The following is a 144179-nucleotide window of genomic DNA, read 5'->3' as shown; positions in this document are numbered from 1 at the left end:
CTTAAGCTCCATGCTGCAAATTGAGGTGAAACAAGAGAAGTTTGGTTCCAAATGGAGATAGAAACAGTTTCACAGCCTTGCTGATATCTCTCCCAGCCACACCTATAAGCTAGCAACAAAAGGCTCATTAGCACATCAAAACTAATTAACCACCCACCCTGATAAGGGCCAGAATGCTAGGAATCAGAAATAATCTCCTTTCGCAGGCCATGGCATCTTGAAAATAGTTGTTTTGATTGTCTGACATTATCTCTTCTTGTAGTAACAGTTATGTCCTTCTTGGGTTTGCAGATGATCCGGGCAGTTGTGCCGAGTGTGATTGCCATTGTGAAGACTCCAGTTCTGGAACAGTTCGCAGGTCTCTTTCTGCTTCCTACTCCCCTTCCCCGGATAGCTCCTGCGATGGCATTTCCAAATTTCACTGTGACCTAATTGCCAAAAATGGTAATGATGTTTACCGGTACCCCAGCCCTCTCCATGCGGTGGCTGTCCAAAGCCCCGTTTTTATCCAGTCGATGACAAGTCACCTAAAGGACGATTGTAACTTCTCCAAGCCTGGGGAAGCATTGAATGATGAACAGAAACCCGAGCAGGTTGTAGGCTCCCAGACATCATCTTGGCATGCCTCTCAGATGCTTCCAAACAAAAAACTGGATAGTTACATCTTCGGGCTACTTCAGAGGAGGGCACAGCCCTTGAGGACCAACAAACCCAGAACAAGCATCAATACTGACCCCTCCAAAAGCATTTTAAGGCAGGCTAGTCTTTGTTCACGGGCTCCTGCTTCTGTTCAGGCCCAGCAATGGACCTCTGACCTTAAACCAAACTGGCAGACATGTTTACAGGATGCATCAGCAACTAGCACTGAACCAAGCACAGCTTCACCCCAAAGACAGTGGTCTGCTGAGTCTAAGGGTGGAACTCCTCAAAATGGAGCATACTTGTCTTCAAGTCAGCCACAGAACAGTTATTCAACCACAAATGAAAACACTAATTGTCTGTTGAAGAAGAAAGTTTCTGGGACCAGTAAAGGTCAGCTGTTAAGTGCTACACCGAAAGACTGCCCGGATTTGGGCAGCCCAAAGGCTGTTTCCTCTCCTAAACTCAACAAGCATTGTTTTTACAATGTGGAGGACAATAAAACAGGCCAAGCAATGAAAGCAAGTCCTCTAAAGAGGAGTCCTAAGACTCAAACTTCGCTCAGTTGTGGTAAAGACAGCGAGCAGTTGGCTCAAGAGTTGGTAAGCCTCGGTTCTTCTTCACAAAGTCAAGATGAGGGAGGTCCTCTGGTCAGTGCCCAGTATATTCCTGCTCAGAAACAGAACGTAAATCTTCAAAAGGGTGGCACCAAGAACATCAAGATTGGGAAAGTGAAAAATTCTGCTAGTTCAAAAAGTAGACCTCAAGTGTTCGAGCATGTTTCAGAGACTGTCCGTGACAAGCATCGAACAGGATCTAGGAGGACTCGTCAAGTAGATGAAGTCCACCACTTGCACAAATCCTCCAAGAAGGCCTCGGCAAAAACCAAGAGAATTCCTGCCTCCATCCCTGAAGGACGAATCCTGGAGAGGCACACCAGTTCCTCAGGGGCTCGATCCTCTGCCCAGAGACACCATGGTCATCACCGACATCACGAGGCAGTGTTGGCTAAACCTAAATACAAGCGCAATGATTTCCACCGGCGCCCGAGGGGTCTCCATGAGATCCCCTATGAGGAGGCTTATAGAAGGGCTCACCGCAGGCAAAAACGTGAAATGCTGAGCCACATGTACCTGCCGTCTAATGCACACTACACCAGCCCCTACGCCTATGTTGGCAGTGACTCTGAGTATTCAGCAGAGTGCGCCTCCCTTTTCCATTCCACCATTTTGGACACAAGCGAGGACGAGCGCAGCAACTACACTACCAACTGTTTTGGGGACAGTGAGTCGAGTGCTAGCGAGGCTGACTATGTAGCCGAAAGCAGCACTAGCAGTGACTCTGAGGGCAGCGCTGGAGTCAATTGGCGCCAGATCAGCCAGGCAGGCTCAGGATCCCATGGAATGACGTCAGCACAGGCGAAGGCTTTTGTCAAAATCAAGGCTTCCCATAACTTGAAGAAGAAGATCTTGCGTTTCCGATCAGGCTCCTTAAAACTCATGACTACAGTGTGAGAGATTTTAGGCACACTAAGATCCGTTAGGATGCGACCAATGAAATTGGCTTGTCTCCATTGTTACACAATCAAGTGCCTAGACAGAAATCAGCTGCACGGCCTAAAACTGCCTGTCGGTCAGCTGGGAAGTCAAATCTGTCCAGCACAACGCCTTCCCCTGCACTTTTCACCCCTTGACGTTATTGTCTTTAGGCTTTTTTTTACTTTTTATTTTGTATTTATTATTAATTCAGCTTTGGCTGTTACGCATCTACATAGCAAGTACTATGTAAATGCAAGGTTTAAACATGGTTTACTTTTCTAAAGATATTTATAACTTAATATATTTGGCTAGCCATACTTGGAAATGGAATAGGAAGTATGATTAAACTGAAGCAGTGTACTACAGACACAGTCTGTCTGAGAAATATTCGATGCTACCAAGGCTAGTTCACCTACTGATCATTAAGGGCTTTTGTTAAATGCACATTAAATATGCATGAGCAACAGCTTCACCATTTACCTTATTAGCTGTAAATGACCCTTTTGTAACATAACTGTTAATGTATGTTGATTTCTTGTGTCTTTTTATTCTTTATTAAATCCCATTGTTAAAATCACTCTGTCTCTTTGTTTTTTTTTATGCCAGTGGTAGAATTGAATGCAAGTAACCATGTCCAAGTACCAGCATGAAAATAAAATTGCTGCCCTGTTTAGTTACATGCATTGAAATTTGAATCTTTCTATGTTAAGGGCATGTCGACCCAACCCCAACCCCCCGCCAGAGCCCATAATAGTTAAATGTGCCACCTACTTTTAGTCTCTGCAAGTGTTTAGCAAACAAACACGTCAAACCCTTCCTCCTCCATGCCATCTGGGTAGTATCGTTCAAGGACGGCAAACTCAGCAATGCAGCTGGTCATCCAAACATAAGGATCAGATGTTGCATTTATTTCTTATTTAATACATAATAGACAGCTGTAATGGCACAAAGAGAAAATATATATATTAAACAGAGCAAAGATATAAACCTATATATACAGTTGGTCAAAATGAATAGCCCTCCTGTAAAATGTTTATTCATTTACAAATATTTCCTTATTGATGTTTAACAAAGACATATTTTTAAACGTAACAGTTTTCAGTGTTGGGTAGTGGCGTCGCTACAAGTAGTGACGCTACTAGCTTAACTACATTTCTCAGCGTGGCGGTAGCGTCGCTATTTTCTAAATCAAACAGCTTTTCAGTAGCGAAGCTTTTTTATTAGTCAAGTAGCGCAGAAGCATCCACAAAGCTACATTTACAAATCGTGGATCAATAAGTGACGGCACCGAGATTCACAGAGCTGTGAGGCCAGTGTCAAGCTGAAGAAAGTAAATCCATATAGCTGCGTCCCAAATCGCATACTTATGCACTATTTTACGCCATTTTGTAGTATAAATAGTGTAAGTAGTGTGTTCACACTGAAAACTCTAAAAATAATAAGTGCACTTTAATTACCCAGATGATGCACTTATTCAGCCGCTAAAATGAAGTGTGGAATGATGGACACTTCACGCACTCAACGACCGCAGGTTTGCTTACGTAGCGGAAGAGGGCGGAGCTATCGGACGCACATGTTGAATAACTTTATTTATTTTGGATTGTGAAAGCAAAATTGTCCTACGAAAGTGATCATAGTGCCTCCCGATGGTGAATGCGGCGATACTCACGGCAGGTATTATTTGATAATTCGGTCGTTTATTTCACTGATTTAGCAACCGTCAAACTTCATCAGGGAAACGGTTTGAATTTCCGCTTAGTGAAAAAAAACATGTGTGCCATTTGGGACAACACTACATACATATAATATCCTGTTGAGTGTATAAGTGCATAAGTACATAGTGCATGAGTGCATAAGTATAGTGTGCCATTTGGGACGCAGCTCAAGATAGGAAGAAGGATGATTTCTTCTTCTTCCTGTTTTACGGTGTTCGACAACAAACTTTTTGGTGCGTTACTGCCACCTCTGGTGAAACTTGCTTGATGGAAAGATGACTGAGGGAGAGGAGTTATTTCTGAAGCAGGATTCCTTGTGACCATACCTCGAGAAGTACATGTTAAGATGCAATACCTTAATTTATCATGCTATGCTCAAAAAATGTATATATATATATATATATATATATATATATATATATAAATTCCCTTTACTATAAATTAATATACTATTTTAAATGTGTAGCACCTTTTTTATTGGATTTTTTGTTTTAGCTGATATACACTATAATGTGTTTCTGTTTAGTAAGGCATGTTATTTACAGCAAATAACTGAACAAAACAGTTTTATTGATTACAAAGATATGATTGACTTGGATTTAAGTTGCTTCGATTTAAAAATGAAAATTGTAAAAATAGCTTAAATGTAGCTAAGCTACTTTTGCCATGTAGCTTTTAGCTTAGCTTGCTACATTTCCTAGGGGGTATAGCTTTATTGTAGTCAGCTACATTTTAAGTAGAGTCGCTATTAGCTTAGCTCACTACATTTGTCAAGTAGCTTGCCCAACACATAGTTTTAGTAACAAATGTCTAATTTCTTTTTTTTTTTGGCATGATGACAGTACATAATATTTTATAAGGACACTTGTATTGCGGTTGAAGTGCTATATAAATTCTTAATTAGGTTAACTAGGCAAGTTAGGTTAATTAGGCAAGTCACTTGACGATTCACTTGGCGGTTCTGTGTAGACAATAATTATTGGGGGCTAATAATATTGACCTCAAAATAGTTTTAAATAATTGTTTTTATTCCAGCCAAACTAAAAACAAATAATACATTATCTAGAAGAAAACAATATGATATGAAGTAAAAACAATCCTAAACATTATATGGGAAGTATTTTAATAAAAACATAAAAATTTTTACAGAAAGACTAATAATTTGCCTTCAACTATAGTGGAAGAGGAAAGAGCAAACCTGTTGAACTTAAGACTGAGTCCATGACCTTTCGTTTTTTGGCTTGTGTACCTCACAATCACGTTGAGGAGATTTCCCTTCTGTCTCCAGAATCTAGCAAAGATGGCCTCCTGGAATTGCTCTGGCTTTTTAAAGCACAGTGCGTCTGTTTAGATTACCGCAGCTGTGTGAACACCAGACTGTGTTCTCCTCTTTCTGGCATTTAGGAGCACATGGCGTTTCCTGCCTGGTTACAAGATGTTTCTTTATCCGTGCTGAGACCACTAAATCTAATATGCAGAGTCAGTTAAATGATTGTTTCTTTACTGTGGACAATCACTAATAGATCTTAAACATCTTAGGCAAAAGAAGGAGATTATAGGGCATGCCTTACAATGCTGTCAGATTTATAACATTGGTGCTGTGGTTACTAAATACATTCAAACGGAGGAGATTTCCATTTAGTTTAAATGAAATCATGATTTGTCAGAATAAAAACAAAAAACAAGAAAGGCTTTTGTTTGTTTTTGTTTTTTAGAAAGCAGCAGAAAGTTTGAAAATAGACTTTTGAATCCCAATTGTACTTGTATTGAACTGTGAATTTAATTTCTGAGAAAGTACAACCCATGATTTTTTTTTAATTTAGTAATTTTTTTTAACAGTGGACAATTAGGAAAACTATCATGTTGCCTCAAAAAAGATACTAATACTAATTAGTAATTAGTAGTAATTTCGGCTAATACTAATACTAATACTAATACTAATGCTAATACTAATGACCCAAGCATACTTTCTAATGAATGCATGAGGCTGTCCAAATTAATAAGACACTTCCAGATGACTCATCGCCAATAACGCAAGGTGTACCCAATACATGATGTTTTGTTTTTATATTTTACATTAGGCTATTATTTGTGCATAAACATATCTAGATATAGTAATAAACAAACTGTTTAAAAACAGTTTGGGGGGGGGGGGGGTGGGGGGGGGGCTTACAATGGAGGGGGGGGCCTTTTGTGTCAGGCAAAAAAAAAAGGTTGGGAACCACTGACCTATATTATATAACTGCAGGTTAACTATGTTTATATGTATTAACTTTTAAAAGCCATTACTAGTTAATTAGTTAAAGTTATTAATAACTAATATAGCTACAGTAACTAAACTTCTTAACTTTTCCGAAATTGATTGCAATACAATAATGTGCACCTTTTGTAAAGCTGCTTTGAAACAATCATTATTGTGAAAAGAGCTATACAAATAAACTTGAATTGAATTGTACATTAATATAAAGTGTAACCGTTTGTAATTTTGTTTGTTTTTTCCAGAGGGCAGTTTTGGTGGTTTCTGGTGCTCAAGGTCAGTTTGGAGCAGGCGGGTTCAGGCCTGAGACATTGGGCTATGAGAAGCATGCAGTCAGTGTTGATTTAGCCTTGCTTCTGAGTTACTCTCCAGGGCCCAATGACTCTCTCAGGCCTGTCAGGGATCACGCACAGATCAATCTTCCTTTGAAAGCAGCTCATCCAGCCAGGTCAGCGAGAGGCCAAGTTGGTAAACTTAATACATGGACAACTGGTGGATGGCCCACGCAAAACAATCTCCCCAGCAGAAACCAGGGCGCTCTCTTCTCGCGCTCATTGTCAAGAGAACATTTCTCAGACGTATCTTGATTTCAGCCAGTGAAGGCGATCAGATAGCTGTGGGGGTTTTTGCGCTGAGGTATAGATCAGATGCGCCATGGGCTATTCGCTTCATGCGTCCAGTAAATAGATCGTTACCTCTCCTAAATCCCTGGCTTTAGCTTTATTGGTTGTGTTTGGTATTGATCAGAGAGAGATTTAAAGATTTCCATCAGCATCAGTGGGCTAGCAGAACCAGGCGTTAATATACTGTAAGTATACTCAAATGTTTTGGAATCATATGCACAGGATATTTCTATGCAATTGTTTAATTTCCTATGAAGTGCTATTTTCACTTCTTTATTTCTATAAAGTGTTTTACAATGTAAATTGTGTAAAATAAAATGTAATTGCAATTTTTTACATTATATTAATTTTTTTTAATTGAATAAATTTATTTGTTGAACTTCTATTCTATTTATTTATTTAGGATTTGAACTTTTTTTATTGATTTTCTTATTTGCTAATAATGCAGATGAATATCAAAACAGAGCATTAACATAATATCAGAATGATACAAAAATAAATAAATACAATCAATAGCGTTGGGGGGTGTGGGGGTGGGGTTGCCAATATCAACTACTTGAGCATATGTACTGGGAAACACCCATACACACTCATTCACACACACTCTCAAACACTGCGGCCAATTTAGTTTATTCAATTCAGCTATTCCAACACGCCAGCAAGGGGAGAACATGCAAACTCCACACAGAAATGCCAACTGACCCAGTTGGGACTCGAACCACTTCTTACTGTCAGCCACAATGGCACAATTTTACATTATATATTACATTATTTAATTAAATTTGTATTCCATTTTATTTATTTATTTATTTATTTATTTATTTATTTATTTATCTATTTATTTATTTATGATTTGAACTTATTTCAATCTTATTTGCAAATAATGCAGATGAATATCATATACGGATCATTAACATGAAAGCAGAACGATACAAAATAAATAAACACAATTAATCAATATTTAAATAAATAACGTCATGTAAATTAAGTAAAGAAACACATTCAGGGGGGGGGGGTTGCTTATATCATTCATTTATTCATTTTCCTTCGGCTTAGTCTCTTTTTCAGAGGTCGCCACAGCAGAATGAACCGCCAACTATTCCAGCATATGATAAATAAATAGAACTTAAACATGTTTTACTCTGTGGATGCCCTTCCAGCTGCAATCCAAGACTTGGAAAAATCCATACACACACTCATAGACTCCACACAAAGATGCCAACTGGCTCAGCCGGGACTCAAACCAGTGACTTTCTTGCTGTGAGGCGACAGTGCTGTCCCTTTTAAATTAGATATAAATTTTATTTAATTTCTATCGAATTACAATTCTATTTTATTTATTTATTTATGATTTAAACTTTTCATTGATTTTCTTATTTGCAAATAATGCAGATGAATATCAAGTACAGAGTATTAACATAAAAGTGGAACCATACCAAATAAATAAACACAATAAATAAATAAATAAATAATGTCATATAAATTGAATAAATAAACCAAACCAAAACACACTTTAAAAATAGGGTGGGGGGGCCAATATCCTAGCCTTAATTATTATTTTGTCTCGAAACATATTTGCTAGCATTGTGGGTCACATAAATTTTCCCCATTTTTCAAAATAAATTTCAATTCTTCCATATAAACTGGGGGAAAGTTTTTCAAAAGCTGGCACTCATCCTAACTCTGAGATCCAGTCAAAGATCGGAGGTCTACTGGAAGATTTCCAGTTTTTGAGAAAGCACTATAGTTTCTCACCCATCTGCCTAGCATGATACAGCTCTGTAGGCACTATGATTCAGCTTTAATCATGTGACAGGGGTCACCAAGTATGTATAAGCTTGGGCAAAAGTCATACTGGGTCTGCAATATCCTTACAAGGTATTCATGCACCTCTCTCCAAAAATATCGGACTTCTGGGCATTGCCATATACATTATTCATTTATTAAAAAACGTAAAAAAATAGAATTCATTGGGCAACTTGCAAACATTTTTTGGTTAATTGTGATTAAAGTGATTTTCAAACTAAAAAATATTGGGTAACCCTGTGTTGGGTCAAATATAGACAAACTGGTTCATTATTTTAATTACATTAAAATACAAATTGTAGTGATTTAAATACAAATTATACCTTTTAACTGTTTGACCCAACATTGGGTTACAACAACCCAGCAAACCACACAGCTTGAATGTGAAAATTACTGTATGGCAACAGTTGCTAAGGTAGGCTTGATCAATAATATAATTATTAAAAATTAAATTATTAACTGATAGCCTAAAGCAGGCTTTCAGTTAAATCAGTTCGTTTGAATCACAAATGTTGATTTTTATAAGGTGCACTGTTAAACACGTCATTAAGTGATGACAGAAAATTTTTATACAGTATGTTACTTTAACTTATTTTATTACGTCTATCATGTTTCAACTCATTTTTTAAAGTTATGAATAGCTTAACTTCAATATTTTAGTCAGTTCGACTGATGCAAGTTCAGATGAATCATTCATTCATTCATTTACCTTTGGCTTAGTCCCTGATTATCAAGGGTCACCAAAACAGAACGAACCTTCAACTATTTCGGCATAAGTTTTACGCAGCGGATGCCCTTCCAGCCACAACCCAGAGTTGGAAAACATCCATACGCTCTCACATCCACACACACACACACACACACACACACACTCATACACTACAGCCAATTTAGTCAAGTGGTGCTCACTGCAGAGCCATTTGGGCAGAGCTGAGCTCCAGCAAGGGGGAGCATGAGCTCTCGCTCCTCCTCCTTTAAGCTGTTTTAATAGTATTATAGTATTAATAGTATTAATAGTACTATAGTGCATGTCTTTGGACTGTGGGGGAAATCGGAGCACCCGGAGGAAACCCACGCATACACAGGGAGAACATGCAAACTCCAAACAGAAATGCCAGCCAGGCAAGGGCTTAACCTGCTCAGAGCACTTTTTTTTCTCTTGGAGAAAAAAATGCCCCTCAAATGAATGAAAGTGCCCTTTTACTTCTCGATCTCCAAGCCCCAGACAACTACCCCTAGGTAATTACGTAATCACATCAGAATAATGACATTTGGTTCAAATACTGATTAACAGTGTTGTAAAGTAACTAACTACAACTACTCAAATGACTGTAATTGAGTAGTTTTTCTCAAGAATTGTAATGTACTAAGCAGTTTTAAAAATGTGTACTTTTACTTTCCCTTGAGTAAATGTTTAGTGCAGTATCTGTACTTTTACTCCACTACTTTCCTTCAACCTGCAGTCTCTACATAATTTTCTCTTGTCTATGGGGATTGGCTAAAGTAGAAAAAAGTCTTGGGATTCCTGTCCAATCAAATCGCACATAGAAAAGTAAATCCCATCAAACTGAACAGCCTCAAGACAGGTGCACTTTGCAGCAAACCACTTTTAAACATAAAAAAAAAATGTTCAAAATCGCTGATGAGAAAATAAAGGATGTCGACTCTATGAAGACTGAAATTGCCAAACAGCCTTAAACAATCACTAAATGGAACAAATGAGGAATGGAAGGATGAACTAATGAAGAAAGGACCAAATGATTGAAGGAAGGATTTAAGAAAGGACTGAAACTAAGGAAGGAAGGAACGAACAAATGAATGAACAACTGTCCAAATGAAGGAAGGAACAAAAGAATGAACTGAATGAGTGAAAGAATGAAGGGAGGGATGAAGGTACAAATGAATGAAGAAACTAATAAAGAAAGGAATGAATGAAAGACAGAACGAACGATGAAATAGGAAGATCACTAAATGCACTACAGAATGTTACATTTACACATCATTATTCAATTCAATTGAATTCAATTCACTTTTATTTGTATAGCGCTTTTACAATGCAAAAACATAAAAGATCATAGTAAATTGAAACAGTGTAGTTCAGTATTTAGTGTTTAAGTTCAGTTCAGCTCAGTTCAGTGTGGTTTATTAGTCACTATTGAGGGCCTAAACACTGAGCAGCAAATCCATCGATGCGTAGCTCTACCGATCCCAAACCATACAAGCTAGTGACTTTACTAATTGGCGAGAGTGAAGAAAAAAAACCTTGAGATAAATCAGACTCAGTTGGGCACCACCATTTTAATTTCTCCGCTGGCCAAACGTCTTGTGCAGGGCTGTAGTCTCAGCGGCGGTGGCCGGAAGCTTGGCCTCAGCGAAGACTCGTCTGTCCCTGGAATCAGTCTCATGCTGTCCACTCCTCCATGACCACTACAGCAGCTGCTCAGGATACGGCCTGGTCCAGGATATGGACACCTTGGGATCATCTCGTCGCTGGTCTTGGATCAAATCAATGGCGCTGCGTAGTCTGAGGGCCTCGGGATGAGTATCCCCAGGTGGAAAAGGAGAATAAAGAGAATAATTAGCGAAGCTGCTGTTCATAGTGTATATGAACAACATGCAGATACCACTACTCTTTACTCATACTTTGAGTAATATTTAAAACAGATACTTTTACTGTACTTGCACTACATTTTTGGGCAAGTAATGCTACTTTTACTTGAGTATGATTTTTCAGTACTCTTTCCACCAATGCTGATTAACTAAATCATAAGTTGAATTAACATGCTATCTACAAAAAAACTTGCTTAAATGAAGTCATTATTTCATGCCATTACTTTCACTGTCAGCTCCAGTGTAATATTTTCCAGGGTGCTTATCAGCCAGGACAGTAATATGAAACGTGTTTGCTATAGATTTCCATTTTACTGCGCTGAAGTATTGCTGTTGCTCTGTTTCAGATTTACTGCGGCACATGAAAGGCCTCGCCTTGCTTTCTCTTCCAAAGACATGGCCTCATCTGAACTTCTGACTCTGGAGTTAATGAAGACTAAACAAATAGGTACTTTCTAGTTTCCATAATGATGGCGTTTGAACAGGCACTAATACCTAAACACTGTCACATTAAGCTGAATAATGCATTAGCAACAATGAAGGGTCCTCCCTTCCCACCCATTGACCTTTTCTTTGCCCCTTTTCAAGAATACACTGAGATCCTTGGCCCTGTTAGGTCATTTTTGTATTGTTAGTGTTTGGGAATGACAACCACATTTGCTTCAGGTCTGAAAATGTCTGCTTCGTGCAGCAAGATGAAGGGATGGTTTACAGAAAAAAAAGAGAAATCTTCGTTTTTCAGACAGCTCAAGGATTATTAAACTGTCTTTTTTGTGCTCACTGCAGCCTGAGATATTTACTTTACTCACTGTTGCTATGGTTACAGGTGATAATCAAGGACTTGACTTCTGTTGCACATTCATACCTACAGTAGTCAAGCCTAAATTGTGGAAAGAGAAAAATAAATGTTTTCAGCCACCCTGATCCAGTGCTTAATGATAACATTTTCAATAATGCTCCAATCTCTTGACAATGCTCTTAACTTATCAGCAGTACTGTGACACATGCTAAAGTAAAATTAGAATTACATTTACAGTAACCTGAAAAAAATTCAACTGGTTCATTAGTCACCCTTTAAATCTTATTTAACCAATAGAAATTTTTTATTTATTGTTTTTTACCTCAGTGAAGAGTGGAGTGGTGTTGTTGGACTACTCATGGGCATTGCTAGGCCTATTTTAGGGGGGGTGTATCCCCCTATATTTCTACTTAGCCCCCCTAAAACGTTTGCAACTAGCTCATCAAATGTACTCTAAATATCGCCTCAGTCCCCTTTAAATTTGATATGAAAATGGCTGCAGATTTCGGCTCCTCCCTATCTTTCGTTTTTCATTTGATCAGCAAACCACAGCCATGGACAGTGAGAGAACGAGATGTGTGTTTATCGAAAAACTGTTATAATATCTGCTTATTTGCTGTTGTTTGATATAGATAACCTTGTATCACCTGTATCCCAATCTCATTTAGGAGCAGTCGGGTTTTCTCTGCGTTCACCTCATCAGCTCAGCTGTTTCCTCCAGTAAAAAATGTAACTCTTAACGAACATTTCGCTAATTTATTTTAAAATGAACTACCAATATTAAACTTTACAGTTTGTGTGGTATTAACTATGCCATAAAGTCTTGCACAGAAAGGATTAAACCAGCCTGATCTCAAGAGGAAACGTAAGTATTTTACGTTTTGCCAGTTTAGTGGTGGGTTCAGTCTCGTGAAAATGTACGATTTTAAAAAGGAGGTGTGGCACCAAACCCCACCCCTAACCCTAACCGTCATTCGGTGATGAGCAAATCGTACTAAATTGTACGAATTAGATTGTATGAATTCATATGAATTAGCCACTAAATCAAAAAGTTACGAATTGCTGTGAGATTGCGTTGGATTAAACACAGTGACGGAAGCGCTTAGAGAATGTACTCGTTTGAACTGTCACTGAGTCACTGACCGAGATGGAAACATCAAGTGTTGTCTAGTATTAAAAAAAATACTTCTTATTTATTGTTATCATTCAGATCGTGAAATATGTTAATTAGCCTGTAAGTTAATATTTAAAAAAAAATGGAAAAGTATCTGTCAAGAATGTACATATGACAAGTCCCTTTAAATCAAGTCTTTTCACTCTGCGGCCATCTTTGAAATGCTTCTCGGGCTGAATGCTCAATCATTCTGATTGAATGGAGAAACATCAAATTGTCACCAAAAATTTGACGATAATGTCAAGTTGTAACATCATTAGACTTTGATATTTTGTATTTTTTAGGCTGTGTTGATTGGAAAGTAACCAAAAAGCAACATCTGTCCGGCGCTGGACACTGACATCAGCTGGATGTTGAATTCTGACGTCAACCCGATTTGCATTTCTAAACAAACTGCAAGGTCTTACGATGTTGGGGTACAGCGTCAATCTCACGTCATGTTGACGTCCTGTGCTAGGAAAGAACTTCATGTATTACCTTTCAAATAACCAGTTTAGCTAGCAAATTTTTGACCACTTAAAAAGTGAGTAAATCTTACACTTTTGAAGCAGTTGGTTGACTTTTCTTAAATTGAGTAAACAGGTTGCTTTAAAACGATTGATTAAATCAACTATGTGTATAATTATTTAAAAAATTGTCAATTTAACTGTTTATAACAACTTATAATGGGTTTACTCTTATTTTTCAAGTCAACTTGTCACTTTAGCTAATAGGTTTACTCACTTTATTTGCAGTGAGAGTTTTTTCTATAAAGCGCTTTGTGCTTTGTCATTAAGTAATGCGTGTAGTCGTGATATTGGAGACTCTCCCCTGCACAAAATGAGATCTCAAGTGGTCCCAGGAGACACATTTGAGATGCGCATTAACAGCAGGTGTAAACAGAGCCAGAGTTACACACCCCGACTCAGAAACCCACTCTGAACATAGGACGCTTTTAGGCTGTGAAGACAGGAAAGCTGTTTACCTTTCAAGCTTTTATGCTTCGTCCAGATCTCCGTTTAACAACCCAGACGGGACATGTTCCGTGATCACCCTATAAAGTCTTTCATCCGCATCCAGATCTGATTCTACAAAGAAGAGAAGAAGGGTTAGGACAAAGGCGGAGATGTTGTGGTCTGTCTGGGTCTGGTCTTCGTTTGATTTACGCATCCAATATCTCCATATCTGTCATCCATTTCCTCCCATTTAACTTTATGACTCTTGGTGGCCGTTTGAAGATCAATGGTGGAGGACAGACCGCTGCGGGGAAAGGGAAGTCAGAAGTCTTACAAACAAAGTGTCTTTCTATTTCTCGCTCACACACACACACACCATCTCTTGTTCATCTCAAAGCCAGTGTCGGGTCGTTGAACGTGCTGAACACACCACTTAAGCCATGTTGAGCAAACAAACAGCTGTAATTACTAAGAAAGACCCAAGGAGCCATTGATGGAAATCGTGGAGTTCAAGATACCTCATGATGCCCAATATGGGGCCTCTTTGCACTAATGTGAACGCTAACTGAGTGCTATTCAAATTGTTTTGACCCACAGATCTATAGGCCACATTCACACAGCAGCTCAACATAGAAGTCAGTACTGCATTCCAGTCATTATTCATTTTGTATTCAGTATGAATTCAGCACTATTAAATTACACTGAAACAAATGATTCATTGGCTTTACTACAAGGTAAGGGGTTGCAAGCTATGTATATGGGTTGAATTTAAACAAGTTAATTAGGTAGCAAAGAATTCTGGCCCAGATTTAGCATAAAGCTGCCACAGCAGGCATTCATCCGGCTCTGGCATACAGCATATGGGCCAGACATGGCCAAAGCTTGACAGAGGTGGCACAGCCTTTAAGGCGAGATCTCAAATGTAGTATTTGACCCAGATGTTAAAAATTGGGTAACACTTTACAATAACAGAACATGAATAATGATGTATTAATATGTAAACTAAACATTAGTTTATTATGAATTAATGATGAGTTAAGGTATGCACTAATCATGAATTAACTTTAACCAGGCCCGGATTGGCTAATCGGGAGGACCGGGAGAATTCCCGGTGGGCCGGTCCATTTTTTGGCCGCGAGGGCCGGTGTCCCTAGCTCCAGAATCTGTTGCTCTCAGCAGTCACACTTTTTAAATAATGTAATTTACTTGACCACAGTCTTCTTATTCAATATTTTACCGCAGCTTTTCTCTTTTTATCTATTTTCTCGCAGCCTCGTGTCCAAGATGCAGCCTGCAGGATAACGATCATACAACTGATGTGGTGTGATCATACAACTCATGTGGTCGAGTGGTTAGCACTTTAGGTTTCGATGCCACTGACCCGGGTTTGATCCTTGTCTGAGTATTTATTTATTTCATTTTTATTGTTAAGACATATAATACTGTTAGGGTTGTTGAACATTTGAAGTTCTAAGCCAGCTGTTTTCTAAAAAAAAAAAAAAAAAAGACGTGATAGTGTAAATAGAAACTGAATTGGAAATTATCTTATTTCAATATTGTCAGTCGTGAACTGAGGTGGGCCGGTCTGAGGCTTGAAACTCCAGGGCTGAAAAGGAGTCCCACTCCGGCCCTGACTTTAACTGCAGCATGATTGACATTAGTTCATGTGTGAATGACGGCTACCTTAATTACTTGCTAGTACATGATTGTTTGTTAATTAAAGTATTAATTACCACTTTAGTTTGTTTAATTTAACCAGGATGAACTCATGATATGTTAATGTATCATTATGTTGTGACTTTACTTGGAGGGGCACATCATCATTAACTCATTCTTAACTACTCATGAACTCTTTATGCACGTCCCAACTAGTGAGTTTGCACTGAATAACAATAGAAAAGTGTTCTGTCAACATCAACATCAACAGAAGTTCATGAGTAGTTAAGGATGAGTTGATAGTGATGTACCCCTCCAAGTAAAGTCATGACATAACTATACATTAACAGCTCATGGGTTCATGTTGGCTACATTTAGCTTAAACTTAAATGTTAATTAATACATTAATTAACAACATGTACTAACAAGTAATAAGGGAAGTCCTTATTTACACATGAACTCATGTGAATCTTGTTGTAGTTAAAGTTAATTCATGCAATAGTGCACATCTTAACTCATCATTAATTCATAGAAAATGTATGTTTAGTTTACATATTAATACATCATTATGTTGGCTTGAGAAAGCCAACATACTGTTATACTACTCTGTCCTTGAAAACAAACATATCTCCTCCTAGGCCGTTCATGCCACAAGGCATAAATGTGGTCAAAATGTGCCTTCTACATTCAAGATTGTTGCTATATCTCCTCATGCCTATCAGACTTATTGTTTTTTTTTTAATAAAAAATGTTAAATATTAAATTTTTATAATCGAGCATATAAAAAAATTATACAAGCCCCAAATTTGGCCAAAAGCTGTGTTTAGATGCGTTAGATTTTGTTGCTATATCTTTAAGGTTTATCAGACTTTTAGTTTTCCAATAAATAATTTTTAAGCATTATTTTTCTCAAAATGACTTAAACTCCATATTTTTTACTGATATGGCAAGCCATTTTGCATGTATCACTTTCACACTTATTAAGCATTGTATTTTCAAAAAAATACGGCAAGCCATTTTTACATAATGTTCATTCCCTTAGTCCCTTTATTAATCAGGGGTCGCCACAACGGAATGAACCGCCAACTTATCCAGCATTTGTTTTACACAGCAAATGCCCTTCCAGCCGCAACCCAACACCAGGAATAATGTTCAAGTCCAGTTTTTGACACTCATAAAGACTGTCATAGAAACATCGGGGTTGATTAAGATCACTCATATTGCCAAGAAGCTTTGATGTGTCATCACTAACCTGTCAAATGTCCCCATAGCAATAAAACAGTATAACCTAGCAACCATTTAAAAATAGCAATATCTCTACATCAGAACATCGTAGGGACCTGGGCATTGGCTTGTTTGACTCATGCTAGCAAATGGGACTTCCTGTGTACCGTAACAATGATAATGGAAGCCAAGTGCTAATAACGATTAGCTACATGCTATGAATGATTATCTAAATGCAATAACATATGCTAGAAATGCCTACTAAGTCTTAGCATTTAGCTTTCTCAAGCCAACATCAAAGTTTATCAATAAACTTTAGGTTCTAGTTATTCATGTACTGTTATTGTAAAGTGTTACCAAAAATTGATATGTGGGTCACGTCAGTTTGACTCGCCGGTTTTTGTTTTTCACAAAAATCGAGACTCATTAGACCAGGCATCGTTTTTCTAATCTTTTATTGTCCAAGTTTTGGTGTTTCCTGCCTCAGTTTCCTGTTCTCAGCTGACAGGAGTGGCACCCGGTGTGGTCTTCTGCTTCTGTAGCCCATCTGCCTCAAGGTTGGATGTGTTGTGCATTCAGGTATGCTCTTCTGCAATCCTGCATGCCTTGATTTTACTTTGTAAATTTGTATCTGTTTTTATTTTCTGTATATTGTTCATGTGTACATGGTTATGTGTTTTTATTCCAGTGTCAGCAGCAAATGCTCACTTTACTGAATACAACTGGAATGGACAAGAAATCGTAAATTATTACATACTAGAGCCATATATATCCTGCAAAATTGAGTAAAGCTCTTCGTATCCACACTATCATGCACAATGTGTTCAAATCTGTTCCTGACTAGCTCTGAATATAATTTTAATGATCTAATCCCTCAAATCTGCAATGACATTAATAATCTACGTCCAACGCTCCTCAGAGATCAATAAAAACCCCATGATGCTCCAGCTCTCTGCAATCTGGGGAACCAGTAGGAATCAGTGTTTACCAGCAGCGGCCCGATCCGACAGGCCATAAGTCACTCGCAAACAGATAAATGCATCTCTATTTAAATGAGCTCCTCGGCTGACCTCTTAGAAAGCGCTTCAGGGTTTCAATAGAAGAGATCTGAGTGTAATGGATGACGGGGAAGAGAGAGAGAGAGAGAGAGAGAGAGAGAGAGAAGCAGGTGATTATTGTGAAACACATTGTCTCCCTAATAGAGCTTTTTTCCCCTCTTGGTTTCTCCCCGGTGTGTCATCAGAGCCGCGGCCAGCCGTCGAGGGAGGGTCGTCTACACCCTGAGGCCAGAAACAGGGGCTTGTGGAGGTCACTAGGCCTGTGGGGAGGGGACTGGGGTCTCTACAGGACACTACAGTTCATTTGCATGTAATCAGAGATGTTGAAAACAGGCTTAAGGGACACTTTTGACCACAGTTGTATTTGATGATGGCTTTAAGAGGGGGGGAGGTTTGCTTTTGAATGAGTTTCAAATATGATTAGGATATTTGGTCACACTTCAGTTTGGAGGCAATTCACACCATACTATTATACTATATTACTATACTATTAGCTATGAACATCCAACATAAAATCACATTTTTGGCTTTCCGATGAGTGTCAAACTAGTTTTTCGGTCACACTTTAGGTGCTGTTTACATTAGAGTGTTTTGGTTTTAATGGGGACCTATTATGACCCTTTTTACACAATGTAAAATAAGTCTCTGATGTCCCTAGAGCGTTTATGTGAAGTTTTAGCACATAATACAACACAAATTGTTTTTTAACTCTTTAAAACTGACCCTTATAAACTTTTATCCAAATTGGGCTGTTTTGGTGGCTGTCGCTTTAAATTAAAATGTGAATGTGCTTCCAATCCTCTTTTTCCAAAAGGGGGTGGAGCTACAAATGCGGCAGATTAAAAACCCTTACACAGAAATGAAGTTTCACAAACTAATTTCGAGAGGAGCACGTGATATGATTGACTGCAGCTGGCCACTCATCTACACTCATTGGCTAGCCAATCGGATTGATCCAAACTCACTATTAATAACCTAGCTAAGATCTACTCCCTTATCTTCGTTTCCCGAAGAAACCCCCCATCCACCCCTTCTCCTCCTTTCCTCTTTTGCCGAGGGGAGCTCTCGAGAACACCTGACCTCGTACTCCCCTCACATGCTTTATGGACCTGGCGGGAGCCCTGGGCTCAATTATATCCGAGCTCAGGGTTCTCTCCCGGGACAGCATGCCAAACCTGCTAACTTGCTAACAAGTTGTCAAACAGTATCTAAGTGTGAACTCTTGAACTAATGATATCTGTGAAAAGCTGAATATGCCAAATTAAGTAGCTCAGAAGAAGGCAGACTATTGAGACTACAGTGTTCATTTTTGCATTCTAAAACCAACACAGGCTCATTGTGGATATGTGTCCCTGTCTAAATTTCTGGAGAGCATGAATTACGTGGCTATGTCTGACTGCATTTTGTCTTTAAAATGAACGCTATGGGGCAGTATGATGCCGCAGATGACTTCTGTTCCTTTTCGCGCTACTGCTGACCTCTTACCTCATATGGATGGCTTTTTCAGTGCTACCAGTTTGCCCAGTAGCTCACCATGTAAGTCAGCAGACTTGGGATGTGGAGTTGACCGCAATGATAGGGTTTGATTCAGGGAAGAACTGTTCCAGAAACCAGGTAAAACAAAAGCAATGAATAAATAAACAACAGGCTAAAAAGCATGGTGAAAACACACAGCCAGTTTTTTTTTCTAGATTGCTTTCGAAAACACTATTGGTTGGTCAGTCAGTTGACAGGAAGCTGGCCTAGTCAGCTGGTGTAAATTTCACCCTCTGGTGAATTTACGCGAGAAGAGGACGCATGAAAGAAATCTGAGATCATCAAAAAGTGTACACAGCGACCTCAAAAGAAAAAAAAACTGCTAGCAGACTTACCTCCGGTTATGTATTTCACTGTCCCCAGAAATGTAGACCTGGGTAAGTATCTGCAATTAGTCTGGGTTGTCTAAAACTCTACCCTTATAATGCCTCTGTGTCAGTGACATTATATTTGGCATAAGATTATGGCTTTAAAACTCTAATGGCGGATGGCTGCTTCTTACTTAGGGCTGTCTATGCTAATTAGGGAGAGATTGCCACCGATGGGCGGGGCTTTCCGCCTTTTGATGACATGTACAAAGTGTGAATGTCAATTAAAGTGCTTCTGTAGACGTTTTATCAAGTGAGGTTATAAAAAAAATAGAATTATTAGGTTTTTATTATTAAAAGCTAGTTATATTCAAACACTGTTGGACCAAACTGAGGTTAAACCCTTATAAAAGTGATTTTTTTGGATAACAGGTACCTTTTAAAATGAAATCTTTTTATAATGAAAACGCTCCTAGTCCAGACTTTGCTTTTTTTTTTTAATAGAAAAATGACCATTCATACTCACTTGCTATGCACAAATCTCTGCAGTATCCGTACTTGCAGTACCAGTTGTGTTATGGTCAATTGAGAGTGGCTTGACAAATCCTGCAAATGATATGATATTGTAACCACACCTCCGTTTTCAAATGTTTAAACAAAACACCAGTGTTTACAAACTAAAACGAGGTCTTTAATGTTTTCAAAAAGGTACGCTTTTGTAGGATGAAGATGCTGGAGGTGTGTGGACGTCAGGTGTAACTTTAGAGCTTATATGTTTTAAAACGAAAACACATTAGTGTAAACAGCACCTTAGATTGGGGAAAAATACATACTATTAACTAAATATAAACTTCTAATTTGCTGCTCATTTTATGTCCATTGTTTGTTTGTTTTTTTGACATTTATATCTAATGTAACTTCAATGTAACTGCTAAATGCTTCATTATGATTGGTTGATTTATATTATTGCAACAAAACAATTACTGTACAACAATAATTACTGTTTTTACATTACTGTGAAGGGTAGGTTTAGGGTTGGGGTGGCTAACATATAATTACATGGATAATTTTATAAATAATTTAAATAATTAGGGGTATCATAGTGGCACAGTGGGTGGCATGATCGCCTTGCAGCAAATAAAGTGGCTGGCTGGAGACTCGGCTGGGTCAATTGGCTTCTTTTTGTGAAGTTTGCATGTTCTCCCTGCGTTCATGTGGGTTTCCTCCGGGGGCTCCGTTTTCCCCCACAGTCCAGTCATGCGGTAAGGTGAATTGAATAAGCTAAATTGTCCGTAGTGTATGATTGTAAGCGTGTATGGGTGTTTCCCAGTGTTGGGTTGCAGCTGGATAAGTTGGTGGTTCATTCCGCTGTGGCGACCGCCGATTAATAAAGGGACAAAGCCGAAGACGAATGCATGAATAAACTTCAGGCCTCAGCTGTATCCCTTCTAGCAACAACCCATTTCTGACATTTGAGCTAAAAAAAAAAAGATGGCATCTTTTTTTGTGTGCAAATGTACATATTTGACCAACATATTCCACTTTTGGTGGCAATTCTATAGAGAAGTTAGTATTTTAGTAAGCAAACGTTATAGTTTTCACCAAAGCTCTCTTATATTTTTTTGTTGGACATGATTAAATTGTTATGCTGTCTCAGAAAACTGCCTGCAATCAGTTTTTCATGCCTTCATGCACAAAAACTGCCTCTAAATCACTGCATGACTGGGCAACAAGTCAGCAGCCTCCTTTCAGACACAGCCCTTGATTTTACTACACTGCTATATTAATATGCTATAATTTTACTCAATGATTTAGGTTACAGTCCACACCTGTCAAGAAATCATATCGTAACACAAGAAGGAGTGGCGATTTCAACACAATTAGGTTATATTTGGTCACACTTTAGTTCTATTCGCATTATTAACCAGACTATTAGTGACTTTTGTCTGGAATAAACATCTAATTTGCTGTTTTTTGTTTATTGAATATGGCATAATGTTTTCATTAGCATCTTTCCTTGTGTTTTAGGGTTTATTATCAACCTATAGTTCATTTGCATGTAATCAGAGATGTTGAAAACAGGCTTAAGGCATTTTTATCCATGTTATATTTGATGTTAGCTTTAGGGGGGAGCAGGAGGAGGGGGCTTTGCTTTTCATTGAGTTTTAAACACAATTAGGGTGTTTTTGCATAATGAGTGTTGCAGAGTGATGTAGTTGCTATGAGGCGAGTGTAAACACCAGAGCCGCTGCTTATTATGTCAAACAAAAAAAAAACCCTGCTATTTGGGAGATCAGGGGGAGGCCATTGCTTTCATAAGAAAATAAAATACAGGCACAAAACCACAGAGCGATTTAAAAACAGGTTGCATAATAATTCCCCTCTTTTTCTTCTCTAGATTGCATAATTGTCAGAAGGGTACCTGGTTTGACTTGCCCTGAAGTATGACATTTATGGTACGAGCAGCCCAGTGCTTTTTTTAAAAGCATTGATGATTTTGTTGATAAGCCCAAAGAGAGTCATTAGGTTGTCAGACTGATCCACGAAAAGCACTCAGAGCTACACTAAAAGCCCTTTGCCATGCCTAATGAAAAGGTAATTATGAACATGTGAACATTCTGACCTTTTGTTTTGTGCTTGCTTTGACTACATTGATATAGAGCATTTACAACCATTCTAAAGTCATTTTGTTTGTGATATTTGATTTTTAATTTTTATATATTTAATATTATAATTTTAAGCATTTAAAATATATATTACTGACTATATATTTATATTATATACAATAATTCATTTTATATTAATCAGTTTATATTTATTATTATTTTTGTATATACAGTTCAAGTCAGAATTATGTTTATTTTTTCCCCAATTTCAACACATTTCTAAACATAATAGTTTTAATAACTAATTTCTAATTACTGATTTATTTTATCTTTGCCATGATGACAGTAAATAATATTTTACTAGATATTTTTCAAGACACTTCTATACAGCTTAAAGTGACATTTAAAGGCTTAACTAGGTTCATTAGGTTAACTGGGCAGGTTGGAGTAATTAGGCAAGTTATTGTATAACAATGGTTTGTTCTGTAGACTAGAATAAAATATAGCTTAAAGGACCTAATAATATTGACCTGATTTTTTTTTTTTTAATGTAAAACTGCTTTTATTTTAGCCAAAATAAAACAAATAAGACTTTCTCCAGAAGACAAAATATTATCAGGCATACTGTGAAAATTTTCTTGTTCTGTTCAACATCATTTGGTAAATATTTTTAAAAAAAGAAAGAAAAAAAAATCAATAGGGAGCTAATAATTGTGACTTTACATCCAATATATACATTTAAAATTTATATTTTCTATAGGATGCTTCACAATATTAAAACTGTATATACGTTAGATTTAGTCAGTACTGAAGTAAAATCTGGAGATCATATAGCAAAATAACTCATGATAACAGTTCAGAAATTAGTATAGTGCATGTTTATGTTAGGGAAAAATATTTTAATAATAATAAAAAAAGAGTACAAATCAAGATGAAACAAAATATGAAACATTTTGTAGTTTGTTTGTTATTTTGCAATATTTAGCATGAATTTAAATGCATTTGTTTTTCTATTTCTAAAGATGACTAAAATATTATATTAATAAATATATCTGTTTAATAAATCGATTTTAATAAAATGCATCAAAATATATTACCTATTTTCACTGTGGAAATGTATAAAAATATGGAAATATATTACTCGGATACATCAGTCAAGTTCGGTGACAGTCATGGTTTGGGGTTACATTCAGTATGGGGGCGTGCGAGAGATCTGCAGAGTGGATAGCAACATTAACAGCCTGAGGTATCAAGACATTTGTGCTGCCCATTACATTACAAACCACAGGAGAGGGCAGATTCTTCAGAAGGATAGCGCTCCTTTTCATACTTCAGCCTCCACATCAGAGTTCCTGAAAGCAAGGAAGGTCAAGGTGCTCCAGGACTGGCCAGCCCAGTCACCAGACATGAACATTATTGAGCATGTCTGGGGTAAGATGAAGGAAGTGGCATTAAAGATGAATCCAAAGAATCTTGATGAACTTGAGGAGTACGGCAAGAAAACTTTCTTTGCCATTCCAGATGACTTTATTAATACGTTATTTGAGTCATTGCAGAGATGTATGGATGCAGTCCTCCAAGCTCATGGGAGTCAGACACAATATTAACTGTTTTTCCACTGCACTATGACTTTATATTCTACACTGTACATTATTTATGTTAAGTGACAAGACTTTGTCTAAGCAAAGTCAGACCTTACTGTCCTAATTAAATCATTAATAATCAAGGCATAATCATATTTTATTTTTGTAAAATAAGCGTAATCTAGAAGCCTTTGCCTTTCATATAAGCCACTTCTGATACCCAATGATCAACTAGTTATTAAGTTATTATTTGTTGTTCCTAAAACTTGGATAGGCGACAAGATGTTTGTCAGGTAGTGTTTATTATTAAATATTACCATATAAATGATCAGTAATGTATTTAGCTGATCATAATGCATATTTCATATTTTAATTTTGTTAAAATGTAATTTAATTTGCTTTGGTTCACTTCTTATATAATACATTTGAATTGCGGATTTTTTTTTTTTCCGGGGACAAATGGGATCTAATTTTAGTCCAATCCTAATGTTTACCTGGAATCCTTCTTTATTACTTTAACAAAGAAGTTTTGCATCAGTTTATAGTCTTTTCATGCAAAGCAGCTCAGAACATATTTGTTTAAAGTGCTAATTTTAGTAATGCTGTAAGCGTTGATGATGCAGTTTGTGGAGCATGAAATGTGTCTGTGTTGTCTGGACGGTCAAACAGGGATAAACAAACAGACGGCTATTGTTCTGAGAAGAGCATCTGATAGCTTTGTGTCACCTGTGCGTATAGACAGCATCAGTCTGGAACAGATTGAACCGACAGCTCGCTGAAATAAACTGCAATGACTGACACAGAGAAAGTGTGACAAATATAAAGTTTTAGAATATATAACGATGAAGATGTCGGCGCGGTGGCTCAGTGGTTAGCACTGTCACCTCACAGCAAGAAGATCGCTAGTTTGAGTCCTGGCTGGGCCATTAGGCATTTCTCAATGGAGTTTGAATGTTCACCCCGTGTTCACGTTGATTTCCTTCGGGTGCTCCGGTTTCTCCCATAGTCCTAACACATGCACTATAGGCGAATTGGATGAACTAATTGGCTGTAGTGTATGAGTGTGTTTGTGAATGCGAAACTGTATGGGTGTTTCCCAGTACTGTGTTGTGCCTGGAAGGCCTTTCGGTGCGTTAAACATATACTGAAAGTGTTGGCAGTTCATTTCGCTGTGGTGACCTCTAATAAATCAGGGACTAAGCCAAAGGAAACTGAATGAATGAGTGAATGAATGAATGAATGAATGAATGAATGAATGAATGAATGAATGAATGAATGAATGAATGAATGAATGAATGAACGAACGATAAAGGTTTACCCAACACTATACATCAGAGATGCCTAAAATAGGGCCCGCAGGCCAAATCAAAGGTTACCATGGGCCAACTTTGGCCTGCGGGCCCTAGTTTAGGCATCTCTGATGTATAGTGTTGGGTAAACCTTTATCGTTCGTTCATTCATTCATTCGTTCATTCATTCATTCATTCATTCATTCATTCGATCATTCATTTTCCTTTGGCTCCTTTGGCTATGCCAATCCCATCTGAGAAGAGAGGGAGAATAATGGGGACAGTTTAGAGACTGTAAATTCTAATTAAATGCAACTTTTTGTTTGCTTGGTTTATTGCTTAGATCTAAAAAGCTAATGGAAATTAAATGTTTCAATTAAATGAAATAGATTTTTTAAATGTACATACTACCCAATGGTTAGAGCACAATGCAGAGACATCAGTGAGCAAATGGAGGCAAAAGCTGATTTTGCTTGCCTGAGTATTCAGCATTGAATTCCACTGTGCTCTAAAAATGTGATTGTATTTTTATTGTCAGAAGATACAATAAATTAGTTTATACGGCGTTAGTTAATACAAAGTAATCTTTTCAATTTATTTTTTAAATATTATCAAAATAAGTTAGCTACAGCAACTTTAATGTGATATAGTTTGGTGTATTTACCTTTATGGCACTTAATGATATTTGGTTTTCATACAAAAATTGTCTTAACATTTACAAACTTCTAAATTGAATTGAGTTTTAACTTTACACTCAGAAAATACAAAAGAAAAAACAATGACTAAAATAATAATAATTAAATAAAATTACATAATGAAAAAAAATAAGTATGATTCATTCATTCATTTTCTTTTCACCTTAGTCTCCTTATTAATCAGGGGTCGCCACAGCAGAATGAACCACCAACTTATCCAGCATACTGTATGTTTCACACAGCGGATGCCCTTCCAGCTGCAACCCATCACTGGGAAACATCCATACACACCCATTTACACACATACACTACCGACCATTTTTTAGCTTACCCAATTCACCTAGCGCACGTTTTTGGATTTGTGGGGGAAACCGGAGCACCTGGAGTAAACCAACACAACCACGAAGATAACATGCAAACTCCACACAGAAATGCCAACTGAGCCAGCCAAGGCTCAAACCAGCGACCTTCTTGACCACTGCGCCACCGTGTCACCAACTCAGTATGAATTCTTACAAATTAGACACTTTTCTGACAGTACGTAAAATAGTTATGCTTTATTGTGAGATTTGAAGGCTAAGAAAGACTAGACAAAACAAAAGCTATAAGAAAACATTTGTACTCAACTCAAACTCTATTTGTACATCATTCACTCTTGTTTTTACCACCATAAATTTCCCCTTGATGCAGGCGCTGATGTCCGCCATAATTAGTCAACACAGACAACGGGACATCCAGCGGCCAGAAAACTGCCTGACCAAGTCTAAACCACTGTAGAGTCTGAGTGTTTTAACCTCTTTTTTTAAACCAAGAACAACATTTTGATGGTGAGTTGCATCACAGATTGTTTCCCAGATTCCAGTAAAAGTTGCAACACAAGTCTTTGTCTACATAAACATGAACACTGGTCAGTTGTCCTCAGACAAGCCATTCATTTTGGTAATGAGACTGTAGTTACAGTGGGGAAAATAAGTATTGAACTTGTCACCATTTTTTCCTCAGAAAACGTATTTCTAAAGGTGCTGTTGACTGCTGAAATGTTCGCCGCATGTTGGTAACAACCAAAGAAATTTATTTATACGAAGAAAACTAATCTAATTAGTTTACAAATTAAGTTCTGTGTAATTAAATGAAATGACACAGAAAAAAAAGCATTGAACACATGAAGAAAGGAAGTTGTAGAAAGGCATGGAAAGCCCAGACAGCAGCCTAAATCCCTCAGTAATTCTTCAGCAACCCTCTGCCCCTTCGTCATTGTAAATTAATATTAGCTACTTCAGTCCAACATCTACATTAGCAGGAGAATGAAGATGAAACCAGGGTGGACATTTCAGCAAGACAAAGATCCAAAACACTCCCAATCCAGCTAGCAAAATTTATGTGGCTCAAATCCGGCCCACACCAGACACTTTTATCTGGCCCACATAACGCATGGAATGATGGCACTTGTGCGGTCCGCTCCTGTTTGCCAGATCTGGGCCACAATTAAGCCATAGCAATATCAAATATCAAGAATTCAACCAAATGAACTAGAACTGACCCTATTTTGGGCCACAGTTGGCTTTTATTCTGGCCCAGATCTGGTGCACACCAGACACTTACATCTGGACCACATACTGAATGGAATGATGGCTCTAGGGCGGTCTGCTCCTGTTTGTCAGATCTGGGCCACAAATAAGCCAAAGCAATACCATGTACTAGCCAGAATTCAACCAAATGAAGCAGAACTGACCCTGTTTTAGGCCACAGTTGGCTTTTATTCCAGATCTGGCCCACACCAGACACTTACATCTGGAACACATACTGAATGAAATGATGGCTCTAGGGCGTTCTGCTCCAGTTTGTCAGAGCTAGGCCAAATAAGCCAAATAAATAAGCCACATTTGCCATATCTCCTCTGGGCTGCTTTAGGCTCACGGCCACATTAGGCAGAGTTTACTGTGCCAAATATTTCCCAAAAGTGGCCCACATTTGTTTTAGGATAACTGGGCCCCATTTGCCATATCTTCTCTGGGTCACTATAGGCTAACAGCTGCATTAGACAGAGTTTAATGTGCTCAATATTTGCCAAACAAGCCCACATATGTTTTAAAATAACTGGGCCACATTTGCCATATTTTCTCTAGGCCACATTAGGCTCACAGCCACAATAGCCAGAGCTTACTGTGCCAAATATTTGCCATAAGTGGCCCACATATGTCTTAAGATAACTGGGCCACATTTGCACCTACACATGTGAGCCGCTTTAGGTTTAGACCCAGATTACCCTTAAATGTCTATGCCACTATTTTGCCAACTGTGGCCCACATTTGTCTTCAATCATTTGGGCCAAATTGATCATTTTCCAAAAGTGCCAAATCTTTGTCTTATATGGCCCATATATGAATTTGAATCTTTGCCCCCCCCCCCTTTTTCCATTGTACAGGTGGGCCACTTCAGGCGCACATTTATTTTGTCTGGGCTGAAGGAATACCACCAATGCTGCATAACTGCCTAAAGTGGCCCGCATTCGTATGCTGGGAAGGAAACTCAAATGCTTTTAGAGAAAGAAAATCAAGCTGTAGAATGGCCCAGCCATTCACCTGACTTCAATCCAATAGAAAACACAAAACAAAGATCAGATTATATTTTTTATGTTTGTAATATTTGTGTTTTTACCAAAATCTGGTTTAAGTCCACGTCAAGCGCTCCTTTAGAAATATTATTCCCAGGAAAAAACATGACGTGTTCAATACTTATTCCCCCTCACTTTATAATGACCAATTCTCTCCCTCCCCCCCTCTCTCTTTTCTCCTCCAGAGCACTGAACAGAGGTAGTTGTGTCTACAGCCCTAATGAGAATTAATGACGGTTGTTATTTCTTCCATATCAGCTACTGTGGTCTGGCGTGTCGTTTTGCTTTTAGAAAATAATGACAGAAATTTGCTGTAGATGCTGGTTTTACACACATAATGCTTACACACAGGAAAGAAAATAGCAAAAGATGTTATTATGTAGTTTCTCCTGGACCGCAAAGAGATTTGTTTTACATAGTCTCAATGGAAAGTTTATATTAAACTTGACTTTTTACATTTATATGCAGCTATTGAAAAAAAAAAAATTCGCTTTAAAATGTTGTTTATCTGTGTTCGCTGCATTTATTTGGTATGAGTTTGAGTATGATGAGACCCTATATAAGATGCTGGGTGTCAGGTTCTGTGCTGTTGTGTTCCATGTGCTTATGTTTTGGTCATGTGATTCCTTTGTTCTGTTTCCCCTCTTTCGTTTGATTATTAGTCCCACCTGTGTTACACCCTTGTATGCGTTCAGTTCCGTAAGTCATTGTGTATTTATACCCCTTAGTTTGGTCTGGTCTTGATCGTCATTCTGGTGTTTATTGGTGTTGCTGTGCGTTTCTACGTGAATCCAATGTTCCTGTGTAAGTGTTTGTAAATAAATACGTGTTTTGATAACTCCTGCGATCCTGTGCCTTTGTGAGAGAGCGAGTGATGACACTGGGTTGTCATTGGGTTAAATATGGACTAACCCAACAACAAACCAGAATTGTTTAGATCATAGAGGGATAGTTCACCCAATAGTGATGACTTGCATGTCATTTTTGGGTGAATTATTCTTTTAAAATTGTTCATTACATAAAGGTCTGATTGTGATGGCACTGTGGCTCAGTGGGTAGCACTGTTGCCTTGCAGCAAGAAGGTCGCTGGTTTGAGTTCCGGCTGGGTCAGTTGGCATTTGTGTGGAGTTTGTATGTTATTCCTGTGTTGGCGTGAGTTTCCTCCAGGAGCTCCGGTTTCCCCCTCAGTCCAAAGACATGTGCTATAGGTGAATGAATGTCTGATAATATTTCTTAAAAAACATATATTATGAAAGTCAATACGCAGTAATGTGGTATTCTACCTAATGTTAATGACTCTTCTGTTGTTAAAACATTGATATATTTTTGTCTAGAGTTACTGAAGTTTGTCCTGCGCGCTTGCGGTTCTTTTTTAGTTACTTCTTTGGTTTGGTGCGTTAATCTGATCGTTACTATTATTCAAAAGAAGGTAATGATTCGCACTCAATTGCTTCATACTGTTTTTATTCTTACTTTTTCTTACATTTTACAGGTGATAACAGACAAACAGACGTTTCGGCACACATTGAGGAAGGCTTTGTGCCGAAACGTCTGTTTGTCTGTTATCTCCCGTAAAATGTAAGAAAAAGTAAGAATAAAAACAGTATGAAGCAATTGAGTGCGAATCGTTACCCTCTTTTGAATATATTTTTGTCTAAACATGAATTTAACCATGTTGTTTAACAATGTTCTAAATGACAACATTTTGGTCTTAAATTGGGAAGGAATGTCACAGTTTACAGAATAAAACAAAAATTATGATTTACTCAAACACAACCGTGAATCATAAATTCAGAAGAAAAATGTGAAGATTAGAAATTTTTAATTAGCGTTTATATATATATATCAAAAAATCAAAAAATAATAATGAAGTAAAATTGCATAACAATAAAACAAAACATCTCAGTATTTTTCATCAATATGCATTTCAATCAGGGTGCAAATTATACATTGACCATTAGGGGCAGTCAACTTTTTTGGTAATGTTATTTTGTGTAACACATGCTTCAGTGAATCGAATTAAATAACATCTATTTTATTAATGCAACATTAATGAAATAGCAAACTATTTCTTATCTGAAGGGCTGACAAACCCCTCCACCTCCACTTCCTTACATGTTGTTTTACATCCTTCTAGGACAGGGATTCCCAAACTTGTTCCTGGAGGTCCGGTGTCCTGCAGATTTTAGCTCCAACCCTAATCAAACACACCTGAACAAGCTAATCAACGTCTTACTAGGTAGAATTGAAACACCCAGGCAGGTGTGTTGAGGCAAGTTGGAGCTAAACCCTGCAGCGCACCGGACGTCCAGGAACGAGATTGGTGACCCCTGTTCTAGGGGGAGTATTAATTTTAATTAATAATTAATTATTTAATAATTAATAAATTAATGTTAGTATTAAGTATTAGTTAGCGGCGTCAGTGCCCCTCCCCCTAAAAACCTGTAATTCACCTGTAATTTTGTACTCCACCACATTTTAGGAACAACTTGAAAAGACAAAACAGAATTAAATTAAATTATGATTTATGAACAGACAACTCCAAATCCCAAGTCTAGAGAATCTGAGAATTTTCGAGAATTTTATTTCAATAAATCAATTAGTGTAGAAGTGGATGGATAGACATACAGACAGACAGACAGACAGACAGACAGACAGACAGACAGACAGACAGACAGACAGACAGACAGACAGACAGACAGACAGTAAAGAATTGGATGGATGGATGGATGGATGGATGGATGGATGGATGGATGGATGGATGGATGGATGGATGGATGGATGGATAGACAAACTGACAAAGATGATAGATAGATAGATAGATAGATAGATAGATAGATAGATAGATAGATAGATAGATAGATAGATAGATAGATAGATAGATAGATAGATAGATAGATAGATAGATAGATAGATAGATAGATAGATAGATGATGGATGGATGGATGGATGGATGGATGGATGGATGGATGGATAGACAGACTGATAGATAGATAGATAGATAGATAGATAGATAGATAGATAGATAGATAGATAGATAGATAGATAGATAGATAGATAGATAGATAGATAGATAGATAGATAGATAGATAGATAGATAGATAGATAGATAGATAGATAGATAGATGGATGGATGGATGGATGGATGGATGGATGGATGGATGGATGGATGGATGGATGGATGGATGGATGGATGGATGGATGGATGGATGGATAGACAGACTGATAGATAGATAGATAGATAGATAGATAGATAGATAGATAGATAGATAGATAGATAGATAGATAGATAGATAGATAGATAGATAGATAGATAGATGGATGGATGGATGGATGGATGGATGGATGGATGGATGGATGGATGGATGGATAGACAGACTGATAGATAGATAGATAGATAGATAGATAGATAGATAGATAGATAGATAGATAGATAGATAGATAGATAGATAGATAGATAGATAGATAGATAGATAGATAGATAGAGTAAGCATTGCAAGCGTTGAGTAATATTCTTCACTGGCTAACAAGTTTTCCTGTCGTTTATATATTTCTTTTGATTTAATTAGTCAACTTTGTTTTGGACTCACGAGTCTGTTTGAGCAATGATTCATGAGCCGGTTATAATTCATATATTAATAGCCTCTGATGTGCCTTCAGCTCATTATGACTTTTGACTCCATCGTCATCCTCAGCTGTTTTCTATTAAACCAACAAATGCACTGCAGACACTTCAGAGCAAGAATGCATCCCATTACAGACATCCAGAATATTCAGAGAAAAGGGACAGATGTGCGCTTTCAAATCTCTGAAGTGCACACTTGAGACAAAACTGTCACGCTGCCGGACAATTTAGTGCTTCGCCAGTGGAGCCGATAGACGTCTTCCCATTTGTCTATCTGAGATAAATGCCAAAGACAGGCCTCGGGGCTATATTTACAAACCCATATATTTCCAGTCAAATGCATACAGTAAAATAAATACAAAAAGAGCACAGATTCTCGCTCTCTCCTTCCCTAAAGCAAGCCTCTGAGCATGACCAATCTAAAAAAGTGTCCTCATTGAGTCTGGGTGGTATTTAAATGTGTTACAGTGAACAACTGTGTGTTTGTATGGCACGGCATCAGATGGCGCTGATTGGGACCCTCCCATGAATTGGCACTCCAGCTCTGGCACCAGAACAGAACGCAGCCGCATATGGAACATTCCATTTGTCAGGATTATTTGCAGCTCTTGGAAATAAGTGCTGTTTCAAAGAGGCCTGATGGAAGAAGTCATTAGCTGTGCCATCTGTATCAATGTGGGAAAATTGCTCTTCTTAGACACGCAAAAGTGCCACTAATGCCACTAATAAACTAATGCTAAACTGGGGATGCATTCTCAGCCTCTGGCAAGGTTATCTGAATGTTTTGAATAAATTATTTTGTAACATTAATAGGACATAAGTTCTGCCCTTTCCCATTTTAGAAACATTACATGAGCTTCATCTGTTAAGATTACATGTGAAGCAGACAAGGAACACACATGAACCGTGGTTTTGGAACATTTTCATGTGGGGAAAAAATATTCCATGACTGAAATTAGCTGTGATGCTTTATTTTAATGTGTCCTTCACTGTAAAAGAAATCAACATAAGCTCATTCTGAAAACGTAGCCCTATATACATTTCTGGAGATCGCGAATTATGTAGCCAGAGCTACGTACTGTATGGCTGCATTTCGTCTTTAAAAAGAACGCTATGGGGTGGCCATTTCTTTTTCGTTCTTACCAGCTGACCGCTTACCTCCACATGAACAGATTTTCTGCTGTTACCAGTTTTACCAGTGGCTCGCCGTGTACGTCGGTGGATTTGAGATGCAGATGTGAGATGACCGTGAAAACGGTGTTTGAGTCTGGTGATGAAAGGTTCCAGAAAGCAGGTAAGAGAAAATCCAAAAATAAAATAAACAAGTAAATAACAGGGTGAGATTGTGGTAAATTCAGAAAATGTGGTAAAAAATAAGGCTGCCTTAAGGGCATTTGTTGTTTTATATTGCTTTTGAAAACACTGCAGTTGGGTTTAGGGAAGGTGGTGGACGGGTCAATCTGTGCTTTTGAATACACTTTTGGTTAAGTTTAGGGAAGGGGGAGGGTGGGTCAGTCAATCTGTTATGCTGCGTTCACAGCAGACGCAAAAGAAGCGTCAAGCGATTTACATGTTAACTTAATGCAAAGACGGGAATAGACATCCTGCGGTGCAAATGACGTGATTCATGCAAATGATGCCATTCACGCGAATGAAGCAGAGCGAGCATTTTGTGCAAATCACTTGAGTTGGAAAAAACCTGAACTTAATCGGACATTCGTGCCGCGATAACCAATCACAAGCTTTTTTTTTTTGTAGGGACAAGATTATGACGTAGTGCCTGTTGTCGAAATCCACCTGCCGACACCGACAACAAATCATCAAACTGGGCTCGACTTAGTCGGAAGCATCGCTGAAAGCTTCCATCATCCAGGTTAACTTTCTGGAGGAGTTATTAACTCACAGAGCTGGGTGCACCTCTGAAAGGATCTAGTTGACTAAGATACGGCTCCATACGAATCAACACTGTTTTTTAGCCTTATAAAGCATATAAACACAGCTATTCTCTAAATAAAATCCATGTTAGCTATTTAGCAATGAAGCTAGAGTCACAGAATCAGTGTCTGTTGTGAAGTGAATTTAATGCGGGAATGAAGCGGATTTGACGCATGAATGATTCGAGTAAACTCAAAATGTTCACGCGTCTATTTACACGTGAATAGCACGATGTATCCACGCTTGCCGTGTTTGGCGTGAACACAGCAGTCAGTCAGTCAGTCAGTCAGTCAGTCAACAGCGGCCTCTGGTGGATTTATGTGAGAACAGCAGGCGTGAATGGTACTCACAAGACAAATTTAAGATCTCAAAAGCATACACAGTGGCCGCTGGCGGATTCGTGAAAACAAAAACTGCAAAAATGTATATCGCTTGGGACGTATTTTGCTGTCTCCAAAAATGTATATAGTGTTTTTTTTTCCAAGAATTTTTGATGAGTAGGGTTAGGGGTGGTGTTAGGTGAGCATATTAAAAAGCATTGAATGCAGCTCAGATTGCACTGTACCGAGTCTGCAGCCAGACCCCTCTCAAAACGAAAGGTAAAATAAACCTTACATATACCTTAGGAACAGTATAGCAGAAAAATGAAAAAACTTTTTAAACTGCAGTAATCCTTGAAAACAGTTATCTTCCCATGCCTAATTCTAAACCTAACCAGTGCTTTATATGAGCCAGATCATGTTCCATATCATATCATATCATATCTGACAACATGCATGTGCGAGTGTGAGAATGAGAATGAGTGTGTTAGTGATAAACCCCAAGCAAGGCTGTGTGGTTTTATGCACATATGTAGGGATATACGTTCAGCTGTCGAGACCATTCAGAAATTTGATGATCTTATATTGGGTTCACACTGTGGGGGAAACCGGAGCAGCCGGAGGAAACTCATGCCAACAACTGATCCAGCCGGGACTCGAACCAGCGACCTTCTTGCCGTGAGGTGACAGGACTGCCACTACCCTCTGCGTAAGTATCTACTCACTAATTTAACTTGTCTCTTTCATCAGTTGGGTTCAGGTAGTGCCTCCATCTTGCTGCGCTTCAGCAAAATTCAGCATCACAAGCTAAATGAGCACCTTTTGTCATAAAACATATATTGACCAATCATTGCAGTTGTCAAGGCAGAATTTCACGTGCAACCAATTATTTTAAGCGGAGACATGGTGAATAGTTTACAGAAATTAAAATGTTAAGTTCAGAGAACTTAAAATATTAATAAAACGTTTTTTGCTGCCTAATGAGTAAGTTAAACACACCTGTATAAGTTTTGATGCCGAAACTTGGTATTTTAAGTAATGTCAAGTTAAATTAACTTAATATGTTTAGTAATGCCTGCAGCAGGGTTTCCAGTGCATAGCAAAATCTGAGAGAAAATATCAAATATTACAAATTGGGGATTCTGTAATAAATGAATAAATGTAGAAATAAATCAGTAGAAAACAAATAGTAAGACTTTAGTTTAGGTACCAATTCCCTATTAACCTATTAACTACCAGCTCATTTCCTGACTATTGGCTGGTTATTTGTACTCATAAAATATACACTGTAATAAATTCCCAGAATTTCACAACATGTTACTGTAATTTTTCACAGTAAATTACATTATTGTCACTTTACAGTATTAACAGTAACAGTTATCATTTACAGTAACTTTTAAATTTGGCGTATTCAGAATTTTATTTTGAAAATAAGGCAGGCATCATAATTACAGAAAGTTAATGTAAAAATGGCTATATCTTTTGCAAGTTTTAGGAATTCAAACACTATTAATATTTTATTCAACATAGAAATTAATACACATTCACATTTATGCTAGTACAGGCACTTATGTTATAAATATTTACAGAATGGTTGTTATGATGAAGTACTTTACACTAATTTACTGTGAATGTAAATGCAGCACCTTACTGTGAAAGTAATGCAATTATTTGCCAGTAATTTACTGTAAATTTAAGGTCAAATATTTACAGTGTAAGGTTATTCTTCATCCCTAATCTACTATTAATAAGCAGCACATTAGTAGTTTATTGAGCTAAAATCTGAGTTATTTTTTCAAGAATGTCTTTTAAAATAATAAATAATGTGACCGGAAAAAAATAACAACAATAAAAATACAAAATTAAGGAAATAAATAAAAAAACAACTATTTATTTTAGTTTTTGCACTTTTCTATGTACAGTTATGATTATGTGTATTTAATTATGTTTCTAATAGTAAGAGATGGCATTGTATACCTGTGTATACTGTACGTTTTTTCCTACAGTCATCTCTATAGGAGGGTAGAGCTTCTGAAACGGGACTGAAATAAGTCTTACAGCAACTGGTGTAAAATGACCCTCCTGACATAATTCGGCTGCTAATGCCAAACGTATCAGTATTTTGCATGAATTTAGGTTGCATGTGAAATGAGTTTGCAGTGTTGCGTATGGTGTGTTGACGTTCAGGAGAGATGTCTCCACATTCCCATCTGTCCACAACAGAAATACAAACCATCAGTGCTGAAAGGCTCTCATTAGCAGCTGAAGTGAGGCTAGTTTATTGTTAGCTGCTCATATGTCATTTTAACGCTGAGCAGTTTTGGTCAGGAGAAACTGATGCTAGTAATGCAACATGCATTCAGTACAAATTGAACCAACTTTGAACCATTTTTTTTTTAATTGCTGTAATTTCTTTCATCTAAATTTGTTTGTTTTTCAGCAAAGTATAATTTAGATTTAGTTCAAATTTAAATCTAATATTAATTGTGAAAAATTAAAATTTTTAACTTGCTCTAAAGACCATTCATTTATCATTATTATTATTATTATTATTATTTATTTTATTTTTTTTACTTGGGTACAACATACTTTTTCATTTATTCATTCATTTCCTTTGGCTTTGTCTCTGATTTATCAGAGGTAGCCACAGCGGAATGAACCACCAATTATTCCGGCATATGTTTTACGCAGCGGATGCCCTTCCAGCTGCAACCCAGTATTGGGAAACATACTTTTTATTTTGGAAAAAAACAAACAAATTTTTACCCTTACATCAAAGTATTATTTTGCTTTGAACCAACTTTTTAAAAATCTTTATCGTTTACTGTATTTTGTTACAGCTGAATTGATTAATTTCCCTCAAATTAAAGTTTTTATTTGCACTGAAAAATGTGTTGTAAAATTTACAGTAACTTAGGGGCAGTTTTGTCAATTTACAAGCGCACTGTAAATAAATAATTACAATTGGGCTGTATTTTTTATTACATTATGACTGTAATTATTAATTTATGTGCTTGTAAATTCACAATCTTACTGGTAACCAAAATTGTCAGTAAGTTACTGTAACTTTTACATTTTACAATTGTAATTAATTTTTTATTTTATTATTTAAAATCCAGTTAAAACATAAAAAAATATATATTTAACATTAATTTAAATGTTAATTCTGCCCAAATAAAAACAAAATCACCCAAAGCTCAAATATTGTTTTTATAGAAACCTAATAAATTAATTAAATTACTTTAGTAATTTTTTTGGAAAAAAGAAATAATAACATTTTAACTTTTTTTATCTACAAAATCAAAGTAAAGTTGTGCTTTGGACTAAACTGAATAAAATTGAGCAATTTTATTATATGGAATTGTTATATATAAACACAAAAAAATTACATTTGCTGTTTGTTCAAACTACTTATTTAAAATGAGCTGAAACAACACAATTATTGAGGGGTTTTTGCGACAAATTAATTGTTTTGTGTTCGATTCACTTAAATTTGTAAACACTACGAAGTTAAATTAATTTCTTCATGTTGTCCCAACATAAATCGATTGTGGAACCTATCTTTTTTTTTTTTTACAGTGTATATTCAAAACGAAGTTTCTGATTCAGTACAAACTGTAATGTAACAAGACACAACTTCACTTGAGGTAGCTCAAAATAATACCATTTTTGCTTTTTTACAACTTAAAACATTTCCTTGGGGGTTCATTTTTTGCTTTAAGACAAATTGAAAAAAAAAAAACAAGTTAAAACCAGAAATCATAATTTTCTACTTAATTCAATATAAAAATGTACTTTGAAGAAAACACAGAGTAGTTTCACTTTTCTTTCAGTGAAGGTGAATATCAGCGCTCTGTTGCCATTTTGAAATGTTTACTGATGTCTCCCACATAATTCTCAGTAAAACTAATTGTTCAACTGAATAGAGGGTTTGAATACATCTCTACCAAGGCGTTCACACAGTTCACACGGTTCTTAAAAGAGTCAATCGAGCGGCTTTACCGCTATTCAGATGAAATGAGGCAGAGCTGTTGTTTTCTCTTTAAGATTGAGCTCAAATCAATAAGACTCCATTTACAGTTAGTCTGGTGTCTTTCGTGTCTGGACATGAAAACCAAGAAACAAACCAGTTCATCTGTAAAAAGGAGCGTATACGTCTGTCTGTGTTTATAGGTCATTTAGGCTTCACTTATTTCAAAACTCCTGTATTTTTTGCTAGTGACAAGAGATTTAAATAATGTTTTCTGTAGCTCATTATGCTGAATTCGGTGAAGCTGTAGTATGTGGTAATCTACAAGGCTTATATTTCATCTGCAAGGCATTAGTTGTATGTTATTCATGTTGGTGCCATCAACGATGTACATTTCATACTTGTTGGGGTTCAGCGCTGTCATATAAAGACCCACTAATAACTTCTGTAAAACTCTCATCTGGATTTGATTTAAAAATAAAGTCAGGAAGTGCTGGAGTGATCTGATAAGTGAATGGAGACACATTATAAATCATCAGTATCCATTGATGTAGTTAAATTCTTAATAGATTAATTATCAGGCTATGCAATGCAAACTGTATCATTTTCAAATACAATGTTTTTCCTGATGTTGCCAGTTTGCAGTCAGGCTCATGAATATTAATTAAGCATATTAATAAACTCTACAAAGTCATTGGTTGATTGTTTTTTGCAAAGTATGCTCAATCCTGAGTAATACTTTTAAGGGAATGTAATTATGAAATATAATTTTTATCTGAATAAACAACAGGAAGAACAAATCCACTCCTAACAGTGTGAGAAACATCCCCGCTAAATTAAATCAGCTCCTAAGAATGTCTCTTTCTGCCATTTACTAATAAAACAAGAGCTTCTAAGCAGGCTTTAGACATTTTAATGTCAGATTAGCTAAATGCATTACCTGCGTTAAATGTAACACTGTTAAACATATTTAATTAACCTCGTAAGTTAACGCGTTTACTTTGGCGGCCCTCAATTTTCACACGCACATGTCCTGCTTTGATTGCTGTTTTGCTTTTGGCTGCTTTCAAGTACAGTTAAAGAGTGGTGGTCTTTGCTTTGATGGGCTTATGCGACTAACAGGAGAGGGGATGAGGTGAGAAAGTGGGGGATGACAGGAAGACACTGCTGTGATGGAGGTAGAGAAGGCGGGACATCCCAGCTGGACCCGTCTTTGAAATGGGTGCCTGGCTGAGGGGGGGAAAACATGGAAGAAAGAGTCCGATTCAGGAAAATACCAACAAGTTGCTCTTCACAGGAATCAGAGGACTTACACTCTATTCAGTCCTATCCAAATGCATGTGCCTCTGCTTTTCAACTGGTGCGGTACTTTGTTATTTGTCTATTAGCATTAGAGGCTCAATGGGCGCAGCTAAACTGAGACCTCTTTTGCTACAGCGGTTTCTTTGGGCTTCAACTCTAATGAAAAGGCAACGTTGTGGGCTGAAGTGAAAATGAAGACAGAGTTAGAAAGCAGATATGAAACGGCTTTGAAGTGGCCTGTAAAGATTTTGGCCAGTCTTAAGAGGAGCCGTTTCTCAAATCCTGGCACCCCACACGTTATAGTTTTTTGCTACAATTGGCAACCTCCAGGAGATCTGGAGAATTGGAGATCTGGAATAATCTTTTAAGCCCCGCTCCAAGTCCTTTCTTCTCCACAGTCACGGAAACTTTTGTATTTTTTCTGAGTAGTGTTTCGCACTACAAATTAAGAAGGAGCAATGATGTTATCCAACCAGTTGCTTTGGTAAAATAAACGATGTTTCATCATACTCCAGCTGTCCTTCCTCCACCTTTATTTTGGCTAACTAGATCCATCTGAAAACTTTGCTGTACTGTAGAGTCCATTCTCATGCTAAAGTCCATTCATTTTGCACTGCACATGAGCAGTTTAAACGGATAGTTCACATAAAAATTGTAATTCTGCCATCATTTATTCACCGTTCATTTGTTCAAAACCTATTTGAGTTTCTGGTAACACTTTCTATGATGCTTATGCTCATATAACTCTGTTTATAATTGTCTATAATCATGCATTGCAGTTCAGTAAATGTATTAATGAAGACACAAATAAACCTATAATGCATTATAATGACTAATTAGGTCCATTGGAAACTTTGCTGTAGAATCCATTCTCACGCTACGTCCATCCATTTTGTATTGCACATGAGCAGTTTAAAGTGATTGTTCACACAAAAAATTGTAATTCTGCCATCATTTATTCACCGTTCACTTATTTAAAACCTATTTGAGTTTCTGGTAACACTTTCAATGAAGCTCATGCTCATAATGTATAACTCTTGTTTATAATTGTTTATAATCAAGCATAGTAGTTCAATAAATGTATTAATGAAGACACTAATAAACCTATCATGCATTATAATGGCTAATAAGTTCCATTAGAAAACTTTGCTGTAGAGTCCACTCTCACGCTACGTCCACACTGTAAAAAAAAAAAGTTGAGTAAACTTAAAATAATTAGGCAACCTATCACACATAGCTTTTTGAGTTAACTCAACAAACAGGGTTTGAAGACCAGTGAACTCAAAATATTTTGTTGAATTCTTTAGTTCTCTGAACAAAAAGTATCATGTTCAACCAACAGGATATTTTTGTTTGCTGAACAAAAAATATCATGTTCATTCAACAAGACATTTTTGTTTGCTGTACAAAAAATATCATGTTAACCCAACAAGACATTTTTGTTTGCTGAACAAAAAATATCATGTTTAACCAGCAGGATATTTTTGTGTGCTGAACAAAAAATATCATGTTCAACCAACAAGATATTTTTGTTTGCTGAACAAATATTATCATGTTTACTCAACAAGATCTTTTGTTTGCTGAACAAAAATTTTCACGTTTATTCAACAAGATCTTTTGTTTACTGAACAAAAATCATTATGTTTACCCAACAAGATTTTTTTAGTTTACTGAACAAAATAAAACAAACTGATTCATTATGCATTTACTATTAATTTTTAGGATTCAAATTAAATACACAAGAATAGTCAATTCACTTTTTTTTATTTTTAACTGTGTTCAAATCACAATCCAAAACATTTGCATACAAAATCAGCATTTGACATTAGCCGTGTTCAGCATTGGGCTAGTTTGTACACAACTAGTACTGAATGTTTCCAGATTTGAAAAGATTGTACACTGCCTCAACATAAAATAACTGGCAACCTTACTAAAACCAAGCTATTAGTGTGTCTAAACACTCAAACCAGGTGAATATACAATCATCTAATCAGAGTAAACCCTAAAAGCCACTCCATTCATACAGTCTTTAAAGTGTACTGCACTTTTGTCAACAAAGTACATAAAGTCCAAAAACAGACCTCAAAACATTCAAACAGTGGCACATTAGGAAGTGGTCACGGGTCAGTTGCCGTTACTGTGTGGTTTGTTTGAATGTTCTCCCTGCGTTCACGTGGGTTTCCTTTGGGTTCTCCGGTTTCCCCCACAGTCCAAAGACGTGTGGCACAGGTGAATTGGGTAGGCTAAAATTGTCCGTAGTGTATGTGTGAATGAGTGTGTATGGATGTTTTCCAGAGATGGGTTGCAGCCGGAAGGGCATACGCTGCGTAAAACAAGTTCATTGCGCTGTGGCGACCCCAGATTAATAAAGGGACTAAGCCGAAAAGAAAATGAATGAATGAATGAACTGAACTCTCGCAGATCATGTGCCACCAACCTCCATAAAACATGCTGAATCACTTAAAAAGTATATTTGAGTTCTTTTGGGTGTTCCATATTCAGTCTATACAAGAGGCTGAACAAGTAAGCGAAGGCTGCAGGCAGATGTGTGATTTCCTGAAGTACTATGGCCTCCTCCAAGATTTTAGCGAGGTTCATCACATATTGCAGGGATGCAGAAGTGCCATTATCATCTTCCACCACAGTGAAGATTCCAATCCTTTAATCTCTGGTGCTGTGGTCTTCAGGGTCCGTGTCCTTATAGGAGATTAAGTAATGGGAAAATTAATTGATGTGTAATATTAATTACTACTTATTAATGTTATTACTATTATGCAAAGAAAATAAAAACATGTAATACTTTCGTACATACAAACAGTAACACTTTGAATAGTCTATAATATATAATAATTGAACAATATATTGACAACTTTTTAATATTTAGCAATTTTTTAAACTTTTATTTTACATAAAATTGCAAAGATTTACTTTTATTTGATACAGTTTCAATTGTGAAAGTTGTTTATTGTCCTGTTTAGAATATAACTGAGCCTTTAATTGTCATTCATAAGGGATTTATAAAGCATAAATAGTCCTCACTTTAGATTAGGTCACAACTGGATGAAGTTAAGCTCATAAAGCATATACTAACATACAAAGTAACTATTATTACATACCTTAATATTAGGATATTTAAATGTTAATTTGAATAGTTTATTAATCGTGTACTTAAGCATTCTGAATGATCTTAAAAACACCAACTATTCTTAAATAACTGGTTTGTAAATAATGCAATACTTAAATTAGTAATACAAATGAATCATTAAAGTTTAAAAAAATACAATCATTGAGCACTTCATGTAGAGTTATGCTTAACAGAAAATAAATTAACTATTCGCTAATATTAAATAAATTATTTATAGCGTGCAGCTATTAAAAGTGTTACCAAGCAGACTAATAAATGTAGAATAGGGTATGAAAATGGGTAACTTACCAGACATATCTTGAGAAAGCAAGCAGAATTTTTACGAAGAAAAATTGGCAATCCCTCAAGAGCTGCTCTTTCTCGATCGGTGACAATATCAGTGACCTAAAGGAAAGTCATTTACAAAGGGTGTTTTACAATCTTATTGTTTTGTAAGTAAAAATGTACTTAGTACATTTAAATGAGCATAGTATTTTATTCATGCTGTTGAAAAAACACATGGCTTTATTTTTAAAAAAGAATTTTGTGGTTTCCATACAATGGAATTTGATAATGGTTGTGTTGGCAAATTTAGAAAAATGTTTAGTTTCATGTGACAATTACTTTGAGTTAAAAACTACAGCTATTATTTTCTATTTTCCTCTTTGAATGTATTCATTTGAAATGGTCACTCAAAACAAGTGAAACATCTGTTATTTATCTTACTTCCATCTCACAATCAAAACACAACTTGACACAATTAAAATTAATGCAAAAGGGCTGGACAATTAAATTGTTGCAATTACGTTTTATTAGACTGTATTACCTGAGCATGAAATTCTTGCAGGACAAAATATGTTGCACATGTTAAAAACATCAGACGGGTGTATAAGAAAAAAAAAATCTTAATGAGTACCTGCTCATCCATCTTGTTTAAAGTTGTATCCATCTCTGGACCCATTGAATCCCTTCTTTTCTGTAGAGTTTCAGGAGAGGTGCTGTATATTTATCAAGTCACTCGATTAACTGTCTCAGGAGATCTACATTACAGATCTGAGAAAACTCTGTGCAGATCTACAATATACAAAAAAAACATACATATTAATTTTTACACATAATATATATATATATATATATATATATATATATATATATATATATATATATATATATATATATATATATATGTAAATGTAAATATTTAAATGTTCAAATGCTGAATACAGATGTATTTTGAATTACCTATAATAATAATGTTGTTTGTTATTTTTAGCATTATCATTACTACCTTGAATGAAACCAAAGCAATTGCAATATAGTGACTTACCTCTTCCTTAAAGTCCAGGTTATCTCTCTCTAATTTCTTCCTGGCTAAATCTCAACAACTTCTTTTGGGCAAAGAGAAAAGGTTTCTTGCATCTGCTGGTGAATGACCGTCAAATTTCACTGATGATAACAAGTCTCACCTCCTCAAGGAAATCTTGCATTGAATTATGTCATTGTCAATATTTCAGTCCTTTTGAGCAAAAAGAAAGAAAAATATATATTTAGCCCTTTATATTTTTTATGTAAATAAAAGCTAGCTGACTGTTAAAGCAAGTTGGTCTGAATATGATAGACATTCAGTCGAGCTAACAAATCAAGCAATGAATTACATGAAAATCACACGATTTTCACACAAATTACACAGTTAAACACGTCACCGTTTGTTCCACTGGCTCTGGTTCGAAGGGAAAAAAGGTTATGATGTGCGCAATGCTGACAGCAATCTAGATAAACAGGACATAATGTTATATTTGACTTGGATACCTGATCTGGTATGTTATATGATACTCATTGTATTAATCGTTAGTTATTAAAGCAAATGACTCGATTGAAATCGCTATTTGTTTCAAATACATTCACTCTAAACTTTTATTGATGTAAATAGCCAAAACCAAGTGCACGAAACAAGTAACTCACGGCTAAATTATAACAAATAGTTCCGTATTAGGATACACGCGCACATCAAAGCCAACATATCAAATAATATAACGTTAGATGACAACAAAAAAGACATACATACCTATGATTTAGCAGAAACGTCGTTGGCCTGCTCTTAACTAGGGATGGCTGACGTGAAACTGATGTTTTGACACAGTGTCGAGATCCCGAAGCGCAAGTGTTTCGAATCACTGCACCGAAGCATGATCCGAAGCACCCAAGTCACGTGACTAAAGTGTTTCGAAACACCTAGTCACGTGACTAAAGCGATTCAAAGCATCGATCAGCTTAGAAACGTTTCGAGACCTGGTGAATCCTAATTTGACTGCTGGTCTCCAATTTATCTCTGTCTCAAATGGCTTAGAGCACTGTGGGTTTGCTGATTGATTCTATGCTAAGCATGATGTTTTGGGTTCGAATCCCGACTTCGAAATCATGGTTTTATGTATTTTAATCATGTTTCTGTTTTGTGTAGCCTAAATAGGATACAGCTACAGTTACGCCATCAATTTAGCATCATTTTTGTAACACTGTAAAACAATAATAAATATTTTTACAGTATGGTTGGGTTTAGGGTTTGGGTAGACATTAATAAAATACAATAAATGGGAAATTTAATGAATAATATAAATAATTCTTGATAACTTCAGGCCACCATTTTTGATCTAGCAACAACCCTGTTTTAAGACAAAAACAAGACATATTTATTCACAAATTGTTTATTCGGATATCAGACCAATGTTGAAACAAAACGATACAAGAGCAAAGCATTACCAACTGGTATTAAAGCATTTTAAAACAACTGCTACTGACTGGCTTCGAAATCTACTACTCTTGAATGGATGTCTGACACCTTAACCACTGTACTATGTTACTTGAAGGATTCCACTTTCACAAAGTGGGGTTTAATCCCTCAATTTGTTCAATCGTTCTTTGCTGAAGCTGTTTCAGTGCAATATATATAAAAAATGACCACTAAATGTCACTGTAGAGTGAGGTTTCGAAACGTTTCGAAGCTTCGACACATTTGCTTCGACTGTTTCAGTGTTTCACGAAGCCTCGCTTTGCCCACCACTACTCTTAACCGCTCTATCACGGTCTCTCACATCATTAATACACTGGTAAAATAGATCGGGCAGTCAGATGGGTAGCACATCGCACAAAAACATGTATACAATTATATACAATCGATTATGAAAACGATTGACACGTAGCTCCGCAGAAAGAAAGATGGTTCGTTTTGTCGCACGCACGTGACAGGTACCCCCTGCAGTGAGCTATGGAAGTATATTGCGCATGCGCCAGAAGCTTATAAGGCGCATGCGCCAACAAGAAGGGCACGCATCAACGCAAAACTAAGAATTTTGTATTAGTTCAACGAAATATTTTAAGTTTTTCACATTGAAGCACCATATTTGTTGAACAAACTAACTATTATTTGTCAGCATTTCAAATGAAAATATTTAAATTCAGTTAACTTATTAATCTTTGTTCAGAGGACTTTTTGAAAGTTGGCGTTTTTACAGTGCATCCATTTTGCACTGCACATTTATTCACCGTTCACTTGTTCAAAACCTATTTGCGTTTCTGGTAACACTTTGTATGAAGCTAAAGCTCATAATGAATAATATGTCTGTTTATAATTATCTATTTTCAAGCATAGTAATTCTATAAATGTATCAATGAAGACACAATTAAATCTATAATGCATTTTAATGGCTAATTAGATCAATTGGAAAACGTTTTTCTAAAAAACTTTTTTGCCATTTACATATATTTTAGTTAATATGGAAAGCGAGTGCATGTTTTTACTAAATCTAATATTAGATTTTATTTTAAATGCATGTGCGTGTAAAACAATATAATTTGCACAAAGAACTTATGGGTTTTTCCTCTAAAGAAGTAGTTACTCCACCCCGTTTAGAGCATCATTATGGGCGTTTTACGTTATAACTAACATGGTTCAAACGATGGATCTGGGACAGATCCCCCGACGGCCGCACTCACTACAATCGGGCCTGGGCACGTTTACGTCATCGATGCTGCGCTGTTCAGTGAGCGCTCTCGCTCAGCACAGTGGAGATTTCTCTAGTTATATCGTTTCAGTCGTTTGATATGCAGTGACATGTAGTCAAATATTTCGCCAAACAGTTCTTAGGTATTCGGTGACACACAGTCAGATATTTCGCAGAACAAATCCGCCACTTTTGGCGCTCATAAACAATCATAAAGCTCTCGTGCTGCAGGAATGAGGAGGTTTGCTAAAGGCGCGCAGCTGTCGTGCAGTGAGGGGTTTGCGTCTTTAATAAACCACGGCAGTTTGCGTTCATTGAACAGTAAGATTAATTAATAAATCCATATGAAACAGCCCCTAAAAGTCACGTCAAGCATTCAGTTTCGGGCTTTGGCGCGTTTTGCACTCACACTACAAGCGTACCACCCCAAAGCCCAAGTGAACCGCGTTCAGGCCCACCTCTTCCAACCAGGCCAGGGCTGGCCAAGTGAACCGTGCCTGAGCCCGATTCAGCGCACTCACACTTCTCAAACGATGCGGGAAACGGGCCTGGGCACGGTACGGATAGCATAGTGTGAGTAGGCCCTTAGCATCTCCGTTTCTTTTCCTATTGTGTATCCCTCCTGGTTGTGTGTCTCCCGATCATGTGTGTCTTATCTCCGTCATCAGTCGCCAGTTCACTCCATGACGGCTCCACTGCTTTCATTCTGCACGATAAAAGACTTTACCTGTTTGACATTTCATTTGTTTACTACAACAATGACAAACTGTTTACTTACTCAGTCCTACGCTATGTCCTCCTTCTGTGGAAATACAGACGTCAATAAGTGCCAGAAACCAGCATTCTTCAAAATATCTTTTGTGTTCAGCAGAGAAAAATAAACTCACATGTTTAAAACCACATGAGGGAAAGTAAATAATGAGGTCATTTTAATTTTTGGGTGAACTATCTCTTTAAATTTTGCACTATTGTTCATCTATGCCAGTGGTTCTCAAAGTGGGGGTCGGGACCCCCCGAGGGGTCGCGGGGCAATGAAGGGGGGTCGCCTGGTGATTTCCAAAAATCTATTTATTTTTATTAAACCATAAGAATTAACATATTTTATCCATAACTATACTGAAAATAAAAATAGTCGTTTATAGTTACTATATACTATATAGTTACTATAGTAGCTTATAGTTACTAGTTCTATTGGATTGTGACCCCTAGGGTAATTACATTATATTAAAGGCAGCAATAGCGTCAGATGCATTTTGATTTTATAACATCAGGTTATACTTTCTGGCACATTTAAAGCACTGACACAACTTTAATTGGTGTGTCTGCGTCATTGCATGCAAGGTTTCTGTATTTATAACCACCTCAGAGGATATTGGGGGTCGCGAGTCACTGGCATTTTTATTTTGGGGGTCGCGGGCTGAAAAGTTTGGGAACCCCTGGTCTATGCTACCTAAGCATAATAGGAAATCAGTTTGGTTCAATCTAAAGTGGGTTTAATCTGCTCTTCACAACATTTTAATACTTTTTGTTTGCAGGATTGTGTAAAAAACAATGCTAACACTTTAAAACAAGGTTGTATTAGTTAATGTACACTAATAATACAGTACATTAATAATACATTTACTAACAAACAAGGAACAATGCATTTATTGCTGTATTTGTTCATGTTAGTTAAGCCTAATTAATGGTAATAAAGTTGTTCATTGTTAGTTTGTGTGTATTATCTAATATTGCATTAGTAAATATTGAACTATGATTAATAAATGCGTTACAAGTAATATTCATGTTATTAACTAATGAAACCTTATTTTAAAGCGTGACCAAAAAAACACATCTATGCATCTTCCAGTTGTGGATAAACACTAAATCATTCGTATTCCTGCATCATGCTGTAGCTGTTGTTTTTGACTCTCTCGCATCTCCCCAGGGTTACATGACAGCTGACCCAGAGCAACACAAACGCAAGGGCGGGAGCAACACGGATGGCTACATGCTAACAAAACCGAGACGGAAAAGTTACAGGCAACCTGATGTGTAAAAAACTGATCCCCAGCAGCTCATAGGTGAGTTCATGAGCGGTCACGATGTGTGCATGTGTGTGTGTCACCCAGAGGATGCACCGTGAGCTTTGAATGTTAATCCCTGAGGTTATCAGTTCACCTGTTTTCCAATCTGAGACTCACTTTCTTCATCTTCCCGCTTAGTCAAAGTAGTTTAAATGATCTGTTTTCAACCCTCAGTTTAATTACTCATTAAATCTGCGGTTGCATGTAATTATTTGGAGAACAATTTTAACGTAAGTAGTGTTTTTAAAGTGGCATGCCACTCAAAGACAGCACAAACACACACACACACCCTCCCCCTTGACGGGTAATTTCCCAGAAGTTGATTTCGGAGGTCACAGAAAGGTCGCCTGGAGCTGACCTGATTGTAGGTTGATTCTGCATGTCCACTGCTGTAATATATTAAAATCAACTACTGTTTTGCTTAATCCTGCGCCCTGTTCGTGTTATGCTATCCAAACTATAGTATTTTTCTCTCTCTTTGCTGTAACATGAACTGTATAATTTGTGTGTTTGCGCATCCAAATCCCACAAAATTGGTTGGTGTTGCTTTGCATTTGATGTGGTTTTCTACGTGGTTTTTAGTACATTGCTGTGTGTTTTTTATTTCACTCAGATATATGTCCTGTTGGAAGTTCCATAAATGCATGTATGATACAAAATACTATAATGATGTACCATATATACCATGTTTTTCTTTCTGCTTTGGGGTTGGAAGGATTGTTTGAAGTTTATTATGCATATGATTGCATTTATTTGATGAAATATAAGCTAAATATGTATGTACACTGTAAAAAATACACACAATTCCTTTATGTGGTCTCTATACAAATCAATTAGGTTAATGTAATTGTTTTTACAAATTTGAACATAAAAAACGTTATCCCACAAAAACCCTCAAGAATTTTGTTGATTATATAAACAGTCGAAGTAGTAATTATTAGCCCCGCTTTGAATTTTAATATTATTTTTTTTATATTACCCAAATGATGTTTAACAGAGCAAGGAATTTTTCACAGTATGTCTGATAATATTTTTACTTCTGGAGAAAGACTTATTTGTTTTATTTCGACTAGGATAAAAGCAGTTTTTAATTTTTTAAACATCATTTTTAGGTCAAAGTTATTAGCCCCTTTAAGCTTTATTTTTTCGATAGTCTACAGAACAAACCATTGTTATACAATAACTTGCCTAATTACCCTAATCTGCCTAGTTAACCTAATTAACCTAGTTAAAACTTGAAATGTCACTTTAAGCTGTATAGAAGTGTCTTGAAAAATATATAGTCAAATATTATTCACTGTCATCATAGCAAAAATAAAACAAATCAGTTAGAAATGAGTTATTAAAACTATTATGTTTAGAAATGTGTTGGAAAAAAATATTTTCTCCGTTAAACAGAAATTAGGGAAAAAATGAACAGTGGGGGCTAATAATTCAGGGGGGCTAATAATTCTGACTTGTATGTATACCCAGCAGGCACAGGAGGTCAACATGACGTCAGATTGACGTCGTGGGATTTTGCATTTTTGTTGGAAATGAAAATGGTGTTATTGTCCAGCTAAAGTCAAAGTCCAACGTCTAATGATGTTACAGCTTGACGTTGTGCGGATGTTTCCAATATGACATCTATTAGATGTTAAATTTTGGTTGCCATACCTGATGAATAAATGTCAATATTTGACGTCAGTATGACGTTGGATTTTGGTAAATTTATAACACAACCTAAAATCAACAAAATATCAGCTATATTATTGGATGTCAAAATAACATTGTCCTTAGACTCTGGCAACCTAAATCTAATCAATCAATGCTAATTGATTATTTTTTTAAAATTTAACCTTTAGCATCATGAATTCATCTATATATGATGATTTTGCAATCCGTGAATGCTTCTCATTATTATCAATGTTGTAAACAATACAATGTGCTTAACATGTTTTGCAGAGAATAAACTTAAATTAATAAGTTTAATAAATTAATTAATTTAATGAATAAATTAATAAGAAAAACTGAATTTTTTATTGTAATATTATTGTCTTTTTTTACATTGGTGAAAATGATTAATCAAAATATGTTTATTTAAATTATATTTTGTGGCTCTGTGACAGTAAGAAGGTCACAGGTCCATATCCCGCCTAGGCCAGTCGACGTTTCTGTGTGGAGTTTGCATGTTCTCCCCATGTTGGTGTGGATTTCCTCTGGGTGCTCTGGTTTCCACCCACAGTACAAAGATATGCGCTATAGAATTGGATGAACTAAATTAGCCTTAGTGTATGTGTGTAAATCAGTGTTTGTGGGTGTTTCCCAGTACAGGGTTACTGCAGGAAGAACATCTGCTGTGTAAAACATATGCCGGAATAGTTGCCGATTCATTCCACTATGGTAACCTCTGAAATTGAGACAAAGCCGAAGGAAAATGAATAATTTAATGAGAAAATACTAATTTTCATAAAATTAAAATACTATAACATTGTGAAAGCAATAATAATTCTACCTAAAATATTTAATTCATGATGGTTCTATTGGAAAGCTTGAAATATTAAAGATATTCAGTGTTGTTTTCTGAAAAACAAAATAATTATCTTGTTGTATTTATCTTGATTTATAGTTCTTTAATTGTCTTATTTATCTTAACCTAATTATCTCATTATATTATATTTTGCTAAAAAGAAAGAAAAATTGCCACAGGGAAAAAACTACTTGTTTCACAGCAAGTTTATTTTTTTGAACTCACTAAAACATCTTGTTGTTTTAGAGTCGTAAAAAAACTTTAATTTTCATGAATGTTTTAGAAAATAAAACTTTGGATCTTCTCAAGTAAAAATATCACAACTAATTGGGAAGGACTGGAAAACATAGAAGAAATACCAAGTTAGAGAGATGCTACTGTAGCTTCTTTTTTTTTTCAATTTATTCTTTTTAACTTTCAACGTGGTGGTGTGGTGGCGTAGTTGGCTGTGAATTAATTAATATATATATAATAAAGAGAGAGAGAGAAAGAGTATCGATTATATTTAACCAGGAGCCACAGATAAAAACACTGATGATTTGTAGAGTCATTTTAAAGTTTAATCATAAAGTTACTGAAATAATTCCGTTTCCCCCACAGTCCAAAGACATGCATTTAATTTTCAGGAATGTTTTAGAAAATAAAACTTGGCTAATTGAAAAATAGTTGAAAACAGCAAAAACACCAAGTTAGAAAAAATGCTAGCTTCCTTTTTTTTTAATTTATTCTTTTTAACTTGGCAACATGGTGGTGCAGTAAGTACTGCTGTTGCCTCACAGCAAGATGGCCGCTGGTTCGAACCTCGACTGGGTCAGTGGGACATTTCTGTGTGGAGTTTCTATGTTCTCCCCATGTACTGGGGTGCTCTAGTTTCCCCCACAAGTCTAAAGACATGTAGTACAGGTGAATTGAGTAGGCTAAATTGTCTGTAGTGTATGAGAGTGAATGAACATTTCCCAGGGGTGGGTTGCGGCTGGAAGGGCATCTGCTGCGTAAAAACATGCTGGATAAGTTGTCGGTTAATCCTGCAGTGGCGACCCCGGATAAATGAAGGGACTAAGCCAAAAAGAAAATGAATGAATGAATGTTTTTAACTTCCCTTTGCAGTGAATTCATTAACATGGAATGGAAAAAAGATTGAATGTCAAAACTGTTTTTTGACATTTGATTATTCAATTTGTGTACCTGAATATTGCTAGACTCCTAGAAAACTCTTTATTTCACTTACATTTTTGCTTTACTGTATTTATCAACACTTGTGTTTGGTTTGTTGTATTTTATGCAGAAGAACTCCTCTACAAAATCATCACAATCAGTATAAAATCATGAATTATTTCCAAATAGAACTATTCCAGTCATCTGGTGAAGTTGTACTCAATATCCCACATGTATCAAAGAAAAAAGTACCGCTATGTCAGTTTCTTCCAATATCACACAGCCCTAAGTCAGGTCTTTGAAATACAAATCACTACATGACATTTGTTGATTTGCACCACGGATCTAATATTTCAAGATCTCTGGCTTGTATAGCAAACACAATCTTGGCCGTCTAACTGAATTTTCCAGCAAACCGAATTCCCTCCTGACCACCCTGAAAGAAAGCCGCCCAATTAGAAGGTGTCATTAAAAAAGAACGGAGGCTCATTCTTACTGTAGGAGCCCAGATGGTAACACAGGCTTACCTGTCTCCACAGGCCTCCTGAGAGGAGCATGGGGTAAAAAAGCGGCCCACAGCCAATTTATCCACCCCTCGTTGGGTTGCATGTGCTGCTGGTGAAATGCACCCTGAAACTTTCATGTTCCGTCGACTGGAAGTTAATTAGGAACGTCTGCGTTTGGCAGTCGAGGCAAGCCGTGGCATGTCACCGACGCACGATACAAGGCTATCAGTTGCATTTGGCACAGAATAAAAATGATAGAAATATGACTCACTGACATTGTCTCTTTGGTTGTTTATAGCGTGCCGAGAGCTGATGAGTAAACGGAATGTATCATCGCTCAACGTCACAAATAATCAATCAATGGTGTGATGGTCTGCCGCCTCAGTGGAAGGAGATGGAGCCAAGACGTGGATGAGCATGCAGGTACAGATGAGAACGGCAGAGAAATATGAGCATCACATTATGACAATCATATATAGACCTCCTTCAAAATCCACCCAGTGAGCACTTTGATGTCAAAAGTATATGGCATGTAAAAAATACACATAAAAATGCTAATAGATTTAATGTCAGTTGACAATATTGAGCTCAAAATGACATCTAACTGGCATCTAACCACAGCCATATGACCCTGCAGCCCAATAAATTTTACTTACTGAAACTAACAGGACTGAGCCTGGTCAGTACCTGGATGGGAGATGACATGGGAAAACTAGGTTGCTGTTGGAAGTGGTGTTGGTGAGGCCAGCAAAGGGTGCTCAACCAGCGGTCTGTGTGGGTCCTAATGCCCTAGTATTATGAAGGGCACACCGAGGTACTGACTCTCTGTGATCATTAAAAATCCCATGGCACTTCTCGTACAGAGTAGGGGTGTAACTCTGGTGGCCTGGAAAAATTCCCTCCCTTGGCCCTTAGCAATCATGGCCTCCTAATCATCGCCATGCACCGAATTGGCTCTATCACTGTTTCTCCACTCCTCCAATAGTTGGTGAGTAGTGAGCACACTGGCGCTGTTGTCATGTGGCTGATCACATCATCCAAGGGGATCTTGCACATTGGTGGTGGTGTGGTGAGAACCCTACCAGCCGAACTCCCTCACCGGGATTGTGAAGCGATTTTGGTGTATGGCCATACACGATAAATACTCTATATTACTTCACATAACATTACATTGACGTCCTAAAGCATGATGAAAAATGGATTGCAGGACAATTCTGTAATTGTTTTAAGATGCCAATAATAGATGTCAATTTGATGTCGTTTTGACATCAAGGCAGTTTACCTGCATTGAAGGGATACAAAATCCAGAGTAAATTTGTTATTTAGAATTGAATCTTTTGGATGAATGAAACTTGTATATTAATTATAATATATTAACTTTTGTATTAACTTTAAATCTTTTGTGTCTTAATGTTGTTGGTCAAGTGCATCATTATGTGGATGTCAAATGGATGTCAAAGGTTTGACATCAAAATGATTGCATTTTTGATTTTTGGATGTATTTTTTGATGTTGTTTAAACTACAGTTTTATAGTGAATAAATTAGCTTTGCATTGATGTATGTTTTATTAGTATACACTGTGAAAAATATCCAACCCAGGCGCATTCTGATTACGTATCCCTATATACATTTCTGGAGAGAGCAAAATACGTCCCAAGAGCTACGTTATTTGACGTTTTTGTTTTCTCGAATCCACTGTTGTGTATGCCTTTTGAGGTCTCAAATTTCTCTCCCGAATGCCAAATCCGATAAATCCACCAGAGTCTGCTGTCGACTGACTCATCACCCCTCCCTCCTCCTTCCCTAAACTCAACCAATAGTGTTTTAAAAAGCACCAATTGACCTGTCCGCCCCCTCCCTAAACCCAACCAACAGTGTTTTCAAAATCAATTCAGAAAAGAAAAGCCCTTACGGCAGACTGATTTTTACCATATTCTCACCGTTATTCATTCATTCATTCATCATTCATTTATCTTCTGCCGCTTTTCCGGGGCCGGGTCGCGGGGGCAGCTGTCTTAGGAGAGAACCCCAGAACCCCAGTGACTCTACTCCGAGCTCCTCCCGGGTGTCAGAGCTCCTCACCCTATCCATAAGAGTGCGCCCAGCCACCTTTCGAAGGAGACTCATTTCGGCCGCTTGTATCCGAGATCTTGTCCTTTCGGTCATGATCCAAAGCTCATGACCATAGGTGAGAGTAGGAACGTAGATTGACCGGTAAATCGAGAGCTTTGCCTTTCGGCTCAGCTCCTTCTTCACCACAACGGACCGGTACATCGATCGCATTACTGCTGCCGCTGCACCAATCCGCCTGTCAATCTTATGGTCCATCCTTCCCTCACTTGTGAACAAAACCCCCAGATACTTAAACTCCTCCACCGGGGGTAAGGACTTTCCTCCAAGCTGGAGATGGCAAACCACCTTTTTCCGGTGGAGCACCATGGCCTTGGACTTGGAGGTGCTGATTCACCCTGTTATTTACTTGTTTATTTATTTATTTTTTACTTTTACTTTTACCTGCTTTCTAGAAATGTTCTTGAATCTGACGTTTCATCGTTGTTTTGAAAAAAACTTGTCAAATTCAAGTACTTAGCAATGCATATTACTAATCCAAAAGTAAGTTTTGATATATTCAAAATAGGAAATTTACCCAATATATCAATGGCATGTGATCTTTAATTAATATTGTAATTAGTTTTGGCATAAAATAAAGCTCAATTATTTTGACCCATATACCCGTTCAATGTACGACTGATTTTGTGGTCCAGGGTCACATATAGTGAACGTCAGTAGACTTTAGTGTTGTTTTGGACCCATTGACGTTCATAGGTGTGGACAAAACATGGACAAAACAGGTTTGTTCATACAGGCTTAGAAGAACATGAGGGTGAAAAAAACTGTGTTGGCAACTATAGCAAGATAATTACGCAAGCAAAGCTACAAAAACAAGGCCAAAGCAAGCTCAATATGCATTATCAATAAATGTTAAATTGAAACTATTCTGAATCTGTAAAGCAAATAGAGAAGATGTTTAATAGTATTTTTAGTTATAGGATGTAATGACTAACACATCATGAACGCATTTCAAAAAAAAAAAGTCATCATAAATGCAAACAAAATTGCTTCTCAAGTTTTTAAATTTATAGCCAAAAAGTCCACATCCCACAACGTGTAATTTCATCATAATTTAACAATAAAAGAAGGCAAAAATCATGTTTTATAAGCAGATTTGGCAACTTTTGTGATTAAAAAATTAAATTTAAAAATGTAAGTCATAGTACAACATACAGTGAGACACAATAAGATATTTTCAATGAATTTGTGATTCTAAAGCTATAACTCTAAACACTGTGAATTAAATGCCTGTTAAATTGTTTGTATTACATTACTCATATATATTAAATGATATCAGAGAAATATTTGTTTTTTTATTAAAATACCAAAAAATTTTTAAAAAGGTCATTTAGGCATGGTAAAGCAAATCTATATAAATCAAGTTAATTAAAGCCAGATATAACCACTTTTTTTTAATAATGAACACATTTAATTTAGCCATTGCTTTAAATGTTAATACAAATAAGAATTAAATCTATTCTTCATATAAACCCAGCAGGCATAGGATGATGTCAGATTGGAGTTGTAAACCCTTATTATGGAAATGTTGCATTTTGTTTGAAAATGAAAGTCAGATTGACATCAGAACCCAACGTCAGGCCAACGCTAATGTCCAACCTGAAATATACCAAGTATCAACATCTAATGATGTTACAGCTTGATGTTGTGTGGACGCTACCACAATGACATCTGTCAGTTCTATCAATCATTTATTATTAAATTATAATTTTGTAATTTGATGTATTCAATTATAATATATATATATATATATATATATATATATATATATATATATATATATATATATATATATATATATATATATATATATAAAGTAAGGATGCACGATATATCGGCGGCCATATTGTTATCGGCCTATAAATGCTATTTTTAACATTATCGTTATCGATCCGATGTCTAAATTAGGCCGATATCTTTAAGCCGATAAATTACATACAGACCTGCCTGCCTCACGCATCCCATGGGCGGAACATGTTTAGACTTGCCCAGTGCACTATAATGGAGCTCTACTCACTCTGTTTATTCTTTCAAAGTCCGTTTTTTGTTCATGTGGCATTGCTGTGCGTTAATAACTCAGTAAGTAACCATGTTCCTTATCAACAACAAGTTGTTGGGCTGTTTTTAATCTAATATGATTATTTGTTATTATCAACACGTTGCTTGCCATGTGTTGTTAATGTAAAATTGTATTCAGTTTGATCGGAATATTCATATTGATTATAACGAGCGTGTGTGAGAGTTGTCACTGCGCGCGCACAAACATATTGATCTGACAGCCTTCTCAGATAAACGGGGGAGTGCCTATGTGCGCCGGTCACAGAATACAGCATACGGGCTCTCAACTCACCGCTCATTCTGTCTTTATTTTATGCTCTGTGTTTGTCATAAAATCATCTGAGCTCGATGACGTAGTTGAGTGAAACTCACAGCCGTTTATCATAAACTTGTCATCGATAATTTTCCCCACGATTGACAGCAAAAACGAACACAGAAGCGTTGTCTGATTGACAAGCAGCAGCTACATGTGTTCAAAAGAATCTAAAACGCCAAATAGCATGAATTCATGCCGCATTTTCTAAAGGAGTATATTCTGTATGTAGCTTTTCGCTTGTACGGTGACTCTAAACTGTCAAAACACCTCTAAAAAAGGCTTTTTCGGACATGACATATTTGTACATATGTACATAACTGTAACACGTTTTATTCAAGAACATTTGAGCTGGCTTCAGTCCTTAGCTCTTTCATTTTCATCTTATTTAAAATATATTTAACTTGCTTGTGGATTGAATCCAATTTTGTTATTTAACCTATTAATTTTATGCGACAGTCAGATGCAAGTTAATTTGCTTTGAAGAAAAGGAATTTTTTTTTTTTTTTGCATGCTGATATATGTAAAATATTGGTTTATGTATGTGAATATAGGTCTATATAATCCCCTTGCAATTTTGAAATCATTGCTTTTTTGCTTTGAGACTATTCAGTTCATAAGAGCAGTTCAATCTTTTATGAAGTCTGCTGTATAAAAATTTAACATTTTGAAATTATCGGCCTATACATATCGGCTATCGCCTCTAAGTCTGAAGAGTTATCGGTTATTGGTATCGACCAAAAAAAGGGTTAAAGTTCCTTTTTTACAACAACACCACAGTATAGCCAACTGTGTGCTGTGTTTGTTCCTGTCATTTTTCTGACGATTGATACAATAACCTACACTGCAACCTGGGATTTGTCGGCCGTTTTGAAGGAGTAGCAGTGACTATGGGACTTTGACAGACTTTGACAGGGACTTTGTCAGTAATTTTTTCAGTTCATACCGACCAGTTTTCTTCTTCCACCGGATCGTAAAATGTAAGTGTAATTAAAATTGTAGTCTTGTTTTGTGTAGTTTGTAAAATATGTGTTTGATTGTGTGTTATAAGTTCTAATGGCCTCGTATGGCTTGTAACCATGTATCTATTATAGATCAGTGCTTGTACTGTATCTCTCAGGTTAAATCTGTATGGGGCTGTTCACATATTGCGTCCAAAACCACGTTGAAAACGTGATGCGTGCTTTTTTATTTGCCAATTTAAATGCGTTTCTGAGCTAGTGATCCTCTGCTGTTTATTTCTATGGCCACCATCAGCTGTTCCTTACATACGCAGCACAGTCAGTTTTCAAAATATGTTCAACTTTTGGCACTGTGTGGATCAATACTGAATGTGTGTGGCTGTTATTACTTGGGGTTAAGGTTAAGAGTAGAGTGTTATGCTGGTGTTTAACTGCATTGCTTTAATGCATTCCTGCATTAGGCTCTCATACTTTCTGCTACCTCACACTGTACCCGTGTTGGGCATTTCTTTCTGTCTCACGCTGAACCCAGTCGACCAATCACAACAGACTGGGTCATCGGTCCAATCAGCGCAGATTAGCTTCCTGCTAAGGAGGGGATTGGGAACAAATGAATTGCTGAACGATTCATATAGGAGTCGTTGGAATAATTAGGTAAAAATCATTGCATATTATAAGACAATGAAAGTGTTTTTAGACCTTGCATGCATATTAATTAGAGACCCCCAAACCACCCAGACCTTTTATAATGCAAAATAGGGGCTCTTTAAAAATGTCTTAAAGGTCTTAAGTTTAACTTGACCTGCAGAAACTCTGAAAACCAAACATTCTCAGTGTTTGAAATGATATGAGGGTGAATAATTGATGACAAAACTTATTTTCTTTCTCTTTTTTGGGATGAACCATCCCTTTAAGGCTCAAGGTTATCTCTTTCCGAAGGAAGAGTGATTGAGACTGATTCTGAGCAGGCCATATTTCATCTTGCTGAGTTTTGCCATGGCTGTGACAGTGAGCGATGTCCTCTGCCAGCTGTGTTTAAGCATGCACAAGCTGTCGCCAATCAGTGCAACTCCCGGTGTGTTTCTGAAGCAAGGTGACCGGCCTTGCTATTATCTCATCAACTGAAAGGACAAAAGATGACTAGATGGTAGCAGTCATCCATGCTGTCTGCGTTTGCCCTGGAAACCAGAAGCTCAGCAGGAATGCTGGAAGTAAGGCCAGGCAGGGGGTCAGAGGGGTTACAGAGAAGAGCCGGTGTACACTTGTAGAAAAATGTATCAAGTCAAGTTGAGTTTTAGTGTCATGTGGACATAGTGGAACGAAACGTCACGTCCCACAGGACAATACATTCTTCTTCACTCTATTAGGCACTTCTCAGTGAATCATTTACTGGAGATTCACTCTGAACAGATCATTTGAATCAGTGGATTCTTTTCTGGAAACTCAATCCAAACAGATCATTTATATCAATGAATCATTTACTGAAGACTCATTCTGAACAGAATATTTGAATCAGTGAATCGTTTACTGAAGACAAACTCTGAACCGTTCATTTGATTAAATCGATCATTTACTCGAGTGTCACTGAACAGATCATTTTAATCAGGGAATAATTGACTTGAGACTCACTCTGAACAAAATATTTAAATCCGTGAATCATTTACTGGAGACTCACTCTGAACAAATCATTTAAATCAGTGAATCATTTACTGGAGACTCACTCTGAACAGAATATTTAAATCAGTGAATCATTTGCTGGAGACTCACTCTGAACAGAACATTTAAATCAGTGAATCATTTACTGGAGACTCACTCTGAACAAATCATTTAAATCAGTGAATCCTTTGATGCAGATTCATTCCAAACAGAACATTTAAATCAGTGAATCATTTATTGTACACTCCGAACAGATCATTTGAATCAGTGAGTCATTTACTGCAGATTTACTCTAAACAAAACATTTAAATCAGTGAATTGTTTACTGGAGGCTTACTCTGAACAGATCATTTGAATCAGTGAGTCATTTACTGCAGATTCATTCCAAGCAGAACATTTAAATCAGTGAATCATTTATTGTACACTCCGAACAGATCATTTGAATCAGTGAGTCATTTACTGCAGATTTACTCTAAACAAAACATTTAAATCAGTGAATCATTTACTGGGGGCTTACTTTGAACAGATCATTTGAATCAGTGAATCAATTACTGTAGATTTCCTCCAAACATACCCTTTGAATCAGTAAATCATTTACTGCTGATTCACTCTAAACAGAACATTTAATTAGTGAATCATTTACTGGAGACTCACTCTGAACAGAATATTTGAGTCACATATTCATTCCTGAGTGCAATTTGTGGACCAATTGAACAGGATAGCTGATTAAATTCAGCTTGTTCATGATTTAAACACTTGTATCTCGTCTCTAAGCAAGCAACAATTTCTCCCCTTCAAAATACCTCTCTACTTAGCTTCATTCAGGAAATGTAGTGTAAAAAGAAGTAAAATTTCTTGTTTAGGAATGTAGTGAAGTAATAGTAAAAGTTTTCTAAAATACAAATACTTTTATTTTAAGTAAAGATACAAAAAAATAAACATACTTTTGTCCTCTACTGCTGATCAGAGCCACGGGTCAATTTACAAAATTAGAGCTGACCAAGCAGTTTTACAGCAGGGAAAAGCCTCATGTTGGGAAAGTGGGCTGACTGGGAGAGGAAGCCGGTCTTAATTTGTTGTACCCACTGCTGCATGGCACGCTGCAAGTCAAGCATGCTTTTTCCACAGCATGAAACAGGCTAAACGGACGTCAATAGAGACTAATTCAAGTGATTTAACAGACTGGGGGAAGCTAAAGCAGACCGAGCGAGGTTTCTTATTTGCACCTAATCCCTGTAATTTTAAATCCATCAATCTAATTCATATTTCGTGAGTTCCCCTCCGTCTCAGGCCACAGGGTTCAGAGATTGAGCAGGGATATGCATTTCCAGAAGCCTCCCGAAAATAAATCACACTGGCTATAGGCCTTATATGCGAAACATGAGCTGAGCGAGTCACTGGAAAAGTATTTGTGCATAAAATGTTGCGTTTAATTAAATGCAGTTTACACTTACAAACGTTCGAACACAATTATTTATTTATCAAAGAGTCCTGAAAAAATCGTATTCACAAAAATATATTACCCAGTACTGGGTTGCTGCTGGAAGGCCATCTGCTGTGTATGCTGGAATAGTTGGTGGTTCATTCCACTGTGGCGACCTCTAAATAAGGGACCGAGCTGAATGAAAATAAAAGAATGAACAAAAATATGAATTTATACTTAATTTTGATCATATTAAATGTTTCTTTTATAGCAAATCAACATATTAAAAAGATTTCAGATTTGTATCATGTGACACCTGAGACTGCAGTGATATAAAATGAAACTGATTCAGCTTTGCATCATACACTGTAAAAAACTGTTAAAAGTTACTTTAAAATTTGTTACTTTATCCTATAAAAAGATAGTTAACTTGCTTACTTAAAAGTAGGGTTGGGTGTCGTTTTGGTGTTTTTCGATACCGGTGCTAAATTGATACTTTTAATACGGTACCGGTGCCAAAATGGTGCCTGAACCAATACTTTTTAGCCAAGAAATTACTCGACAAAAAAAATAAAAATAATAAAATAAATAAATATATATATATATATATATATATATATATATATATATATATATATATATATATATATATATATATATATATATATATATATATATATTTATTTATTTATCATTATAATTTAACAATATAAATATATTTATAATAAGTTTAAAGTAAACATCAATTCATATTTTATTTATTTGAGTAGCATTAATATATTTCTTTTGATCATTTGTTTGTTAGCATGAATGCAAGATTTGCATTATGCTATTAACATTACATTAGCTTACTACTAACCTGTGGAAAGACTGTCATCAAAATCAGGGAACACCTTTTTTTCTAGGTTTGGGGATTGTGACTACTTTTACATGGACATCAGTGATCTAATGATTTGCCTTAATCTGAATAAGACAATAATATGATTCAGGTGTTTACATGAGTTGATTTTTGAATGTTACATTCCTGATTCCCAGTTACATGTTATAGCACATAGATCCATCAACGTCATTGCGTCACCAGCCTATAAATGTTTCCTCTGCAGTTTGTGTCTGTGGTCCTTTAAGATGATCAAAAATGACTGTTTACGTAGTAGACTCTTGATCAGAGTATTGTCTTAATCATATTAAAATCAGAGTATTGGTGTCCATGTAAACATACTCGGATAATATGCCAGATAATGTCACAACCTGTTAAAGACAGTCCATTCCTCAGCTTTAAGTTGATTCCATGAGCCCTCACATTTCATAAGTTTGACGTGTTTCCCCCGTTACACGCAACTTTAGTAAAACATCTGCTGCATGTTGGTGTTTCAGAATCCTTGCTTGTAAAATATAGCCATACCGTAGAATGTTTAGTTTAAGCAAATTAGCTGAACGCGATCATGCGTGTTGATGAAGTGAGTCTCGTTAAGTGAGTTTCTCGCCGCATGCGCCGTACTGCGCGCTTCGCCTTCTATAAGCTACAATAACAAACGCCTGACATCGCTGACATCCGTATCCCTCAAAGCTGTTTACAATTAAACATTTGGAGATGGTGTGACACAACGCTTACTTTTGTGGGCCTTTAACGCACCCCTTTATGCTTCTTAAGAGCGTCACACAGCGGATGCGCCGCTCAAAGCCACTAGACAGCGCGCACATGACAGTTGATAGTATCACACACCAGGGGCCTCATGTACGAAGACTTGCGTGGAAATCTTACTAAAACATTGCGTACGCACAAAGCTGTAAATGTGCGTACGCAGAAAAAATTTCAGATGTATAAAACACTGCGTACGCCGAATCTCACGCATATTCTTTTGTACATCTGAATGAACGTGAAACTGAGCGCAACATGCACGAGCACAAAACCCCTCCCTGCCTCCTCCCCCGTATGAATATGCTAATGACTATGCTAATGGCAAAACCCAACGAAAAAGCAATGGCAAAAGCAAGCAAAAAGAGAAACTTTGAACAGAATGTGAATTGGAGGTGCTGCTTTCGGAGGCAGTTTGTTCTCCGGAATTAACAACAAAAGAAAAAAATAGAGTGGGGAGAGTTTAGCTGATGCGGTCAACACAGTTGGGTCTGAACATCGCACTGAGTGCATTAAAAAAAAAAGAAATAGTGTGGTTTATATCTGTAAAATGTTGCATGACGCTTAACAGTCTCAGTGACGCGCTCGTAAGACGCTTGTGATCATAAATTGATACGTTCGAGCATGAATGCGGCTCGAATCCAGCGTCTGATGAACTCTTTCTTGTTTTTTCCCCTGCTACATATCAGATTTTGCCAACTATTTATCACGAGAAAGACAAGTAGGAATCATCAATAAGTTCATATCAATAAGCATCATATTTTATTTGCACATTTATTGAATGGAAATGTTTCTGATTCACGCATGCAAATTCATCTTCAGATAGTGTCTTTATAGCAATGTGCGTGCGGTAGATCGCTCAGATTACATTGGGAAAACAGGCGACTGCTGCAAATTGTGCTTTAATGTTTAGCTGGTCAAATGTATGGTATGGAAACCTTATATACCTGCTGAACCCGCCTCATACAGCTGCCATTGCAAGGCTCAGACACTTTGTAGAGAGGAATTTAACACAACTGCCTCTAGGAGTCGCCAATGGAAATAAAACAGACACGCACAAAAAATGTGCGTACGCCTGCCAGAAAGCTGCCGTGAAGCTGCGCACATTCCCACGTTCAGTTCATTGTTAGTAAATCCAAACGTGAGCGATTCTGAGTGTGAAACCTGGCGTACGCAAAGTTTTTGTGCGTACGCAGCGTTGATACATGAGGCCCCAGATGTGCACATTGGCATGTTATTTAAAATGAAACTATTGGCGCTTAGATGGCGCTCTGTGGCATTGCAGAAATATGAACAGTCATGAGTCGTGGCTGGGCGCAGAGGACAGCCGCTGACTTGCGAATTCTAAAATGCATGGCGCTGGGTATCCCCGAGCAGCGCTTCTGGTGTGCGACCTGCTTTACGTTCTTGTTGCAGCACCGAAATTAGGCTCCGAAACTCATATGTTGATTTCATCCGGTGCATACCAGTTTTAAAGGTTTCGGTACCCAACCCTACTAACAAGTTGACAAGTTGCCTTTTTCAAAAAAAGCGAGTAAATCGGTTGTAACTTGGAACCATTATTTTTTTGAATTTTTTGCACATAGTTCAATTACTTCATACTTTTTAAGGGAACAAGTTTACAGGGGCAACACAGTGGCGCAGTGTGTAGCACAATTGTTTCACATCAAGAAGGTTGCTGGTTCGAGCACTGGCTGGGTCAGTTGGCATTTCTGAGTTTGCATGTTCTCCCCATTTGTGTGGGTTTTCTCCGGGTGCTCTGGTTTTCCCCATAGTTCAAAGACATGTGGTAGAGGTTGAGAGGTACAGCAAAGAGGAGCGGGCAAAAATTCACAAAGACAGGTGTGCCAAGCTTGTGGCATCATATTCAAAAAGACTTGAGCTGTAATTGCTGCAAGAGGTGCATCAACCAAGTATTGAGCAAAGGCTGTAAATACTTCTGTACATGTGATTTTTCAGGTTTTTTATTTGTAATAAATTTGCAACAATTTCATTTCTTTTTCACATTGTCATTATGGGGTATCGTGTGTAGAATTTTGAGGAAATAAATGAATTTAATCCATTTTGGAATATGCGCTATGAATACTTTCCGGATGCACTGTATGTTATATATGGCACATTTCAGTTGGTGAGGTCTTCCTTGCATAGTTTTCCTATTTGTGCCTTGTCCATATAATATAAACCCATCAAACTAGTTCATATTTCATAGGTGAATATTATAAACCATACTAGTTTGCAATTCCAAATTTGGCCAACATTTTGACCATCAAATTGATATCATGACCATATCACATGGTGTGTTGGATTGTTGGGAATAAATGTACATTTTTACATGATTTAAAAGTAAGAGGTGGCATGGTGGCTCAGTGATTAACACTGTCGCCTCACAGGAAGAAGGTCACTGGTTTGAGTCATGGCTGGGTCAGTCAGCATTTCTGTGTGGAGTTTGCATGTTCTCCCCGTGTTGGCGTGAGTTTCCTCCGGATGCTCCAGTTTCCCCCACAAGTCCAAAGACATGTGCTATAGGTGAATTGAATAGACTAAATTATCCATAGTGTATGTGTGTGAATGAGTGTGTATGGAGTGTGCACTGTGTTTTAGCTGAAAGGGCGTTGTGTAAAACGTATGCTGGATAAGATGGTGGTTCGTTCCGCTGTGGCAACCCCTGATTAAAATAGGGACTAAGCCGAATGAATGATAATAAGATAATAAGACCAGAAGAACTCTGCAAACTATATAACTTCCAATTAAGTGTATTGCCTTGTCAGAAATGTGCACTTTTTTGTATAATTCACACATTTGGCAAAATATAATAGGTCTTTCCATGAATATAATTAGAAATGTTAATCAATTCCAGTTTGATACTGTACAGTATGGCTTTATGTAACCATCTTTGATTTCATACTTCCATAATTTTGCATGCTATGCAAAATATACATGCTGCACATACTACAAAAGGAAGTGTGCTATTCTGATCTCTAGAGCTCATATACATGTCTCTATTTGGCCTTTACCAAAACCAGCGGCTTACACAACACATGATGATTAATGGTATTATCAAGTTCGCCTTGTGCCTCAAAATACTTACTGAGTCAGAAGAAATGAGGCCTTCTACCGTAAATCATTCTAAAACAGCACTGGCCGTTAGCCAGAACGAGAGATCGGTGTGTTCAGATGTCATTCATCAACCTCTTATAATTCATGTAACAAAGTCAAGTTTTAAAAGAAGATTACTTCTTAACTATTTGTTATACTGTTGATGTTATTGTAAATCTGTTAACAGTTTTAAAAGTAGTATTGCTTTTTTGAAAATAAAATTAGGTTACACTTTAGTTTAGGTCACAAATCACAATATCAACAAACCATTAACTAACACTACTAATTAGCTGTTTAATAACAGTTAGTAAGTTAGTGTTTAGGTATTTGTTGGTATTAGGAATGCTGAATAAATCATACTTTATAGCTACCAATATACAGTTAATTTCTTAATAATTGGCAGGTAATAAGCCAGTTGTAAATGGCATGAATTGAGACCTAAACTAAAGTTATACCATATGCCACAATTTATATGGGCTGAATTTAATCAAATTAAATGTTTATATTCAGCCCATATAAATAGTTTGCAATAAGCTGTCTTAGTAAAATTTAGTAAATGCAATTTGTAATTTTTTTAGAGTAAAGTTGTTTTCCACATGACAGAAATTCACTGTATTTTTAAAGGATGGCAATTTTTTTTTTAAATTTTATTATTGAATTTATTTCTTTATTGTGTTATTGGAGCACTATAGCTGGCGGAAGAGTCCTGCTTTTTACAGGACAATTATTTTACTTTTCTTTTTTTAAAGCTTTAGCTGCCAGAATATTCCCGTTTTTTACAGGGACACACTGTAATATTGCATAATTTACTGTTTTTTTTCTGTTTATTTATGTATGTAAATTCCATTGTGGTCTGACCTGTCGACTTTTGGCAATGAAAATTCAACTTTCAAAAATTCAAAATTGCATTTTATCAAAGGGACTCTTACTAAAGGTTTAGTGGTTTGAAATAATGTATTGTATTATAAATGATATAGAGATAATCAAGTCTGTATATATAATTACAAAAAAGTACTGACTGTTCATTACCAGGTTTTTGTATCATAATATACAGCCCCAAAGCAGACCATATATCACATCAAACTATTAAAAATGTACATAAAAGCTCTTTTTCAAACATTTCAAAATCAAATGTTGTTGGAGGAAAGATGAAAGTCCCACAATGCAAATAAAAAAGCATAAATAAATAAGATGAGAAAGAAGACAAAATAAAAAAAGTACAGGCCGTTTATTACCAGGTTTTTGTATCAGAATTTACAATACCAAAACAGACAATACTAAAAATGTCCCTAAAAATTCTCTTTTTTTGTCAGAGGAAAGACCCAAAGCATAAATAAATAAATAATTATATTATAATATTATAATATAATAATATTATTACAGTTTATCACTAGGTTTTTGTATCACATTAAGCTATTTTCAAACATTTCAACATTAAAAGTTGTCAGAGAAAGGACCAAGGTCCCACAATGCAATTTAAATACAAAATAAATAAATTAATAAATAAATAAATTAATTAATTTATATATATATATATATATATATATATATATATATATATATATATATATATATATATATATATATATATATATATATACATACATATATATATATATATATATATATATATATATATATATATATATATATATATATATATATATACATATATATACATATATATACATATATACAATGCAATTTAAAAGCATATATAAATAATTATAATAATTATAATATAATAATAGTAATCATAAAAAAGTAAACTGGCGCTAATAGATAACACCAAAGCAGACACATAGGTCAATCACATCAAACTATTAAAAATGTTCATTAAAGCTCTTTTTTCAAACATTTCAACATCAAAAGTAATAAATAAATAATTATTATTATTATTTATAATAATAATAATATAAATAAAAAGAAAAGTCTACTAGCAGTTTATTACCAGATTTTTGTATTGTAAGACAATATGTCACATCATAATATTGATAATATTAATAAAAACATGAGTCACAAGCTAATGAGCTGAATCAAGACAATTCTTTTTTTTTTTTTTTGGTGGGACAACATAATTGTTTTATGTTCAATCCCCTTAAATTTGCAAAAACAATTAAGTTAACTTAATCAATTTGTGTTGGGACAGCATGAAGGACTAGTGTGGAACCCAGCATTTTTTGACAGTGTAGGGTGGAGTACTGTGTGAAACACAAAGCTCTGACACACAGAGACATAAAGATGGCAGGCGATAGCATGCGTATGCTGTAGCTTCAGGCGAGAGATGAAGACAGAGATCGCTCCGGGGAAGGAAATGAGGTGGTCAGAGACTACGCCACATGCTAATCCTCTCTTTCCCGGCTCCACGTCTGTCTCCCAGGCCAATGGCAGCGGATCTGATGCTTTTCTCAGAGTCCTGCAGACCATGTTTTTTCAATTGCACTGATGAGACAGGCTGGCTCCTAATAAACGTAGGTCTCGGTTTAAATGACAGGTCTAATTTCGGAGACTGGAAAAGCATGGCGCAATCTAATGAAGTCTGAGTCATGGAGATCCTTATAGATTAATTCCATTTCCTGCGCAAGATGAAGTGTGCTGCCGAGCCGATATCTGATTAGGGCACTTGGGGGACTTGTTTATAATTAGTTTGGGTGTGATCTCATTTTACAGCGCCTTGTGGGGAGGCAAATGTTTTGGCAAATTTATCCGCCTAATTGGTCAAGGTGTTAATCAGGTTTGAAGATATACCTGCTGGCTAGATAAAGCAAAGAATAGACCTCTTCTGCATAACAACACTGAGGAACTGTTGTGGGTGAATGATATTGCTCAAATGTATTTGCATTGTAAAGCATTGCTTGCTATAGAAGGGATTGTAAAAATGTGGATTTGCATGAGTTTCGCGTTTGAAGTTTATGTGAAATGAATGAAATTTCCTTATACAGTTGGTGGAGGACGGTGTTGCAAAATCACTTGTTGCTTTTATTATTTTATGTGCTTTATTGTATTGTATTTATTTGGTTTACTTTGTTGCTCTATTTCCAAGTGGAAATTGATGCATTATTTTTTTGGCAAATTTAAAACTATATAAAGTGTAAGAGGTATTTTTCCATGCAAAACTACCCATGATTATTGATTGTTGCAGTCAGTTGACTTGGCTAATAACCATTTCTAGAGCGGTTGTTAGTGTATTGCAAGTTGGTTGTTCTGGTGGTCAGCATGGTTACTCGATGCTTGTTTACTGGCCAAAATCAAATGAGCCCACCTTAAAGTCATGCTCATGATTTCTGGAAACGTTAGATTAACATGTTTAGTTACCAGATTATCTATCAATTTCATAGTCAGTTGATGGCAGATTAAAATTATATATTGATTAATATTTTATTGTATGGACATGAATTTTAAATTCAAAGGAATTTACAGTTGAATGCAAAATTATTAGCACTCTTGTAAATGTATTTATTTTATTTTATTTTTCAATTATTTCCCAAGTGATGGAAATTTTCACAGTATTTCTTAAAAATTTTAACTTCTGGAGAAAGTACTTTTTTTTTTGTTGACTGGAACAAAAGCAGTTCTTAATTTTTAAAAAATTTGGATCTGTCTGCGCCGCTTTAGAGGCGTTGCTCGCTGCAGAAGTTAGGACTGACGGATGCGTCAGACAATCAGATCTCTGTATGCAAATGCACAAGCTCAGACAGTGGCCTACTGCGGACTAATTTCATTGGCTAACGCTGCTATGACGATCCCATCAGCCCTAACTTTAGACATGCCCTCTGTCAAGCATTGACGCTGAAGCCCCGTGTGAATAGGGCGTAACATGCCTTCCCTTCTGCTGCCGAGAGAGCTTAACATGCTGCAGTTTAAGAAAACACATGCAATTACAAGTAATACCAGCAAATTAAAAAAGTTCTTTATTTGTTTGACAGCACACATACTGAAAATCCTCACTACTCATGCACGTTTAAAAAAAATTAGCTGCATCTTTTTACAACACAAACAAATTATGAAATCGCCTGCAATTATTCACACTTTCAAATACCATGGAAAACAACGGAAATGTTTGAAGGGGACCCTAAAACGTGACACACCCGACTATTTAGGTTATGGTTATTTAGGCTAATAAAATGGAAAAGACAAGGGAATCAGGATGTTAAAATAAACAAACAAAAAAACTCACCTGTCAAAGATCTCCTGCAACTTCACTGAGCAATAGTCACGGCACAGCGATGTCCGTCATGTTTTAGGATCCACTTGAAACAGTTCTGTTGTGTTGTGTTCTTTTTGCATGTGTCGTGAGAAAATGCAGGTATATTGTACTTTGTTTGTGTTGTGAGAAAATGCAGCACATTTTGATTGTTTGTTTGCATTGTGGAAAAATGCACTGCGTTTGTTTTATATTTACATGCATTGCGAAGATTTGCAACACGTGTGCTGTCAAACAGATGAAGATCTTTTCTTAATTTGCTGGTGTTTTTTGTAATTGCATATGTTTTCTTAAACTGCAGCAAGTTAAGCTCTTTGGACACTGTACTAGCCAGCAGGCAAAGGATGTCAACATGACGTCAGATTGACGTTGCACCCCAACATTGTGGGTATTTTATTTGGAAATGAAAATGGGTTGACATCAGAACCCAACATCAGGCCGACGTCAGTGTCCAACCTAAAATCAACCAAATATCAACGTCTAATGATGTTACAGCTTGATGTTGTGTGGACATTACCACTATGACCTCTATCAGACGTTGGATTTCGCTTGCCATACCTGACGAATATACCTCAGTATTGACATCAATATGATGTTGGTTTAAGATGTTGGCTTGACGTTAGATTTTGGTCACTTACCAAAACAGCCTAAACTCAACCAGTTTGACGTGTGGAAGTTACCACTATGACGTCAATCAGATATTGGATTTTGGTTCCCATACCTGACTAATAAATGTCAGTATTTGACGTCAATATGATGTTGGTTTAAGATGTTGGCTTGACGTTGGATTTTAGTCACTCACTAACACAACCTATAATCAGCCAAATATCAACGTCATTTGATGTTGTTAATGGATATCAAAGTAACGTTGTCGTTAGACGCTAGCTAGACATTGAATTTTGGTTACCCGACATCACGACCTAATTCTAACCTAACATTAACGTTTCATGACGTTGTGTGCCTGCTGGGTAGTAAACCTACACACACACAAAAAATATTTTGCTGCATGTTCAAACTACTTATTTAAAATAAGCTTAAACAAAACAATTCTGGTGATTTTTTTTGTGGGGAAACAACATTTTTTTTAGTATTGAACGAAATTCAGTTTGTATTGGGACACCATGAATGTATTGTGTGCAACCCTGCGTTTATTATTTAAGCCTTTTACATTCCATTTTAAGCTGAATACTAAATTGTAAAATATTGAATCACGGCACTTCATTAAAGTGCCCGTCTGACCAAATGTAGAGTTCTCCATCAGACAGATGGCTCCTCTTTGTGTTTTCACCTCCACACTCCTCCTTCAGCTCGCGCTCGGGTTTGAAGGAAAGACTCAAGCCTCAGACACACGCCAAATGAAGCTCCACTGCCATAATATTTGTCTTGACGCCCAAAGCTTCCTGAAGTCTTTGTGAAGGGAGAGATCGGAGGTGTCATCTGTATGGCACATTAAAGACCTCTGGCTGTTTATTTGTTGTCAGATAGGAAGGCAGGGTGAGAAAAGCCAGGCCTGTCCTGCTGTTCAGCACCACACAACCAAAGGGAAGTCAACTTTATTGGTGATTCCGCAACCAGGGCATGCTCAGGTTTTCCTAATTTATGGATGCTCCACTGCAATCCAGCCACGACCAGAGTTTATATATGGGGCTTAGTAATGAGACAGATGTGTCTGACCACAAAAAAAAAAGGCAATTGAAGCTGGTGCAGAGGAAAACAGAAGCTCATTACAAATCATAACTTCCAGTTGAGGTCATTGTATTGTATGATTTTGACAAATATAGTAAGTCCATGAGTATTCTTTGAACTAATTGGAAATGCTAAGAAGGTCCAGTTTAATATAGTATGCAGATTGATTTCATATTTCGATAATTTAGCATGTTATGCAATATATACATGCTGTATAATGCAAAAGGGAATTTGCTATTTTGATCTGCAGAGTTTGCCTGGTGCCACAAAATACCATGGGCTCAAAAAATGAAGCAATACAAAGCCCAGGGCCCAGTTTTTCAAAAGGTTTAAACAGTTTGAAATTGATCCGGATTTAGTAATCTTGTTTTTGTGATCCGTGATCATGTAATCCAGCTTACTTTTTGAGCCAGTTTTTCAAAGCAACATCGGATTGGATCAATCTGATCTGGATAGGAACTTTTCAGATCACTAAATCTACAGTATATAACCAGTGCTCAAACAGGATGGGAAATCACTGTGTAGAACTATAGATATGGAAAGAGCAATGAGTAGAATAGCCAGTGTGGGGTCAATATAACTTTATTTTTATTTGAATTGAAAACACACACATTTAAAAAAAAAAAAAACTAAAACTAGAAAAACCCCACTCCATCCTCTTCCAGCAGTCCACTCATCTGAGACCTGCAACACAAACACTGTACATTGAGGATATTTATAACAAGTTACAAATATAGATGTATTGAATTAAAAAAAAGAAAAGAATTAAATGTCAAAACCTCCACAATAGTTTCAGTCTTCCTCATCTGATGAGGAGAGACCAGCTTGTATGAGTGTAGCCTTTAGGAGGCGGATCTCAAGTCTGGCCTTGGTTTGCTGCAGTTTTGTCCAAGTCAGTTGTTCCTCTGCCAGATGAAGCTGTGCTTCTGCCCTTTCGGTCTCTTTCTGCAATTGTTGAAAGTGATTTCAAAAATCAGTCATTGCCATTCTTTGCATTTTTGTTTGTTTGTTTGTTTATTCTGTAATTATTGCATGCATCACTATTAAATATTCTGAAAAGAAAAATATTTCTATCGTATATCAATTAGTGACAGAATAAAATGTATTGTTTTTGGTCAATTTTGACAGCTGTTTGTGGGATTATTTTATGAGGCCAAACTCTTTCGCCTTTGCTGTAGGCCTATACTGAAAGGCTGAATACATTTAAGTCTACCTAATCACTGTAGCCTGACGGATGAACAAATCCAATTAAAACCTTATGAATAAATAGGACATCTTGTAAGATACTGCATGACCCAAATATAGTATTATTTCATACTTTTAAGTTTTCATTACATTTTGGGCATGAAATTCACGCTGAATCCACCCTTCTGATATGATCAGTTTAATCCTGATTTTTTGGATCAAAGTGATCCACATCCTACTAAAAAGGTCTGAAAAACCCAAACTAAAGGTTTGATCTGGATCAAAATCAAGATTGGATTATATCATAATGGATCTAATCCGATTATGTAATCTGTTTTTTCTTTTGATAAACCCATTTTCAAAATATGATCCAATCCCTTATTCAAAATCCTTGTGGATTACTTTTATAAAACCAGGCCCTGGGTTTAAACCTTTAAGAACAATAATTTCATATATCTTTAAATATGGATAGGATCTTATTCCTTACAATGAACAGAATTAATGTAAATTATTATGCATTATGTCACTAATTGGTTGATCAAAGCTGTGCAAATGTGAATCTATTTGTAATGCATTTAAATCGCAATGTTTTTTCTCAGGAGAGGTGGGCAGTCAAGGCAGAGGAAAAATAAACCTGCATTATTATCTAGACACTGTTAAAACCATCCATTTGAGCTGTAAGGACATGCCACTCAGAGCGATTGCCTGGCAACAAACCGCTGTATGATTTTACAATATGCTTGCTAGAAATGAAAAGCATGGGGAATCGTTTTGCATCCGAGTGCGATGGCTTTGTTCATTACATTTGGTTTATCTGAATCAAATGCATTTAGTGCAAACAAAACTTCATATGTCATTATTTTTAATTGTATTTACAGCGTTTTAAAGTCAATGAGTTACGGTTGGATAATGCTATAACCTTATTGTTTCTTTATACACAATCTTCATGATAATTTATGGGAAATAGTCATCACTACTTTCTTAAGTGTAGCAACAACCTACCAGTAGTGGGGTTTGAACCCATTAGCACATTCATCCATTGGATTTCAAGTCCAACGCCTTAACCACTCGACCATCCTGGTTAATAATAGAGAGCAATTGTTTTGGCAATGTGTTTCAGTGTCAATGGGTTTAGGTTTGACTCAATTCATAGCTCAGTTAGTCCCTTGTGGTCATTGCTGTTACTACACCATCTAAACTAACAAACCATATCCATGTTTTTATTCTTTTTTTTTTTATTTACTTCTAACACACTCTAAAGAATCTTCTTGCCAAATAACATTATTTTATTCTACTTGAAGGGATAGTTCAACCAAAAATAACAATGATCTCACTATTAATCTCCCTCAATTGGTTCCAAATCTTTGAGTTTTTGAGTAACTATTGGCATCAATATAGAATGCTTCAAACAAATACTATGGAAGTCAATAGTTACAGGTTTCCAACATTTTTCAAAATACCTTTTTTGTGTTCAACAGAAGAAACTAATGATGACAAAATTATCATTTTTGGATGAACTATCCCTTTAATCAGGATACTGCCCAACTAGAAGTGGGTTTTAAAAAGATGGATGAATTTTCAGTGTCTTACCCACTTGACCATCCTGGTTACTTCATGATTTTCAAAAGACTTTGCTTCTGGCTCATGCACTTAGAAACAGCTGTTAAATACTAGTTTGCTGATGAGATAATTGCTGTGTATCATAACTTCATTTAAAACTTTCATTGATTTACCAGTCCAACTTCTTAACCTCTCAGCCATCCTGGTCACTGGTACTGTGCTGGGTCGTGTATAGAGTCATAATGCTCCAACCATTGGGCATCATTCAAATGTGCTTTGTATACTAATGAAATCACATATATGGAGCTTTTTGTAGCTACAGTATTATTGGCTTGGTTTGTGCTTTGACATGCACTGTCAATCCTGAGACCTTAGACAGGTGTATGCCTTTTCAAATAATGCCCAATCAATACTGAATTTACTACAGGTAACTCCAATGAAGCTACTGAAACATCTTAAGAATGATCAGTGGAAACAGAATGTACCTGAACTCAATTTAGAGCTTCACGGCAAAGGCTGTGAATACTTATGTACATGTGATTTTTCAGGTTTTTCATTTTTAATATATTTGTAACAATAAAAAAAATACATTGTCATTATGGGATATTGTGTGTAGAATTAGGAGGAAATAAATTACTTTAATTCATTTTGTAATAAGGCTATAACATAAACAAATGTGGAAAAAGTAAAGCACGATGAATACTTTCCTGATGCACTGTATTTAAGAAAAGTCCATGCATATTTGATTACGTGCAAATCACTTGAAATTGCCTCTGAATGCATTGTAAAACAGCAAAAAGAGTGCATTCATTAAATCGGCTCCAGTCTTGCAGGGATGGTAAGCACACATAAGTCAGTAACCATGGTTTCTGCTGGTTTAATATTGCAGGGCTGCCATAGCGACGGAGAGATCAGCTCTTACTCTGTGCGCTAGAAGGTGTGGATAGCATCTATATACAACCTGTCAGTCATCAGACTCACTTCCTCTCACTTTCCGAAACAGCAGGCGTCCCTACTGACATGCTTCTTATTAGCACTCATAGAATGGAGTGCTCATGTGAGACGAGACCCATTTCGTCAGAAACACACAGCCATTGTACACATAGGAGGGCAGGGTAAGAGGTTTCTGAGGAAAAACAAACATCTGGTTATTAAAATGACCTCGGCACACCGGCATGTGAATATTTGATGTGATTTTCTTCTAGTATTCTGTCTCCTGTGTGAGAAACTCTGATTTGTAGGCTTGCCTAAACATCTTAAGGTTTCAGAAATCCATAAGGAATCAACTCACAAGGACATTTTTTTTGTCAAACTTTAACGTCAACACCCTTACCCTTATGTGGTCTTAGAAATCTGTTTTTCGCTTGACCCTTGTCTATTTCAATTGTCAAATCTATTTTGCACAAAGAAATAATCTCATCTTCAGCGTAAACTGTGTCAATGTCTAGGTTTTTCCTCGCCAGTGTGTTGTATTTCATCAGTTTAATCGGTGGGCATCACTTGTTTTTGACTAAAGTAAAGGGTATATGTTCTAATGCTTGATGTACATGGAGTTCAGGAGTGCTCTTGTACATTTTGTGGTGTAAAATAATCTTGTTTTTTTCAGAAAACAATCACTTTTAAGTATAGCAACAACCTACCAGGAATGGTTTTTGAACCCATGAGGACATTTGCCCAGTGGATCTTAAGCCCAACGCCTTAACCACTCAGCCATGCTGGTTAGAAGTAGATGCTTTTGTTTTCTTTAGTTAAAACTCATTTTAACTAAAGTAAAGGGTAAATACTGTTTTCAAATGTTAAATATACCTGTAGAGATGGAGTGCTGGAGTCCTCCTGTAGTTTTTATAGTAGAAAAATGGTATAGCTGGTGGATCAACTTTGACTCGTAGGACAATCATTGTGTCTTAAACATGTACAGCCTTCATGAAAATAGAAAATGGTTAATTTTTATACTAATGTTGGGTTCATTTTAGAAAAAGCCATCAAACTTAAAATAAAATTAATTTAGGGTTTTATTCCTGCTGTTATCATGATCAAGGGGTCATTTTTGACCCTTAACTCAGAAAACCCTTCTGTTGAGTTGCAACTACCCTGTCATCCTTGATGCTACAACCACACTTCATTTAGTTTTTTAAGGAAATAATATTCACTTTTAATTGCAGCAACATACTACCAGGAGTGGGGTTCGAACCCACGAGGACATATGTCCATTGGATCTTAAGTCCAACGCCTTAACCTCTCGGCCATCCTGGTTAGAGTCAGCTGCTTTTGTTTTTTTAATAGGCTCCTTCAGAGGTACTTAGCCTGTTAGTTTCTTGATCACCACAGCTACAGAGTGACTGTATTTGTTGATCACCACACCAACAGTGTTGTTGTATTTCAATCAAAACTATCACAATGTCTTTCTAAAGCACTTGTTAATTTAGCAGGTACAAAAAACACTATATATACGTTGTATTAGGATCCATCCGGCATGAAACCTTCATTCATTCATTTTCCTTTGGTGTATTCCCTTTTTTTATCAGGGGTCACCCCATTGAAATGAACCAATATTTTATCCAGCATAGGTTTTACACAGCAGATATCCTTCCAGCTGCAACTCAGTACTAGGAAACATCCATACACACACATACACCACAGAGAAACTGGAGCAAACACTGGAGCAAACGCATGCAAACTCCACAGAGAAACACCAACTGATCCAGCCAGGACTTGAACCAGCAACCTTCTTGCTGTGAGATGACAGTGCTAACCACTGAGCCAACGCATTGCCCATTGGATGAAACAATCATGTGGAGAGCAGATATACAGTAGGTACTGTATAAAAGTCAACTTGCTTTGGATAAACTGTTTTCTTTTATGACTTTGATTTACTTTTACATTTATTTTCACAATTATTAAAGTGACACAATTTTTAACAGTACTCTCTAAATCAATCTCAAGAGTATGGAAAATCTCTAAGTGGACTGTACAAACCTCCTGGAGTTTTTATGTTTTGTACATGACACAGAGTCCAACCTATTGTGTTTTATAAATGTCGCCAGCTACACCTAACCCTAAACTCAACCTCACAGTAACCTGTGGTGTTTCATCTAAATCTACATCTAGACCAAATCTAAACCCAGCCTACTTTTGGCGTGCTCCCTCCCGCTTGGAGGTCTCCGAGGTGCATCTTTACCTACTTGCAAGAGTACAGTAGGTGTACCACCAGGTTTAAATGGATGGATGTGATTGGCAGGTGTGAACAGGACTTTCGGGAATTCTTTTGATGGTAATCACATTGATGCAATTTAAAGGTTTACCAGGAGTGGGGATTGAACCAACGAGGACATTTGTCAATTGGACCTTAAGTCAAACACTTTAACCACTCAGTCATCCTGGTTCCTGTAGTTTTTATGGTTTATTAATTGTATAGCTTTTGGATTAACACTGACCCATAAGACAATCATTATATCTTAAATGTGCACAGCAGATGGGTTAACCACCCTGTCATTCTATTTTTAAGGATGGTTAATGCTGCAAGCTTATTTCTTTTAGGTCAGGGGTGTCCAAACTCAGTCCTGGAGGGCCGGTGTCCTGCATATTTTAGTTCCAACCCTAATTAAACACAACTGAACCAGCTAATCAAGCTCTTTCTAGGTATACTAGAAAGTTTTAGGGAGGTGTGTGCAGGACACCGGCCATTCCAGGACTGAGTTTGGACACCCCTGTTTTAGGTTTACTTATATCTTTTTCTTTTCTTTTTTTTTTTAAGGAAGTAACAGTCACTTTTAATTGCAGCAACATACTACCAGGAGTGGGGATCGAACCCACGAGGACATTTGTCCATTGGATCTTAAGTCCAACGCCTTAACCTCTCGGCCATCCTGGTTAATAGACAAGCTTTTGTGTTCTATATAAGCTCTTTTAGGGTGAGGCAGTGGCGCAGTAAGTAGTGCCGTCGCCTCACAGCAAGAAGGTTGCTGGGTTGCTGGTTTGAACCTTGGCTCAGTTGGCGTTTCTATGTGGAGTTTGCATGTTCTCCCTGCCTTCGAGTGGGTTTCCTCTGGGTGCTCCGGTTTCCCCCACAGTCCAAAGACATGCAGTACAGGTGAATTGGGTGGGCTAAATTGTCCATAGTGTATGAGTGTGTGTGTGAATGTGTGTGTGAATGTTTCCCAGAGATGGGTTGGGGCTGGAAGGGCATCCGCTGCATAAAAACTTACTGGATAAGTTGGCGGTTCATTCTGCTGTGGCGACCCCGGATTAATAAAGGGTCTAAGCCGACAAGAAAATGAATGAATGAAGCTCTTTTAAAGGCACTTGGAGGAACCTATTAGTTTCTTGATCAGCACACCTACATTGTTGTTGTATTTCATTCAAAACTTTCGCAATGTCTTACTAAAGCACTTGTTTATTAAAGAGGGAGCTTAAAACACTATAAATACCTTGTATTAGGATCCATCTTGGATAAAACACTCATGTGGAAAGCAGATATATTTAATGTAGGGTTGGGCATCTAAGCTATAATGCCGATCCGATACACATCTCGATACAAAGAATACGATCCGATATATTAGCGATACATTTGTGACATTGCGATGCAACACGATACGATTCACACCCATATCACGATACAATGCGATATTTCAGCACTAACTAATTAGATCAAGTTTATGAGATGATGTGAAAGAGGATGCTGTGCCATTGAATGAGTTTGATTATTTTTTAACCAAGCAAAACCAAGACTTTTTTTACAAACTGGCTCTTCTCTCAGAGCCAGAGTGTCAGTTTACAGTAGAGGGCCATTTTAGAACATATAGCACATATTATTTAAGTATTTTCAAGATAAACAGAATGTATAAGTGCAATATATATTAATATATATATATATATATATATATATATATATATATATATATATATATATATATATATATATATATATATATATATATATATATATATATATATATATATATTTGCACTCTTTCAACATAAAGGTTTACCATTGCACAACAAGAATTGTGATTTAACTTTTCAACTATGAAAACAAGTTTTACAAAGATATTTTGCCACTGATTATTCAAAACTTAAGGTCGTGAACTAGCAGTGTTATGTTGCTTTGAAACATCACTGTCACTGTAAACAACAGGCTAATAAAAATATAACAAACCAGCAATCTTCTTGCTGTGAGGTGGTCAAACTACCCACTGTGACACCGTGACACCCATTATTTTTATCATTATTATTATTAATATTATTATTATTATAATTAAATAAAAATAAACAGGAAGAGGTGTTTAAAACCTTCGTTCTCCGTGACACTAGGCTTAATATCTTTGCAGATGAACAATGCAATAGCATTCGTTATTGGAGTAGAGCGAGCAGAACTGTTGCGCACGGAAAAAAAACTTGCAATACTTTTCTCACCACTTTTGGAGCTGGTTGAAGCAGTGCGAAAGCCGGGGATGCAGGAACACTGGAAAATGCTTTCACAACAACACTGAGGCGCCGCTTTAAGTGAGATTTCAGATTAGTCATACTGCCCGCGTATTTTACAGATGCGCGGCACATTTTGCAAATTGCATCTGTCCTGTCATGTCGTCCATCCTTAAATCCATAATGTTGCTTGCCATACTTTAGATTTAAAACTCAGTGGGGACTAAAATGTTTGTTTTGCTTCTCGCGTTTTCTGAGGGCGCACCACTAGCTTCATCCGCACACCTGATACACTGAGTTGTAGTGAAAGTGTACACATCCGCAAATCCGTTGCTAAGGCTTACTTTATGTAGGTCGATTAAATTATGCGCCAAAAACAGGTTGACAACACTTGTTAATAAATAAAAAAATACATTCTATATTAAAAATATAAGCTGTATCTCGGAAAAATCGATGCATCTCGCAAAAACCGATGCATCTCGATTTGCTTCCAAAATTTCATTCATCCTCTGCTGCTCAACCGATGCACTCGCATCGTGCACGCGCATGACCGCGTATCGATACATATCGATGAATCTTCCCATCCCTAATTTAATGTCATATACATGACACAGAGTCCAGCCTATTGTGTTTGATGAGTATCTACACCTACCCCAACCCCAACCCCCAAACTCAACCTTACAGTAACCTGTTGTGTTTCATTAACCTCTACACCTACATCCACCATAAACCCAGCCTACTTGTGGCATAAATCCCTCCCACTTGGAGGTCTTCTTGCTGCAGTGATACCTACTGTACTTGCAAGAGTAGGTGTACCACCACTTTTAAATGGATGGACATGATTGGTAGGCATAAACAGGACTTTCGAGAACCCTTTTGGTGTTAACCACATTGATGCATTTAAAAGTTTACCAAGAGTGAGGTTTGAACCCACTAAGTCATTTGTCCTTCGGATCCTATTGACCTTATTCTCTGCAGACGAGCGGGCGCTGCCATTTCAATCTTTTTGGCACGAGACTTCCGGTCTCATTCACTTCCCTTCATTTTTAGACATTAAAAACTGCTCGTTTCGCCGTTTGATGTTGCAAACTGATATTTCCTTGTTATATTATTCTACTTGGTCTGTATAGTCATGCAAACATTTGTTTGTAGAGCAAGTAGTTTGACCGTTTTTTGCCGTTTATTATTCCTTGTCATTTCTCCCATAGGCGACTGAAACGGAAGTTCTAAGACAATCGCGAAAACAGGCGCACTTCCGCATTTTAGAATAAGGTCAATAAGTCCAACACCTTAACCACTCCAGCAGTGTATAATAGACAGTGCTTTTGTTTTCTTCATAGGCTCCTTTTGACTACAGTAAAGGCTATATATTCAGTTAAATGTACCAGAAGAGATGGAGTGTTGAAGTCCTCTTACAGTTTTTATGGTGTAATAATGGTATAGCTTTTGGGTCAACACTGACCCATATGACAATCTTTGTATCTTAAATATGTACAGCTTTCATCAGAAGAAGGGTTAACCACCCTGTCTTTAAGAATGGTTAATGCTACAAGCTTATTTCTTATTTATTTATATTTTAGGAAATAACAGTGACTTGTAATTGTGGCAACATGCTACCAGGAGTGGGGTTTGAACCCACGAGGACATACGTCCATTGGATCTTAAGTCCAACACCTTAACCTCTCTGCCATCCTGGTTATCAGAGGGGCTTTTTTTGTTCCAAACTGGCTCTGTTAGAGATACTTGGAGGAACCTATTTGTTTCATCATCACCACACCTACATTGTGACTGTAGCCAATTTGTTGATCAGCACATCTACAGTGTTGTTGTATTTCATTCAAAACTATGCCTGCTTTACAACTATGTTCTACTAAAATGCCTATTTATTAAACAGGTCACTTAAAACCCCTTTATATATCTTGTATTACAGTAAGATCCATCTTAGATGATCCAGTCATCATTTGAAAGCACATACTGTAAGGCAACCCATTTAGGATAAACTGTTTACTGTAACTTTTTTGTTGCTTTATTTTCACAGAGTAACACAAATTATTATTATTATTATTATTAACTGTAGTATCTAAATCAATTGCAAAATAATAGAAAATCCCCTTAAATCCCCTTAAAAGTACACTGTGAAACCTGATAAGTTAACTTAAACTGTTTAAGGAAATTGATTGCGGCAAACCATTTAAGTTTTTAAACCAAATAGTTTGAGTACTTTTATACACAGAGTTATATATTATTTGTGTTGATATCATTAAACATTTTGAGCATTAGTAACTTAAACATTTTAAGTTCAGTTATTAAATCATTATGAGTTCAGTTAATTGAATGAATCAAATCCAAACAGTTATACATGCTCAAATGGTTTGGCATTGCTTTTAGCATTAAGGCTCATTTATACTTCTGCGTCAAGTGCTCACGTATACTATAGGCTGATTTATAGTACTGCGTCAAGTGCACGTGTACACTACTGTACGTGTGGACGCATAGCCCTCGCCACCGGTTTTGCTGACGTGCACCTCTCAAAAAATGTAACTACACGTCACAACGATGCATAGTGCAAGCTCTGTGATTGGTCGGCTTGGAATTGCTGATGAGTGTGGGCAGAACCGAGAGCCGGGCGAGTCCGTTGGAGTGACTGTTTATAAGTGTATAGTTCCGTGATGGAGCTTTAGATGAAAAGTTTTGTTTTGTGTTTACCTCATGGTTATAGTTGTTGCAAGTCCACCAGTTCCTGCCTCAAAATGAGCAAGTTTGAACCACTTGTACATTAAGGGAGCAAAAAAAAAAAACATCAGCGAAGAAACTTGACACAGAAAAACATAAACACCTCACTGCCAACTAGGCATTTCGGAAGTGTCATTGCAAATCAACAGATACAGCGCGTAGAAGTATGAATGCACAGCTACACGCGTTGCATGCGCCGTGGGACACTCAGATCACTTGATGCAGAAGTATAAACCAGGCTTTAGTGTTACTACAAAAAATGAATTCATAACTCATTCTGTTTGAGTTCTGCTAAAAAGTAATCAGTTTGAGTTACCATAACTCATTTTCATTAAGTCAAAGCTACTCTTTAGAAAAATATAAGTTAATTTATTTCATTTATTTATTTTCACTGTTTTACAGTATGGAAAAATGTCAGCGTTCTGCCACTCTGGTCTTATAAATTCTTGTTTTGGTGGCAGAATTCGGACACTATTCATGTCTAGTTCTGTTGTGCTTGGCTCGAGTTTTCTTGGGTCGAGCACTTGTTTCTGTCTCTGTGTGCGCGCGCGCCGTGGGAGGTGTACCCAGAGTGTGTGCGCTCCCGCTTGATGCGGCTGCGCGGACTTTGCATGCCTTGGACGCGCGCTCTTGTACTCGTGTTTGTGTTTTTGTCTGTCTGCAGCGTGGTGTTTCATTCCCCGCGTCTCAGTCTAGTTGGTTTCGGTTTTGGTCAGCGCTGGGATGAAGCATGCACGCTGCGTGTGTGAGCGCACGGTGAGTTTTCATTCATCGTGTGCTCGTGTCTTGCATCTGTTAAAGCACGTGGCTATGTGTTTACATTGTGGTCACGTGCTTTTGTGGTGTGCTTCAGTGTTGTGCTTGAGTTGTCGTGAACATGTGGTTAATGAGTTCTCTCATTGGCTGCATGTTCTTGTCCTGTTTTATGTGAGCGCATGGCTTGTGTTGTCTCTCTGTGTCATGCGCTCTCCCGTCTATTGTCTAGTCCCACCCTCCTTGTTAACTCATTATTAGTTTGTCATGCTCACCTGTTTGTCAATTTACTTTTGCTTTATAATCCCCTCATGTTTTCAGTCCTGTGCCAGTTTGTCGTCTACACTCCCCCTGTGTTCCTGCTCCAGTCTTGCCTTGCCTTGCCTTGTCCTGCCAGCCCAACCAAGTTTGTGTGTTTTGTTAATGTTTTCCCCCTCGGGGTAGTTTTTTTTTTGCCTTTTATTTTAATTTTATTATTAATAAACACCCATTATTAGCTGCACCTGAGTCCTCGCTCCTTTTCCTAACCACGACCATGACAGAAAAGGGTATAAATGGAGGTCGGAGCCAGCTCCAAATGGGCTGGTCAGCTCTAAAACCTGGTTTATACTTCTGCGTCAAGTGACCGGCGCAACTCACGGCACAGGCAACGCGCGTGGCTGTGCATTTATACTTCTGCGCGCTGTCTCCGTTGGTCTGCATTAACACTTCCGAAACGCTAGTGGGCAGTGAGGTGTAAATGTTCCTCTGTGTCGAGTTTCTTCGCTTCTGTTTTGCTATTCTGAACACTTCCTGGATGTACAAGTGACTCAAACTTGCTCATTTTGAGGCAGGAACCGGCGGACGTGCAACAACTTTAACCATTAGGTAAACACAGAACAAAACTTTCCATCCGGAGCTCCTTCACGGGACTCCACACTTGTAAAAATTCGCTCGCGCCGATGCGCGGCTCTCGATCCCGCCCAGACTCGTTGGCACTAGCAAGCCGACCAATCACAGAGCTTGCGCTACGCGTTGTTGCGACGTGTAGTTACAATTTTTGAGAGGTGCACGTCAGTGACGGCGACGGCCACGGCGATGGGCTATGCGTCAGCGCCGTAGCATACGCCGGTGTTTGACGCAGAAGTATAAATCAGCCTTAAGTGTGTGGAACTATATGAGTAATAAAGGGACTAAGCCGAAAAGAAAATGAATGAATGAATGAATGAATGTAGTTAGGTGATTACACAACATAAAACCTACCAAAGATAAACCTATACTGATGTTAGACTTTATTGTTGGATGGAAGTTATATCGTGGTACTAAAATGATGTGAGATTTTAGTTAGTAAATGCAACAAGCCTAATACCAACCAAATGCCAGATGACGTTGGTCTTAGATGTCAGCTGACGCCAGTATTAGACAACAAACTGATGTTACATTTTGGTCACTTGACGTCACAACCAAAATAGAACTAAAGATAAACGTCATTGTGTGCCTGCTGGAAATGACCAGGAGTTATTTTTCATCCATTGTATCTTATAGGGAACGTTTACACAAAAGTGAAAATCATACACATGTGGTTTTAAACCTTTATGAGTGTATTTCTTCTGTTGAACACAAAATAATATATTTTGAAGAATCCTGGTTGCTGGCACTCATGGACTTCCATAGCAGGGGGGAAAATTATATTGAAGTCAATGGGTGCCTGTTACCAGCATTTTTACAAAATATCATCTATTGTGTTTAACAGAAGAAAGAAACAGATTTCTAGTAAAGTAAAGGGTGAGTAAACGATGACAGAATTTTCCCTTATAGTTGTGCAGCTGCTCGGTGTGTGTTCCCATTCTTCCTTAATGCCGAGTGAACGCGTCCCCTTAAGCATCTTCCCCATTTGTGACACAACGGCGTTCTGCTTTGATCGCCTTCTGCACGGCTCACCAAGCAAACACTTTAATTAGTGCTTTATTGACTAATGCTTTTCTCCAGGCCCTGTGTCACTAGCTTTACCGGCCGCCGGCCTATTCTTTGTGGATTAACCTCTTTCTGTGCGCAGTTTAACCAGCCATTGTCCTGCAGTAACGTGAACTGTTCTTGCAGGAGGTTTCCACACAAAAGCCCTTCAGTGCCCAGGCAGACCTCAAAGAGCCATCATCTCTCCATCTCCATCTCTTCAAAGACTCCTTCATCACTCTGAATCTCCTCTGTTCCTCCTCGGCCCCTCGTTTAGGAGCGGGACCCCACCGGCCCTCACCTCCCCCATTGACCAGCACACTTATCCCAGTGTCTCCTGAGAGCTCAGAGCTCATAAGTAAGACCTTGACAGCTGATAATGACTTTGGGGAAGGAGATCACTGCTGCGTTTTTGATGGTGCACATGCAGGGTCCAAAATCAACACTTGCCAAGTACTGGATGAGCGTACAAATTGACTTTTGGCAAGTACAAAGGGTATTTTCCACTTATTTTTATGGAACGCAACATCACAGTGGTTAAAACTGCAATGTATGAACAATAGACTGACCACAGACTGAAACATTTTCCACAGAAAAGTTATTCAGCTGTGGACTTTGCTATATATTTAGTTATTTATTCATATTTAACTCTCAAATTCAATGTGACAGCTTAATGCTGGTACTCAACATTTAAAGAAGAAAAAAAACAGGCATTGCTGATTTTTCACTTGTTGGAATTAATGGACAAATAGGCTCCTATTTACACCTAATATTTGACCTTGGACTACAGGTACATTGTATGGGTCAAATTATGGATCTTTCTTTTATGCCAAAATCATTAGAATATTAAGTGAAAATCATCTTCCATGATAACATTTTGTAAACTTTTTTCTTTTGTAAATTTATCAATCATCATTTATGATTGGTAAGATGCCCTCTCAATTCTCAATTAGCCATTTCCTAGTTATTGCCTGTTTTTTTTTTATATCAACCAATAACATTTTGAGGAGGTATCTGTATTAATGCACTCCTTTCCATTTTATTTTATGCAAAGCAACAGTCATCAAAATTAGTTTATGCCAATTATTTTTTATATTAATCTATGTCTATTTCTGAATATCTTTTATTTCTCCAGAAACTATTTACCATTAGCATATTATGAGAATTTCCAAGGATGATGTGCACTGAAAAAAATTTGGGGTTCCACACAACTGATTTGTGTTAGTGCAACATGGAGGAATTAATTTAAACTTCTTAGTTTTTACAAATTTAATTGGATTAACAACTCAAGAATTGTGTTGATTCAGTTCATTTTAAATAAGTAGTTTGAACAAACAGCAAATATATATATATATATATATATATATATATATATATATATATATATATATATATATATATATATATATATATATATATATATATGTATATTGTTTTTTGGTTGACTGGTTTGTGCTTATTGATGTCTTTGGTATCCACTGGCAGACCAGACATGTCAAATCATTTGGTTCACAGATGGGGGTGTTTATCCTCTGTTTCTAATTCTAACCCCCTTTTTTAAAAAATAGTGGACACCTCTTTATGTTGAGTCCGATCGGCTCTTTCATCTGAGAGCGGCTCTGTAATGAGCGACTCTTGTAATGAGCAGACCTTTGCCATGCTAATGAGTGTTCAATTGTTCCTGCTTTTCCATAGCTTCTCCATCAGCAGGGGCAGCACTCTCAACCTGTCCATCTCCCAAAAACCCTGCTGGATCTCAGCAAAAGGGGGGCCAGAGAGTGGTCTTTGAAGAGCAAGCCGTCATTATCTTCTCTGAGGGCTCTCGTCTGGTAATTACAGTGGCTTTTTGGGGCGAATGATTTCTTGATATTGTAGAAGAGTGATTCTCAGCATGTGCTTAATTTCGATGTGTTATTTTTTAGGTTACTTTTGTTCGTCGTACCTGACAGGTCAAGGGGGAAGGGTTGGCTTTACCGCAGGGTGCTGAGAATCAATATAGCACTGGTTCTTTTTCAATAAATGACACAGGGAGGGTGGAGGATTGGCAGAAGAGAATTGGTTTATTGGAGACTCGATAACTCTGAAATACAATAATACGTGAATATGGTGTTTTGGTGCAGCTTCTCACTATGATCATGTGTTCAGTGAGTAGGCTCACTTGTTAGTTGGTTACCATTGATGACTGAAGGAAACTTAATTTAAATGGCAACTAAGAGACTAATTGGTTGGTAAGGTAACTTATCACATGTACATTAATGCATTTAAAACTCTATATTTCCTACCAGGAGTGGGGTTCGAACCCACGAGGACATTTGTCCATTGGATCTTAAGTCCAACGCCTTAACCACTCGGCCATCCTGGTTCTGTTCACTATTCGTTCAAAACCAGTTTCTAAACCTGCATTATGAAAACCAGATGATGATTTTTTATTGATATAATAATATATGCTTTAAGTTGCCTTGTCCAAGTTGGCATCAATGATGATGTTTTGCCTTGTAGATGTGTTTTTTGGCATGACTGATTTCTTGATATTGTAGAAGAGGGATTATCAGTATGTGCTTAATTTCGATGTGTTATTTTTTTTCTGTTGATTGTCGTACCTGACATGTTAAAGGTAAAGGGTTGGCTTTGCCACGGGGTGCTGCAAATTAATATAACACTGACTCTTTTCCTATAAATAACACTGGGTTGGAGGAAAAAAGGCAGAAGAGAACTGGTTTAATGGAGACTCAATAGCTCCATCAGCAGGAGCTGCTTACTTATAATCTTACTATATAATTTCTTACTATATTCATGTGTAGGCCACTGGATGAAATTTCATTTTAAGGGCAAATAAGAGACTCCATTGTTTGTACGTCAACTGTTCACATGTATATTAGTGCATTTAAAGCTCAGTTCCTCCTACCAGGAGTGGGGTTCGAACCCACGAGGACATTTGTCCATTGGATCTTAAGTCCAACGCCTTAACCACTCGGCCATCCTGGTTCTGTCAGGCCTAGATAATGCTTTAAGTCCCGTTCTCAAACTTTTTTTTTATTGCCTTGTTTTTGGCTGGAATAATTTCTTGATATTGTAGAGTGGTTTCCAGCATGGGCTTAATTTGATGTGGTATTTTTGTTTGTTTTTTTTTGTTTGTCATACCTGACATGTCAAGAGGAAAGGGTTGGCTTTTACCACTGGGTGCTGCGAATCAATACACCACTGGTTCTTTTCTGATAAATGACACTGGGTTGGATTAAAAGAGGCAGAAGAAAACTGGTTTAGTGGAGACTCTATAATTCCGAATACAACGTTTGGTGCGCTTTCTCACTATGATCATGTGTTCAGTGAGTAGCCTCATTTATAAGTTGGTAACCACTGGTGACCATGTTGACTTCATTTTAATAGCAACCGAGAGACTAATTTGTTGGTAAGGCAACCGTTCACATGTACATTAGTGCATTTAAAACTCACTTGTTTCTACTAAGAGTGGGGTTCAAACTCATGGAGTCCTTTGTCCATTTGACTTTAAGTCCAACACATTAAGCACTCGGCCATCCTGGTTCTGTTTTTGTAATGATATATGCTTTAAGTTGCCTTTCCAAACATTTGTGCCATTAATAATGATTTTTTTGCCCTGTAGATGTGTTTTTTTGGTGCGAATAACTTCTTGATATTGTAGTAGAGTGATTTCCAGCATGTGCTTAATTTTGATATGTTATTTTTTTTCTTTGGATTGTCGTACCTGACATGTTAAAGGTAAAGGATTGGCTTTGCCACAGGGTGCTACAAATCAATATAACACTGACTCTTTACCTATAAATAACACTGGGTTGGAGGAAAAAAAGGCAGAAGAGAACTGGTTTATTGGAGACTAAATAACTCCATCAGCAGGAGCTGCTTACTTATAATCTTACTATAATAGTTTCTTACTATATTCATGTGTAGGCCACTGGATGAAATTTCATTTTAAGGGCAAATTAGAGACTCAATTGTTTGTACGTCAACTGTTCACTGTTCATGTACATTACTGCATTTAAAACTCAGTTCATCCTACCAGGAGTGGGGTTCGAACCCACGAGGACATATGTCCATTGGATCTTAAGTCCAACGCCTTAACCACTCGGCCATCCTGGTTCTGTCAGGTCAAAGCCAGTTTGTGAACCTGTATTATTAAAATCCGATGAGTGGGCTGCTTTTATGATTAATGCTTTAAGTTTCCTTCTCAAACATTTGCGACAACAATAATGATTTATTGTCTTGTTTTTGGCTGGAAGGATTTCTTGATATTGTAGAGTGGTTTCCAGCATGGGCTTCATTTTGATGTGTTATTTTTGGGGGGGGGTTTGTTCGTCATACCTGCGAATCAATACAACACTGGTTCTTTTCTGATAAATGACACTGGGTTGGATTAAAAGAGGCAGAAGAAAACTGGTTTATTGGAGACTCTATAATTCCGAATACAACGTTTTGGTGCACTTTCTCACTATGATCCCGTGTTCAGTGAGTAGCCTCATTTATAAGTTGGTGACCTTGTTAACTTAATTTTAATAGCAACTGAGAGACTAATTTGTTGGTAAGGCAACCGTTCACATGTACATTAAAAATTCACTTGTTCCGTTGGCGCCAGTGGTGTAGTGGTTAGTGTGTCGACACATGCACTTCGGTGCTCGCGGCAACCTGGGTTCGATTCTGCCTCGTGGTCCTATGCCGATCCTTCCACTCTCTCTGCTTTCCTGTCAATACTCTCTACTGTCCTATCAAAAATAAAGGTAAAAAAAACCCCGAAAAAATAATTATTAAAAAAAAAAAAAAATTTACTTGTTCCTACTAAGAGTGGGGTTCAAACTCATGGAGCCATTGTCCATTGGACTTCAAGTACAACACCTTAAGCACTCGGCCATTCTGGTTCTGTTTTTGTAATGATATATGCATTAAGTTGCCTTTCCAAACATTTGGGCATCAATAATGATTTTTTTCCTTGTAGATGTGTTTTTTGGTGCAAATAACTTTTTGATATTGTAGTAAAGTGATTTCCAGCATGTGCTTAATTTCGATGAGTTATTTTTCTTTTGATTGTCGTACCTGACATGTTAAAGGTAAAGAGTTGGCTTGACTGCAGGGTGCGGCGAATCAATGTACACTGACTCTTTTCCAATTAATGACACTGGGAGAAGTGTCAATGACAAATGTCAAAGGAAGAAGCAAACTAGTTTATAGGTGACTTTATAACTCTGAATACAATAGGCGCGTTCGTTTTGAACCATGGCTGCAGCCGGTAAACAACAAGAATAGCTGAGCGCAGGTGGGGGCGGAGTTGAAAGCAAAGCTATTAAGCTGAAAATGCCGGACACTTCGGGGCCCAAAGTTTCGGCAGTCATGATGACGGATCACATGGCATCATCATCCTTTTTTATTTATAACAACAAAAGATTTACAGTACAAACAGAATACAGTCTCTAGTTAGTTCATTTTTAAACAATAAGGGAATTATGAATTAAATATAGTATGGGAGAAATAAGGGGAAACGAGAGGGTAATATTAACATAAAAACGAATAGGCCTATAAGTTCAAAGCAATAAGCACAAATTGTAAAGTTCAAACATCCCTCTTTAGGCTATTACTTCTTGTTTGAATATTATAAAAAGAGGTTTACATTTATTTACGTTTATAGATATAAAACTTTCCAATAGGCCTATATATTAATGTAAAACCCAAAACAAGGTGTTTCGATTGAGTTTTAAACAATAATTAAGATTATTTTGGATAATGAAAGCATTTTCAAAAAAGCACTTTAATCCAAAAAGATTAAACAAAAGGACATTCCTAAAATAAGTGAGCTATAGATGTTTCCCAGAAAGAGCATCAATGTCACTTTTAAAACTTGTGCATAAACATCTAGACAGGAAAGAAATCTTTATTTTATCATCATTTACATCATTTTATAATTATTAAATAAGATAGTTCTTTAACTTAATTTGTTAAGAAACCTTTAGGGTGGCAGGATCAATGATGATAATTATTTTATTTCAAGTCTTTAAGACTTATTTGAGTAGATATTTAGGTTATTCACTAGAAATATATCATTTAAATCATTCATGGAGCTGAATAGAGTAAATATTGTTTTAAAATAAAATATTTAAAATATTTATTGCAGTAATATAATAATTGTAGTCTTTTAATACGCATGATATATACAAGATAGAGAGGGTATGAAGAGTTAATTGTTTGTTTTGAAATTCATGAATCAAAATTTGTCCAATAATAAACCTGAAACACAAGTGGTTGTTGTCATGCGGTGAACTCAGCCAATCGTGTAATATTGGTGTCTGCTCCTGCAGTCGCTCTTCAGATGCTGCACTGGCTGAATAAGTTGTCTGATCTCGAAACTCTTTCGCAATATTTTAATGTTTATTTTAATATTTTAATAACAGATTTCGATTGACCAGCGCAGCACTGCATAAAGTCGAACTCACTTAATGTTTTGGCTCACTTTCTTACTATATTCAAGTGTTCAGTGAGTAGGCAAGTGGATGATATGTAATTTTAATAGCAACTTAGTTACTTAATTGTTGTTAAGGTAACTGTTTAAATGTATGTTACTCCATTTAAAACCCAATTCCTTTCTACCAGGTGTGGGGTTCGAACCCACGAGGACATTTGTCCATTGGATCTTAAGTCCAACACCTTAACCTCTCGGCCATCCTGGTCACTTTCTATTGCTTGTTGATCTTAAGCCCGCTCATCCATGTCACCATACTGTTGATGACTCCTTGATGAGTTTTTTTTGGGTTTCTTTTTGCTCGTTGTACCTGACAGGTCAAGAGGAAAGGGTTGGCTTTACTGCAGGGTGCTGTGAATCAGTATAACACAGGTTCTATTCTGATAAATGACACTGAGATGGAGAAAAAGAGGGAGTAGAGAACTGGTTTATTGGAGACTCAATAACACAAGCTATTTATATGCGTGGCCTCCTCGTTTCCGTAACGACCTCTTTACCTATATTAGGCCACCTGAGAGCTTCAGACTGCGTTGAATGGGGATTTGAATGGAGCTCTACTGTAGTCTTTGTTTCTTGATCTCTCTACAGATACATGCCTCTTAAGTTACTGGAATAGCAGTGTTTCTAAAAATGAGTCTGCGCTCCCCCTGAGGAGAGCAGTGAGAGATTTACACAGCTGGTCTATGAGCACAAACTCTAACCATTCTTTTTCCTTTCAGGGGGTGGTCGGTACACATTACATTACATTCCCTCCAGCAGAAGCGGCCTCTCATGTGATTATTTTGCGATTTGGGTGGTTTTGTGTGTATATTAATTCACTCTTTCATCAAATATCACGTGCTGTTTATGTATCCGTCACCTTTTTTTCTTAGTAGATGTTTGTTGAATGTTTTAAAGATACCTAAATACTTTAAGAATTTGCATGGAACAAGTAAAAGATAATGCAAACTCTGTTAATGAAAACTAGAATAAAGATTAAAACTATTGGTCAAAATACATTTTCGTTTACTGAAATAAAAAGAAATATTTACACTTATTGAACTAAAAGTGAAGGAAGCTAACAACAGACTCATTAACTAACTGACATAAAATAATAATTAGCTAAAATAAACATTTTCTAAATTGTATGTACAGAAGTTACAGTAGATGCACTTTAACAGACAAACACTTCAGTCAAATGCATGATTATGTATCTTATATGATTGTATAAATCCGAACATAAAATATAAGTATAAAAGGTTGTCTGAACTCTTCATAATTTGTACTTTTGTTCGTTTAAGACAGAAAAGTGGGCAAACGATCGAATGAACTCAATATGGGCGTCAAAAATTGTAAAAAATAAAGCAGTAAAATTTACGGTAAAAAAGGCAGCTGTGGTTGCCAGTACTTTACCGTTAAAAACACGGTACAAACCGTAAAAGTAATTTCTAATTTTGTGGCAAACTAACGTATTTCATTAATTTATAGAGGTTATATGTCTGTATTTTGAATGACCAACATCCACACAGATTTTGTTACACAGTTAGACACGTTAGCACACCCATATGCAGGAGGTGATGAGGAAGTTACATAATGAACCAAAGCTCATCACAATCAACTTTTCCCATGAGCAGAAAAGTGTGTTAATATATAGAAGGTGCTCAGTGTCATTCACACAGCTACTAAACACCAGTATGGTAACACGCAAAAAATTAAAGTCATGAAATAAACATTGTTTATCAACATTAGATGTAACATAAATCTCTAATGTACATAACTGATGGGGAAACAACTAAAAACATCCAAAGTAATGTAAACAAAAAGTATAAAAAGTGACGTTCCATACAGGGAATTCTGGGAAAGTCAATTTATGGTTATTCACCGTATATATTAAGGAAACATACCGTTAACCAGGTTACGGATTTTGACTGTAGCATTTTTACAGTTTTTTACCGTTGAATTCACGACCATTTTTTACAGTGTAGTCAACTATACATTGTATGAGTCAAAAAATCAATTATCCTTTTATGTCGAAAATCGTTAGATAATTAATTAAAGTTCATGTTCAATTAGGAAAATTCCCCACTGCCTTTCCTTAAGCTTAGTCCCTGATTCATCAGGGGTCGACACAGTTGAATGAACCACCAACTGCTTTGCGACTTTATACGACAAATGCCCTTCCAGACGCAATTTTGTGAGTTTAATATTGTGAAATTTACAAAACTTACATATAACTAGTCAAATGTATTGCTATGAACTTAATTTGACCACTTCAAAGGTGATTTTGTCTATGCTTTTATGTTTTTAAAGCCTCTAATTTTAAATATTGTCCTATCCTGAAGATTTATAAATCTCACCCGTATAACTGGTTTTGTGGTCCACGGTCACATATAAGTTTGCAAGCAAAGTGACAAACCAAGCAAAGACCTCATTTTAGAAGGAGAGGGGTTTGAACACACAAGGACATTTATACATTGGCTCTTAAATCCAAAGCCTTAACCACTCGGCCATCCTGGTTCCATTCACTAAAAGTATCGCGGGTTTTGGTGCACTTTCTCACTCTGATCATGTATTTAGTGACTAGGCTTGCTTATAAGCTAGTAACCATTGATGACAGAATGAAAGCTCATTTTAATACCTATTGAGAGACTACATTACTGCATTTAAAACTCAGTTCTTCCTACCAGGAGTGGGGCTTGAACCCACGAGGACATGTGTCCATTGGATCTTAAGTCCAACGCCTTAACCACTCGGCCATCCTGGTTCGTTTCACTGTTATTTCAAAACTGGTTTCTGAACCTGCTTTATTCAAATCAGATGATTGCTTTGTATTGTAGATAATAGATGCTTTAAGTCCCAAAACCTTTGCTGCATCAATCATTCATTTTGCCTTGTAGATGTGTTTGAATTCATTATATTTTTTATATCAATGTCTCTTAGTCTTCAACAGAAAACTTAAGGGCACTGACTATACCACTCTGCAATCTTGGTCACTTTCAAACTCTTTATTTCATTCACAGATACAACAAAACCACAATATCTCTGTTTCAACCTGGTTTACCTGCTGCATTCAAACGCATCTTTTCTGACCACTTGTGTTCTGACTTTATCAAGACCATTTCCTTTTTATTTTGTCATGCTCTACATCACTTTTGCAGTGGTTCTCAGTATGGCATGCGGGTACTGTTGAATGAATGAAACCATGTTGCACGGCTTATGAGAGAGCAGGAAAACGAACTATGATTTCAGTCATAATCAAAAGCATGATTGGCAAAACAGCAAATTCTGAATACAACATTGTGGTGCAGTTCCTCACTATGATCATGTGTTCAGTGAGTAGGCTCACTTATAAGCTGGTACTCATTGGTGATTGCCAATGTTAATACCAATTGAGAAACTAGTTTGCTGTTGTGGCAACTATTTATGTCCGTTAGTGTATTTTACATTCAGTTCTTCCTAACAGGAGTAGGGTGTGAACCCACAAGAACAATTGTCTAATGAATCTCGAGTCCAACACCTTAACCACTCAACCGTCCTGTTTTAATTCAAAATTTGATTCTAAACCTGTATTATTAAAATCAGATGATTGATTTTTATTGATATAATAATAGATGCTTTTAGTTGCCTTCTCAAACATTTGCGGCATCAATATTTTTTTGTCTTGTAGATGTGTTTAAATTTTGTAGATTTTTGATAATGATCTATCTTAGTCTTCAACAAAGAAGTTTAGGGCACTGACTTAACCACTCAGCCATCCTGCATGGTCACTCTCCAACACTTTATTCCCCTCACAGACAAAAACCACAATGGCCCCTATTTCACCTGACACATTCAAATACATCTTTTCTGACCACTTGTCTTACCGTACGTTCACACCGAAAGCGGCGAGAGCGTCAAAGTAGCCGGAAGTCATTCATTTTCAATGAGAGCCGGCGGCGATAGGCGACGATAAGCGGCGAGGAGCAGCGCGGCGCGTCTTCGCCGGCGTGAGCGTCGAGGAGAGTTGAAATGAAGTCAACTTTATGGTAATGAGCTATGACGCGTTTCGGCGGCAAGCAATCAGAATGAAGACGTCCACCGCTTGATAGCAGTTCAGGGAACACAGACCTGTGAACTTTGGTTCCGACCACAGTTGTTCCCAAGGGTTTGATTATTGCGGTCGCCTGATTTCCAATTATTTACAATGTTTTCTTACAGGAACATACATTAAATAAGTCACTGGCGAGTTACTGATGTTCATTAATGTTATATAAATTTATCTTTAAAAAGCGGGAATCTCACGCGATGTGACAGTACAAAACAGTACTGCTGCTTCAGGATATTTCAGACATACGGACACATATTGGATAAATAGAGCAAAGCCACACCACACGCAACTTGATCTTCCATTGTTATATGAATTTGATAAAAAAGTGCGCAACATTTTCGCGCTAAAAACATGCCTTATGCAGGAATGTAACTGATATGCTGCAACGGCTCCTTTAAATATGAGATCAATGTAGCGAGTTTTGACGCTCTCGCCGCCGGAGCTGAAGGCAGTCAGCGTTGTCGCCAGGGCGGCCAGAGCGACCTTGGACGCTCTCGCCGCTTTCGGTGTGAACGTACGGTTAGACTTTCTGATCATTTGACTTTATCAAGACCATTTCCATTTTATTTTGTCCTGCTCTACATCACTTTTGCAGTAGTGCTCAGAATGATTTCAATCCTAATCAGTGTTTGGCAAAACAGCAAATTCTGAATGCAATATTTTGGTGCACTTTCTCGCTATAATCATGTGTTCAGTGAATAGGCTCACTTATAAGTTGCTAACCACTGGTAAATGGATTGAAATTTCATTTAAATGGCAACTGAGAGACTAATTGGTGAGTAAGGCAACTGTTCATATGTACATTACTGCATTTAAAATTGAGTTCTTCCTACCAGGAGTGGGGTTTGAACCCACGAGAACATTTGTCCATTGGATCTTAAGTCCAACGCCTTAACCACTCGGCCATCCTGGTCCTTTTACAGGAAAAAACTGTATTAATAATGAATTTATAAAATAATATATGCTATGCAGTATGTTGCTTCTCAAACATTTGCGGCATCAAGAATGTTTTTGGTTTTGTTTTTGTCTTGTAGATTCAGTATATTTTGATATCAATCTCTCTTAGTATTCAATGGGTAAGTTAAGGCACTTACTTAACCTCTCAGCCATCCTGCATGGTCACTCTCCAACACTTGATTCCCTTCACAGACAAAAACCACCATGGCCCTTATTTCCCCTGACACATTCAAATGCATCTTTTCTGACCACTTGTCTTCTGATGTTATCAAGACCATTTCCATGTTATTTTGTTATGCTCTACATCACTTTTGCTGGACTGTTCAGAATGATTTAAATCAAAATCAGTGTGTTTGGAAAAACATGCAAATTCGAAAAACAATGTTTAGGTGCAATTGATCATGTATTCAGTGAGTAGGCTCACTTATAAGCTAGTAACTATTGGTGACTGGATGAAAGCCAATTTTAATAACAATGAAGAGACTAGTTTGCTTTGTAAGACAGCTGTTCATGTACAGTAGTGCATATAAAATTCAGTTCTTCCTACTAGGAGTGGAGATCAAACCCAAAAGGATGTTTTTCCATTGTATCTTAAGTCCAACGCCTTAACCACTCGGCCATAATAATAATAATAAAATATATAATAATAATATATGCTTTTGGTTGCCTTCTCAAACATTTGCAACATCAATAATGATGGTTTTTGTCTTGTAGATGTGTTTAAATTTAGTATATTTTTGATATTGATATTTCTCAATCTTCAACAGAGAACTTTAGGGCACTTTTAACCACTGGTCACTCTCCAACACTTTATTCCCTTCACAGACAAAAACCACAATGGCCCCGATTTCACCTGCTGCATTCAAATGCATCTTTTCTGACCACTTGTCTTCGGATTTTATCAAGACCATTTATATTTTATTTTGTCACCCTCTACATCACTTTTGCATTGGTGCCCAGAATGATTTCAATCCTAATCAGTGTCTTTGGCAAAACAGCAAATCCTGAATACAGTGTTTTCGTGCACTTTCTCACTATAATCATGTGTTCAGTGAGTAGGCTCACTTTTAAGTTGGCAACCATTGGTGACTGGATAAAAACAAATTTTAACATCAATTGAGAGACTCTAATGTTGGTAAGGGCACTGTTTACATGTACATTATTGCAACCTAAATTCTGGTTTTCTTACCAGGATTGCAGCAACATAGAACCAGGAGTGGGGTTCAAACCCACGAGGACATTTGTTTATTGGATCTTAAGTCCAACGCCTTAACCTCTTGGCCATCCTGGTCACCCTTTGTTATTGGCAGTTCTTAAACCACTACTCTTAATCAAGTTTACGGTAAGGATTTTTGATTTTTCGATGTAGTTAGTTAGTGAATGAGGTGTAATGTCGGTTTACCAGGACATTGGGGCAAAGCAAATCATGTTTTTATACAGCATGATGCAAATGCAACAAATATTGTGCCAGGAGATGACTGAAACTACTTTACATTATTAATGTGTCTAAACAAAACTGTTAGTTATGGAATTATTGACTTTATTGTACTATTTACTTTTGTGCTATATTTACATTCTAGATATTCTCATTCTAGATAGCCATGTATTGGACCAAAACTTTGTTATAAAAATATTTTATTTAAATAGTTCTATGTCAGAGGAAACCGGCCCGATAAAAGCAGCTGCATCTTTTCCTTGTCAGAGAAGAAGGAAAACACACGCAGCCCCCGGCAGGCCTGTCGGTCTGGCAGGGTCATAACCCAGCACCTGAGCTAATCATGGACATTATCAAAACAGCAGGCTCTCTGGGGTCTGTTTGTTTTTGCTATCCAGGGTGGCCCCTCGCTCTCCCTGGGCCCTGGCCCTCCAAACAGCACCTGGAGCAGACAGTAAACACCTCCGCCTCAGCGCTGGACGAATGGGGTGTTAAAACTGACCTGGCGAGAGGGAGAAACCGCAGGCTGTAAGTCACGATGTGACAATTAGCATCAGAATTAAAACATGGGAATTGGTGATGGTAGTGGAAACTGGTGGGGTTTTTTTTTTGTTTTTTTTTTTTGGGGGGGGGGTCTTTTTTTTTTCCTTTTTCAATACAGTTCTGATCCAGCAAGTATTTTACATTTTGTCAGTTTAATTCGTACGATTTCAGTCATGTAAAAAAATTTACGATTTTAAAAAGGAGGCATGGCACATAACCCCAACCATCATTAGGTAATGAGCAAATCGTACAAAACTGTACGAAGTAGATCATAAAAATTCATACAAATTAGCCACTAAATCAAAACGTTACGAATTGCCATGAGATTGCGTTGTTCAGAGCAAAACAAACAACAACTACAACAACAAAAAAAGTTAAATAAAAACATTTGACTTCAAGATGTGGCATATTGTTTATTTGCTTATTATATAGGGGAATTTTTTTATTCATAAATGTAAATGGGCTGTGAAAAAACTAATTTTACTCACTTTACAATAGAAGAATAAGTCATTACCTAAGCACGATAAAAGAATTAAACAATACCATAGCAAAAAGAACTGTTAATTATTTTAAAGCCTTAAATTTTGTTTTTTGAATAATTGTTTTTTTATTTTCTTTTTATATTGTACTTGATTGGATGTTAATATAATGTTGTCATTGCCCTTGTTCTGTGTTCTAAAATAGCAATAAAAATAGATAAATAAATTTTAAAAAGGCCAAGAAGCCCACACAATAGCAGAAGAGCAAATAACTGGCGATTATTATAAAAAGGGTTATGATAACTTTAATCACTTTACTTTAATTTGCTGGTTTGTTCTGTTCTACCAGATCAGTGTTAATGTTTTATTAATCGTTCAGTTTAGTTAATGGTAGCTGAACCTTTCCCTACCCTAACCACTGTTTATTTGTTAAATGACAGAGATAAAGTATTGTTTATTTGTAAGTCTTGGTGATTTTCTTATGATTTTTCTGTCATGACTTAACATGTTAACAAATAAATATGAATGAATCATAATTCCTAAAATTATATTATAGTTCCTAAAAAATTTGGGTCGCGGCTTGATGACCATGTAAAAATGTGGTTACCATGGCCAAACCAGTTGAGAACCACTACTCTAAGGTAAAAAACCTACAGATTATGCATTAATCTACCAGGAGTGGGGTTCGAACCCACGGGGATATTCATCCATTGGATCTTAAGTCCAACGCCTTAACCACTCGGCCATCCTGGTTAAGCAATTATGCCAAATATGTAACTTAAAAATAATAAAACTTATGTTCCTTGATATCCTATTTCGGATGCCAAATGTCACAATCTGCTGTCTCCATGTGCTGCAAGCAGATGTGTCTGACTCCCAGGATGCATTGCAGTCATCTCTGCGTGTTTATCTGAGGTAGGTCTGTCTCATTTTCAAGGCTCTGAATTCCAGGGCTTTCTTGAAGATCTGATAAGAACTGCAATCTCAACATGCTCTCGTGTTCAATCTATCTTGGTCTCCATTTCCTTTTCACTCCCATTTCAGCGCAGAGACAAATATTAGCTCTCTTGTTTTCCAGTGAGTGTGTCTATTTAAAGGGATAGTTCACCCAAAAATCTACTCACTATTTACTCACTTGTTTTAAATCTTTATGAGTTTATTTCTTCTGTTAAAGACAACAGAAGATATTTGAATGAAGGTTGAAAGCGTGTAACTATTGACTCTGGAAGTCAGTGTTTCCAGCTTTCATCAAAATGTCTTCCTCGCGTGTTCAACAGCATAAAGAAGTTCACACATGTTTGAAACGAGTGGAGGCTGATTAAATGATGACAGAATTTTCAGTTTTGGGTGAACTATCTTTTTAAAGCAAGAAATAAACGAAAAACGTTTTATCTAAAGTGAAGAATGTGTATTGTAGTGCACTTAAGTGTCCTTCATGTGGGGTTTGTCGTGTAGCAGTGATTGTGTGATTAGGACTGAAGGACATCTGTTTCAGAGGAATAACAGCTTGACTTGTGTCCTTGCTCATGCGTCTTGACTGGAATTACTGTAAAGGCCGACAAATCCCAGTATATTTTATAAACTCCTCTGGGTTCATAAATCAAGTTAAAGCCTTTTTCATTTACTCGCCTTCATTGCTCTCCTCCAAACAGCTGTAAACAATGATGTTTTCTGGAACGTACGAGTTTATTGATTGAATCTATTTAAAAGAAAGCTCCTTTCATTATTGCCACTCCAGTATATCTGTCAAAAGCTCCGGGTAGAAGCATAAACCATATATATGTGCTCAACAAAGAGATCTTTGTGCTTGGATGTGAGGGGTTGTGCTGTTTTGCACATTGCTTGATGAAGAATTATTCATACTTCACTACATTTGATACCCTTGGTTGGTGGTTTGTCCACTACATCATTGCTTCTGTGAGCTATATATATATATATATATATATATATATATATATATATATATATATATATATATATATATATATATATATATATATGCACTGATGTTAACACAAACTGTTAAAATTGGGTTTGTGTATTTTTGAATGGTGTTTTGAATTGACATACTGGATTTGTGTATTTTTAATACGTGCTTTGAATTGACGAATTGAATTTGTGTGTTTTTGAATGGTGTTTCGAATTGACAAATTGGAATTGTGAATTTTCGAATTGTTTACCAATTGACAAATTGGATTTGTGTGTTAATAAATGCTCTTTTGAATTGACAGATTGGATTTGTGTATTTTTGAATGGTGTTTCGAATTGACAAATTGGATTAGTGTATTTTTAATTCGTTTTCCAATTGGATTTGTGTATTATTGAATCGTGTTTTGAATTAATGAATTAGATTTGTGTATTTTTGAATTGTGTTTTGAATTAATGAATTAGATTTGTGTATTTTTGAATTGTGTTTTGAATTGATGAATTGGATTTGTGTATTTTTGGACCTTGTTTGGAATTAACGAATTGGATTTTTGTATTTTTGAATCGTGTTTTGAATTGACAGTGGATTTATGTATTTTTGATTTGCATTTTGAATTGACGAATTGGATTTATGTATTTTTGATTCATATTTTGAATTGATGAATTGGATACTTGTATTTTTGGATCGTGTTTTGAATTAACAAATTGGATTTGTGTGTTTCTGAATCGGGATTTGAATTGATGAATTGGATTTGTGTATTTTCGATTTGTTTTCCAATTGACAAATTGGATTTGTGTATTCCTGAATGGTGTTTTGAATTCACGTATTGGATTTGTGTATTTTTGATTCATACTTTAAACTGACAAACTGTATTTGTGTATTTTTGGATCGTGTTTTAAATTAATGAATTGGATTTGTGTATTTTTGAATCTTGTTTAAATTAACGCATTGGATTTGTGTATTTTAAAATGTTTTTTTAAATTGGCGAATTGGATTTATGTATTTTCTATTCATATTTTGAATTGATGAATTGGATTTGTGTGTTTCTGGATCGTGTTTTTAATTCACAAAGTGGATTTGTGTATTTTTGGATCTTGTTCTGAATTGATGAATTGGATTTGTGTTTTTTTGAATCTGTTTTTGAATATATGAATTTATTTCATTATTGCCATTCCAGCTCACTGCTTGAGCTAAAAATCCCCTTTAATGTGCTACTGAAGAATGAAAATTCACCTACATATTAGATGGCCTGAGGGTGAGTAAATTAAAAGAAGACTTTAAGTATTGGCTGAACTATCCCTTTAAGGGCTTGTTTACAATTCTCAGCCTCAAGTATTAGCAGTAACAGTGATGGATGCATGACTTAGCAACTGATGCCTTCTGATGATGTGGTGGTGAGCAGAGTGTGTGTGTGTGCACATTTGTGTGTATGGCTTGTACCTTTTATTACTTATGTTGTATGTTGTGACCAAATGTCCCCACAAGTATAGCAATACTTGTAGATTTTGGCTTTGTGGGGACATTTTGGCACATTTCAATCCAAGAAAACGGCTCATAAATCACACAGAATTAAATGTTCTGAAAATGTAAAATATTTAATATGAGGGCTGGGATTAAGGGGATAGAATTTACAGTCTGTACAGGATAAAACTCATTATGTCTATGGGAAGTCCCCTTAAAGATAGCTGTACAAGTGTGTGTGTCTGTGGAGGGTCAGATGTTCATTACTTGCGCTCGGTCAATGGCTGCCGGCCAGCACATAAATATGAACAGTACATCAGGACGGTGTGCCAGGCTGATAAATGACCAGCACAGTGGGGGAAGAGACCATATTTCATGAAGGAATAGCAAAGACACTAAACTCTCTCACAGTATCACACACACACACACACACACACACACACACACACACACACACACACACACACACACACACACACACTCAGCACAATGACCTTTCCCACATCACGATCTGTGTGTGTGTGTGTATGTGTAATCTCAGGTTGCACAAGCATAACAATCTCCAAACTCAGCATTCTGGTTGGTCGTCCCACCATAAACAAGGGCTGCAATAAATGCTGGAGGATTTAAAACGGCTGAGAGAGAAGCGTGACCTCTGCCGACCTCATGTTGGAGGACTATATGAATGATTGATTTATGTTCAATACGTCTCACCTCCTGTCTTTGTGTTAAGCTGTGGCGCTGTTCGTAATACTAAAGGAAAAGGTCAAGGGTTAGAGAACATTTCTTACGTTATAATGGAGATTCATTCATATGTGCGGTTTTAATCATTGATTATCTTTATTCAGCTGTTCTGATGATATTTTAAATCATTCTCTATTGAATCGAAGTGTTTGAATGATGTTTAAAATAATTAATATTTTGAGTTATTTAAATATTACTGAACTATATATATATTTATTTTATTTGTCTTACTTTTTGTGGTTAAATAGAAAGATTTTGTTTATAATATTACATTTCGGATTATCCATCTGTTCAGTATAACTTTACATTAAGGGTTTCATCAGTTATTGTGTTTACTAACATAAACTAAGAATTAGCAATGCTTGTCTTTATTATTCTTATTAATCATTGTTCAAAATTCAGGGCAACGCGGTGGCTCAGTGGTTAGCACTGTCATCTCACAGCAAGAAGGTTGATGGTTTGAGCCCTGGCAGGGTCAGTTGGCAGTTTTATGTTAAGTTTCCATGTTCTCCCTGTCAGGGATGGGCCAAAATAAATGTAAATGTATTTTAACATAAAATACCAAAAACCTCTATTTTATATGTATCAAAATAAACTACAAAATACAGCAACCAAAGCAAGTATTATAATAAAATACTGCATTTTGTACTTTGAAAATACTATGAAATACTTTTACAAGGGAGCATGAAATTTTTTCGCAAACCTTCAATCAATATTAATCATATTTGATTAATTTCAAACTGATTCGGTGAGGTAAACAGTGTTGGACAGCAACAGTTTCTTTAAGTTAAAGTAATCTTTCCTGCCAACTCATTCACCTCTACTCCTGTACACAAGGAGGTATTCATAAATCTTTGTTTCTCCTTAATTTTAGATTAAATATTTTATTATTTTCATACAGAAAGTTACTTCAATTGAAATCTTCAAAACTTAATGTAAAAACTTCCGTAAATCATTCATTCATTCATTTTCTACCGCCATTCAAGGGCCGGGTCGCGGGGGCAGCAGTATTAGGAGACAACCCCAGACTTCCCTCTCCCCAGACACTTCCTCCAGCTCCTCCGGGGGGATCCCGAGGCGTTCCCAGGCCAGCCGAGAGACATAGTCCCTCCAACGTGTCCTGGGTCTTCCCCGAGGCCTCCTCCCCGTAAGACATCCCTGGAACACCTCCATAGGTAGGCGTTCGGGAGGCATCCGAAACAGATGCCTGAGCCACCTCAGCTGACTTCTCTCGATGTGGAGGAGCAGCAGCTATACTCCGAGCTCCTCCCGGGTCACAGAGCTTCAATGTACAACATAAAACATGATGAACAAAAATTTATTCATCAGTTTATGCAAATAAATTCTTCATATATATGCTGCTTCTGCCATGTAACAGGAGTCTGGAGTTTTTGACCAGCCATTATAGACTGGAGTATTCGTATCTCATATGCTGTATTGAGCCACTTTGACATCTTTAGACAGACATCTTTCCTCTTCATTAACTATAAAGAGCACTTGCAGATCAGCTACCGGAATCTAAAACAGCCAATGAAGTATTGTAGGAATCGCCACTGTAGAACTTATTTTAATGTCGTTTGTCTTATTTTCTTGGCCTCTGCATAAACAATCCATCCAAAACTACTATTATTTGTAGTTTACTCATTCTCCCAAGAGTTTTTCAGTTCTTCTTTAACTGGAAGAGTCTCAGTTTACCCTCTTAGTAAACACCAGTACACAGTCTTTAGGTGTTTTATATTTGTAAAGTTCCTCTGGATTTCCACCTGCAGCACTGAGACTGAGAATGATGATGTGCTGAAGGCTCCATATTTCTTGTTTTTGGACTGACATTTTATTTCAACTAATTTCCTAAGCAAAGATGCTGATGCATTGTACACTATACTGGCAATACTGCTCTTTGCATTGTGCCGTATACCATTTGACCTGCTCCCAAATATACGCATGCCATATGTCTGTTATTTTTTATATGTGTGATGCATAATTCCATCCATTTGCCAAGCATTGGCCACCTTCTTCAATATTGATCAATTTTATGTTCTGGTCTCAAGCCTGTGATGACCACTTATTATTAAATGGACTAAGCTGAAAAGAAAATGAATGAATAAATAAATAAATAACCTTTCAAGAGTTCACACTTAGATATGCTTAGCATTATAGCAGTGCTGTCCCGGTCAATAAGCATATCACAGAGGATCCGAGATCAGGAAGGTCTCGATAGTTCCCCCTTTTAGAAAGGGGAGAAAAAGAAGGAGATGGGGTGGAAGGGGGATTCTTCCGAAATTATGATAGGGAAAAAGGTTAGAAAGTGATCCATTTATAGTAGGCTAGGATCACTCGGATTGGATTATTACTGATTACAAATGATTGGCCAGCTGTGCTCAAATCATATCACGTGCTCCTCTCGAAATTAGTTTATGAAACTTCACTTCATTCATTCATTCATTCATTCATTCATTCATTCATTCATTCATTCATTTTACTTTGGCTTAACTCTTCCTGCTTGAGTGATGTTAGAGATTAAGCATCTCATCTGAATACTCCTTTGCAATACTGTGGAATGTGTAAGAAATGCTCTCTGTGATGTGATGGATGGTTTCCACACTGGACTGTGTGTTTTGAGAGTTTTGAACTTTGTCCGTGACCCCTGTAGGACAAACACAGCAGCGCCTGCAGTTGTTTTTTATCTGGTCAGGTCTCCTCGTTTCATCTTGCCTCTCTCTCTGTTGTCTTTGGCCTCCTCCTGCAGTTTGTTTGTGGTTTCAAACAGAGCATATGATAACAGACTCCAGCTCTGATAATACTCCTCATATCAGCTCTGCTTAACCCAACTTGACCCAGATCAGCAAAACCTTGATTTTATTATCTGATCGCCTAAATCTCGCATTGGGATGGTTGGAGGTCATCAGTGGTGGCACATATTAGGCACTTGAGTAACAGTACAGATACTCTAATAAAAATTACCCCAGTAGAATTATAAAGTCCACCTTTTATTATTTGATTCAAAGTATAAAAGTACTTGATTTAAACAGATCATTTGAATCAGTGAATCATTTTTTTTTGGAAACTCACTTGTAATGGATCATTGAATCAATAAATTATTTACTGGAGACTCACTCTGAACAGATAATTTGAATCAGTGAATTGTTTACTGAAGACTTACTCTGAACAGATAATTTGAATCAGTGAATTGTTTACTAGACACTCACTCTGAAAGGATCATTTGAATCAGTGAACTGATGACTAGAGACTCACTCTGAACAGATTATTTGAATCAGTGAATCATTTTCTGAAGACTCGCTCTGAAAGGATAATTTGAATCAGTGAACTCTACCAGAGACTCACTTGGTACAGATCATTTTAATCAGTGAATAATTTACTGGAGACTCACTCTTAATGGATTGTTTGACTCGGTGGACTGTTTAATGGAGACTCACTCTGAACAGATAATTTAAATCAGTGAATTGTTTACTGGAGATTCACTCTTAACGGATCATTTCAATCAATTAATCTTTTACTGGTGATTCACTCTGTACAAATCATTTTGATCATGCAAGCTAGTGGCGACAGCGGAGAGGGAAAAATACTTTACAAATTGGTGAAAGTAAAGAAAAAAAACCTTGAGAGAAACAAGACTCAGTTGTGCACCACCATTTTAATTTCTCCGTCTTGTGCAGGGCTGTAGTCTCAGCGGCGGAGGCTGGAAGCTGGGCCTCAGCGACTCGTCTGTCCCTGGGGCATCACAGGTATCAGTCTCATGCTCTCCACTCCTCCATGACCAGCGCAGCAGCTGCTCCGGATACAGCCCGGTCCAGGATATGGAAACCTTGGGATCATCTCGCCTCTGGTCTTGAATCGAATCAGTGACTCTGCATAGTCTGAGGGCCTCAGGATGAGTATCCCCAGGTGGAAATGGAGAATAAAGAGAATAATTAGCGTAGCTGCTGTTCATAATGTATATAAACGAGATGCAGAAACCTGTGTGGAAACCAGCTAAGTGATGCACTGAGTGTATGCTTTACTAAACAGATAGGTCTTTAATCTAGTTTTGAATTGGAAGAGTGTGTCTGAGCCTCGGACGTTATTCAGGAAATGTAGTGGAATAATAGTAGAAGTTCCCTAAAATACAAATATTCCTATAAAGTACAAATACATAAAATATGTGCTTAAATAGAAAAGTGAAATCAAAATACTTTCTACTAAAATTGCTAAAAAATACTGTGCATCACTGGAGGTCACAATTCAATCTAGTGTTGTTGTTTTTTTATTTTGTTGTTGTTGTTAATTTTGGTGGTCACGTCACACAAATTCCTGCTCTTTCTCATTTTAATTCCTTTATTGCATGAAGATGAATCTTGATGCACATCTGATCGCTATCGTAGAGCTCATGTACGGGCTTGACAAGCTCCCATCAAGTCTATTCAGGTAAGGAAAAATGGAGAACGTGGGTCATGTGGTATTTTATGTTATGTTTCTGATGATGCATTTTTATCGTTAATTTATTTACATTTCTTATTTTGTTGTTGCAGAAAATCCAAAAATGAAAAAAAAGCTTTTACAAAATATTCTAAGTAAGCTATTGTCATCATGAGTCTTTCATTATTTCTATTTTATTTGAAGGTTGAATTTTGATTGAAAAAATAGTGGCCAAATATACCACTGGTGTTGTTGTTGTTTGTTTATTCCATAGTTCTTTTTTTTCAGGTTTTGCATTTCAAGTAAATACATTTTTAAGTTCAATTAAAATGAGTAAATTATTATTATTATTATTATTATTATTATTATTATTATTATTATTAGCAGGGCTTAACATTAACACCCTCCAACCTGCCAAATGCGCTTAAATTTCAGCTTTGGCGAGTTAAACAGTCACTCCCACTAGCCACTTTGGCTGGTTGAAAATAATTTTTAAATTAGGGTATTCTTAAAAGCAGGTTTCGACTATAAGGATGACCCAATATGCGGGCCAATGTGATCTTAGAATCGAGAAACAGCACGATTAACAACAAAATTTGCTTTTGCACAAGCAGTAGAAAGCAGATGAATACCAAATGAGAGGATAATTACTGGCGCTAACAGCTGATGTGATGCGCGTGACTGTTTCCTTGCTTGAAGCAACCGTGCCTGGAACGCAACTGTGAACGGTTCTCTTTCAGATAGTTAAAAAAAGTTATGCTAATGCACTTGCAATCTTGCTGCTTTCAAGAGCTCCAAATGTGTCTTTTTGTAAGCAGCACCAGTTGCTTTCGCTTTGAACAGATTATTAATTGGCCTTAACCATGTGATCATCCTTTCATTGTCACACACAGTATGTTTTTCCCCTGCTTTCTTTTGCTTTTGCTTTTGGTTTTTGTTAATATAATATATAAACAACATTGCTTTAATTTGAGATTAACTCTCCATTTATGTGTAGTTAACGGGTGAACTAAGAGACCTTTAGCGAGGACTGATTACTGCATATTTTTGATAAATGACAATAATTATTTTTAAAAGTCAATTGATTTTCTTTTTTTTTTTTTTTTTTTTTTTTTTTTTTAAAGAAAAGTTTTGTTAAATAAAACGTATAGTATACAGCTATATTAAGCTTGTTTTGACCCATTTAAAATTTGTGGCTAAGAAATAATTGTTGTTTGGTGTGGTCAGAGATAAATTTAGTAAATCCCTAATTTTGAGTTCTGAAAAGTCATATGAAATAAAAACTAATTGTAATACAACACTATGAAACCATGAAACCACCTTTTTGCTCATACAGGACACACAAAATGTGAAATGAATGAGGGGGATGTGGACATAACACAAAATCTAAATCAAGTAATTTTAACATGTCAAAGTCATATTTAAGCATATAAAAAATCTTTCCCCAACAACAAAATTGTGGCTAGTGAAAATGCATAGTGGCTAGTAACGTTGGAAATCTAGCTGCTGTGGCTGGTGATCGAAAAAGTTAATGTCAAGCCCTGATTATTAGTGTTGTTGTTGTTGTTGTTTTGGTGGTGGTTGTGGCAGTTATTTCTACCTAGTTTATTTTATATTTTATTTTATGTTAAATTTGGAGATACATATTGTTACACTCACCAGCGATCTAGCTATTGCGGATTGCTGGAGAACTACACACCTGCCACATTTACAAACTACAACTCCCAGCATGCACCTTGAACACCGGTTCCTCTTTCACATTAATTACACACACAGCCAGAGGATCATAATGAACTGATTACATGAACTTTAAAAACTGATTAGTTGAGGCGCGTGCACACACACACACACACACACACACACACACACACACACACACACACACACACACACACACACACACCAGGACTGAGTTTTGTTTAACTGCTATTGGGCATTATGATGCCATTGCCTTGCCTTGCCTTGTTTAGTTTGCCACCTGGACCGATATCTTTGCCTGTGACCCGAACTCTCTTTTGCTTCACCCATATGTACTTGTTTGCTCCTGTTATTGACGTTTGCCTGTACGACTACTCTTTAAAAAAAAAAGTTGTCAGCGTCTTTTATAATTTTTTATGATCATATTTTCTTCTCTTTTGCTCATTGTGTTATTTGTTTTTTAAAGTAAAATAAGAGTAAAAGTGGAAACATGTACCACTGGTAAACTTTTTTAGTAATTCTTCATCTTCTTATTATTATTGCTGTTGTTGTTTTTGTTTTGAGATTAATTAATTAATTAATATATTTTGTATATTGTATGTATGTATGTATGTGTATTATGTTAAAAATATACAGTATAATATATTATATTATATTATAATAACTTATTTTACTTTTTTTATTTGTAAGGAGTGTAAGGAGACAATACGTTGATAAAACCAATTTAAGAAAAATAATAAATATATATATATATATTTTTTTTTTCCATGCGCAATACATGGGTGACATTGAATATACTTTCCTCAAGACTAAGCCCTAATTTTCTCAAAGCAATGCCATTGTTTAAACCACAACTTGTAATGAACAAGCGCTGACGTCAGGCTGAGGCTGCAAGCTTTGAACTGTGTGGTGGTCAGGAGAAGCGTTTGCTCTTGTTATGGCAGTGATATTAATCAGTGATGAATGTGTTGACATAACTTCGCGCATCTGTTCTTCAGCCATTTTATAAAGCCCCTATCAATGTTGTCTCACATCTTTTCTCTTGTCCTACACCATTTTCATCTCCCGAGGGCTTCGTTCACTTTCCTCCCTTCTCACTTTCTCTTTTTGTTGTGACAGTTACGCAATAAGCAAATTCCTCCATTCCTTTCACATTAAACAAGGGTCTGACTTTGATCAGGCAAACCGCGAGCTTCCACTCAAGCATAACTGGAATATTGTGGGATTAGATTTGTGCCAAATAAAATTAACAAAACCTTTGTGATGAGGAACAGATATATACACTGATAAATAAATAAAAAGAATAAACTAAATAGCTAAGAGAGTAACATTACCTTCAACTCAAGGTTATATAGTTTCAGATGATTCCTTAGTTTTAGTTTTTATTTAGTTTTGACTTTTTATTTTCAAATTCAGTTCGTTTTAATTAGTTTTTAGAGGCAGATTTACTAGTTTTTATATTTTGAAATTGCTTAGTTTTAGTTTTTATTAGTTTCAGTGTTTTTTGTTGGTTTTGTTTTTTGTACATAACAATATTTGTTAGGTGCAAGATTCAACATCATCAGAATAAATATTGTATAACAAAAACTCAACCATATTGGTGAGGCAGTGGCGCAGTAGGTAGTGCTGTCGCCTCACAGCAAGAAGGTCGCTGATTCGAACCTCGACTCAGTTGGTGTTTGTGTGTGGAGTTTGCATGTTCTCCCTGCCTTCGCGTGGGTTTCCTCTGGGTGCTCCGGTTTCCCCCATGGTTTAAAGACATGTGGTACAGGTGAATTGGATAGGCTAAATTGTCTGTAGTGTATGAGTGTGTGTGTGTGGATGTTTCCCAGAGATGGGTTGGGGCTGGAAGGGCATTCGCTGCGTAAAAACTTGCTGGATAGGTTGGCGGTTCATTCCGCTGTGGCGACCCCAGATTAATAAAGGGACTAAGCTGACAAGAAAATAAGTGAAGTTTATGTATAAACAAATTTCGAGAGGATCACGTGCTTATGATTGCTAGCAGCTGACCCGCATTATCCAATTCACTACTATCCAATCAGATGACTCCTAAACTACTATAAATACCCTGGGGTTTATTCCATTGCTATCTTCGTTTTGAAGAGGCAGCTTCACCGTAGCTAGCTCCGTTGAAGAACCTACTCTAAACCAGCATGGACAACCAAAGCATCTACAAGCTATCACCTACCAGCTATCACCTACAAGCTACAATCTACCAGCTACCATCTACAAATTACCAGCTATAATCTACAAGCTACTAGCTATAATTTACAAGCTACAATCTACAGCAGCAACAACAACTGCAGCAACAACAACTACTACTTCAAAACAACTCCAACAATTGCATCAACGACTTCAACAAACATCAAACCTTCCACTTCAACGCATCCGCTGTGTCTTCAACCCTATTCTCCAGCAAATGACAGCCAAAAACTCCAAAGCCATTGCAATGAAACTGAACCATTACCTTTTTCCTAGCGGTGCACATGCTATGCACATGAAGGGAAGCTTTGCAAAATAACTTTACCAAACATTTAGACTAAAACATTTATAAATCTTTTGAATAACAAGACTAGTGTAAACAATGATTTTAACTAAAGATACTCACCTCTTGCCCGTCCACTGATCCATAACATCTAACAGCTTGTTTGCCGGAATGTTCAGCAAGCAACAGCTCAAGCCATAAACAATGGTGAACTTGATCAACAAAATGGCCGCCGGGCTTTTTCACCTTTGGCACGCTTGACTGGCTCTCCTTCAAGCCAATAGCTGTAAGGAGAAGCGTCACCACCCAATAAGCTCTCTGGAGAAGGTCCTGCCCTCTCTTGACTCTGTTGCAAGTCTTATGAATGAATTTGGACCAGACAAGCTTGTGAATGAAGTTAAGATACCAACAAATGTCATTCATGGATTAAAGTAAAGCCAATTACTAACATTCCATTCACAGTTTTACTAAGTGGTGACATCGCCCTTGAAGTCTTATAGAGTTCAGAGTTTGATGTTAGAAAAAAAAAAATAAATAAATAAATAAATAAATAAATAAATAAAAAATAAATAAATAAATAAATTAAAAAAAAAAAAAAAAAAATTATACACAGAGCACTGGGGTCCAATTACACTAGACCAGTGACTCATTTATTCATACACTAGTGTCTTATGTAAGCTTATAATGGCAAGTCAGTTGGATGTGAAACAGCAACAAACAACTTCCTGATTGGCTGCTATGAATAGGAGGACATTTCTGACAACGGATCTTCAATAAACACTTCCAGGACCACCAGACAAACCATACCCCTTATCCTCAGCTCTCCATCCAGTTGCCATTCTGTGGGGGGATGAATGCTCACCTCTACCATCCTTGCACGTAGCGACATCAAGCTATCAGACCATGCATTAATAAAAAGACCATGACATTTGGCTGCAGAACCTGACCCTCATCCAACCCATTACATTTTATATGCTCTTCAAATACAATCACACTCTACATAAAGGATGCATTTCCACTCACATAGCTCACATCCACGATGCCATATTTCTCAAATTGCTTGAATTGCATTGTCACCCTGATACTAACTTCTGATTTCTGATTTCAGATCTAACCCAAGGATCTAACCCGGGCGTTCCAGCTCTCCCTTCCTTAACCTTATTCTGCTCCAATCTACAATCTGCGACTACCGAACCTGCAACAGTGAATTCGTTAATCAAAAAGAATCGATAATAAACTCATGATAGTACTATTCTTGCCCCACTGTTCAGCGTTCGTGTATTAGTCCTATTGACATTGCGACTTGAGAATTCTCTAGCAAAAACCCTTGATTATTGGTCTCCGCTCCTCACAATTCTATATTCCTAGCATTAACAGCACCATTCCATCAGACGAATACTCGCTGAATTATCATGATATAGACCAAGCAATTTCGCTCATCAGTTTAGCCGGCCGCAATGCTTGGCTTGCAAAAATCGACATTTCATCCGCCTTTAAAATCATGCCAATTCACCCAGACTTCTGGCACCTTTTTGGCATTCATTGGCGCTCACAATTTTACTTTGCAGTTCGATAAACTTTCGGCTGCAAAAGTAGTCCTAAAATTTTTGATATGCTTAAGAAGCATTATGCTGGATTTTATCTAATAACTACGAAATCCCGCATATCATCCATCTCCTCAATGATTTTCTCCTTATTTCCCTACCTTCTCACCCCCAGCTAAACACCTATCGATCACCCAAAGGTTTTCGAAAATCTAGACATCCCCCTCGCAGAGGAGAAACAGCCGGTCCCAGCACTTCCATAGAATTTCTGGGCATCAACTTAGATTTGAATAAATTTCAAGCATCCCTTCCCAAAGAAAAGATTGACCGTATAATCTCTTTATCTCAAATTTTCCTCGAGAAACCATCATGCACCAAACGCGAACTGCTATCTATTCTCGCGCATTTCAATTTCGCGATGCGCATAATTCCCCAAGGCCGCCCGTTTATTACTCACCTCCTTCAGCTCTCCACCTCGGTCCCCGGTTTAGAAGATGCCATATATCTTTCTAAACCCAGTCGCAATGAACTCAGCCTATGGATCTCCTTCCTTAAGCAATGGAACGGCTGTTCCTTTTTCTATAGCGACCTAATTTCTTCCCCGGTGGATATTAATTTATTCACTGACCCTGCCCCCTCAGTCGGGTTCGGCGGCTTTTACCAAGGTCACTGGTTTACTTCAACGTGGCCCGCAGATGCTCAGTCTACCCAGAAATCAGCAATCATCTGCGCTTTCGAACTCTACCCCATAGTCGCAGCAGCGCTTTTATGGGGAGATGAATGGTCCGCCTCTAGCATTCTCGTTCATTGCGACAACAAAGCCACCGTTTATTGCATTAATAAAGGACACTTGCACGCACTTCCAATTATGCCCTTACTAAGACGCCTCGTTTGGACGGCAGCCAAAAGCAATTCATTATGACTGCTAGACATGTTCCAGTTTGCAAAAATCAAATTGCTGATTCTCTCTCTCACTTTCTTTTCCAGAAATTTCGGCTCTTGGTACCGGAAGCAGACCAGCATCCAACACCTGTTCCACTCTATTCACAAATGATATTGCCATAAAACTTCCATATCTCTGATCCTTTACGCTGTCGCACCAAGGACCCTTGAGTCATATTCAGAAATGGCTGTCACATCCAATTTCAATCCCGCAATACACCCCACTATATCTGATCTAACACTGCTGAATGCTGAAACACTCGCCTTTTTCATTAAGCAAAGCAAAACAGATCAGATAAGCAAAGGGCATTTTATTTACATATTTAACATATTTTCCCCCACTCAGCCATTCCAAACTCTCCTAGCTTTCTCCATTCAAGGAGAGCAAAAGAGTCCGACCCACATGCCCCACTTTTTACTGATGACGCTAACCGTCCAGTAACCCGTTTTTGGTTTCAAAAACATCTGAAAGAAGTCCTTCGCCTTTCGGGCTTTTCCCCCGAATTGTATTCCAGCCATTCATTTAGAATTGGCGCAGCCACCACAGCAGCTCACAAAGGTCTATCCCCACACCAAATCCAGACCCTAGGCCGCTGGTCCTCCGATGCCCTCAAAGCTTACATTCGCCTCAGCCGATCCCACCTCAAGACAGCCCAGCTAGCCCTAATCAGCTAAATTCTAAACTCCAACTAGGGGTACGAGCTCGACCCTAAGTAGGCTGGAGTACGTGTGTGTGTGTGCTTGCGTATGGGTGCGCATGGAATGTGTGTGATTGCTCGCGCAAAGACAGCGTGCGTTTGCACACGTATACATGCATGTTGCACGCAGATATGTATATGGGTACAGGCGTACGTCTAAGTATACATATGTACGTGCAAGCAATGAGTATGTGAGCCTAGGGGCATTACATGTTGTGCAGGTTGCATGTATGCTCTTAACTTTCCTTTCAAACCTACCATGCTCCTTCCCTCACCATGCTCTGACCCCCGCAGGGGTCCAATCCGAATTCGACTCTCGCGAGTCACCCCTAGCCCATCCCCGGCCACCCCTTCACTACCACCCCCAGTAAGAGCCTGCACTACCCCCTCCCTCTTCCCGACTCTTACTGCCCCCCCCCCCCCCCCATAGCTCTGACCCCCGCAGGGGTCGCGCTGAGCTTCGACTCTCGCAAGAGTCACCATTTGCGCCGCCCCACCCAGGCCATTAGAAATGGTATGTATGCGCATGTTATACGCATACATCCGATGTATACCTGTTCCGATGCATGTGCATGCACATGCCGAAACAGGAATAGACGCACGTGCATGCTCACGCACGCAGGTTATCCCCTCTCTCCTTTTCTTCCTTTGGCGTCGAGTTCCTCCGCCCTCTCTTTTCTTCCTTTCTCATAGGCCATCAATCCTCAGCTCTAACTCCCGCAGGAGTGACTAAAACGAGCTTCGACTCTCGCAAGAGTCCCGCCCCGGCCACCCCCTGCTGCAGTCTCCACCGCCCCCTCCCTTTCCCAGACTTCAGCAGGGGAAATGCCCACAGCAGCTCTGACCCCCGCAGGGGTCGCTCCGAGCTTCGACTCTCGCAAGAGTCAATCACCACCCACGCCCGGCCCTTACCATGTAATAACCATATATATTCATATATATTTATATATGCATATATACTTCTATATTCTCCTTTTCTTCTTTCTGGCGTTGAGATTCTCCGCCTGGCAATTATTTGCCCCTTCTTTCTTCCTTACAGCGTGAGTGCTTCCGCTACTTTTACCCTTCTCTGATCTTCCCCCTTATCTCCTTACCCTCCTATTTCCTCAATTCTTTTCCAGCGTTGAGTCCTCCGCTAACTGTCTTTCTTTCAGCGTCACTCTTTCGCTATGTTCTTCCTTACGCATAGGCCCTCAATCCTCAGCTCTAGCCCCCGCAGGGGCGACTAAAACGAGCTTCAACTCCCGCCGGAGTTCAGGCCCTGGCCACCTCCCACCCTCTCATGCAAGAGTCTCCACCGCCCAAATCTTCCCGACTCTTGCTTGAGCAAACTAACCCCAGCTCCCACCCCCGCAGGGGTGTATATATTTGAGCCTTGACTCCCGCGGAGTCTATCCAGCCCTGCCCCCACCCCGCCTAAGCTCTAGCAGCCTACTTTGCTCTGCTCCCTTAGAAGCTTCTCTTCCTAAGCTATCAACGCTATATCCAGCAGCCGGATATGGCTTGTTACACCTGCTTTTTGGGGGGCTCTTCAATACGCGGCTGCTGTCCCGAGCTATTCAAAGGCATTTTTGGGGAGTTCCCGAGATCTACCTGAGCTCAAACTCCCCTCCCGCTTTGCAACGGGAGGGAGTCCTGGGCTCGAGGATCTCATGAGCTCAGGGCTCTCTCCCGGGACAGCATGCCAAACAAGCTTATAATTAATCATCAGCTAAGTGTGAACTCTTGAAGTGAAGTTTATGTATAAACAAATTTCGAGAGGATCACGTGCTTATGATTGCTAGCAGCTGACCCGCATTATCCAATTCACTACTATCCAATCAGATGACTCCTAAACTACTATAAATACCCTGGGGTTTATTCCATTGCTATCTTCGTTTTGAAGAGTCCCCCCTTCCTCCCCTACGCCTCCTTCTTAGACGGGTGACACGGTGGCCCAGTGCCTAGCACTGTCGCCTCACAGCAAGAATGTCTCTGGTTCCTGGCTCTACCAAAACTAGCAGACATTTCTGTGCGGAGTTTTGCACTTCTCCCCGTGCTCACGTGGGTTTCCCCCGGGTTCCCCGGTTTCCTCCCACCACCCAAAAACATGCAATTAAGCCAATTGAACAAGCCAAATTGTCAACATAGACACGCTCCTAGTTAGTAATTAGTTTCAAGAGCATTCACTTGCTACAGCAGGGGAGTTCCCGAGATCTACCTGAGCTCAAACTCCCCTCCCGCTTTGCAACGGGAGGGAGTCCTGGGCTCGAGGATCTCATGAGCTCAGGGCTCTCTCCCGGGACAGCATGCCAAACAAGCTTATAATTAATCATCAGCTAAGTGTGAACTCTTGAAATGAATGAATGAAAAACTCAGAGAACACATGAACAGTGCCATCTACCGCTATTATCATCTCAAACTCAAATACAACAGCCCACAAGATAGCTGCCTTAAGTTAAATATGTGTGCAAGGCTGTTTCTTAGCTTAGATATAAAGTAGTGATGGGAAATCTGAATCTTTAATGGGAACCGGAACCGGAACATACCAGAAATATGTGGTCAGCTATCGAAGGTTTCTCAATATGCGTTCTTCAGCAATCTTGCATTCTCAAATAACATCTTTATCAAACGGCAAAGTTCAGTTCCAAAACTCAAGAACGGAGGACGCATGAAAGTTCCAGTATGTGTTCTTGACATTGAGGATGAGTCAATGCAGACTTGAGCACCGAACTTGCTCCAGAAGTTATTGCGGCTGAGTAAAAGAGGTGGGAAGTGCAGCATTTTATATAGGTTTATTATTAAAGTTCAGAGATATAACTTATTTATCTCAGGAATTTCCTTAAATGAGATAATAAAAGAAAATATTAACATGAAAATCTTTATAAAGGCATAAACACATTAAGGGTGTTTATTTGCTAAAAATTTTAATCAAAGTTAGTTACTGTTTGTGTTCGGTTCACCATCTGCTGAATCATGCATGTGCAGTATTATCAGTTCACCGGTTCTCAAATCCAATCTCTTTGTACTGTTCTAATAACTGAATAACTCGGAAATTGGTTTATTTCGTGTCAGAGGTGGTATCAGGCATGTTAAAACTAAGTTGTTTGTGGATGAGTGCTTGTCGCAAATCGTTTCAAATGATTCAGTTTGATTTGGTGAACTGGTTCAAAAGATTCACTTAGAAGATCCGGTTAAAAAGAACGGTTCGTTGGCGATTGCGATTACTAATACAGAAATAAAACCCAATATTGGGCACAAATGGGTTAAATTAATACTTTTAAGTCTCAGTGCAGGCCATATTTAATATTGTCACAGTGTTTCTGTCATATCCAATAGTTGTTTTTGTCGTGGGAGCAAAAGGAAGGATGACTGGAGTATAACCGGCTTGATCTTGACAATGGCAGCAGGACTACAGATGCTGAGGTGCCGTTCAGGTCAAAAACCAAGCAGCGCAAAGTAAATAGGTTTACTTCCAAAAGGCTTACTGTAGGCTTATGTATTTACATTTACAAAGACGAAAAGGAAGGATGTTTTTGCTATAATAATTGTAGTTAGTTTTAGCTAGTTTTGTACACAATATAGTTTCAGTTAGTTTTAGTTTTTTTTTTAGTTTTCGTTTTTTCGTTCGCTTTTGTAAAAGGTTGTAATAACCTTGCTTCAATTAAACTGCTTTTTTTGTTAAATTAAAGTTTAAAGACAATTTAAAGAAAGTTTTAAAGACAGTCCTAGCCAATCAGAGGCGACTGCGGTTAAGAACCGCCAATTGGCCAATATAATTTTTGAATTAAACAGCTTTAAAAAAATATATAAAAATAATTAATAAAATGTAGATATTTACAAATATAAGAAGAATTTTATTATTTCATATATTTAAGTTGACATTATTTTAAATTTGTAAGTAAATATATAAGTTTGTCTACTGAGTAGGATTTAAAATGTATTATTATTATTATTTTTATTTATTCCCTTCTATTTACTGAAATAGATAGCATTTGTTATTAATAATTAATTCTTGAACAATGAAGAAGATTAAAAATGAATGACATTTTTAAAATAAAAATTAATAGCTATTCAAATATATTATCTAAGTGAAATTTGTTCATAAACTAATTTCGAGAGGATCACGTGCTTATGATTGATCACAGCTGGCCCTGCATTAATTAACACATGATTCACCAATCAGATGATTGTTAACTCACTATAAATAAACAGAGTTTCTTACCTAAGTTATCTTCGTCTTGAAGAATCCCTACTCCTACTTCCCACCCCTACTTCTCCACCTTTCCCTTTATAGGGTGACACGGTGGCCCAGTGGTTAGCACTGTTGCCTCACAGTAGAGTTTACATCTCCTCGTGTGGTTTTCCCCCGGGTTCTCTGGTTTCCTCCCACAGTCCAAAAACATGTGTCATAAGTAAATTGATCGATCTAAATTAGCACCATAGTCGAGCTCTTGACCAGTAGTATATCTATAGCAATTTATAATATTTCATCAGCCATAAATAAGGGGGGAGTTGTTGAGATCTACCTGAGCTCAAACTCCCCTCTCACCCTGCAAAGAGGTAGGAGCCCCGGGCTCGAGAATCAGGAGCTCAGGACTCTCTCCCGGGACAGCATGCCAATCTCACTTCATAATCAATCATCAGCTAAATGTGAACTCTTGAAAGGGATATAAAACAGAGCTTTATACTTATACAAATCAGGGGCGACACAGTGGCTCTGTGTTTAGCACTGTCGCCTCACACCAAGAAGGTCGCTGGTTCGAGACCTTGCTGGGTCAGTTGGCATTTCTGTGTGGAGTCTGCATGTTCTCCCAGTGTTCGCATGGGTTTCCTCTGGGTGCTCCGGTTTCCCCTACAATATGGCCCCTATATGTGAATTAAATAAACTAAATTGTCTGTAGTGTATGACTGCATGTGTGAATGAGTTTGTATAGATGCTTCCTAGTATTGGGTTGCAGCTGGACAGGCATCCGCTGTGTAAGACATATGCTGGATAAGTTGGCGGTTCATTCTGCTGTGGTTACCCCTGATGAATAAAGGGACTAATGACTGAATGAATTATACAAATCATACTAATCATCGGAGGTAACTGGTCAGCTGGTAAGAGTGGTCAGCTGGTATAAATGAAATGCAGCCATACATTCCTCTGTATGCAGGGCTGTTTTCAGAAGGAGCCTATGTTGTTTGTTTTGACAGATTAAGCTGTCTTTTTTTTCCTAAAAACATGCCGTCTATGAGTTATATTTACTATATCATCTCACACATTGCAAATCACATACTTTGTGGTTAATCATGTCTCTAGGTGAACACATTTGTGCATTTATAAAGGGCTGCATTTGGCCTGTTATTCAGTTTCTGTCTCCCAGAGACAGTTTTTTTTTTGTTCTGTTTTTTGTAGAAAGCTTCAGGTAATATTGGCCAGCAGACAGAACGGCTCCAGAAAGCTTGTTAACCTTCAGTCATATAGAAGCAGAGCTGCAGGACAGATATATATGTGGACAAATGAGCTGGAACCAGCAGACCCTCCACTATATTTTCATTCCTCTGAACGTCCCAGTGTCTCCAGTGAGCACAATGGGAAAACGATAGCGGTCATACATTCTCCCCAGACCATAGCCTTTGTGTTCAGACGGCGATTTGATCATATCAAACCTGACATCAGGGAGAGAAAGTAGACTGAAGGAAAAGTTGGTGTCCTAACAGCTTTATCTCAGCTCTTTTTTCTAAGAATTATGATGGAGGAATTGAAATAGACCACAAATGACAGAATTGGTATTAAAAAGAATGGTAAAAGTGGTGTGTTTGGGAGAATTTTATGAGATTTTTAAGTTCATAATGAAATCTTTTGAGGGTTTGTTGAGATCTGAAATTCTGAGGTGTGGGATTATTGTTTTAGTCATTTATATTCTCCAGAGGGAAAATTGAAAATCTTTAAAGGGATAGTTGTCCCTAAAATAAAATGTAGTCTATACTCTTATGAATTTGGTTGTTCTCTTAGAAGTTATATTGAAGAAGGTTGGAAAGAAAATTCCTTTAACATCAATAGTAGAAACAAAAAGACAATAGAAGTCAATTGTTGTTAAGTTAAACACTTAAAACACTTAAAACTAGTTGAGTGAGTGCTTGTGAACTATTACTTTAAAGAGATAGATTCCCCAAATTAAAATCTCCTGTTAATTCATTCATTCATTCCTTCATTTTCTTGTCGGCTTAGTCCCTTTATTAATCCAGGGTCGCCACAGCGGAATGAACCGCCAACATATCCAGCAAGTTTTTATGCAGTGGATGCCCTTCTAGCCGCAACCCATCTCTGGGAAACATCCACACACACATTCACACACACACATACACACACACACACTCATACACTACAAACAGTTTAGCCTACCCAATTCACCTGTACCGCATGTCTTTGGACTGTGGGGGAAACCGGAGCACCCGGAAGAAACCCACGCGAACCCAGAACCTTTTCCGCTTAAACCATGGCCATGCACAATTATTCATTCTCTGATATGTTTTGCACAGCAGTTTTTAGCATTTACACATTATGTCAAATTTATGTAAAATCAGTAAAACATTAATACACCACTCTTTTGACGTATACTTTACATTTACACATCATATCATATCCTCCGGGTGCTGCGGTTTCCCCCACAGTCCAAAGACATGCTCTATGTCACCGACTCGGTCCCAGTCATTCCCCTTGCTGGCCAGTAGAGGCCACCATCTCCGGACTTCTAACATTACGTCATCCCTCCACTCTGATTCCAGCACACCTGATATCCATTCCGCTAATGACCCACGTACCCTTTATAAGCAGCTCACACTCACTCTTCTGTGCGAAGTCTTGTTTAGCCCCGGCCAGCATTTCTGAGCGGTCTATCCTGCCTTATCTCCCGTTTACTACTTCAGCCCGTTTCCTGACTCTGCTCTGTCTTCTGCCTGCCCACGACCAAAGCCTGTTACACGGACTCTGATACTCGCTGCCTGCCCTTGACCAAAGCCTGTTACACGGACTCTGAATCACGCTGCCTGCCCCTGACCCATGCCTGGTAATCACTCTGTGTCTGTCATCTCCAGCCCATTCTCATTGATGTGTATGTTGTGTGTTCGCACAGTAGTGCGTGTTGTATGTTGATGAAGTGTGACTTAATAAATACTGCAAATGGATCCCTCCGTGTCAGTCTCCCCGTTACACTCTATAAGTGAATTGGATGGATTGAATTTGCCGTTGTGTGTGAGTGGATGTGAGAGGGTATGTGTGTTTCCCAATACTGGGTTGCGGCCGGAAGGGCATCTGCTGCATAAAACGTATGCCATATAGTTAGCGGGTCATTCCACTTTGGCAAACCCTGATAAATAAGGGACCAAGCCGAATATTTTCTCTTTTTCAGACCATTCTCTGTAAACCCTATAGATGGTTGTGCATGAAAATCCCAGTAGATCAGCAGTTTTTGAAATACTCAGACCAGCCCATCTGCCTCCATCAACCATGCCACATTCAAAGTCACCTAAATCACTTTTCTTCCCCATTCTGATGCTCGGTTTGAACTGCAGCAGATTGTCTTGACCATTGAGTTGCTGCTATGTGATTAGAAATTTGCGTTAACAAGCAGTTGGACAGGTGTACCTAATAAAATGCAGATGAGTGTATGTTTTTACATTATCCTAATGCTCTATTAAATATCTGCATGTAATTTCACCTGTAATTAGTTTCTGTAATTACATTTATAATTACACTGTTGACCATCCCATACACCTTAACCAACCCTTAAACCTACTCATATCACCAAACCTTTCCCTAACCCTACCAGTGTCCTACCTCAATAGCACCAGAAGTGTTCTGCAATACATCATGAACACATTAAGTACACTTTATTTATATTTAGATGTAAGTAAATAGTACTTAAGGCCGTTTATTATAAAATGGAAGCAAAAATTAAATCTAAAAAGCTTCACCTTCACCAAAAGTTCATCTACATTCTGCAGATTTTCACTTTTGGCTGTATTATCCCTATAAGCAAAAGTTACTCTCCATTATTTAGTCATTTTGCCTTTCATGTTAATACACATTAAATAAAAATATAGAAAAAATGACAGAATGGTCAGACATCCAAGCATATTTTGCTGTATCAAAACAGCTAAATGAATTACATAAATAATTATAGGACATGAGTGATATGATTATAAATCTTTTTTTTTTTTTATTTCAAAGAGGTTCTCATGGCCAGTACTTGTCCCTTCCACATGTTCAATTTCATAACATCTCTCCAGCGATTCATATTTTGCAGCATACAGCGGTATGGTAGCCAAACTCATGCTATTACATTCCTCCCTACCCTTATACTTTCCAGCTGCTCATGAGACCCTGCTTGCAAATTCATCTCTGAAGATCTTATCAGCTCCACTGTTTACTTTAACATGCATTGCAGCTGCAAAAATCCACCACAACTGAAGTACGCATCAAAGCCAGCCAATCTGTCAAAACAAGCAGCTTTCCTCTTCGCACGATGACTGGAGACGCCATGAAATTATAAATGGGCTGGCAGTCTGGGATTTCAATAGGCGAATAATTATTTATTCATACTGGAAGTTAATAGGAAGATATTGGCACTGTGTCCACTTTAATGGCTCACATGCACTTACCAGCCACATAAAAGGTGCAGTTAGGATTATCGTACAATGTATGAATGCATGACATAAAGGAAGCTCTGATAACAAAACCACCTTGCTGGAATCATTTGCCACAGTTTGTTTACCACAGAAGATGCAGATGAACAGGAAAACTTGTTTGTTTGGTGTTACTGTATTATATTATACAGTACATTACTCTTACAATACAGCTTACATGTATCTATTTAAATCCATTCAATTCACCTTTATTTGAATTGCAACTGGATTATGGACTTTCTGACTAACAGACCTCAGAATGTTAGATCAGGTCACATCTGCTCCACCACCGTCACACTCAACACTGGTGTACCACAGGGCTGTGTGCTGAGCCCCTTCCTCTACTCCCTTTTTACCGTTGACTGTAGGCCTGTTAATAGATCCAACACCATCATCAAATTTGCAGATGACACCACAGTGATTGGTCTAATCAGCAACAATGATGAGACGGCCTACAGGGAGGAGATACAGCATCTGGCCACTTGGTGCACCGACAATAATCTGCTCCTTAACACCAAAAAGACCAAGGAGCTCATTGTGGACTTCAGAAAGGGACGAACAGGCTCACATGATCCCATCCACATCAATGGGATGGCCGTTGAGCCTGTCTCATCCTTTAAGTTCCTGGGGACCCACATCTCAAAGGACCTTTCCTGGACCACCAACACCTCCAGCCTGATCAAGAAGGCTCACCAGCGCCTATTCTTCTTAAGGCAACTGAAGAAGAACCAGCTTTCATCAGCGGTCTTGGTGAACTTCTACCGCTGCACAATAGAGAGCATCCTGACAAACTGTGTCACTGTCTGGTATGGAAGCTGCTCTGTTGCTGAGCGTAAGGCACTGCAGCGGGTGGTGAAAACTGCCCACCGCATCACAGGGACCACACTGCCAGCCATAGAGGACATCCAGAAGAAACACTGTTTGCGCCGAGCACGCAGTATTCTGAAGGACACCTTTCACCCCGCTCACAGACAGTTTTCTCTCCTGCCCTCCGGCAGGCGCTTCAGGCTCCCCCGGACAAAAACCAGCAGACTGAGGAACAGCTTTTTCCCCAGAGCTGTCTCCCTCCTTAACTCTGCCCCCCACTGACTCTTTTGCCCCCCAATACACCCCCCACTCTCCTCTAACTTAAACTCCTCGCAATAACTGCACTGTTTAACATTTGCACGTTTAAAATTTGCACATTCACTGCACCACATTGAACTGTTTACTTATTGAACTGTACATACCCACTGCATATGGGCATTTGTAATTATGTACACACCCACTATACATATACACTTGTAATCATGCTTATTTATCTGCATACTACTGATTATTAATAGCAACCTGTACATATATTCATATATTGTTACATATACACTTGTAATCATGTTCATCTATCCCTGTACATATATTCATATATTGTTACATATACACTTGTAATCATGTTCATCTATCCCTGTACATATATTCATATATTGTTACATATACACTTGTAATCATGTTCATCTATCCCTGTACATATATTCATATATTTTAACATATACACTTGTAATCATGCTTATTTATCTGCACACTACTGATTATTAATAGCAACCTGCACATATATTCATATATTGTTACATATACACTTGTAATCATGTTCATCTATCCCTGTACATATATTCATATATTGTAACATATACACTTGTAATCATGTTTATCTATCTGCACACTATTGATTATTAATAGCAACCTGCACATATATTCATATATTGTAAATCTGTTCATAGCTTTTCCAACCTGTATATAATGTTCATAGTACATCCATCTGTAAATATCACCATAGTTTTCTATAACTGCACTTTATAACTTATTCCTGTATCCTGCACTTGCTGCTATTGCACTGCTGGTTAGACCTAAACTGCATTTCGTTGCATTGTACTTGTACATGTGTAATGACAATAAAGTCGAATCTAATCTAATCTAATCTTTATTTGTATAGCGCTTTTACAATGTAGATTGTGTCAAAGCAGCTTCACATAAAAGATCATAGTAAATTTGAACAGTGTAGTTCAGTTTTTAGTGTTTAAGTTCAGTTCAGTTCAGTTGAGTTCAGTGTGGTTTAATAATCACTACTGAGTGTCTAAACACTGGAGGGCAAATCCATCGATGCGTAGCTCTACCGATCCCAAACCATGCATGCTAGTGGCGACAGCGGAGAGGGGGAAAAAAAACTTCACAAATTTCACGAAAGTGAAGAAAAAAAAACCTTGAGAGAATCCAGACTCAGTCGGGCACCCCCATTTTGATTTCTCCACTGGCTAAACGTCTTGTGCGGAGGCTGGAAGCTGGGCCTCAGCGAAGACTCGTCTGTCCCTGGGGCGTCACAGGAATCAGTCTCATGCTCTCCACTCCTCCATGAACACCGCAGCAGCTGCACAGGATACGGCCTGGTCCAGGATATGGAAACCTTGGGATCATCTCGCCTCTGGTCTTGAATCGAATCAGTGACTCTGCATAGTCTGAGGGCCTCAGGATGAGTATCCCCAGGTGGAAATGGAGCATAAAGAGAATAATTAGCGTAGCTGCTGTTCATAGTGTATATAAACGAGATGCAGAAACCTGTGTGGAAACCCACTAAGTTTACTAAACAGATAGGTCTTTAATCTAGTTTGAATCTACCCGTCTCATAAGGCATAAAGTCTGCATGAATGAGAAGTTGCTGAGACTTTTATATCAGGATGTTCATGTACTTCCAATTGAAGCAGAATATTGAGTAAGGGGCAATGCTTTCTTTAGCACAGTGGTTCTCAAACTGTGGTACGTGTACCACTAGTGGTACGCGGGCTTCCTTGTAGTGGTACGCGGAGGAATGAAATATGTCATGTACATGCTACATATATTTCTAAACGTATCAAAAATTATGTATATAATGTGCCCTATATGACATATAGCCTATATTTCTGTTGTAATCTGCCACGTTTTTTTACTGTGCAGAGTTGTAGCTGCTTTACTGGGCCTACTACACTACTGTATTTCAATACTGCTCATTTTGGTGGTACTTGGAGAGACAATTTTTTTCTGAGGTGGTACTTGATGAAAAAATTTTGAGAACCACTGCTTTAGCACATTATTCCCTCATAAAAAACTAACTATAAGAGAGGGTATTAATATGCAGTTGCTGTGGACGCCCTTAGGTTGACGTTAAGAGAAGGACCAACACTCCAAATGCAGAAACAAATCGTCAGACTTTCAGTAAAGATTACAAACAATGGTAACAAACAGTGGATTAACTTGACCAGATGAATTATTCACTTTTTGAAAAATAATGTGAATTAGCAAAATACACAATGTATATTTTGACTTAAAATTAAAATTCAGATAGCTATTGTTTAAAACAATGTTCAAAATGATTGAACGCTCTTTAAAACAGCTACACTTAATTGAGGCATTTGCCAAAAGGCCTAAAACTAATGAGACAAATATTGCTTCCCCACACAGGGTGGAGACTGCAGTCTCATCAGCACCTGAGCCGGGGGAACTCCAGGCCCAACCAGTGTCTCTTTCATCTGACAATTCAGATCCAGCTGCCAGCCTCCACAAATGTAACTGCTACCATTCGAGGTATTTTAAACAATTTTATCTGACAGACTGGCACACAGCTTCCTCTGTTTTATCTAGTAGAGAACTGACCAACAAAAATATATTAAAATTAATATACAAATCATACCAAATGAAACTCTTTTCAAAAAGATATTTCTTCCTTGATTGCATGTTCTCCCTGCGTCCGCGTGGGTTTCCTCCGGGTGCTCGGGTTTCCCCCACAGTCCAAAGACCTGGTACAGGTGAATTGGGTAGGCTAAATTGTCCGTAGTGTATGAGTGTGTGTGTGTGTGGATCTCCCCCAGAGATGGGTTGCGGCTGGAAGGGCATCCGCTGCATAAAAATGTGCTGGATAAGTTGGCGGTTCATTCTGCTGTGGTGACCCTGGATTAATAAAGGGGCTAAGTCGACAAGAAAATGAATGAATGAATTTCTTCCTAGAAAAATTTATGAATTATGTTTTTGTTTGAGCCCGTCCACTACTCAACTGTGCGGGTGAATGATTTGTTTTGTTCAGTGGAAAGTAAGGATTTAATTAATGCTTCACTGTAATTGTTGTATAACAAACCTCTGTCATATATTTGTAATTTTTTTTAATATGTCATAATTTTAAAGATTAAGTCTTAGCATCTGATTTCTCCTTGGTGCTGATGTGCTTTCATTTTCTTCATCTCACTCACGACAAGTTCCAGTGGGGGAGTGTTTAAGCAACCCTAGCAGGAAAATAAACATTTAGATTTCAAAGAAAATATCCTTATATTAAAAAGGAAACTAAAGTTTCATCATATCAATGCTGTAATGAATGCCCTTAAATAATGTGGCCTTTGACAGCAAGCATCAGTGTTTGTTGAGATTGAAATAAGAATAAGGGATGATGGGGCGAGGCAGTGCTGGATATTGGCATACCCTGAAATAAAATCCTGCAGGCGCCTCTGATGATTGTAGTTTCGAATTTCAAAATGAGATATTTATTGTTAATAATTGGAAAAATTGACCAATTAACATTAGACAGAGTTCTACCTTTGCACAGTTCAAGCTGCTTTTGAAATGCTGGTTAAAAATGCATCAGGTGCTGTGAACATTAGGTGGAGGTTTATTTGTTATTATTATTATTTTATTAAGATATTCTGGGGCTGCACGGTGGCGCAGTGGGTAGCACGATCACCTTACAGCAAGAAGGTCGCTAGTTTGAGTCTCGGCTGGGTAAGTCTGCGTTTCTTCGAGAAGCTTGCATGTTATCCCTGTGTTCACGTAGGTTATCTCTGGGTGCTCCGGTTTCCCCCACAGTCCAAAGACATGTGGTATAAGTGAATTGGGTAAGCTAAATTGTCCTTAGTGTATGCGTGTAAATGAGTGTGTATGGATTCCCAGAGATAGGTTGCAGCTGGAAGGGCATCCGCTGCATAAAACATATGCTGGATAAGTTGGCGGTTCATTCCACTGTGGCAACCCTAGATTAATTAAGGGACTTAGCCGAAAAGAAAATGAATGAGTGAATCAATTGTGTTTATGTTTCTGTTATGTGATGTGTATTTCTTTTGTCCTGCCTAGGGACTGCAGTCACGATGCAACAACATTATAGAAAAGCCACTCAGACTGTTTGGCTGACAGAAAAAAAAAAAACATTTACATTGAGGATAGCTTGAGGGTGAGTAAATTATGGGGTCAGGCATTTTTGGGTGATCTATTCCTTTAAAACCCATTTCTTCTCCATTCTGATACTTAATTTGAACTACAGCCGATTGTTTTAGACCATGGCTACATGCGTTTGTTATGCTATGGCTGTTTATATATTTATGTTAACCAAACAATTGAACAGGTGTATGGTGAAGTGTCCAGTGAGTGTATCTTAGCCAACTGCAAAAACTGAATTAGATGAAAAACACAGTTGTTTGTTCTCTCATAGCTTTTTGAATATGGTCAAAACTCACCCCCCATGGCCTGAGGATCTTTCATCTCTTCCTCAAATTGATTGTAGTCTTGCTCCCCACTGTCTAAGCCACAATACACAGAGCTGCCATTTGTGAACACACAGTGAATGTGCTTGACAGAAGTGACATCCACTTTGTCACCGCAGACCCTGGTGATCCCGCTGAATAAAAGTAAAACAGCGAGAGTTTGCACCCCACTTTCACTCACAAACAAGACGTCGGCTGGAAATGCTGCTAGCATTGAACTTTGGACAAATGAGATATTGTGTCTGGCTACAAACTATTGTCAGCGTGAAAGAGAAGCAAATTCTATGTGCACGTCAATCACTTGATATTTAACCAGTGGGACATGCTTAATTTGAATTTGAGGGGAAGACAACCAGATGGTGACTGTTGCGTCACGTTTAGAGATCTAATATATGGCAATATATGAAAATTTCTATCAAGTGCATATTTTGATTATACACTCTATTGCCTATTTATTAGACATATTTGTAATTTTTTGAGATATGTTACATAAATGAAATCCAATGAACATTCATATTTTTTATTGCAATATAGCTTTCATATTCAATGTATTTAAAAAAATTGCAGAAAGGCTGTTTACAAATATCTTTTTTTCTACCATTGGAAGAAAAATCCACATATATGTTCAAATATATAGAGGAATTGCCAATTACCAACCTACCACACACATAACGTCACATGGGTTCCCGGTTGCAAAAGCAAACATGTCGTGTTGTGCAGTTGGATGCCAAAATTGAAAGTCCAAAAATAGAAAACTTATCTTTTACCGTACACCACACTGCTTTAATGCCAACTGCAGACGTCTTTGGCTAAAAGGGAGCTGAATGAAGTGTTGACCTAAGTAAAAATGCTGGACTCTGCAGTTTTCTTGTTACATCAGGTAAGTTCATGCTATGCTGAATCATATACATTACTCGTTTTTGATTGCAGCAATGATTTCAGCAAAACAGTTACATATGGTGAATTAAACTGCAGAAACTGAATGCTAAGAATGAAACGTGAAAGTGTCAGTTCACATACCCTGCCGTACAGGTGCAGTTTGCTGTCAGAATGCAGTTGTTTTTCTTGTTGATGATTATCCAGGCCTTGTATAGTCTCGTCTTTTTTTCTTTGCCTTTGGCTTGGTAGAACCTCGGTTTTTAGCACTACATAGTGTTGAATCTGGTCATCATGGAGCATTATTTCTGGCATATGACCACACAGAACAACATTGTTGGCATCCAAAGACTTGTAGGCCTTTAACTTCTCTCTTGTAAAATCACTTGGAGCTTCAATGAGATTGTATATTTCCACCTGAATGCTTGGTTATTTCTTCGTATCCAATATCCATTGAGAGGGTGCTATCGCAAATGGAAACAAATGCCACTCGCTTTCATGTTATTTATGCAGAATCACTGTGCTTATCACTAAGTGACAAGCTGTTATAAGACGCTGAAAGCATTATGTAAATAATATATATATAAAGTAATCAATATAACTTATTTCTAAGACAACGACAAACTCTTGATCGCATAAGATGTCATTCCCTCACCGTAAATGCTGCTGCTCTCATCTTTTTTTCTGCAACCTCGCTGTGCACACATCCCCAATGTTTATATACATGGTAATTCGTCTATAGGTATATATTCTCATATATGTTCAATTTAGCTTACGTATGCAATATAGTTTAAAATAGTGCAAAAATTATACACTTTTCTATTGTTACATATTTTTCTATATACATTACATAATTATATATTTTTCCATTGTAACATATTTTTCTATATATATTAAATAATTACATATTATTCTATTGTGACATATTTTCTATATATATTACATAATTATATATTTTTCTATTGTCACATATTTTATATATATTACATAATTATATATTTTTCTATTGCGACATATTTTTCTTTATACATCACATAATTAAATTTTTTTCCATTGTTACATATTTTATATATACATTACATAATTACATATTTTTTCATGTCATAGATTTTTTGGGAATTAAAAAAAAACGTGTACATATATATTCAAATAAATAGATATAATTACGTATATGTTCATATATAGCAGGTTATAGACATGTATACAATTATAGATTATATATTTGAATTTGTATAAATGGTTGAAAAAAGCTTGACATTTTTGCAATATTTTTAAATATATGCTGAAAATATGAAATATTGTATGTGTAAAATCTAAATATGAACGTGTGTCATAGGTGTGATTTGCATATATTGGCATTATGTCCATATTTAATTAAGGCAAAGGGCGAATTTAGATCAGTTTTAAACCAGGAGTGTAATTTGCGTTGGGATTTACTTGGTTTAATTCAATATTGAGCAATTAGTCTTACTCTTTCACAAAAGAAAAACAAGCTTTTGCTAGACACTGTTTTCCCTTTGTGTATTGCATCACTGACTAATATGCAGACCACACTCGGAGTGCTTTTTTCAAGCCTGTCTGGGACTTTTAAAGCATTGTTAACACTGGGAATGAAACCTGTTGATATTTCAGGCTGACGCAAATGGGGGTTTAACAGGGACAAAGACAAGAGCGGCCATTGCTGAATTGTCTGATAAACAGAAACAGATCTTGGCGGATATTTGGCTAAACAGTTTTCAAATTAAAGAACTACATGTCTAGAAAAGTTTTGGTGAATGAAATGTGCAGAAAATGCCTTTAATTTGTAAATAAAGTTGTTACCCTCAATCCGTTGTGTCAGGTAACCTATTTGCTCTAATTGGAGCTCGTTCACACATGGATGTTAATTGCTCTTGACGGGTCAGAGATGATGACGCCATCCTGAATCAACCGTAGGGTGGTTGTTTTCTTTTTAGAAACACACTTATCAACATCTTGTCAGCTCCTTTTATAAGAGACCTTTTGCCTTTTTAGGAGAGCGAGACTCGCTGTTTGAGTACTGTAAGTCTGAGTAAGATTGTCTGAGAATGTGTTTTGGGCCGATGCTGGATCCCTGATGATTCATCATTGCAGTTTCTACACAAAAACGGCAGGATGGAAAATTGAGCATGTGGATATGCAAAGAGACAGGCCGAGTCCCAGTTTGCAAACCTCAAAGTGTAAAGTTCCTGTGCATGTGTACGGTGCATGTGACTAATTTTATTCATTGTAACTAAACGATTAGTAGTCTTTACTTAAAACTTACCTGTTGCTTTTAAAGGGATTATTTAACTTCATTTAAAAAAGTGAGTCAGATTGTTTTATTAAAATTATTAAATAAATAAACTATGTGCATAATTAAAAAAATTCAACTTAACAATTAAGTTACAACGGTTTCACACGCTTTTTAAGGAAAGTAACTACTCGATTTTTACAGAGTATTTGCACACGTTTGTAGCTCAGACTGCAGATTAATATATTTGTTCTTTGCTGATGAAGGGAATGTGCTATGGGGAATACAGAGCATGTCATAAGGTGCATTATAAATGCACCGGCCCTCTTGAAAGTCAACCTATAGGCTCATTCTGAAAATATACCTCTATATACATTTCTACAGAGCGCAAAATATGTACAAGGAGGTATGTTGTCTCAGATCTCTCTTGCAAGTGCTATTAGCGCCTGCTGTTCTCCATTAGAGGCCACTGTCGACTGACCGACCAACCCTTATCCCCACCCACCCCCTTTCCCTAAACCCAACCGACAGTTTTTTGAAAAATAATCCAGAAAAAGAAAAGCCCTCGCCTAATTTTTACCATGTTTTCATATTTTACCACATTCTCACCCTGTTATTTACTGGTTTATTTTCGCGATGTATGCTACAAGCCACTGGACAAACTGGTAACAGCTGGAAAGCCATCAATACAGAGGTAAGATCCCGCTCGTCCCCGCGGCCGGCTCCTCCTCCTCCGGGCCTCCGCTCCACCGATGTAACGCTGCGAGCTAAGCGGACAAACTGGTAGCAGCAGGAAAGCCCTCCACTCGGAGGCGAGCCGTCGGCCGGCGAGCGTGAAGAGGAGGAGCGGATCGGCGCCACACCGCCCCGCAGTGTTCGTTTAAAAAAAAAACTAAACGCGGCCATACATACCTCCGGCCATGTAAATCGCGGTCTCCAGAAACATCCGCGGGGCTACGTTTCCAGAATGAGCTTGGGTTGTTAATGGATGTCTTCAGTGGAAAGCGTACAACACTGTTTCCTTATCCAAAAAGTAAAGGAGTAAAGAGTAAAAGTAAAGTAATTCATTATCCTTTTGCTGCAGATGGTCTGTTTAACTGTTTTCTTGCTAGTAAAGCGCTCAGTTTTTCCACTTACAAAGTTCGCCATGTAAGACGCAACTGACTCTTAAAATGAGAGAGGGAGATGACACTCTGATTGGTTTAATGTAGTTTATGCTTAAAACACACCCATAACTCATTAAGAGAATAAGCTCAACCCTGTTAGACCATGTGCCACGACACAGAGCGTATTTTTCAATTGTTAAAATAGCAAAAGAGGATTTGAACACACCCTTAAATGCTTTTGCACTTTAGAATTTGCACCTATCGTTTAAATAGATCCCAAAACAATCAAGTTGTCCTAAAAACTGAAGTATTGTGTTGTTTCAGCTCATTTTAAATACTGTACGTAGTTTGAATTAACAGCCAACTTTAATTTTTTGAGGGTAGTTTAGACAGTAAAAAGTGATTAGTTATATTAAAAAGTGAGTAAACCTGCTGTAACTTGGAGGTGTTACGTTAACTTAATTTTTTAATTTAGGCATATTTTAAATATTAAACAGCTTCACTTACTTTTTAAAGTAAATAATCACTTTTTTATCAGTGTATAAACTTAGGACTCATGGAGCTGCGCATCAATAGATTCGCTCTTTAGTGTTTGAACTTTATAGGACGACGCAGTGGTGCAGTAGGTAATACTGTCGCCTCACATGAACTGAACTAAACTTCTACTCTGAAAACTGGACTTACACTGTTTTAATTTACTAAAACTTCTATGTGAAGCTGCTTTGACCCAATCTAGATTAAAATAAAGATCAATTTAATTTAATTAAATATACTAATGATTATGTAAATAAATTTTATGCATAATTTTAAAAAAGTAAATAAAGTCAACTTAACAGTTCCAAGTTACTTTGAGCTTACTCACTTTTCTGTCGCTTTTAAGACAAGGAGTTTGCTTGTATAGGTTTGGTTTCAATTGTATGATTTTAGATCAAATAGCTATTATAAACATGCCGAAGGTACTTTAAAAGTTTTTCAATCCCTAGTTAAACACAAATGATGATCTCACTTTACTGTATACACCATGCCTGTTTTCTCTTTAGCACCTCACGTCTGCAGACCAGAAAGCAAACATTGTCTTCAGGGTGTTAACTGTTTGCTCAGACTTTCAAAGTAATTTCAGAGCTTTTTTTTAATGTTAGCATTTGTGATCTTGGTTTCTTAGTGCTTTACCTCAGGTCTGTGCAAATAAAACTGTGCACATATCTCATGTAAAATGAAATGGAAAATACAGGAGTCTTGCTTCCTACAGTTCACTCTGATTGATTTTCTGAAAATAAAACAGGGGCGCACACCATATTTATTCACTCCATAAACCTCTTTATGGGCCGGCGGTCTGTCTTCTGTCATCCGTGTTCAGCGGTGATGTCAGCACTTATGAACCGCCCACTTTTATATTAACCACACCGCATCATCATAATATGGAAAAATCATTTAACAGATAACCAGCGATATGTTTTATGAAAGAGCTTTTCCTATTTGCAGAGCTCATTTATACTGATAAACTATGATAGATTTCAGCTGAGCTTGCCGAAAAGACACTCAGCGCTGCTCTCCCAGACAGGAAATGAAAGCAGCGTGAATCGAAACGACTGAAGGGCAGGAAACTTTCCCCTCGGCTTCTGTCCCTGGCGGCTGGCGGTGTGTTTTCATAATGTTCTCTCATGATCGATTGCATGAACACCGAATGGCCAGCCAGTCGCTCCGTGTCCCCAGCTGGTAAAGTTTTCTTGGTTAACCGCAGAATTCACAGTACTTTATGCTGTTCAGTTCAGGGGCAGAGTCTATGTTAATCTCTATTATGAAGTTAGGGCTGTCATCATACGCCAACCCTGAGGAGAACAGGGCCTGACTTATAGCCGTATAGCAATAATAAATTGTTTAAATTGTCTAATGAGTGATCCTTAAGTTAAATTCCATTCAATTCATCTTTAATTTAATAGCGCATTTTGCAATGTAGATTGGGTCAAAACAGAGGAAGTTCTAGTAAACTGATAATCAGTCCAGTTTTCATTTGGTCCAGTTTAGTGTAATGTAAATCTCTCTACTGAACACTGAAACACTGAAGGGCAAATCCAACAATTCAAGATCTCCAACTTTGTGCAGAGTGACCCACAGACCTGTCAACACCAGTATATTTGTTTTTTTGAGATTAGGGATGCACCCAAATAAAGAAAAATCTGGGTCAAATCCAAAACTATAAATTCTGCATACACTTGGTCAAAAATGACTGTTTTTTAATTAATAGAAAGGGATTTTGCCATTTTTTAACTCAGTAACTTAAATTACACCCATTAAAAACATACACAAGCTAATACATTTTATTTTATTAATATTTTTTATTACCAATACCATGACAGCACAGTTGTGTTTTGCAGTAACAAGTATACTCAACCCAGGTTCATTAGGATTACATACCCCTATATCCATTTCTGTAGAGGGCAAAATGCGTCCCGGGAGCTAAATTTTTTTTGTTGTTGTCGCCAGAGGCCGCTGTGTACACTTTGTCTGATCTCAAATTTCTCTCCCGAGTGCCATTCGAGCCTGCTGTTCTCATCTCGTAAATCCACCAGATGCCGCTGTCGACTGACTGAATGACTGACTGACCAACGACTGATCTCCCCACCCCACCCTTCTCTTTCCTAAACCCAACCAATAGTATTTTAAAAAGCACAAATTGACCCGCCCACCCCCTTCCCTAAACCCAACTAAAGCCTGGTTTATGCTTCTGCGTCAAGTGACCGGCGTAACTCACGGCGCAGGCAACAGGCACAGCTGTGCATTTATACTTCTGCGCGCTGTCTCTGTTGGTCTGCATTAACACTTCCGAAACACTAGTGGGCAGTGAGGTGCAAATGTTCCTCTGTGTCGAGTTTCTTCGCTTCTGTTTTGCGTTTCCTGAACACTTCCTGGTTGTACAAGTGACTCAAACTCGCTCATTTTGAGGCAGGAACCGGCGGACGTGCAATGAAGTAAACACAAAACTTTCCATCCGGAGCTCCTTCACGGGACTCCACACTTGTGAACAATCGCTCGCGCCATTCGCGTGACTCTCCGTCCCGCCCAGACTCGTCAGCGATACCAAGCCGACCAATCACAGAGCTTGCGCTACGCGCCGTTGCGCCATGTAGTTACAATTTTTGAGAGGTGCACATCAGCCACGCCGACGGCCACGGCGAAGGGCTATGCGTCAGCGCCGTAGCATACGCCGGCGTTTGACGCAGAAGTATAAATCAGCCTTAACAGTGTTTTGAAAAGTAGTCCAGGAAAAAAAAAAAGCCCTTACGGCAGACTTATTTTTACCAGATTTTACCACATTCTCACCCTGTCATTTACTTCTTTATTTTATTTTTATGGCTTCTTTTTTTCTTACCGGCTTTCTGGAAATGTTCTACGCTGCACTCAAACCCCATTGTTGCGGTCAACTCTAATATAACTAACGGGTTCAAATGATGGATCTGCGACCGAGGAACTATGGTTTTGGGGAAACCCTCGTCACTACATCGTTCTTTTCCCAAATAATGCATCATACTATGATAGTTCAGCCACGAGTTACTTCGTTGTTTGGGAACCACACTCCTGATCTCACAAGGAACTGTAACTATTTTACGTATTATCAAAAAAGTGGCTAATTCATGTGAATTCATATAATTTCATTCATATGAAATGTGAGATTTAAAAGGAGGCGTGTCCCTTAAACTCCACCCCTTATTGGGGTATGAGCAAATCACACTAAAATACAAGAATTAGATTGTACAAAAGTGTTCCTCTTAAGATTTGTAGGTACTAATACATACTTTTGATTTACTAATATGGACCCTTCAAGTACAAATGTGCACCTTTTTAAAAGGTACCACCCCAGTGACAGCTTGTGTACCTTCATTTCTGAGAGTGTAGATTTAACTCAAAAACACAGTGTATTTGTCAATTCTGAGAGTAGGAGTGAAATGAATAGTGATGGGTCGTTCAAGAAAGATTCGTTCATTTTGAACGAATCTTCAATATGGCTCAGGAACTACAAGTCCTCTCAGGGAGTGATTCGTTCATCCGCGCGTGTGCACATTTGTGCAGGTGGTATCGTTCATTTCAAGTCTTTTGAGTCGTTCATCGTGGAAAGGCAGAAGCCAATCATATGCGTTTAGAGCCGGAAAAAGAATTGATCTGTTCATCTCTCGAGTCCTCTATCGGGTCTGAGTCATTCGTTCATCACGGGCCAATCATATGCGTTTAGAGCCGGAAAAAGAATTGAATTGAAAGGTGAACTAATTATCATGGCTCCAATCAACTCAGACTGTGCACATTGGTTAAGATTATATGTGACTGTCAGTGTAACGTGAACGAATCACTGACATTTGAAGACATGAAGAGGTGAGTTAGGTGAGACAACAATTCCTTCATAGACAAAAGAGCAGGTAAACATTGAAGTATTATTTTCTCCTTATAGTAATCTATTTATGAATTATTTGTCATGTGATCAACCTTTTGGGCTAGTTGTAGCAGTGTTTAAAAGCTATTCGTAACATTTTAATAATATTTTGGCAAATTGAACCAAATGAACCAAATGACTCGAAAAAAGATTTGTTTATCTCAATGAACGAGACTCAAAGATGCGAGTCAGTAAAATTATCCGAACTTCCCATCACTGGAAATGAATTGAGAAAATGAATTGTTTTTCTTATCAGAAATGTGACAATAAAATCTAAACTTTAAACTAATATATCCTCTAATATATGCATTTTATTCTTCTGTGGCTGATGATCTCCTCTAGGATTTCTGCAAGCATGCTTCCCAAATGTGTACACACCTATAATAAGCCTATTCAACATATTTTCGATGAAATATGGCTTTTATTTACTCTGGTACCCAGCGGATCTTCCCACGATCTTTTTTTCCACATCGGAATTTAGCGCTTAGTTTCTGGTGTGGGCTGCTATCAGCCAGGAAAATCTCTGCCACTGCTTTTGCATTCAAAACAAAGGGGAGTTTTAATTTGGCTAATGGCTTTCAGATCCACCTTAGCAAAAGACGCTGAGAATCTGATAAGGTTAAGGAGGGTAATCTAACTCCCAGCATGCCTCTGTCATCCCGCAGTTATCTCAGATTGACTATAATGGAGGAATGCTGGATAGACTCGACTGCCCACAAGATTTTATGTATGCAACTATAAGCTGCTAAAGCTCTGTCAGTTTAGCCAACAGAGGGAGGCTACTTTATAATCCACAGATAGTGGCTTAACCTTTAGGGACCACGTGGATTTCAATATGTATGTTTGTTTAACCTTGTAATGCAACCTAAACCATGTGATGGAATATTATAATTATAAGTAATTAGAGAAAGATGACAATAAGTTAGTCAATTACAAACAAATTACCCAATTACTGTTGTTATATATATATATATATATATATATATATATATATATATATATATATATATATATATATATATATATATATATATATATATATATATATATATATATATATAAAATAAGGTATGTTACATTACACCAGAGATGACTATATTAAAATTCAAGGTATTCAAAAGTATTTATGACTATCGTATCCCAACTGGTCCTACACCAACACACTCATTCCAAGCAGGGATCTAACCAGCAAATCCTGCATTGGAGGCGAAGGAGGAGGTTATCACACACTCTCAGAAATAAAGGTACAAGAGCTGTTACTGGGGTATTTGTACTTAAAGGGTCTTTATTTATACCTCAAGGGTACATATTAAACCTAAGAAGTACAAAAGAGTACCTCTTAAAACCTTTAGGTACTAATATATACCTTTGAGGTACCAATATATACCCTTTGAGTACAAATGTGTACCTTTCGAAAAGGTACCATCCCAGTGACAGCTCTTGTATCTTTATTTCTAAGAGTGCTGGGCTTATGGGCGGCACTCATCAGCTGTCCTCATTTACACACAGTACTACAATATGCAGTGGCCTTCTTTAAAAATAGTTGTAAATAATACACTAATACACTTTAGTATGGTCCAAAAGCTTTTTACTAAAAATTATTAGTGTATTTTAGTGGAATTACTGGTGTGTGGGACCGGTGCAGTGCTTTGAAACAGTATAAATGTATGTAATCGATGCCTAATCTCTCGCTATACACTACTAATTTTGAATGAAAATTTGGAGTAGTCATATGGGTATACGGATCACATGATTATGGCAAAACGAATCAAGCTCCGGTAAACTGCTTCACTGCGAGATGTAAAATTATTTTTGATACATGCTTCGAAGCCTGTGTGCACAACGTGACATCACTACTGGATGTAAATGTGTGAGGCCTGTATATCAGATACGGTAGAAAGTTCCAGCAGGAAAAATAGCCACAAATTTATTTAAATGCTGAAATGTGTATCACAGACTATGTACATAAATGATTAAAAGAGCAAACAAACACTTTTAAAACAAATTATTTGTTGGCCCACACACACTTAAGAGGTACTGTTTGTTAGCTTGATTTTTTTTTTATCGATTTAATATTATTAATTTAAAAATTAATCACATTTTCATTTATTTATTTAATTTATTTATTTTATTCAGGTGTTTGTGTATTTAATAAAATGCTAAATAATTTATTTATTTGAACCTTATTTAATTATAATTCTCGTGTAAGTATTATTTTAATCAGTGTGTGTTTATTTACAAATTAAATGTAAAAAATAAATGTATATTGTTATATAAAAATGTAGTGTATGAAACAAATAAATTATAAAAACTATAAAATTTTAACCAAACTATATTTTTTGTTTATATATATATATATATATATATATATATATATATATATATATATATATATATATATATATATATATATATATATTTATATTTATATATATATATATATTTATATATATATATATATATATATATATATATATATATATATAAACAAAAAATATAGTTATTGTAACGAGCGCTCACATGCCACGTCGCCCTGGTCGCTAATTCAACCCAGCTGGACCCTAATCAAGCCAGGATCGCTCACAGCTGGACGGCATCATGCAGAGAGGCATATAAGCCCAACCTACGCCAGGAGAAGATGAGCTTCATTCTCTCAATGACTCCCTGTGCTAATGCTTGTCTCTCTGTCTCTCCTTAGCGGACTCCAGCTCGTGACGATCCTTCACCCGACTACTCACTGTCCTTCACCTACTTCCCAGAGCACCAGAGCACCTCACCCTGAAGAAGAGCACCATTTACACCCACTTCACTTTGTAAATAAAGCATCCTCCGGGGACTTGTCTGTAAACTAATCCAACTGTGTCGCTGTTTTCCCTCTGCCTCGCTACAATATATATATAAAGTAGCAGTGAGATGTGGCTTTACCTGTATATAGGCACTGGCACTGGCTTAAGGCCGCTGGCTGAGTGTTTGCAGCCATATCGCGCTGCTACAAGTGTGATATTGCATTTATACAACAGTTCAATTAAATAATCATGTATATAAAAAAATAAAACTCAGAGAGTTTCAAAAAACCTTTTGTATGAGGAACTACTCTCTTCCGCCATTCATTAACATCTGCATCTGACCATCAAAACACCAGAAACCGTTGCTATTTCTCTAACATCTCTTAAGAGCTAACGTTAGTATATGAATCATTCTCTAGTGTAATGTCTAAAGTGATGACAAAACAGGTGGTTTTACTGACATATTAAAATTATAAGGCTTAAAAAGCCTCAAAAGTAGATTATGATGTCCAACAGCAGCAATATTTGTCAAAGTGTAGAGCAGGGGTGTCCAAACTCGGTCCTGGAGGGCTGGTGTCTTGCAGTTTAGCTCCAACTTTCTCCAACACACCTGCCTGAAAGTTTAGTATACCTAGAAAGAGCTTGATTAGCTGGTTCAGGGTTGAAACTAAAAAATGCTGGACACCAGCCCTCCAGGACTGAGTTTGGTCACCACTGCTGTAGAGTGTCCTCTGATTGTCACTGTATGTAGGCGGAGTAATACTCAAAGGTGAAAGGTTAAGAGGCTGGACAATGCTGTTATTTGGAGAATATCACACAGCTATCAGCCAATCCGATTTAAGAACCAGACAGATCTGTTGTTTGTTTGTGTGTGCGTGTGCGTTCGTGCGAGCTTGTGTGCGTGTGTGTGTGTATATAGTTTAGTTGAAATTTTGCAGTTTGAAATATATTTATTTTTTCTTTGCAATATGTTGAATTTAAAATGTATTATTATCATTACTCATAAAGATGTTAGTTACCCTGTGTATATAAACAACTATGTATATAAATACTCTGTTATTATGCCATCATTCCTTTTAGGACCTATATGTTCAAATGAACAACGATTTGGAACCAATTACAACCTGCTCTCCAGTGGTCAATTAGGGGATGTTGAACGCTTCCATATTCCATATTCACAGTTCCTTGTTCAAAATTCCATGATGCAAAGCCATGAATCAAATCTTCAGTGTGTAATTAAATGTGTGAGTGTTCCCTGCGGAGGGAAGGTGTTACTGAGTCATTGTGTAAACCTACGCACTCCTGCCAACCTTGGGGACCGCAAGGTCATCGCAGATGTGTTGCGCTGTTTGCAAATGAATGTGAGCATGCTTCAGGAAATATTCATCAAAATCTGTGCAGAAACTCACATTTTCTCTCTCTCTCTCTCTCTCTGCAGGTCTAAATGGCTCTATTATGGATAGGTTTGCTGTGGTGATGCATTCATGCTTTCCTTAGGAAAGACGTTATAGTGTGTTGTGTATTTTTGTGTAAATGGCAGGGCTGCAGATGCTGTCGGTGGACAGACATGTGATAATCTGTCCCTTATGGAAGCTAGGGCATCTGGCACATTCATTCTATCTTTTAAAGGAGCAGTGACCTTGTATGAGAAACATGAGTGTCCTTACTCAGTTTACAGAGGTATATAAATACACACGCATAGGCAAACATTGGTTCACACTGTATTTTAAAGCATATGGATGCTTTTATCTGCTATTTGTTTTTGGACCATTTTTTTGTAGATTAGATTGTTTACGGTGTCCATTTTGTTTATTTTTGATCCAGCATATAATCCATCATCCAGATAAATAAAGAATTTAGTTTAATTTTTTAGTTGAAACTATCAATTACATGTTATCTTGCACTCAAAACAATATTATATGCAAGATTGTCATGTATAATAGTTTTACATATACTTACCCCAATAATATACATAAACAATAGTAAATATTTGATATATTATACTTTTTTTAACTTTTTTTTTTATGTATACAGTAGGCGACGCAGCTGCGCAGTAGGTAGTGCTGTCGCCTCACAGCAAGAAGGTCGCTGCTTTGAGCCTCGGCTAGGTCAGTTGCCATTTCTGTGTGGAGTTTGCATGTTCTCCCTGCGTTAGCGTGGGTTTCCTCCGGGTTGTCCAGTTTCCTCCAAAGTCCAAAGACATGCAAAGAATTGGGTAAGCTAAAAATTGTCTGTAGTGTATGAGTGTGAATGAATGTGTGTGGATGTTTCCCAGAGATGGATTGCAGCTGGAAGGGCATCCAGCTGTGGCGACCCCAGCTTAATAAAGGGAGTAAGCCAAAAAAAATGAATGAATGAATGTATACAGTAGTCATGGCGCTTCATTTCACTTTGGCTACCTCTCATTAAAAAAAAAAGAGACCACAATAGTCACATTTAAAAAATCATCCCAAGACAAGAATGCGTGTTGATCAATAGATTTAGGACAACTTTAATGAAAGATTTTGATCCACTTCACTATTGTATACCTCAATATATACCCAATATATTAAATATATAACACAATCAAGTCTTATATTGCACAGGTATGTTTTTGGCAATAGACAAAAATGCATTGTATGGGTGAAAATTATATTTATATATATATATATATATATATATATATATATATATATATATATATATATATATATATATATATATATATATATATTTTTTTTTTTTTTTTTTTTTTAATGTTTTTTTTTTTTTAATGTTAAAAAT

The 144179-nt window shown here is 37.4% G+C and overlaps 1 protein-coding gene, 2 long non-coding RNA genes and 10 other non-coding genes across 17 annotated transcripts in view; 2 read left to right on the top strand and 11 right to left on the bottom strand.

The window, feature by feature from the left end:
• dact1 (dishevelled-binding antagonist of beta-catenin 1) overlaps nt 1-2754 on the top strand; it is a 10005-nt gene extending 7251 nt beyond the window's left edge. The window contains exon 4 of the mRNA NM_214731.3: nt 292-2754. Within this exon, the coding sequence (NP_999896.3) occupies nt 292-2153 (1862 nt within the window). The 3' untranslated portion in view covers nt 2154-2754. The remainder of the gene's footprint in view (nt 1-291) is intronic.
• A 38810-nt stretch (nt 2755-41564) lies between these two features.
• LOC137488259 (uncharacterized) lies at nt 41565-46156 on the bottom strand. Of its 4 annotated transcripts, XR_015945080.1 has the most exons (7): nt 46003-46156; nt 45007-45038; nt 44645-44710; nt 44269-44457; nt 43858-44015; nt 43251-43346; nt 41565-42514 (listed from the first exon to the last, which is right to left on the bottom strand). It is a non-coding gene; the product is annotated as an uncharacterized LOC137488259 (long non-coding RNA). The 4 variants fall into 4 exon arrangements; XR_015512947.1 differs by lacking the exon at nt 44645-44710; XR_015512948.1 differs by lacking the exon at nt 46003-46156 and having other exon boundaries at nt 45007-45106.
• Nucleotides 46157-48886: 2730 nt separating this feature from the next.
• On the top strand, nt 48887-108663 carry LOC147833022 (uncharacterized). 2 transcript variants are annotated; one of them, XR_015513023.1, is made up of 3 exons: nt 48887-49002; nt 53474-53598; nt 107692-108663. It is a non-coding gene; the product is annotated as an uncharacterized LOC147833022 (long non-coding RNA). The 2 variants fall into 2 exon arrangements; XR_015513022.1 differs by lacking the exon at nt 107692-108663 and adding an exon at nt 86072-87214.
• trnal-uaa (transfer RNA leucine (anticodon UAA)) lies at nt 77256-77338 on the bottom strand. The gene has a single exon. It is a non-coding gene; the product is annotated as a tRNA-Leu (tRNA).
• trnal-uaa (transfer RNA leucine (anticodon UAA)) lies at nt 78874-78956 on the bottom strand. Its single transcript has one exon. It is a non-coding gene; the product is annotated as a tRNA-Leu (tRNA).
• On the bottom strand, nt 82121-82203 carry trnal-uaa (transfer RNA leucine (anticodon UAA)). The gene has a single exon. It is a non-coding gene; the product is annotated as a tRNA-Leu (tRNA).
• Nucleotides 88204-88286, bottom strand: trnal-uaa (transfer RNA leucine (anticodon UAA)). The gene has a single exon. It is a non-coding gene; the product is annotated as a tRNA-Leu (tRNA).
• Nucleotides 88827-88909, bottom strand: trnal-uaa (transfer RNA leucine (anticodon UAA)). The gene has a single exon. It is a non-coding gene; the product is annotated as a tRNA-Leu (tRNA).
• trnal-uaa (transfer RNA leucine (anticodon UAA)) lies at nt 89958-90040 on the bottom strand. Its single transcript has one exon. It is a non-coding gene; the product is annotated as a tRNA-Leu (tRNA).
• trnal-uaa (transfer RNA leucine (anticodon UAA)) lies at nt 92531-92613 on the bottom strand. The gene has a single exon. It is a non-coding gene; the product is annotated as a tRNA-Leu (tRNA).
• Nucleotides 95066-95148, bottom strand: trnal-uaa (transfer RNA leucine (anticodon UAA)). The gene has a single exon. It is a non-coding gene; the product is annotated as a tRNA-Leu (tRNA).
• On the bottom strand, nt 97302-97384 carry trnal-uaa (transfer RNA leucine (anticodon UAA)). The gene has a single exon. It is a non-coding gene; the product is annotated as a tRNA-Leu (tRNA).
• On the bottom strand, nt 100556-100638 carry trnal-uaa (transfer RNA leucine (anticodon UAA)). The gene has a single exon. It is a non-coding gene; the product is annotated as a tRNA-Leu (tRNA).
• Nucleotides 108664-144179: the final 35516 nt, after the last annotated feature.

Source organism: Danio rerio, chromosome 17, assembly GCF_052040795.2.
Source record: "Danio rerio strain M-AB ecotype USA chromosome 17, GRCz13ab, whole genome shotgun sequence".
Classification (NCBI taxonomy): Eukaryota; Metazoa; Chordata; class Actinopteri; order Cypriniformes; family Danionidae; genus Danio; species Danio rerio.
Note: the sequence above shows the minus strand (reverse complement) of the source record. Positions and strands in the feature narration are given on the sequence as shown.